Genomic DNA, 121,896 nt, shown 5'->3' with positions numbered 1-121,896 from the left:
TTCATGATTTAATCAATTATCATCTTTTAATATCTTTTATTTCCAATTTCATCCTTTTCTTTAATTAAATTTCCATGGATGAATCATCATCCTTATCTACTAACTTCTCTTAATGGTCTATTTGCCATATAAGGACCTCAAAATTTGAATTCCATAGCTATTTGATACATATAGCTACTAGAACCCAACTTTTGCATTTAATGCAATTTGGTCCTTTTATCAATTAAACATGTAATCAGTAAAACTTTCTTAACAAAATTTTCATACGACATTTTTAACATAATGCAGACCATAAAATAATATTAAAATAATTTTCTTTTTGGACTCGTATTTGTGGTCTCGAAACCACTGTTCTAATTTCACTGAAAACGGGTTGTTATATATACACCCAATACATGTCATATAAATCGAAAAGAACGTTCCAAAAACTACCGAAATTAAGCTAGATAGTGTGACTTGAGCGCCGATTCGATCGTCCAACCTTCTGAGTATCTACAAGAACATTAAATAACACAAGTAAGCTCAATGAAGCTTAGTAAGTTCGACATATTTAAACGATAAATCTTACCAAAATAATTGCAACAATTCGAACATTAACTATTCAACCACGAAGGTTTCCTGTCATCCACAATCTCAACCAATAATTCCGTCCAAAAATTCTGCTCGCGTAATCTTAACTAAAGCGATCATAACTTGAGCTCTCGAACTCGAAATCAAGTTATTCAAAGTGCATTTCGAAGCTAAGAGATAAGCCTTCGAACGCTATGAGACATATCAACCCAAAAATGTCTAGATCCCATCTAAAAAATTATCGTAAGTTGAATAATTTTTCAAACTTGAAAATTAGTAGCTTCGATGATACAATTTAATAAATTTTACCACCAGTACATAATCGAGATACAAGAGAAGAAATGATTGAGTTCTTATTTGATAAAGAAAATATATAAACAAATAGTTTATTGTCGTTGGATTTTAGTTTCATAAAACTTTTTTCCATAATAAATGCATACAAGTTGGAAAAGAAGACAAAGGAACTATTAACTCAACCCTACCCGATGGCGAATAGCTAACGTGGTCGACGATTGCAGCCGAGTAACGTCGCTGTCTTGGGTGATTTTTCCCAATACATAGAATATAAGGTAGATAAGTGCATTGCTTTGGAATTGATAACAATTAGAAACAGATTGGTGTATGTGCAGGCATAGGAGGCATGATGACAATATTATAAATCCATTTCTGTCATAAAAGTTAGGCTTTTGAGGAAGCATTCTCATCATGTGGTGGATAAGGTTACACATTTCTCTATTTTAATCATTGCTTCACTACTACTTGCTAAACCCATCCTTTATAGCAAATCAATGTATATAATTTATACTTTCAAATTTTTTATTTATTTTATTGGTCGAATCAAAATGGTCGGGTGAATTGGGTCAGGTGACTCGTATTTCGATTTTAAAAAGAATTTGGGTAAATTATATTGATTTTTATTTAATTATTAATATTTTTTATTTTTTAATTATAAAAGTTACAAAAATAATTATTTAATTATCAACTTTTTTTATCATTAGCGATTAAAAGATTACTTAGAAGCTTTTAAAATGGACATAATAGTAACTTTAACTTTCAATATTTATATATTGTGTTAATTTAGTCTTAATTTTAAAAAAAATAACCCTCAACATTTATACATTGTGTAATTTGATTTTTTTTTGTGACATTGAGGGTTAAGTTTAAAAGAATAAGAAAATATAAAAATTATTATCTTAAATTTTTTGTATATTTTCTATCAAATTTAGTTGATAAATTTATTTATTTTTTTAGCTTTTTAGATGAAATTATCACAAAGAAACTACAAAAAGGATTAAATTACACAATGTGTAAATGTCAAGTGTTAATTTTTTAAAAATTAAGATTAAATTGATATAATATATCAATTTTGAGGGTTAAAGTTGCTATTATATCAATTTTAAAAACTATAATAAAAAGTTAAAAATCTATCCATTGGGAGATTTGAATCTAATTGAATTTTATATAAACTTTTAATAAGCATATTTTCAAGTATATGTTGAAAAAAATGTAAATTTTGAAAACTTTGAGGCATATTCTTGATTAGTAAAAGATACTGCATAATTCTTTAGAGACACACAACGAATTTTTCAGTTTCAAAAATTCTTTCTTTTTCTCTCGAAATTTTTCAAACACTTCGGTGATAGAAGAAGGTAAGGTCTATTCGTTGATCACTGCAAATGTACTACTGCCGCGATTATTTTGTTGTTGTATCCTAGGAGACAGACGACCAACGTTTCTCCAAGTACCATAGGAGCAGCTGAATCTGTTTTAAGAAAACTATGAAAACAGGCCTCAACATCTAGTAAAATTCGATGTTTTAAATAAATATTAATATTTATTTAATTTATTTAATTGTTTAAAGTTGTTTATTTAATTGTTTTTAAATATGATGTTTTAAATAAATATAAATATTTATTTAATTTATTGTTTAAAGTTGTGTTTTACATAAATATAAACATTTATTTATATTATTTGATAAGATCTTCTATAAATTTATATTATTCGTTGAGGTGTTTTGTTTAACAGTATATAACTTCAATAATCAATTATTTCAAAAATCATAAAAAAAATGATTATAGCAATAATGCAATCATGAAAAACACAAGTGTATCAAAATCACGAGGTAAAAAAAATTCAGTGAGGAACTTGGAGGTGATTGGTAGCTAAAAAGCCTAGAATAGCAAAATGTAATGAAGGAAACGTCCAAATTATGGTTGGTGAAACATAATCGATAGCATTAGCAAGTAGCTAGCTAGCGGCTAGAAACGTGAAGAAGGCAAGGTGTTGGCAGAGAGGAAATGGGTGAAGAGAGAAAGGGACTGGCGAGGAGCAAAGACGGGGACTTGATGGCCAGCACCACGCACGGTGGCAAACGTCAGTCCCCCTTCATACACCTCTACCCATCCACCCACTTGGCTCTGGTGGAACCATGCCCTCCATTCTTCTTTTACTTTTAGTCCCATTTTCTTTATGCTGTACCTCGTTGATGTCACTGGCACCCTCCCATCTGTATCCCCACTGCCATAACAACAACATTCATTCAATTAAAACAAAATGTATGTATGTATGTATGTATGTATGTATGTACCTGTAAATCCAAATACGTAGGCCAGCAGTGAGGAGTTTTTGAATGATGGGCAAAACAGAGTCGGGCGAGTCATTCCAACCTTGGATTTCACCACTGCCAATATTTATGTTGCCGAGTAAGTCAATAACATTCAAATCAAGAGATAAACAGAAAGAAAAGCTTGAACGATAGCTTGTTTCTATAGTGGTAGGGCATTTAACAGTTTGGATGCCATAGTGAAGAGAAAAGGAAAGGTCAAATAAAGTGGCACTTCTTGTATTCATTAAATTTTATGTGTTAGTGTAAACAGAAAGAAAGCTCTACAACGATGATTAAACACATGCTGTCATTAAATGCTCGAAAGCTCCAGGATTCTCTCTGCCTACGTACCATAATCATAGCATAGATTAATAAGAAAGCTTTTTTATACCTGCATGTAGTGTAGGGATATGAAAGCTTTGTGAGATTAGCATGCAATGCACTTTGAACATCTTCTCTGTTGAAGTACATCTCAACATACCCTTCTGTGCATGGATCATAGCCCCTTGGTAGCATATGCCAAATACCCTATTCCAAATCAAGCATTTTAGCAAACCAGTGCATACACATATATACATATAGGGTTTATTTGGGGAATTACATGTTGGGAGAGGAGACGAGGAGCTACAGGGAGTTTGGGATAGGTTCGTCTTGTTCCAAGAGCTTTAATGCAAACGGGAGTGTAGATGCTGTACATATCGATGTTAGCATAAGCATCCATGAAACCTTTCATATGATCGGCGCATTGAACCGTTAGATTATTAGTTTGTTTAAAGTCACATTCCTTGTTTATTTGGTCGTAGAGTTGGTCCGAAATGATGGCGTGGCTCCATGCATAATCGAACAGCCCCAACGTGTCTGTCGGTTCGTTGATCGCAGCATTTCCGATCTGAATACATTACAAAAACACCCAAACAAACATAAGTATCTATTGTTATCTCAACTTTCCAATTCAGCTCCAACTCGACTCAACACATACCATGAATCCCTTGAAATTAATGTAGGAGTCTGGACTTGACCCTTGGTTTTTGTCATAAATGAGTTGAGCCAGCTGGGGAACATAATGACCTGACGGAGACAAAAGCAAGAAAAGGAAAACATGAATGATGGTTCATATATATTTTATATATAAAAATGGAAGGGTAACCATATACCAGCATAGCTCTCTCCAGCAATGTAAAAGTCATGGGATTTGAAGTTAGGGAACCTTTTGAACCAATTAATTAAGAAAGTATAAGAGTCGGCTGCTGTAACTTGATCACCCAGTTTATGTAAATCTTGGGAATTGTTGGTGTATGAAAACCCCACTCCGACTGGTGCCTCCAAAAACAGTATGTTTGCAACTACATAACCATGAGTATATATAGCAAGTTAGTATTGGAAATCAAGAAAGATATATGTATATATACTTGAATGGAAGTAATGGGGGTACCTTTGTTCCAAGAGAATTTGTTAAAAGTAAGGCGAGTGCCATTGCTACGAATAAGGAAAGGACCAAGTTCTTGTGCTGCTCCGTAGGCCACTGATGAGCAACCAGGTCCTAAAACATTGCCATTTCAGTCAATGCCATCACAATTCATCTCTTTTTCTTGTTATACTATCTAAACATTAATTTAATCATTCAAATCCCTTCAAATTGAACCCAATTAATCTAAAATAAAATAAATTTTGTTTAAAGACAAAGAGAAGCTTCTTACCAACCAAAAAAAAAGAGAGAAATATATGGTTTTGACAAGAAAGGGGAAACTGGTTATGGGGGTAACTCTACTAATTCACTAGAATTGGGGGAGCAGGTGGGCCTCAAACCCAAAATATCTACACATAAGAATTTGTCAGTCACATGTAGCCACAAGCATTGGACCCACAACTATTTCTTTCATATAATTAAACCAGATTGTGTACCCTCATCTTTTTTGGTTAAAAATTTCAACATACATTGGTCAGTTTTAAACAGTAAAAATAAATAAAATTTTTAATAGAATAATCGATTAACTCTTTGATCTAACGTGTATTAATAAATTTATCTATTTTTTAATAGAAGAAATAAAGTTCAATTCAACTCTCATAAAATCCAACTAATTTTATTATTATAGTCAATAATTATTAATTACACCATCCCATAAAAGACAAGAAGTAATTTTAAAAGAAAAATCAATAAAAGCATATAGTAAAATATAGAACAAGTTGGGCATTGATCGGACGGCTCATGTTTATTGATAGAAAAAAAGATATTAATTTTGTAGGAGATGGACACATTGAGTCAAAGTCTCAAAGGTAATGGGCCCCCAACAGGTAGGGTCAAAGTAAGCAATGGCCATGCCTATTTTGAAAAATATTTCAGACTTATATATACTAGCATTAATTTAGGAACTCCAAAATTTGACTTTCGTGCCAAACTGATAGGACAATATGTTCATTATTAGCTAAATATAATGTAAGAAAATATGAGTTTAAGCGCATTAAAACGTATCGTCAGATTCGTAAAAAATATAATCAGAATCTTAAAAATTACACCAAAAGTAGGCGAAAACTTAAGAAAGGAAGGATGGAACTGTTATAAATTTCAAGTTCATAGGCCGACAAATGAATGAACGATTATTCTGGGAAGAAACACTGCTGCTGCACACTGTACAATTATTGTGTTTTCGAGAATATGCATTTTTTAATTATGAAAACAGGTTTTTTATAATTAAAAAGTTGTAATATATTATAAATTATAGTAAATTTTAAACCTAGTCTTAAAATTCATATTAATTTGTTAATATTATTAGAATTATTTTCTTAAATTTAGGTTAATTATAACAATTATTTTTAATAGTATTAATAATTAATTTCAAAATTTTAAATTTTAAAAAATAGAGACTAAATTCTTAAATAAAATTAAAGTGACTAAATTTTAAATTTATGAACGGAACAAAGACGTATGAACTATTTTAACCTAACTAAAATTTTACTTTTTTTTCTTCGTATATCTAAAACTCATTTGGCCAAAACTCAGCTCTTTTCTGGTTAGTTGATGATTTTTGTCTCTTGCCAAGAGCAAAACATTTAGTTTTTGGGATTGAAAATTTAACTTTTTTTTTAAAGTTTTAATTTAATTTTAGATAATAAAAAAATATTTGATGATGGTTAATGTGATAAAAACGAATTTAATTTTGCATTATTTTTATGTTAATGAAATAAAAAATAATAATAAATCACAGCACTCATCAGCTGCTCTGCTCCAATCAAAGTCCTTTAGGGACAAATGTTTGAAAATCTGTTTCATCTTTGACTCTTCGCTATCATTTTAAGTTTTCTTTAAGCATTAAGTATGTAAAGCAATGAAAAGAGAGACTATGTAAAGAAGATGCCAACCTCCATTAAGCCAAAGAACTAGGGGCTTGTCGGAAACTCCATCTTGGGCTTCGAAAAACCAGTAGAACAAGGCTTTGGAGTCTTGAGGTCGGAGCTTGACGTACCCAGCATAGTGCCGGAACTTCACCGGCGGCTGTCCAGGCAAGTTCGTCACCCTGTCGGTCTCTTGCTGTTCGGCGTAGGAGGGTTGTCTGCTTTGGGTGAAGGTGGGGATATGAATGAAGAGAAAACAGCAGAGGAGAAAACAGGGGCTTAGCTTTGCCATTGAAATTGGCAACAGCTCCAAGGGGGGAATGTAGAAGTGGGAGAGTCCGTAGAAAACAGAGGGAGTGGGGTTCTGTTTTATATATAATGGGAGTATCCAAAGAGTCGAATTATTTTTTATTTTTTATTTATCGAGTTTCCTTTAATTAAATTTTATTATAAAATTAGATAAATAGCAATATGAATTCTTAAAAAAATATTTTTAATATTCGATTCAAGTACACTAAGGCTTCGTTTGGATGGGCGATTGACTGTGGTGCGGTGCATTTAACTTACTTTTTATCTCACGCTACAGTATCGCTACAGTATCTAATCTCACCGCCACCGCTGCTTTTTACACTAACCGCAGCTAAACGCACCGCCCATCCAAACTCACCCTAAATCTCCGTCAATCTATCAACAGCTCTTTGTAGAATTAAGAGACATAAAAAAATATTAAAAACTAAACATGCATACCTCGAAAATAATATCTCTATTGCAAATCTGAAATCGACCCACCCTCAATCAAACTAATTATAACAATTACATCCAAAATTTTTGAAAAAAAAAATCTTCACTTTAATCAACCATTAATAAAAGTTAAAAATGAAAATTAAAATCCCATGGCGGTGCCCAAAGTCTCGTGAGACTCGTACTTGCTATTTTATCTTTGGTTTGGTACAATAATACTATACTTTTGTCTTTTTTAACTTTAATTTTTCTTTTCGATTTCAGTATAAAAATTGAACTTAAAATTAATTAACCATTTAATGGTTCAGGAGCATGAGCATGAGCATGAGCATGGTTAATTTCATCTCTATTAAAATTTTAATTACTATTTAATTTTTCTTGGTGAATTATAATAACAGGACTCAAAACTCAAACAACCAACATGACTAGTGCAACTCATACACAAGCTACAACTAGGACAATAAACCCTCTTAACCATCAGATCGACACATGAAATTCTATTAATTCTATATTTTTATTACATAAGGTTGAAACTAATATTAGTGGGCCTTTCTTTTGTGAAAGACATTGGGCTTTTTCTTTTCTATCTTAAATCATTGAGTAACATGCAATTAGCTTTTTTATTACAATTATTATTACAACTAGGGTAAAAGTTTAATAATTAATAGTAAAATAGATACCATCTAAGATTAAAATGAGTGAAGTTGACATTTTAACTCATTCACTAGTTATTTGTTTACTTTTTTGGTATCATGTACAAATAGCGAGTTATTATCAAACTAACAAATAGTATTTGTCATAAGTTTGCAAGGATTAACTATCACTTTGAACATACTTTTATGCAATGATAATCTTCAAGATGTAAGAAAAGATATCTTGAAGATTATCATTGCATAAAAGTTAGATATAGTGAACTGAGGTATGGTATTAAAATTCTTGTGACTATAAAATTATTCTCTCGATCTATAATCACTTTTCTTTTTACCAACTGAAGTATCTGAGAGCATTTCAAAGTACTAAAACAGAGGCTCTCGTAATCTTTCTTTATCTTCTAGGCTTCAGTCCTTTCATCAACCCAATAACTATCTTCAACCCATATTCCATATTCCTAAAGTGACTTAAACACATTTCATTTCAAAGTTTTGAACATTATCTTAATGTCATTGAGAGTTGGGGTTGTCTTTTACTTTGCCTTTGATTTTCCTTTCAATTATACAAAAGAAAATCATTTTAACCTTTTTTCTCCTTTTTCTTCGCTTCTTAATTTTTTAATTTGTGTTTTTTTTTGGTTAAATTACTCAAATTTAGATGAAATAGTTAACAATTTTATTGACATGGCATCCAATCCACTCAGCTTCTATGCCACCTCAGTAATTAATTAAAATTTTGTAAAAATTTAAAATATATTTAAAAAATATATAAACACAGATAAATTATAAAGTTTTTTTTTAAATTATCCACCGACTAAATTTTATTTATTTATTTATTTATTTATTTATAAATTATAAGCTTGATAAATCAAGGATTGATTCATTAAAGTAAAAAAAGAAAATCCAAGCTTCGAACTTCAAACTTGAAAAGCTCAAGGGAACTCGATCAGTTAAGCAAAGAACGAGAAGAGGTGCTGGAAATCAACAAGCTTCACAAGAAGCTTCAAGCTAGTAAAATTTCTCAACACTTTTTCTTCTTTTAGCTTCAAATTTCATGATCTGGGTTGATTTATTCGGTCCCTAAGAATAATGGGTTTATTTTAGATTATAATTGAAATATGTTTCTTTTGGCTCTCTGGGTATTTTTTGTTTCACTCAAAAAACTGATTTTTGAAGTGAGTTTGTTCTTGCCTCTCTGGGTATTTATCATGAACAAGTCTGACGGCTAGCACCCCTCATCACTATCTACGACCGCCCTTTACAAATAATCTAACATTTTACCATACCCGAGCCCTTAAATCAAGATCCTAACAACTCTGGGGCGAAGCCAAGAATTATTTTAGGGGGCCGGAACTAAATTACAATTTTTTTGAAAGATAAAAATGTAATTTTACCATGTATTAGTTTATAATTTCATTATTTTCGAAGGGATTGAATGGATTTTTTTTTTCATATTTGAGAGATCAAAGTGAAATTTTACCGTAATTAATTTGTAAATAATATTTATTATTTCTAGAGGGATTGAATTGAAAATTTTCATTTTTAGGGAGGCCAATGCCACTGCTAGCCACCCCAGCATAGCCTCTGCAACAACCCAAACAGAAATCAGAAAGTAGAAATCGAAAAATAAAAATGGAAGAACAAAGAAGCGGAAATTGACAAGAAAAGCAGAGTTCCAGGTATCCTTCTGCAAATCTAGACAATGAGAAGGTGGCCGACGACAAGAGGAGACATATAATACGAAACCGAGTCCATATGACGACGGATGGCAACAGATTGAGGCTGTTGGAGTCGAAATCGTGCTTGGGGTTTCAAAGATTTTGATTTTTCCTAGGAGAAATCTCAATCGCTGGATGTATAGAGGGTGAGGAGAGCTTCATTTTGGTGGTGGTACTAGTCGGGGTGATGTCGGAGACCGTTTTAAACAAAAAAGAAGAAAATGAAAATGATTAATATTTGTTCATTTTTTAAATTTTATTTAGTTTGTATATAAATTTTTAATATTTTTAATGTATTTTTTTAATTTTAAAATAATTTTAATAAATTTTTATTTTAATATTTTTAAAATTTTAATTACTTGCTAACATCACATATATCTATAAATGTCACGTCAGTAAAGTTAATCAAATTTGAGTAGTTTAACAAAGAAAAGTGATTGTATAAAAGTGTAATTTCACCTTATTCTTATCTTTTTTCACTAAAAGAATGAGAAATCAGATTTATTTTCAGTTTTTTTCTTCATGAAAAAATTCAAATATAATTAAAAATGATAAAAATAAGGTCCGTTTAAAAAATAGGTCGGGCCTCAGCTAAGGTATTTTTAGCCCGGCCTGAATTCACTAAAGAATAAAAAAAATCTGCTCTTTTTTTTAATGTTATTTTCTTGTTGTTTTCTCCTTATTTTGCTATCATTTTATTATTATATTGTTACTATTTTGTTGTTAACGTTTGAATATTGTATAAAACTTCTTTTATTGTTAATTTTGTTATTATTTTAAACACATTTGTTAAATTTGTTATTATTTTAGAGGTATTTACTTGTTAAGTTGTATTTATCTTACTATTATTTAAGTCTACATATTTTTTAAAATTTATTTTCAATTTGTTGGGAAATATTTATTTTGATGTTTTTAGTATTTTTGATATATTATATATATTTAAAAATTATATAAAAATAATATAAAAAATTAATACGGGTGGACTGGGTCGGATCCGAATTTTAATATTTTTATCTGGGTCGGACTTCGATAAAATTTTAGGCCAACTTTTCGAGCAGGGTCGAGTCCGGCCTAATAAATAAATCTAAATTTTTAGTTGAACCTAGCCCATAAACACCTCTATAACAGCCCATAAACACCTAAGAAACCAAAGAACTTAAGCAAAGAATTTATGGTTCAAAGAGAAAGATATTTTTCCTTAGACCCAATCAATGCTCATTGGGGTAGTGGACTAGCTTTGTTGGTGTGCTGGTTTGACCGGTGGCCACTTTGTTTGCCCTATAACCTTTTGTTTGGGGTACTTTATAAACAATAGTTGATTTTTTTTTAATATAAGTGAACAATTATATTATAATGAGAGAAAATAAAAAATATTTATAAACACGAAAATCAAGTTTAAAAATTTCATACCGATTCCATACAAATTTAGCACTGAACCAATAGCATGGCACATCCTTCCTACCAAGTAGATTATTCTCTTGTTTATAGTTCATCATGCTAAATGCTTGTGACCTTGTGGGCTTTAGCTTTATTGAGCTATAACCTACATGGTATTGGGCCCTAACCTGCTAGTATATAACATAAAATAGAAAATTTTGACTTAAAGAAAAAGCTAATAAAGTTGACCTTAAAACATAAAGCATATTAAAGCAGAATGCACCTAAAGAATGATATACATGAAATGGGCTCCATTTTACCATAATTAGGCTTTAGATGTGAAGAATCTTCCTTGTGGCTTTTCTTTTCTCTAATTTTGGGCTGAGTTTTTGTTGGAACCCTTTTCAGAGGAAATAAAGTGAACCCAAAATATAACCTATTGACTATGTGTAATTTAATGGCAAGTGATCTCATCTGAAACCAGCTGCACGATTATAGACTCTAGTTTTGGGGAATTTACATCTCTTAGAAAGAGCTATTATTAGACTAAAACAATGGGTTAAAGTTTGAGAAAGACTTAGCCAAATCCATTTTAGTTCCTCAATCAAAAAGCATTGGGGTTTTGAGTTTAGGGATGATCTCCTAATGGGAACACCTCAAATGGAGACCAAAGCAAAAAAGGATACTAGAGTTTGTGATTTGAGATGCTTAAATTAATTTTTAAAAAAATTCATGGAATGGAATGGCAAAAGATGAATTTAAGAGGATTTTAGTTTACCCTATCTTAGGCCGATTGAGTCTTAGCTCGATTAGCATGGATATTGTTGCCAATACAGGAGGATGTGAGTTTGAGTGTGTTGAAACGTATTATCATCCTATTTATGAGTTGGAGAAGAGCTATCAATCGGTTTAGGTATTGTCTCAAAGAGAATAGATATTATAGAACTTATGAGTTTGTTCTTAGATTAGTGGTGAAGATAATAAGGGATAATTCTAGATTCAATCCCTCACATTTTGTTGTTTATATGATTAAGTCTTATGTGAAGAATTTAAAATGTCCAGTTAGGTCCATGCTTCTAATTTATTTATTTATACTAAATTTAGACTAAAATAAGTTACATTTGCTCGGTATAATAAAATGTTACGGCCTTCCTTCATGATGGTGCTTTCTTTTTTTCTTCTTTCCATTGTAAAAATAGTTAATTTCAATTTTAGTCCTTTTATTATACTTAAATTTGAAATTAAATCTTTATACTTTACTTTTTAACATGATTTGGTCTCTATGTTTTTATGACGTTATTGATTAGTCCAAATATTTAATGTTACGTAGTTATATATAATCTGAAAGCAGATTTCTAAATCCGAAAAATAGAAGGGTTAAATTCTTAAAAGTAAAACAAATTTACAAATTATTATTTATAAATGTGACAAATCAGTACAATGCGGAAGTCAATTTCAAAATTAATCCTTTGCACTTATTAACATTAAAATTTAATATTTCGTACTGAAATCATCGTTAGGTGAAACCAAGTTTAGTAACAAATAATTGTACTTAACAAAACCCAATTTAAGCCATAAGGTCTCTAACATTTTCTTAATATTAATGGATTATTTTAAAAATATATTTCATAACAATTTTAATTTTATTTCAAACCCACATATGTGTATTCTTCAATTCTCCCTTGCTAATAGTACATTTGGCTTCAACCTCGTTTATACTTTGAGGTTATGAGCAACTTTTAGGCTGCCTGCCTCCATCACCAGCTTTGGAAATTACTTGCCCCCACTTGTCTCGTGTGATCAAATTAGTTACGAAAATGTGCCTTTTCCTTGAATCATTCCAAACTACTTTGACCTTAATTTTGTGTTTGTCCCATGTATATATCCATGGGCAAATTACATTTTGTTTTTTCTACTAAAAAAATGGGTAAATTATTTTAAGTACGTTAAATAAAAGAGTAAATTAATCATTTCTGTTAAAAACTGGCGTGATTGATGGAATAGCTAGATATTGGCACATGACATGTCACGTGTACCTCGTACCGACGTATACTGACCAATTTTTAACAAAAGGACTAATTTGCTCTTTGATGTAACGTACAAGAACTGACTTATTCATTTATTAAATAAAGGAGACAAAATACAATTTAACTCTTAATACAAAAACTTCCACAACATTTTTACCCATGTACTTGGTATCATGTGTATTACGTGTGGATGATAATGGTTTATGAACACATTCTGAACACACCCAAAATAATGTAAATTAGCAGTTGAAAAAAATAGTGAAAAAAAGATTGACATACAAAAATTGGTTATGGGGTAGGTAGTTTGCCAAGTGGAGTGATAAAAAATTAGGCGTAGGTGGTAAGTAATCATACAAGATTATTGGTGCCACACAAACTAATTTAATTTAATTTCTACCAGTTAAGCTAATCTACAATTCTTAAACAAAATGAATTTAGTCAGCTAGCAATAAAGTAACCTTAAAACCAAAAACAAAACAACAAGAAATTGATAAAAGCAAACAGTTGCACTTAGGTTACCCGTCGCCACCCACTTTCTCATCCCACATCGCCAAACAGAGAGTGTAAATGCCTCTATTCCTACAAACTTAACTTCCACACTCAAAATCAAATGCCCATTTTGCACACATTCTCATCTGTGTTTGCCAATTATTCCTTAATTGAGTGAAATTTCCCCGACAGCCCACAACTTTTATGTCTTGAAACTCTCATTTCTAAGAAATTGAGTTTTAAGGCAGCTAAAGGGTGTAAGCATGTACACGTACAAAAAATCCGCTCACCAAATCGAACCAATTGGGCCAAACCATTCACGCCAAGAAACGCCTTGGCTTATCCCTTATAATGCTTTGCAACTAACACAGTCTCCAATACAAAATTAGTTCATATTCGGTTCCTTGTGTTTCTTTTTTTTTTCTCATCCCTAAAGCATGAACAACGTTACCGCGAATATGAGTTCCGATGAAGGAGTCGTCGGGAACTTTGTTTCCCGGCGGTTGTTTTTCTTACAATATCTCCATGTTTTGGAGTTTGTTGTTGCTGCTTTGGTCTTCGTTGTTATCAATTCGTTGAGGCAAAGACGACATTATGGACTGCCTGTATGGCCATTTCTCGGCATGCTACCGTCGTTGGTGTCCGGTCTTCGGTCCGATTTGTACGAGTGGATTTCGGACATACTTTGTGAACAAAATGGGACGTTCAGGTTCAAAGGTCCATGGTTTAGTAGTCTCAATTGTGTGGTTACGGCTGATCCTAGGAACCTTGAGCATCTTCTTAAGTCCAAATTCTCTGTTTTCCCTAAAGGGCCTTATTTTCGTGATACCGTTCGAGATCTTCTCGGTGACGGGATATTCAACGCCGACGACGAGACGTGGCAACGTCAAAGGAAAACGGCGAGCATCCAGTTCCATTCGGCGAAGTTTCGGCAATTAACGGCCGAGTCAGTGTTGGAACTCGTCCATGCAAGGCTATTGCCCGTGTTGGAAAATGCAGTGAACCAATCAATCTCCATTGATCTTCAAGATGTTCTTTTGAGATTAACGTTCGATAACGTTTGCATGACCGCCTTCGGCGTCGACCCCGGGTGTCTCCGTCTAGGATTACCGGAAATACCGTTCGCCAAAGCGTTCGAAGACGCGACCGAGGCGACGTTGCTGCGGTTTGTCACCCCAACATGCGTATGGAAAACCATGAGATGCCTTGATTTAGGCACTGAAAAGAAGCTGAAAAAGTCAATAAAGGGCGTGGATGAATTCGCTGAAGAAGTTATTAGGACAAGGAAAAAGGAACTGTCATTACAAACCGAAGACAAAAAGCAAAGATCAGATTTGTTAACAGTGTTTATGAGATTGAAAGATGAACAAGGAAAGCCATTTTCCGACAAGTTCCTGCGTGATATTTGTCTTAACTTTATACTTGCCGGAAGAGATACATCTTCAGTGGCGTTGAGCTGGTTTTTCTGGTTGCTTGAAAAGAACCCCGTGGTGGAGCAGAAAATTCTTGCAGAGATATGTAAGATTATTAATGAAAGAGACGATATGAAAAACGGCGCCGATTTGAAGAGTCCATTGATATTTAGACCAGAGGAGATCAAGAAGATGGATTATTTAAAAGCTTCATTATCAGAGGCTCTTAGATTGTACCCTTCTGTCCCTGTGGATCACAAGGAGGTAATTCATTTACTTTTTGTTCAATTTAGTCCAGGTAAAGGGATTCAATTCCAAAATTCCGAAAAGTATATGGACTTGGGGCAAAATTAGACCTTTCATATAAAGGATAGATAATTAGAAAGGGTTTTTGCAAGATTATGGTTCAACTAACCACACAATATGGTTAAGAAGCACATCCTAGGAGGGTGTTGTTAAAAGTTGATGACCTAAGATTTAGGTGAAGACCCTAAGTTTGAAATCTAATCAATTGGTCAACACTTCACGGAACATTTGCTCATTGTGTTTTATTATTTTTTTGCCCTTTTCAGGTTGTTGAAGATGATACATTTCCAGATGGAACATTGCTGAAAAAAGGGACAAAAGTTATTTATGCAATCTATGCAATGGGGAGAATGGAAGCCATATGGGGAAAAGACTGTAGGGAATATAAACCGGAGAGATGGCTACGAGACGGGCGGTACATGAGCGAATCGGCTTACAAATTCACCGCCTTCAACGGCGGTCCACGGCTGTGTTTAGGGAAAGATTTCGCTTATTATCAAATGAAGTTCGTGGCAGCCTCGATCTTGTATCGGTATCGGGTGGAGGTGGTAAAAGGTCATGTGGTTGTACCAAAGCTTGCCTTAACAATGTACATGAAGCATGGGCTTAAAGTGAACTTAATCAAGCGCCATGAATCAGAGCTTCAAGTTTACCTAAAGAACAATGTTTGACGAGATGTCTTGGATTTAAACCTTATGTTAATAGTTATGTTTTCCTTATTTTCATTCACATGGTATTGGACCATATATTGATGAAGTAAGCACAAAAGACAGAAAAGATTTGTATCATTTAGAGTGGCATTTGGATATGTTTAGGATGATAGAATAATGGGTTTTGCTTTCTTTTCTTTTTAATTTGGATGTTTTATCATTTGGCTATTATCGATCTATGTTAATAAAGCTATTGTTTGAATCTTATGCAATGTCTAACCTGTTAGATTTACCCTTTCACTATCATCTTCCAAAATTTTAAAATGTTCTAAATTGAGTATTCAAAGTATTAGTATTGTATCGATCAAGTTTTTGTTAGTCTAACCGTTAATATAGATGTTAAATGCCGGTTTGAATCTAATGAGAAGTACATTAAAAATATGTTGACCAAGTTATAGAGACGCATGATAAATAAATTGGATCTAACGTGTTAAAATAATATCAATAAAATTTGGGTTAACTACTATTTTTTTAACGCATCAAATTCAAGTTGTTCATAATTTAATCTATGCATTTTAAATATGTTCTATGCCAGATTTGATCTACCATGTCCAAGTTAAAGAGTAGATGAATGGAAGTACTTAATTGATACGATACTGACAATTCAATTAAAATGTTTGAACTTCGTATAAAATAATGGAGAGAGACAAAAAAAAAGGAGGAAAATGGGCCGTGGAAGGAGGTTTAGGGTTGGATATGGCGATGATCCATTTTTAAGCTTAAAAACCCGCCCAATCGAAAACCCAAAAGCCGAGAAAGCTACTAAAAACCCTAGAGTCGATAATTACTGGTAGCATCTTTGTTAGATTGTTGGAGTGGCCGCCTCCTAGTTTACAGTTCTCAGGTTCTCTCGATTCAGCCGTAGCCATGGTATCTCTTTCTCTTCTTTGTTTGGTTTCATTCATCCATTTTGGGTCCTTTTTTTCCCCCTAAAAAATGTTTGTGAAATGGAAATAATCAATCGAATAAGTTGTTAAGATTGCGGGATTCATTGTTCGGAACTGGGATTGTTGATTTGGGGATACTTTTTTTCTTTTTCCATAAATTTATGGTGAAATTGCTGTGGTTGAATTTTAATCTAGGTATTCATTTGAGGAAATGGTGCTAAAATTTGGTATTTTTTTATTATGTTTTGGCTGTAATTGTGTTGGTGTTGCAGGTGAACGTACCTAAGACCAAGAAGACTTATTGCAAGAGCAAGGAGTGCAGGAAGCACACATTGCACAAGGTTACACAGTATAAGAAGGGTAAGGATAGTTTGGCTGCTCAAGGGAAACGCCGTTATGATCGCAAACAATCCGGTTATGGTGGTCAGACCAAACCAGTGTTCCACAAGAAGGTAACTTTTTTAACCCTTGGATGAATACGAGTTATATGTCAAAAGCATTAAGAATCCTGTCCTGTATGATACTAGTTTGTAATGGATCTTTTAACCTTCGATGAATATGAGTTATACGTTGAAAACATTAAGAATCATGTCCTGTATGATACTAGTTTGTAATGGATCTTTTAACCCTTGGATGAATATGAGTTATACGATGAAATCATTAAGAATCCTTACCTGTATGATACTATTTTGTAATGGATCTTTTAACCCTTGGATGAATACAAGTTATATGTCGAAAAACATTAAGAATCCTGACCTGTATGATACTAGCTCGTAATGGATCTTTTAACCCTCGGATGAATGCTAGTTATATGTCAAAAACATTAACAATCCCGTCTTGTATGATACTAGTTTGTAATGCTTCTTTTAATCCTTGAATGAATATATGTCGAAGAAAGTCAAGAATTCTGTCCTGTATGATACTTGTTTGTAATGGATGTTTAGTTAATTATTTTGTCATTTTGATTATTGCTATCCTATGTAACCTGGTCTAAGAGGGGTAAGACTTGAGAGTAGGATTATATCAGTATGTGTCTGATGTGAGTATGTTAATCTTTTTAATTATTTCTGTAATTATGAGTTATCATACTCTAGGCTTATGTTCCAATATGTGATAGATAAGTTGCTAGACACGGGTATTTTAAGAAAATGAAGAGTTAAGTCTAAGCTAACATGGTTGCTATTTCTTGGGACTCAAAACATTTGTATTATGTATTTAGGCAAAAACCACCAAGAAGATTGTGCTGAGGCTGCAATGCCAGGGTTGCAAGCATGTGTCGCAGCATCCGATCAAGGTTGGTGCACGAATACTACTGTGTTTTTTTGTTTTGTGATGCTGTATGTAATTCATGAGCTAAGAAAATATTTTGGTGGGTTGATTTTTGCAGAGGTGCAAGCACTTTGAGATTGGTGGAGACAAGAAAGGGAAGGGAACATCTCTTTTCTAAATGTTGTGTTCTTGTTCTTGTGTTTTTGTTGGTTTTGAGTTCAATGCTAGTATGGAATTTTTGTCCAAGTTTTGATTTTTAATTTTCTCATGTTATAAAAACATTAATGTGAAATTCACATTTTATTGTTATGTTTCTAGTGTTTTTATCTTATTATTTTAAATTCACATCCTTAAAATGAATGATATATCTAATCCATGTTTGAAAATTACGTATTTAGAATTTAAAAACACAACATAATATAAATAACGAAACGTATGATTTGAAATTATAATAAATGAAAAAAAAGATTAATCTATAAGTAAGATAAAATTTAGACACATAAATATACCAAATTAAAAGTACTACATGAATGTACATTATTAATATTTTATCGTTGTCGAAACCATTTTTTGAAAACAAAAAAAATTTTAGTTGTTGACTTTTTTTAAAAAAAAACAAAACTGGAGTCGTCACCGATCCCTTATTAAGGTGTGATCGGCCCACCTTAAAAATAATTTTGGTCTGCGAAATTTGAGAAAACAGGTTCAGGAGTCAGTTACGCACGAGAAAGGATTAGCATCCTTGTAACGCCCAAAATTGGTACCAAATTGATTTTTTAAATACCTTGGTGTCGAAAATTTGAAAAGATTTTAAAAGGAAGCTTTTTATTTCATGAATGGATAATAAGACAATCCTTATTCCAAAGAAATAAAACATCACACCCAGTAAGTTAGGGCACAATGTTTTTAAATCTTCAAAATATCCGAATATTGCCTTTTGTTTTTGAAAATTCTTATTTCGAGAAGAAAATGTCATGACCAGTAAGTTAGGACCCAACATTCTGAATTCCCGAGAATAAGCTTTTATTTAAAATTTGTAAATTTGTTGCAAAACAAATACTTGGCTTCCTAAATTCATCGAAAAATAATCGCGATCCAGTAAGTTAGGACACAATCTTTCACGAGAATCATGAATGCCAAATATTTTGGAATTTATAAAATAGGATGATTTAAATACTTTGAGAAAATCAAAATAGATATTTTTAAAAGAGATGCTAAAAAGGGTTAGGGCATAACATGAAACAAATACTCTAGTTTAAGACAAATATGAATAAATATTTACAAGTATATATACAAGTACATTATATAATTAAATTTACAAATATGTGTTAAACGTATACAAAGATACACATAAAAGATGAAATGGGATATATCAATCAAAATATGATAAAAATGCATGTATGTGTTTGGAAACCGTGAAAATAAAATAAACATAAAAGCATGTACATGTGTATATATTTACAGAATAAAAAATGTATATGTGAAAGTCGTGAAGATAACAAATATCAAAATACGCATATGTATATATATTTACAAAGAAGAGTATAAGTATATCGTAAAAAAAACAAAATAAAAAAACATATGTACATAAATATTAAAAACAAAGAAAAACTATAAAAGTTTTATTTATCTATGCGAAAGTAAGAAAATAAAAATAAAAAAAATGTATAAAATATATAGGTATATTATATACTTTTAAAAAAAGTGCATATATGTATATATTATATAAAAGCCATGCGTATGCACATGTATTATAAAAGCAATGCATTTAAATAAATATACAGTATATACATATTTATAAAAGTAAAAAAGGTTTTTTAAATTAAAAAGAAAAAAATGTTTGTATATACACGAAAATAATAATTACAATATTAAAAATAATAAATAATAATAAAAAACAAGTATAATATAATAATAATTAATTAATTAAATAGAAAAATAGTTCAAAAAAATGGATTAAATTGGACAAAGGACGAAAAACAAATTTGAAAAAAAAACAAAAAAAAGAACCACTTTGAATGCGCAGGAAACAAGGGAGGACCAAAAGGAAAATTATTCCCGCCTTCCCAAAATGCTGCGCAGTGATGGGCCAAATTGAAGCAAAATTAAAATCTGCGAACCAATTTTTTAAAAAAAAAAACAGGATTTAACTGAAACGCGTTGCAGAAGGGAGAGGCCAATTGCGCAAATTCCCCATTGAAGCCAAACGCGCGGATCCTCCCCTTCGGGTCGGGTCACCGCGCGGGTTGCACTTGGCTAAAACGGCGCCGTTTTCAAATCAGTATTTAAATGAAAAATAATTCAAAAAAACATTTTCATCATAAAAACAGTAAAAAAAAACTGATGCCTCTCTTTTTGCTCTGCTAGGGTTTGGAACCCTAGCGTCCTTGCGCCGCCTCTCATGCGATCCGGCCTCGATTCCGACCCCAACTCAGGTAAGTTTTCTTTCCTTTGTTACTTTTTTTTAAAAAAAAATCAAAACAAATGAAATAAAAAGAATAATAAAACGAAAAAATTTCACCTTGAATCAAAAACAATCTGTATTCAGTGCTTTTTTCTATTTCTTGCGTATTTTCTCCGTTCATCAATCGTCCCTTTTACAGATTTAAAAGGGCCTTTTATAGGCCGAAAAGAAAATAAATCGAGGGAAAAAAAAACAATATTGCTTGCTGTTTTTTTCTCTTTGGACTCCTTGAGTCCGTTTTTCAGGTGTTCGTGGAGAGTTTGGCGCGCGTGGAGGCCGAAACGTGTGGCGATCGGGCGTTGGGCGCGGCGTGGGTGCTGTTGCGGCGCTGAGGCAGATGCGGCTAGGGTTTTCCTCTTTTGTTTTTTTTGTGTTTTGGGCTGATGTCTGTGCTGGGCTTAGGTTAGTTTTGTTATTGGGCCATTTATTTGTTGGGCCTTAGACGAGTTTAGGCCTACTATTAAAAAACTGAAATTGCCTGCTTTGTTTTTTGTTTGGGCCCAGGCAATTTGGGCTTGTACAGTCGTTTTTATCATAATAAAAAATTAAGTTTTAGTTGAGTGTTAAATTTAATGATTTATTATTGCAATTATTATAGGTTCAAAGATCACCTTATACATAATTTCTATTGTTTTTTAAATAAAAAAATTTAAAATATCTTGAATGATATAATTTATTTTAAATAGGAAATAACATCAAGGTAATTTTTCTTAAGTGATTTGATATTTAATTGACTCGAAACATTAATTCAATAAAAAAATTTAAATAATAATATGGATGATACAAAATTTATTTGGTTTTAGAAAGTTCACGTAAGAACTTACACATACACTCAATTAGATTTAAGGTGACGTTTGATAAATTAATGTGATTAAATATTTAGATAATTTGATGAATGTAAATTTTAAATTATGAAAAAAATTATTTTTTAAAATTATTTTATTTTTATTTAAACAAAATTAAATAAATCTTAAGGGTTAATATGTAGTTTGCTCCTTGAATTTGTCTAAAAATACTTAGTTGGTACATGAACTTTTTTTGGACCTAGTTGGTATATGAATTTGTATTTTCTTACTCAAGTTGATACCTCTGCACTAACACCGTTATTTTGTGTTGACAAGGTATTGATAGTCAATTCGGTTGTGACACATGGCAATATCTCAGTATGCCACGTGACAGACATAAATTTTAAAAAAAACTTTAGAATACATAAATTAATAAAAAAAAGGTATAAATTTTTTCTACATCAAGAATGAACATGAACAAATGATTGTCTAAATACATTTGAATTTGAATACACATATGTCTAGATTAGTTCTAAATGTGCTTTTTAGTAAGTTTAGTTACATTATTATTGTTTTGAAATTAAATATATATATAAATTCATAAAAATACAAAAAAAAAACCTTTTACATCAAGAATGATAAATTCAAATGCATTTTCATTATAGATATACTTTTTAGTGTTATATATAATTACAACTTTATAAAATTTTAGTTCATTTATATATGTTTATAAATTTTTAATTTTTTATTTAATGTTTATTATACATTATAAATTTATACATAATTTTCAGAACATTATAGGCTCTCACACTATATATATTTAATTGTATATATTTTTATATATTTCTAAAGTAATAACAATTAAACTTACTAAAAAATACATCTAGAATGAAGCTGGACAAATAACTATTCAGATTCAGATATATTTGGACAACTATTCATCCATGTTCGTTTTTTTTATTAAAAAGAATTATACTTTTTTAACTAATTTATATTTTTTTTAAATTAAATTTTTTTATTTATGTCTGCTTCATAACATACAAATTAGAGGCTGCCGTATGCTACTACCGAATTAACTATTATACCATATTAATATAAACTAATGATGTTGGTACAAAGATAGCAATTTAGATAATAAAATATAAATTCAACTAAATAATTAAATCTTTGTTGCATGTTAGTAGGGTTACCACTTGCACCATGTGCCTATTCAATTAAAACGTACCAAGTCACCACCGACCCAGTCTATTTATTTAAATTATTTATTAATTACAAAAATATTTTTGTGTTTGATTTAAATAGTTAATGTCTTTCGGGAAATTGGATTAAGATTTTAAATAATATTTATAATAATTATGTTAAATAAAAATATAATGATTAAATAATTATATTTAGACCCAACAATTAAATCATTATAATAAATTATATGAAATATTTTATAGATTGAGATATTAACACAAATATAATATATATATATATATCAAGATGTTAAAATCAATATAAAATAAATTATTAACATGTAATATTTTTGCATAAACTAATAATATTTTGAACACATAATATAACATAAAAGAGACGAACCGTAACATAATTATAACTGTTGTGTCTAATGTACATAAAATCAATGGAACAAAATAGTTCATATCATAACTTAGTTTAATTTAACATTACAAAAAGTTATTCAAATTTCATTAATCAAATAATAATTTTGGATGCAATCAATGTTAGTATATATCAGTTACACATTAACTTAAATTTAATTGCAACATGATAGGTGAATTTTGACTTGTACATAAAATTTTAATTCCGATTCAATTATAAACATATTAAAAAATAAATAAATTTAATTATTCTAAATAAAATTATTTTTATATGCAAAAAAGTAAACCTCATGCTGGGTTAATAAAAATGTTTTTATATGTAAAAAAGTAAAACTAAATTGATATATGACCCTTAATTATAATGAATGTTTTGTTTTCAATTTATACAAATAATCTTCCTAATTTACCCAACCTTTTAGTTTAATGACATTGCATTTAGGGGTGTTAAAACGGTTAACCGTTTGGTTAACCAAACCGAACTAGTATTAACCGAACTAATCGATTTTTTTAATCCTTTAATAGTTAACCGAACCAAAATATTTCGATTAGTTAGATTGGTTAACCGAAATTTATATGTTTTTTTTGTTAAAACAAGTATAAAAATAATAATTTGATAATGTTAATTTGACCGAATTATCCGAATTAAAACTACATATAATTTGTATTATTAATTATTAAGTTTGGTTAAGTCAGTTAATTCGGTTAATTACTTGATTTCAAACTGAATTAACTGATAACTGAATTCTCAGAAAATCATTAACGGACCTCCAAACAAATTAGATCAGTTAATCAACCAATTAACAAAATTAAATCGATTCGATTAATTCGATTTTAACCAAAATTTGAACACCCCTAATTATATCCTCTAAAAGTTAAATTCAAAAATTACATTAGTTCTGGGGATTAACTTTAAGTATAGATATCAACAAAAGCTTTAAATTGTAAATATTGTTTTTATAATTTTTGGATTTAATTCATTTAAATTCTTCCTTTACTTTTTCTTTGAATGGTTTTTTTTTTCTTTCTTTTTTTTTTATTTTATAACTTTTTCTGTGAACTCCATTTGATAATTAAACATGATTATGAATTTAATTCTACTCTCTCTCTTCTTCTTCTTCTTCTTCTTTTTTTTCTGTAAGTAGTCCTCAACCTTTTATTTTTTATTTTTTTTGTCAAATTGAACAGTTTTTTTAAGAACAAATTTTATTGCAATTTGATAAAACTAATAGAAATGCTAATGTGACGGTGTGGTGAGTTCCAAGTGTATTTTGTAAAAATACATAAAAATTGATTTCTCTAATCTTCGAATTGCTCATTCAATCCTTCATGTAAAACTTTCATGAACTCTAATTAAAACATGATGATGTGAAATTTTTTTTTTAATACTTTACGTGTCATTATTTAACTATTATGTTGTTGTAGACATTGGCATATTCATTTGATAAAAAGCCACATAACAGGACAGCAAAACATTGATATGGAAAACACAAAAATCGCATCATTATTTTAAAAAGGAATTAACATAAAAGGTTTAAAGCAAAAAGAAATAAGCTAAACTGAGAAAAGCTGTAAAGATTTAGGGCTAATTTTTAAACGGAGTTATCCAAAAGTCTGAAAATGAGGAATTCAAAAAGTAGATGAACCAATTTTTGACAAGACAATAGTACAGGGACTAAATCAGTATAAATAGATAAAAGAACAAGACTAAACTTAGAATTTAACCCAACAAAAACGATATCAAACCACATTTTTGTTAACCAACTTTATTCCATTAGCAATGCTAAACTTGAATCTAAATAAAATATTCCTCCAAAACAGATTTACGTTTTTCTCATCTGCTTCCCAACAGTAGAAGACTGAAACAAATGCAATTTCCAGGAACAAAAGCTGAATATCAACATGTTATATTACAAATCTGGGATTAAAAATCACAAACTGAGTTTAAAACTTCTAGACAAAGTCCCCTATTCAAACAGTTCCAAACTGTTGGCCATTATCATGTAAGATTCTTGTTGCAATGGTAAGTGGAGCTTGAGACTGCTCGGTTAAAAATAATTCCCCACCCACGATCAACGGTACTAACGAAATAAGCGATTTGAGATATCCGGTTACTATTTCATAGATCCAAGAAAGATATCTTATTACAGAAATGAAGTCACTAACAGAGTCGAAACAAGTTACCTTCAACTGCGAGTCCACAAGGGCTCTAAGGAGAAAGGTTTATCACTCCGTGTGTGGGCACCTGGAGTTCCGGGTGGAGGTGCGTGCACTGTTATAGGAAGAACCCACTCACATTTGTCTCTGCCTTCTACGAAAAGAGGATGTTCGTATCTGAATTCAGAATTAAGGAGAAGAATTATATTTGGCAACAGCTAGGGCAGAGATATTCTAAATTTCAATACAACTTCTGAGTCCAAGTGCAAATTCTAACGAATGACGGTCTCAGATTTAGATAATAAATTGTTAGTAGAATTCTATTGTTTCAGCGGTTATGATAAAAATTTCTGAAAATTGTTATCTAAATCTGAGACAAGGCTAATACTTTGTCAGAGTATCATCAATAGATATGAAAAGAATTTGCTGCCACAGTTGAGGGGTATTACCAGCATATGCATATACTTACAAGCATACGACCAATTGATAATCTTTGACCATTAGTGATAAACTCTTTTGATAAGCTAGAACTTTATTGCAGTAACACATGGTCTCACCTTGTCCAGTCTACATTCTTTGGAGTAGTAAAGAATTCAAATCTTAGAACCCACTGCACCGAGACATGAGGAGTGGAAAATGACATGGGACCATCCATGGGGACAGAAAAGAGAAAACCTGTCTGTACCAAATCAGCAACAACCTCATGATGATCACTCTGAACCTACAAGAAAAATCAATAAACAGGATTTACTATAGCACTCTAAATATGCAGGGGGAAAAAATAGGTTTCTTATCTTGAGTCATAGGGTTACAAAAAAGCATCACAGAAGGAACAGTTTGAAACTTCTAAAAGCCTGATACAGATGGTGTATTCTATGCAATGCTCGTACCTGGACAAAAGCAATGCTTATTGAAATAGAATAATGACTAACAATAAAAGAAGCATAATTTGAAAAATCATTATTTTACTCCCAAATTCATTTTTTTGTTTATTTTTACTAAAAACTGGTTTTATTAGAATCATGAAAAGGGTTTAATCAATGTGTTTTTCTTAAGTATAAAAGAGCAAAAACTATAAGGAAAGTGAAAGCTTTTGGGATAATTAACACTATAGCACTATCTAAGAAAATAAAAAAAAAAACCCTACACCAGAAATGAGACAAAAAAAGGATTTTAGCAATACGAAACTTCTTAACAAACAAAAAAGCATTTGCAAATGTGTCACTTTCCAAGCATACAAGTACATGAATGTGTGAGAAAGAGTAAGTTCTTACAGGTTTCATTAATATCAAAACAGACCAAGCATTAATTGAGTTCAATAAAAAAAAGTTAATATTCTACTTCATGAATCCACCAAAGCAATTCGCTGTAGAATTAAAATTTTTGAAAGGCACACCCTGGTAATTGTTGGGGAATTCCTCCTAGAAGGATGAACAAAACGCCGACTTATAGTCTCAGAAGTTTCAAGCGTGACTGAAACCTACAAGATGGAAACTACTCCAGTAAATTACAAGATTAATCATTCAACTGACCATGGTTTCTTCACTTGTTTGGTTCAGTAGTTTCTCAATGGTAATAATCTGCATTACCTCAAGGCATCTTCTAGCTCCTTCTTCATGGAAGAAAGTAAGAGTCCCACCTATCTGTTATTGAAACAAATAAATATAAGAACAGGAAAATAAATGAGTGCAAATTCACGCAAGGAGACAGAAGCTACAGCCTAAAACTGATTTTACCATATCACTGAAGTAATAAGTGGACTCAGAGTTCTTAGGAGAGAATCTTAGCAGAACTTGATCATCCATCCTGATATTATAAGACCTTCCTCGAATAAAGCCTTCTGCTGCAGAAAATGTTTGTAGCAAATAAGTTTACCAGGATCCACATATGAGACAGCTCAAGCTAGATTCATGCTTCATTAGCAACAACCAAAACATAAAAAAGGGGGCAGAAAATCTGGTGCTTTACATGCTAAAGGTTCAGTAGCTCCCGGGCTAGGTGCAGAAGATACTCCTGTTATATCATTTGCAGCTAGTGATTTTGTAGAAGTCTGCTGCTGACTTGGAGATAGAAGTGCAGTTGACACGTCTGCATGAAGAACATCTATTTCAAAAGGCATTCTAAGCACCAGAAGAAATTACTAATTTGAATCAAATGGTAGAAGGTAATTCCGCAGGTCAGTTGAAACTTAAAAGTTACCACAACAATCTAACAGAAGGCAAAAGCATGCAAGTATAATGACAAAAGGAGAGGAAACAAGTTCAGAACAAATAGTGACTCTACATAATCAAATATAACTTAATTACCAGCACTAGAATCATGCAAGACCTCTGCTACTGATAATCGTGGAAGCCCTACATTTGAAGATAAACTCAAACGGTCTCCATCATAATAAGGACCATCTCTAAATGAAGACCTGGCTGCTGACGATTGCAACGATAGGGAACTTCCAAGGGTTCTATTAAGATTTTCCTTTGAAAGATTAAAGGATGAAACAGAAGATATTTCATCCCTTGAGCTCTCATATCCTTCCTCAATACTGTCATACAGGTCATTGACTCTAGCCTGTAACAAATATCAATTTTCTCATTCAACTAAAACAGCAAGTCAAAAGCTTTAGCAGTTAGCAGCATTACTAACAGCCTTACCCATTCTGAATCTCCATCCATCTCTTTCCAGTATATATCTGTTTGAATGGTTGTAGCAGGAACAATACCTGAATCATCAATAAAGAAAACATAGTCATCATGCCATATTTTGATATGCAGAATCACAGGCAGTTATTTACCGACTCCCATTGCAAACTCAAATTCAAAGAGTAAAAACCATGAAACCTTCAATCATGCTACAAAATTTATGTCATTGTAACTTCAACTTATTCAACTTCTTCCTTAAAACAGTCCAAGCAAATCATTAACCAGACTCTTCATTTTCCCAAGGTCCTCAAGCCTTATACCTGTGTCTGATGCAGACATTGACATGGGTATGGGGTGTGAACCTCAAAAATAAATAAAACTTGGCTAAAAATTGAGCATACCCGTTTAGGGCACATACCCATATCCAACACTCACCCAAAGTCCGGGTAACATAGCATTCAAGAATAAAATGTTTAGCACACTAAAGTCAGATCTACGACAGGCGAATAACATAGCATCACTGGATAAAGAATCTAGGCTCTAGCAATGATAAGAAGATATCCACCCTTGCTTAAGATACAAGTTCTTACATAACTGTGTCTTCCTGCTTTATTGCTCAAGCTATTACATTTACATCCTAAAACTTAGTGAAAATTCTTCACTGCAAAAACATAAATCATCTTATAAAGGGAAAAAGTTACTACGAATTTATTTCACCAAATTTAATAATTAGAAAAGAGATAGAGAGGAAATAGTAAAAAGATGGTAAACTTCAAATAGTAGCAACTTACCATCACTTTGACCATCTTCCATCACCAAACCATTCCCTTTCTGAGTTACCCATACTTGCAAAGGAACACGAGCCTCCTGTTTGGGTTTAAAGTTTATAAATTTCATCAATATCTTAACTCTTTGACAGTATATGCAGTTTGGTGAACAGGACTAGGACACTGACAAGTTCTATCCAAGAATGCACACCTGTGAATGAGGACAAATGCAAAGAAACACATGCATAGATGTGCCAAAATGTTCATATAAGCATAACTATGGATTTACAAATTCAATGATAAGCCAGATATAACAGGACAAAATGGTAAATTATCTTCTATATTACGGGCAAGTGCACAAATGACGTACCAAACATCATAAGCCTGGGTATAATAACAACTGGATGACTGAAGAGAATTCAAATTTAGAAAACGTCAAAAAACTTTAGAGAAAAAAGGATTCCGGACAGGACTTTAGCCCTAACTCCTCAAACAGTAACTTTGGACTAGTATCAACATTAACACAAGTGTAAAAATAGCCATCGGCTCGACTGCCCTTCTCACCTATGAACCAATAAAAAACTTATATTGCCATTTTCTAACACACACCACCTAAACCTTAGTCACCTAAAATTTAACACATTTCCTATTTTCAGAAGCACTATCCCTATCAGCAAGTCAAACATGTCTAATTCTGAAAGAAGAGAACAGAAGATGATTTTGGGATCCTCAATGAAAAAACTAGGAAGATTTAAGTAAAACCAACCACTTCAGTAAGATCTTTTACTGAATCCTTGCTGGAGTGACCATTTTCCAGTATCAGCCATCGAACAGACAGAGCACTCTTTATATAATATATATAACGAATTGTAGAACCCTTGTAAGATGGAGGTATAATGCTAGGAAGCACAGCCCGTACCACATCTGCAGTTAGTGTCAAAAGTCAGTTACAAAAATGAATCTTGTTGAATCAGACTAATGAAAGAGTAATATGGTGGAAAGCTGCAACATTTAACAATAGCAAGAGTTAACAAAATACTATTTGCCAAAAAACATAAGAATCAAAACATTGCATGACTGGATGCCCGCAGCCACACAATCAGCTATGGTGACAGTTATCAGTAATATAATTTAGCTTTCATCTTCAAAATCACATGTGCGCATAATTTGTCTCCTTTGCTGATAATATACTTAGCATTTGTACTTTCTTCCTTCTGCTTTTTCTCTTATGACAAAATTCATCCTCCTAGTTTTTTATTTTCTCTTTAACAAGTTAGGTTTTGACCAAATCATGATGGCATGTGGTCATTAAGACAACATGGCCTGTATGAAGAAACACTCATTAATAGCATAATTACATATTGCGATGAAAAAGCTTTACACAAGCACTTGCATATACATCAAATTTAGACAAAGGCAGGAAATGGACGAACAAGTTTTTGCAGAGCCAGAAGGCACGATCTGATTTGAAATCATTGATGGTGTTGAACAGTCCAGAAAAACATGTTCACCTGAAAAAGATTGAGAATAATAATATAAATAATAAATAAATATACAAAAGATAAAAATCAAACTAAAAAGAAAAGAGTATAAGGTCATTGCTACAATATGATCTTTTCTTTCTGATATCAATTTCAGTTCTATTCATATCCTGGTAAAAAGAAAGCCAATGGATAATTCAGTTTATCTAAATTTTCTGAGATGGAGATCAAATTGCCTAAAATCAGCAGCTAACGTAAATGCTAAAAGTTAAGAAAATGAAACATATTAGAAATCTAGACAAACTCCTTTATACTTATCTGAATTCATTGTCCTAGTGGAAACATAAGTACTTTGATCTATTTAATATGCAATACAATGTAAAACATAAATTTACTTGCATTACTCACTTCATTTTACCATCCAATAAAAATATAATTGAAAATCACGAAATTGATGAACTAAATAAACAATGAATATATATATAGTTCAACACATATATGCGGTAAACAAACCTCTCCTTTGTTTTGTTCCAGCCGCTGGTTTTTGAGTGGCATACCATTGAGTGTCCAACTTCTCGATCCCTTTGATTTCGAAGCCAAGCTTTTCAATCAAAAGCGAAGGTACAATGGCACCAGTATTGCCACTTGTAAAGGGATTGCAGATCTCAATTGTAACATAAACAGAATCTCCAGGTCTATACACATCTCTATCTGTCTGCAGTTTTAGGGTCGGATTCAATTCTTTCAATTCCTTTTTATCGCCTTCAACAGAATTGCCAACTTTATTTGATCCCCCACCTCCAAAGAAAGAAAACCTAGATGCCAACATTGCCTCTAAACTGTTTTCATTTATTTTTTTTATGAAATTCATTAACAAAGTAATTAGCCTGCAAAATGCATAGAACATAAGAAATTAGAAATTACTGTGCCGAGCAGACGAACTCCGTAACAAAGAGAAACAACAATCTAAGACCCAAAAGCAACTAATTTGCTACTTTGTTTGGCGTACAAATTTTAAGAAAGGCAAATGAAATTGTTTCCCGTTCCATTTTATCGGGAACAGAACAGAAACTAAATAACTCTGCAAATGTAATGAGAAGAATTCCAGAATAAAACAAACTATGACTGATATACAGAGAGGTCCATTTTAAAGATCCGATCAGGAACAAGACTTAGATCGCATTGAAATTGAGATCGCTTTGAAAAGAAACCGGATATGGTAAGATAACGAACGGATCAAACATACCTGATAGAATTACGATGAAATGAATTGAAAAAAAATGGAGCTCTAAGCTTAATCTCTAATCACCCAGGCCACATTTGAAACCCTAATTCCCTTGCTGTTTGGTTGGTGAAATAAAATGGAAGTAAAAAGCCTTCTTCAATTGAAATCCACTTGACTGATTACTTATCAGAGGCCATAGAAGTAGTAGCACTGCATGAATCTAACTTTGGCTAAAATCTCCAAAGAGCTCTTAGATTTTTTTTCCTTTTTTCTTTCCAATAAGCCCTTTTTTTAGGGACTAAATAAACTCTATCATCTCTTGTTATCTTTGTTTAATTAATTTCTATTTTCATTAAAATTACAAAATTATTAGAAAATTTAAATTTAGATGTTACGTTTTTGTTTTTCCAATATATCAATTGAAAAATAAAATTAACAAATAACAATGTTTTCTGAATCAGAGAACCGGTTTCCAATTAAATCACCGGTCCAACCGGAGCATAGATTAAAAAAGAAAATTTTGAAAAAAATTATTAAAAAAAATTAAATCATCAATTGTACATTACAAATTCAATTAAAAATTAAAACATTAACTGCATTAACATCAAGTCATTAACAAATAACAACAACAATAAAAAATTGCTTTTGTTCAAGAGAGGGAGAGAGAAACAGCTGGATTTGACCTTGAAGGCGATGAATGCGGCTTGACATGGTGGCCAACGACAACACAAACACAATAATGAAGGTCTAAAGCACCAACAATGAGCAGCCAAATGTATTTTTCAAGTTCAACATTTAAAATAAAATTGGATTTATTTTTTTTATCAGCACAAAATATAAAAACCAGTTCAACTAATTTTTTATTGATCATCCGATTTTTTATTTCTGCTCCAAAGATGATTCTATTCAATTGGCGAGTCAACCAATTATTTAGCTCATTTCTAAATTTGAAAATATTGTTTTATGTCAAACTTACTTAGTACCTTTGTGTAGAACTAGTGAAAGGGCAAATAGAACCCATTTTTTTCATGTTTATTTTCGACAACCCTAACCACAGTCGGCTAGTTTTCTTCAAAAAGTTTAAACCCATTCTTAAACTCTACTTAATCTAATCGAGGCACAATGACCTCAACTTCATGCATGAGCATATTGTGAGCAACAACATTAGTTATTGCTTCAACATCTTCTTGCTTAGCGATTTTATAAACCAATAATAAAGAAGAAAAACTCATACACCAAGAGAAGAAGAGTAGCACAAAAGAAAAAAAAGACTTAACTAATAACAACAAGAAAGAGACAAGGCAAAAACAACAAAAAAGTTCTCAAATAAAATCACTTGCAAATAAGAAAATTCAATATTTGTAAAAGAAACCTTGAAGCAAAGAGAAAGTAGAAGTGAAACATTGTATTTCCAGATAAGATAATAGGAAAAGGAAAAAGAAAAAAAACTCATCACTTGCCTTTTAATGGGCAACTATCATTTAATTGTAGTTTTTCGTATACCTTAATTGTAACTATTCATTATTATACTATTGCTTGTCGCATGACTCAATGCAACTCTGAAACACAATTTTTAAGCTTGTGTCATGCATGAATGCTCCATTGTATCCTATAGTTCTAGTAATTAAGAAAGTAGGACATTCCCCTTCCCCTACGATTGGTCATTATTATCAACCTTTATCGATTCTTATTTTCTCACTAAAGCAATATCCCTTTATTGCTCAAAATTCATTTGACATTGTAAATCAAAATTATTTTAAATTAACATAAGTTGGCGACTAACCTCATAGTTTCAAAAAGATCTTATCTGAAAGGTGCTATACAAATATTTCACAAGATTATTTAAGGTTGATGTCTAGCCTTACTGTAACAACCCGGTTTTTGACCCTAATCAGAATAGTGGTTTCGGGACCACAAATCCGAATTAGAAAAATATTATTAATATCATTTTGTGTGTTTATTTTGTGTGCATTTGATTGTGTGAAATTTTCGTGTTTTAATTTCGTCGTTTAAGTGTCCGATTTAATAAAAGGGCTTAATTGCGTAAAATGAAAATTTAGGGGTTAATTATAAAAGCACCTAATTGTTGTTGTCTTTATAATTTAGAGGTTTTATTATGCAATTAGTCCACTATGTAAGTTAGTGGGTGGCAAAGGACTAATGTAACCTTATTATATATGTTATATATATATGTAAAGGTTAATATAGTAAATTAAAAATAAGGCTAATATATGTTTAATATAACAAATTTTAAATGTCATGTTCTTCATCTTGGCCGAATATAGAAAAGAAAAAGAAAAGAAAAGAGAACAACAAGGTTCGGCTATCTCTAGGTCTAATTAAGGTATGTTTTTGCTTCGGTTTTTGATGATTTTTACGTTTTTGATATCGTTGCTTTGAATACTACCCGACCCATGCTTGAATTTCTAATTTTGATGAATATTTTGAGTTATGCCATTGATGAATATTTGTGTTTTGTGATGTTTGATGATGAATAATGAACGATATGTCTTAGATTAACATGTTTTGTCTTGGGATTTTTGATGAATTTGAGTATTTAGGGTTAAATTGTGAAAATAAATTTTTGAGGGACTAAAGTGTGAAATAAATGCAATGTGTGGACTTGTATGAGAACCATGAATATTCGGCTCTTGTGTGGTATGGGCAAATTTTGTGTATTTTGTGTTTTGTGCAAAAAGGACTAAATTGCAAAAAGTGCAAAATGTTAGGGGCAAAATGGTAATTTTCCCATTTATGTATTTTTGAACTTAATTGAATGTTTTGATGAATAAAAAGGTTAAATTTGATTATGTTTAGATCAAGAAACGAAGAAAACGAATTTGGATCGGGGAAAAACGAAAGTAATCGAATAGTCGATCGTGTCCGCTGATATCCGAGGTAAGTCTATTAGCAATTTGAGGTTATTAAATCAGTATATATGCATGTATATCTATAGTAATTTGGTGAGCTGAAATTGAAAGTATATGGATTGAATTTTGTTTAAGTATGAATGATATAAGTATATATATGTATCATGTTCAAAAATATATATATGTATAAATACTTGTTTTTAATCAAAGGTATTTATATATATAATATATATGTAAACATAAGGTCCGAATATATATATATATAAGCATATACATGTATAAAGCCTTGGACTTGGTTAAAGGTATGAATGTGTATATATATGTACACGTGAGTTGTAATATATATGTATACTCATGAATAAGTCTTGAACATATTTAAGTATGAAATTATATATGTATATGTTAGATTCGAATATGTATATACGTACATGTATAAGTTATTGTATTGAAATTAGATATAAAGTTATATACATAAATTTGTTAGGTTGAATCATGAAGTTATTGAGCTGGATTTTGGTGTTTGAATTTCATGCACCTATGTGGTTCAAAGATATAGGTTATAAATTTTGAGCTGAATTTTTATGTATGGATTTATATACATATATAGTTTGAATATGAATTATAGCTCTTTGGACTGAAATTATTGTTGTGAATTATGCAAGTATGTGTTAAATGCATGTTTGTTACGCAGAATTGAATATAATTCAATTTCAACGGAGAAATGACTATCGGATTTATTGCCAGTGAAATTATTCAGACTATACGTCTAGCAGGCTAAGTGCCGGTGAATTGAATCGGACTATACGTCTAGCAGGCTAAATGCCGGTGAATTGAATCGGACTATACGTCTAGCAGGCTAAGTGCCGGTGAACTGAATCAGGCTACAAGCCTAACAGGCTAAGTGTCGGTGAACTGAATTAAACTATAAGCCTATCAGGTAAAGTGCCAGTGAATCTGGTTAAATTAAGTGATTCTATGCATTGGGTATAAATATATATGTTTTTGTTTATATGAAATGGATAAGTTTATGAACATTGTTTTAAGGTGGTTGATGAGTATATAATCGTTCGAGTCATTGTGAATGGTGAGTACGTATATATATATCGGTTGTCATGAAATTGTTGGATATATATATATGTGTGTATATATGTATGCATTCGGCATAGGTGGGTATAGGTATATATGTGCATTCGGCACTTATAGTTGATCAAGTATAAAATTATTATGCTTTTGGTATATGTATTTGAACAATTATATTTAAATGGATCCGATGAAGTGCGAACAATAAGTACTATAGAAATCAGTATATGCAGTTAATGATTATGTTAGTAAATTGATTATATGCATATAATGTATATACATTTGTCCGTTCATGTGTATTAGATAAATACACATCCTTTCAGATTTAAACAAGATGACTTAATATAGCAATGTTCAATTAGTAATTATAATTGATAATTGTGATTTCAATAAATTTATTTTAAGAATTATATGATTCTTTTATATGTATTTTAGATATGCTATAGACTTACTAAGCTATAAAAGCTTACTTTGATTGTTTTTGTCCATTTGTTTTTATAGATTTTGGAGACGCGTTACGAGCTCGGGGATCATCAGCATAGTCTATCACACTTTCGACCCCTTTTGGTATTTTGTTAAATATTTGAACTTGATCTTATGGCATGTATAGGTTTGAGTACGATGTTGGTTAGATGTTGATTGTAAATTATAAATAGCTATGCGAAAATGATTTAATTTTCATGTTTGTGATCAGTTGGTTTTAAAAATGGTTGTATTTGTTCGGTAATGCCTCGTAACCCTAATTCAGCGACGGATACGGGTTAGGGGTGTTACACTTACAAGTTTTAAAAATGCCATTTTCATGGAACACAACATGAAATCTCTTAGCAGATAAAGTTATCAAAAGGCTGATGTATGACCTCATATAGATGACCCTTCAACAAAAGGAAAATTATCAAAATACTTAATGAATTATAGATACACAAGGTCGATAACCACCTTGTAACTTGAAGAAATCCTTATAAGGACATCACAAAATATTATACATAGTTGAAAAACATGCATATGAAGTTAGGCTCAGAAAATTCCATAGTTACAAATGTTACAAGTCTTTTAATCACAGAAAAAAACATGTTCACTCTTCGATTGCTATTTCTGTGGAATATCAACATGTGTGTCATTTTTTCTAGCATAAGCTTTCATCAAGCCACTTTATAACTCTCCTTTCACCTAGGAGAACTATTGTTATACTAATTAATAATAAAAAGCCAATGTTCATATGTATATAATCCTAATAGCCCAAGATATTAGTTAGGGACAGATGGCAACAAATTAGAGATAAAATTATAGCCCTCAACTTTTTAATTGTAGAACGAATAAAGCCTGGCTAGTTACCCCATATGTTGTATTTGTACTAGACCATTGACAAAAGGATAAGAAAATAAGTCAATCAGGAGGGCTTTTGGACGTTAAGTTAATTATAGAAAAAATTTTATTTAAGGTAAACTTGAAGTTCAAAAATAACTTTTCCCCTTTAGGTTTTATGTAGATTCGGTGAAGAAAAAGAAAATAAAGATGATAACATGCACTAAGTTACCTTTATATACTTGGATTAAACTTAATTAATCAAAATTAATTAATTAAAATTTAATTAACCAAACCTTAATCACAATTAACCAAAGTTAGTGGAAATTAACATCATTCTCCACTATTTGATGAAGCAAAATGGTTTAATTACCATTTTGAACGTTTTTCTATTTAAAAATATGTAGTGATAAGAATTTTACAATTTAGTCATTGTACATATATTAAACAATTAATAGATAAAATGGTGGCTAATATGGGATTTTTGGGAAAAAATGGGTTTAAATACCCCAAATAAACGACGCCGTTTTGGTAGGGTCAAGAAAGCCCCAACACGACGTCGTTTTGGGCTCTTGACCCGAGACCCGACCCGCCTGCTCCAGGGGATCCGCGTGTTTTGGACGGAAGGGCTAATTACACGTTTAGCCCTTCCGCTTTTTAATCCTTTTTAAATTAGGTTCTTTTAATTTCTTTAAATTTTACCCAGAAATTTATTGTGTTTTCAATTTAGTCCCTACTAGAACTCTGCGTTTTGCAAGAATGGGATTATTTCCCTTTTTCCCTCCTAGTTTTTCAACGCGTTTGATGTGGCCCTTCCTTTTTTATTTATTTCAGATTTGACCACAAATTTTGTTTTAAAATTTCAATTCGATCCTTTTTCGTTATCTTGGTTATTTTACAAATAAATCTATTATTATTATTATTATTATTATTTCCTCATATATATATACATGTATTTGTAATTTCCAATTTTGCTATATATATACATGTGCATGCGTGCATTTTTATATTATACGTACATATTTTTATAATTTATTTATTTATATATATGTACATACTTATATATATTTTATATTTTATAATTTTTATATACATTTTATATACATATACGTGTATATACATACTTACATATTCTTCATATTTTTAAAATATGTAGTTTATATATGTTCTTTATATTTTATGAATCATATATATACCTATATACATACTTTTTATATTTTATGATAGTTATATACGTATATGTACATGTTTACTTATATATATTTTATATAATAATTTTAGAATACATATACATATATTTTTCATGTTTTTATAAATTTACGTACATACACACGTTTTTATAACGTACATACTTATATTTTATATATTTTTGTATTTTATAATCTATATACATATATATGTAAATACTTATATTTTTATATCTTATAATTCATATATATATATCTTTTATTTATTTATATGTCCCTTATTATTATTTGTTATGCTTTAGAATTTTTATTACTTGTTATTGTACATATGTGATTGATTTTATTTATTTATCTTTTGTAACACCCCTAACCCCAAACCGTCGCCGGAACAGGGTTACGAGGCATTACCGGACATATCAAACAATTTACAAATAATTCTAAATAAATAACCAACATATTAAAATACTTCATAAATTGTTATAAATTTGTACTAATTGATTTCATTCATTTTTTTTTAAATTTCGGCAGCATTTCGACTTATTTTTACATTAAACCCCCTGCAAAATTTCAAACATAACCAACCCAATTAATACCTAATTAAACACACAACTAGTCTAATAAATATATCTAATAATTATTTTCGAACTCAATTTACTAAGACGGAGGCCCGATAATGTACTTTTTCGGTGCTTGTGAATTTTGGGTCATTACATCTTTTATTTTTGCTTGTATTATTTTACTTACATCATTATCATTGTTATTCCATTACACCCATTTTTATTTAGATTTCAAAAAAAGAAATTTTAAAGATATAAGTAATACTCAGTATTTGGGATCTTCGAGAGAATCGAGCCCTAATGTATTGGATTTCGATTTTCTTCGTTGAATCTAAATAATCGAGACTACTCTTTTTATTATAAAAAAACATAAATAAAAAGCTCATTATCGGGAATTCAATACGTCGTGTCCTAACGCATTGGATATGACATGTTATTTTCCCGAGATGAAGATTTTTCTAAAATAATAAAGGCAATATTCAATGTTTAGATTTTTGAGAAATTGTGCCCTAACGTATTGGGTTGCGATTTTTTTTCTGACTTAAACAATTGAATATCCTTTTAAACTTTATTACACGAGTCTTTTTTAAACCTAAGCTTTAAACGACCTCGAAAATTAAGAAAAGATCAAGTCCTAACTTACTGGGCCTGATCCCTTTTTTCTAAAATCCGAGATAACTAAATATCTTTTAAATAAGCATTTTTTATTCACGTATCAGGAATTCGAGACATTGTGTCCTAACTTACTGGATATGATTCTCTTTCTCGATTAACGTGAAATATGCTTCTTTTTCAAAAAAAATTCAACGTTTCAATACAAGGATCGTATTTTTAAAATTCTTCAAAGTTTTCAATTTTCGACATTAAGATATTAACTAATCAACTAGGTACCAATTTTGGGCGTTACGAGGGTGCTAATCCTTCCTCGTACGTAACTGACTCCCGAATCTGTTTTTCTGAATATCGTGGACCAAAATTGTTGTTTTAATAAAATCAAACCGTTTATTAAAAACAACCACTTTTCGAGGTAATCCAATCATACCTCATTAAAAAGGATTGGTGGCGTCTCCCGTTTCATTTTTCAAAACCCAAGTCGACCCCGTTTTCATCGAAAAAATGGTGTCAACAGTTATTACCATCTTCTGCTCATATCCATTCTACTTTTCATGTCTCCCAATTAAAGAAGCATATTGGGTCTGCGGTGAGGGCTTCTACTTTACCACTAGTAGGGTTTGATGGAGCTCTTCTCAAGACACCGATTCAAGTATTGGACAGGCGCTTAGTCAAGCAAGGTAACCATGTGCTATGGAGGTGCTCGTTGAGTGGACAGACACCTTTCCTAAGGATTCTACTTGGGAGAATTTGCATGATCTTCAATGTCGCTTTCCTGCGTTTGATCCTTGAGGACAAAGATCCTGTTCAGGGGAGAGGTATTTGTTATGGAATAGTTCAACGGTATTTTTCATTTTCATATTTTCGTTATTGCTGTTATTTCTTTTGTTGAACGCTGCTACTCCTGTTTTTATTCTAGTTATACGGAGCTTTTTTTAGCATTAGTTAAACAGTTCGTTTTGCTAAAACAGTGTGTTTAGTCTATTGTTACTGTTAGTGTTAGTCTGTTATTTGGTTTCCTTATATACCTGTAACTAAAGTCCAAGAGGAGTTATGAAAATTGAATCAGTATTTTTTAGAATTCTCTTTTTCTCTTCTCTCTCTCAAATTCTCTTTTCTTCTTCTTCTCTTTGTTTTTCTGTTGTTCTAGATCCATTACGCGACATGGCCGAACTAATTTAAGGTTTAACAATTGGGTTTCAATTTCTATTTCTTCTTGATTTTTCTGCCATGGCTATAATCCATTGATTGAAATTATGGTTAATACAATGTTTTTGGATTGGGGTATTTTTGGGAAAAAAATTGGTGGCTATTCTGTGAGAGGTCGGAAAGGCTATTCTTTGGTGGTAACCTTGAATGGCTATTCCGTGAAAGGCCGGAATGAGACCGAAGTACTACCCTTCTGTTTCACTCATTCAGTCAAAGCAAACAATGGAATAGGGCTCTTACACTGAATAAGGCATGAATGGCATGCCAAACGTGTTGTAATACTATTACGACACTAATCCCATTCCACCCAACCAAACTATTTTTATGCTCATTCAATTCCATTAAAGTTCTATTCCATTCTCATATTATAACATTCCATTTCAACTTTATTCTATTATAGTGAACCAAACATATTGTGATACTTAAACTTGACACTTTTTCTTAATTTGATACTTAAAATTCTGTTGTTTAGTTTGGTACATGAACTTGACACTTTTTTTTTTAATTTCACACCTGAGCTGGACACTTTTTCATAATTCGATACCTAATCTTTTCTGGTCTAATTTGATATCTAAATTTGTCAAGTATTATACAAATTACTCAAATATACTAATAGTGCTATTTTTTACTAGGTAGAAATAAACCCTAAAACTACCATTTGTTTGAATTAGATACTAAACTTTTTTTTGGGTCAACTAAGAATTTAAACCATAGTTTCTTAATCATTATAAGCCCCAACTATTATCTCTGTTAAAAAAGTCTAGCCAATCAGAAATTGACATATAATAAAGAATTTTTTTAATTTGAGTTGAAAATAATAAAAATAGTTAATTTCTAAATTACTAAAAGCATGGTAATTAAAAGAAAAAAGCCTTTCCTTCCTCTCCCTTCTCGTACAAACCCAACCCCCATTCACTTTCTCTCAACTCTCTCTTGGCATCACCATCTTCAACGCCACCATCCCCCTCACAAATTCCTCTTTCCTTTCCATCGCAACAACCATCATCCTCCTCCCTAGTCAACCACCATAGATCCAATCATCCTCACAACTTCTCAAATATGTTCAAAATAAACCTTGAATATACAAAAACCATCCCAACTTATATTTATTTAAGCAAAATTAGAGGTCAACAAATAAACAAAATAGCTAATAAAAATCATCCAAGCAATAAAAAAAATTGAAAAAATTAGTTGGTTGTGGAAAGTTGTAAAATTTGTAAAATATCTAAAACCAAGTAATCAAGTGAATTTCGAGATAAAATATAATTAGTGTTTTTTTGAATGTTATACGTCTTTCTTGTATTCTTTTGTCGCGTGTTTGGTCCATATTCACCGTACCATTATTGTTACACAATATTAACACAAGTGAAAAAGGAAAGGGATGATATGAAAAGAGGTCAATTCAATCGTTCTAGAATCAAAAACTAGATAAATAAAAGAACTCGAAGTACTGTTTAACGTATTAAGATTTTGATAATGAAAAGAAAACCCTTAGTAGGTGGTATCTTAGAGTATTTATATTTTTCTCACCATTTTGGTGATAGAAATTGATTTGAGCAAATAAAAAAAAAGTTGAAGCCAATAATTGCACAAAAAGCACTAGGTATAAAATATATCATAAAATAATAAAAAGTAAAATATATTGATCACGTTTGTTTACGCTATATATATATATATTGCCAAATATAATTTAAATATATCAAACATAAAAAGATAAATTTTTGGAAAATTAAAAGAAATCTTAATTTCTCAAAAAAAGGAAAAAGGTGTGAAAATTATTGGGTAATGGACTTTAGTGGCACTTGGGAGTCTCATTGGTTGTTTCAATTTATTTGTAATTATATTACCTCTTACACGTTCCGTTTTCCTATATATTTTCCTTTCAATCTTTGATTATAATTTTTCCACGAATATTTTTCCGACTTTTTTGTTTTCCTTTTGGCTATTTAAAAAGTCCACCAAACAGGTCTTTCCTTCACCCCCACCTTCTCTCCCTCTCTTCTTAGGTCTGCTGTATCTTAGTTCTTGATTAATTAGCCAATCACAGCAGCCATGTCTCTCCTCAATGATCTCATCAACCTCAACCTCAGCGACACCACTGAAAAGATCATAGCCGAATACATATGGTTAGCTGTTTCTCTCATCTTCTTCTTCGTCTTCCTTTCCCGTATAATCGGAATGATTTTATTAATGTCTTTCTGAATGCTTCTTCGATTTTGTTTCAGGATCGGTGGATCTGGTATGGATCTGAGAAGCAAAGCAAGGGTACGATGCTGCGATTCACTTTTCAAACTTTCGTTTATTGAATATTGTACGTTCTATTTTTAAAACAAGAGTTCAATATTTGTTTCCGGTGCAGACTTTGCCTGGACCAGTGACGGACCCTTCAAAACTCCCGAAGTGGAACTACGATGGTTCCAGTACCAATCAAGCACCTGGAGATGACAGTGAGGTCATTCTTTAGTAAGTTCCTTAATTCTTTTTTTTTTCTTTATTTTGGCTTTCGATCTAGATCACGACTTAGAAGGCAAAAAGAAAGTATATTCGTGATTGTTTTTTTGATTTAAAGATTCAGTGTTTATGTCGTAATTAACTGTGCAAATTTTTTTTTGACTGAATCAGTCCTCAAGCTATATTCAAGGATCCATTTAGAAAAGGAAACAACATCTTGGTAATTAATTCTTACACGTTACTTCTTTCTCGTTGGTCCCCGTGATTTTAGTTATTTTGCTTTTATCCAATACCGAATGGAAAGTCAAGGCTTAACAGGGGTAACTGTGTCTTTTTGTTAATAAATATTATATAATAGGTGATGTGCGATGCTTACACACCAGCCGGCGAACCCATTCCTACCAACAAGAGATTTAATGCGGCCAAGATCTTTAGCCACCCTGATGTTGTTGCTGAGGAGCCTTGGTAAATTTTCCCCCTTAGTTATTATTTTCATGGAGTCCTTTCAACAAATTAGATATAAAGATGGTAATCCTCAATAAAAATCCAAGTTGGAATCTCTTCTACAGCGTTAGGTGAGAATAGTATTGCTTCTATAAAAATATGAAAATGAAAGTTGGAATCTTAAAAAGTATCTTTTCGTCTCATGCATTTTCTGAAACTGAGGAATTGAATACCATATTTATTTGTAGGTATAATTCTCAAATCTTTAAATTAAAAAAAAAAACTTTTAAACTTATTTGAACTCACCTTCTCTTTATTATAATGCCAATAAAACTAAAGCTGAATCTATAAAAAATAATTAGTAGAATCTCACTTAATATCATCTGACATTGAATCCATAAAATATGTTCACTCACCATTCCCAATCATGACGACTTTGGTGGCCCTCGTGCTTGTGGGACTATTAAGTACATTGACCCAGGAGGGTTGGTGGGACTTAACTTTAGAAAATTTGGAGTATTTGGCTTCTTAATAATTTACTCTATACTTTTATTCATACGCTTTTATATATTAAATATTTATAAAATTTATGAAACTTAAGTCCATATTCTTTGATATATATGTTTTTTTTCTATTTTTCTTGTGCACTATTTTTAAAGTTTAATACTAAAACATATTAAAAGGCACATGCTTTGTTATTTTGGCCAGTACAAAGCTAGTGCAGAAATAGCAAAATATAAAGTGGGCCAAAATTCAAATTATCAAATAGTGTCTGCTTCTGAATGTTATGTTATCACATGACACCATTCTTATGTTGGAAAGGTGCCCCGTTTTGCCGGCTTTTCAGTTATATTTAAAGAATAAATGAAATATTAATAAAATAAAAAAATCAATCTTGCAAATAAAAGAGAGAGGGTAAGGTCCTTTGATAATGTATTATTTAATTATACATTTAATGTATTATTTTTTGTTGAATTCAATAGAAAATAATTTTTATGAATATATCAATGTAATCAGTGTAACCAAAATTGCTACAAAAGTGCCTGAAAAAAAAAATATAACTACAAAAAAATTAAAATATTAAAAAGTTGATTAGTTTTTAGTAGGTGGATTTGTTAGTTGATTTGGTGTTCATCGACTGTCTTTCACCTAACTTTGGGTTGGGTTGGGTTGGGTTGGGTTAGGCAGTGCTAATGATGAAGTCAATGGTTTGAAGTCAGCTAACTCATTCTCTCTCTACTTTGGGTTGTTGAACGATTAAAAAGGGAAGAAAAAGAAAACACTAAAAATGAAAGTGTTGCTTCTTCCTTTAGACTTGTTTGTAAAGAAGAATTATTATTATATACAAGGAACAAGGACTCAGACTTACTTAGCTGTGACTCTGATGAGTTTTAATTGATTAGAATTTCTTTATTCTCTATCATTTTCAGTTATTTTTATAATCATATTTTTGTTGGTTTATTGTAACTTGTACGTATTTTGAACTCAGGTATGGTATTGAGCAAGAGTACACTCTTCTTCAAAAGGATACTAAGTGGCCTCTTGGATGGCCTGTTGGAGGATTCCCTGGACCACAGGTTCCGTTACCAAACTGCATTTTCTGATTGATGTCATGTTTAATAACTAAATTTTAGATACTGCTGTAAAGCTATTTGTTTCTAAACCAAGTTTTATATCCATGCAGGGTCCGTACTACTGTGGTGTAGGTGCTGACAAGTCCTTTGGTAGGGACATCGTGGACTCCCACTACAAGGCTTGCCTTTATGCTGGCGTTAATATCAGTGGAATCAACGGTGAAGTTATGCCTGGTCAAGTGCGTTATAACGTTCATTGTTAAAAGGGTGTTTTTATTATAATTTTGATTGGATTTTTTTTCCATGAAAAATCCATGGTTTATCTTGTATTGTGCTTGTCTGAACAGTGGGAATTCCAAGTTGGTCCATCTGTTGGAATATCTGCAGGTGATCAAATATGGATTGCACGATACATACTCGAGGTATGATTCATATACTAGAAGTGTATTTAATTAATGAGTTTGCCTCTTAAGGATTGAAGTTGAACCATAACTTCTGTTTTCTTGTTTAAACAGCGAATCACTGAAATCGCAGGAGTTGTTCTTTCTTTTGATCCCAAACCCATTCCGGTTTGTTTTTACGCTACGTTTCCCCTAAATTCGACAATACTTTATCTTTTACCGGTTTTTTCTTAATCTTTGCGTTTCATTTCCTTAACCAGGGTGACTGGAATGGTGCTGGTGCTCATACTAATTACAGGTAACATACTTCAATTATTCAGCATTGCACTTTTATTAAACGTATGTGCGAAGAGCTAATTAGTTGAAATGAAACTTTCTCTCAGCACAAAGTCAATGAGAAATGATGGTGGCATCAATGTTATCAAGAAGGCGATTGAGAAGTTGGGTCTGCGCCACAAGGAGCATATTGCCGCCTACGGAGAGGGTAACGAGAGACGTCTAACTGGTCGTCATGAGACTGCAGATATCAACTCATTCTCATGGGTAAGTTAGCACTATTAGAACGGCATTGAATTCAATGTCCAACATATTGTGACTTTCTTGCTTGCAATGTCCAAACTGCAGGGTGTTGCAAACAGGGGAGCCTCCATCCGTGTTGGTCGTGACACTGAGAAGGATGGAAAAGGTAAACACTTTGCACTATTTTCACCAAGATACTGATGCTTTAGTTTTAGAACAAAATTTGTTCATATAAACAACAAGACTTTCCTTGTATTCTTTGAATGTAACATTGATGTTCCCTGTAAATTGGCAGGCTACTTCGAAGACAGAAGGCCAGCATCAAACATGGATCCTTACGTTGTTACATCAATGATTGCTGAGACCACCATTATCTGGAAGCCTTAAGAGGGGGTGGAAATTGAAGGTTGTGAAAGACGAGAAGGAAAAACCTCATTCAGATTAATAAAACCCCCTCTCTCATCTTTCTTTGTTGGGCCACTGGTTGAACTTGTATTTTATTGCTTTGGTTTGCTGGTTTGCAATTTAAATTGTGCGACTTATTATTATTATTATCATTTTAGTTTATAGTCTTATGCTGCTGCTGATATGTTCACATGAACGAATTTATCGTGTTTTAAATAAAATTGTAGTTGATTGTTCGCACACGAACGAATTATGACAATGAGTGATATCAGTATCAATTATTCAAGGTTACGAAAATGGGATAAAAAAGTTGGCTCAGTGAAGTCATGATGTTAAGAAAATGGAATGTTAAATAAATTCATATTTTGCTTAGGAAGGGTGAGGCAATTCCCAAGTTTATTAGGGGTAACCCTGCATAACTGAAAATATTGTATTATTGTTTTTCAACATTAGTGAATTTCATCTCTTTACTCGTAGTTTTTTCTAATAAGGGTTTCTCATGTAAAATGTGCGTGTTCCTTTTTTTTTTTATTGGTTTGTGATCATTTCTATTATGATTCCAACAAACTCCTCTCTTGGTCTTTTTGACAAAACATAAGCAAATGACCATGCCACAAACACTCCTGAGATACCAAATATAAACTGAATAAGTAACTCATGAAAGATGTTGAATACATCATTAAGATATTGCCCACACAGGAGCACAAAAATTAACTTCCTAAGCATAAAAGCAACATAGCAGCAGAATCATAAAACCAATAAGCTCCACCTAAACTTCAGCAAGAAACAAAAGATAGCAGCAAGAACCAACATCACAAACTCCCCTTAGCAGCAACCATTAGCACCGTTCTCCCCCTTTTTGTTAAAAAGCTTAGAACTGTTCTCCCTACCATGGTGTTTTTTCAATGTCATAAATTAGTTCAGACAACTAGGCTTTTTTGGCAACAAGTTTCTGAATATCAACAGTGAGAGAGTTAACTTCTCCCCTCAAAAAAACTCTAGGAGGTAACCCTTTTGGGCAGCTTTCATTGAGGGGTCTGTCGCTTGTTCTGTCTAAACATCTGCATGAACAGAGGCTACATGGGAAATATTATTGACACGATTGGTGGAGAATAGCTTCTTCTAGATTTTGAAAGGATGTAGGGCGTTTTAGGTACCTCATCCTTAGATACCAAGATATAGTGTTGTTCTATGAGAAAGGGTAAAAATTCCGTTGTGGCTGATGACTCAGCATGTTCAATGATCTGTTTGAACACCAACTTCCTTGGATTAAATGAAATTCCTCTCCCAATCTTATTTACTGATGATTTGTGCTATGAGGGAATTCAGTTTCTAACAGCCAACTTTTGCCTTTTTGTCTATGAAGGTGATGAAGAATGAGCTGTAGGTCAACTATGTGCCAATTGAGTTGCAGGTAGCAGATGTGCTGACCAAACCACTAGCCATTGCCTTTTTTGTTGCATTGCATCAAAAGCTTTATGTACGTTCTCTAGAAGAGTTGTAATTTCTTTTGGGAATGGCTGTATTTTGTCTTAGAAGAAGCATAAATCCTCTAAATCTCACCATTTAAACTGAAAGATATTACAGGAGTAATTACGTCCAAACCCACAAGCTTCAAATTTTTGTAGCAAATTGATACTCACTCGACATGATTTCAACATTATGTTATGATCTAAATGGACCACCAACCGGACATCATCCGATGAAATCATGAAGCAAATGCGTATGGGCGACACTAACCTTTAGGCCCCTCTCTCGTTAACCATATGTTGGGATGTAAAGCAAATTTTGTCGTTAATTGTTTACAGGGGGATCTCTTCGTCCATAGATAGTGAGTGCTTAGATTCAAACTGTTTTCTTCCCCAGGGGGATGATTTGGACCACACCGTGGGCTCTTTAACGTGAGGTAAACACATCAGTTTCAGTTCAGTACATCATGATTCAATTACGTGACGACTTCAAAAATGAGTGGCAAAAGTTTACTCAGTTTTGAAATATCTTTTTGAAAATCAGTTTGATTCGATTAAAAAAAATTAATAATTCAAATAAATAAAATTTTAATTTTATATATGTTGGATGTAATTTTACGTATTTAATTTTTTAAATATTTTATTTTTAATTAATCTAATTAGTGTAAAATAGTATTCCTTATTCTTATGATTGAATATAATTAAAATATATTAATTTATTTAACAATTCAAATATTATAATAATAAATTTTAAATAATAATTAAAGCATTTTTAAGTATTTAATTAACAATTCTAAAATTTAAAAAAATTTGTAAGTGTTGAACTTATATTGTATAAATGTTAGTATAATAGTAAAAATAAAATACCAAATATAATGATGTGGTTGGATAATAGTTAATCTTGATTTTTGAAAAATATTTATTTCATAATTTAAGTCTTATTAATATAACATTTAATATTATTTTAGATGGTTTTGAATATAATTTAAATATTTCACTTTAACAAAAATATCTGAATAATTTAATTTAGATATAATTTTTTAAAAATTAAACTAGCTTATCCAATACTTTTTGTTGAAATTTTTGTAGTAAATAAAAACCTAGAACACACTTAAAAATTAAATGTTGAATTTTTTAAATAATTTATTTTTTAAAAAATTTCTTAATTATATTATAACAATTCTGTTTCTTTAACTCTAGCAAACAATATAACAAAAAATTTAAATAGATAAATAATAATTTTAAAAAGATAAGAAAATCTATAAATTTTAATAAAAACTACCATTAACTGGAACCCAAGTTGTGGTCTGTCGATTTGATGTTTACTTTCTTCAAAAATAATTTGAATTCGAATTATATTAGTAGAAAAAAGAAAACCGAGCATTTGATAAAAAAAAGTGTTTTTTTACTTAATATAAAAGCACACTACCTAACATAAAACCAACCTCATAAATTCTTGTTTACACCTTTACTTAAAGTAAATAGACAATATATTTTGTACTGACTAATGGTTGAGAGCAACTTTAGACCTAATAGGAATGGTAGGTGACTTGAGCCTCCCTTTGCCACAAGCACCACCAATCATACCAATTTTGTTGTAAAATTCGTACTACCAATGGATTTGGACAATCACTGAGTACTAGAATAACCCTTCTTACAAGAAAACAAATTTTCATCTCCTACTAAGTTTCGTATAGTTGGATATTTTTAAATTATTGTTCAAATTTTGTATTAGTTATAAACTTAAAAACGTGTCAAAGCATCGACAGCAAATTAAGCTTGTCTTTAACTTAAGTGTTACATTCTAATTCGAATATGTTGTGGAGCATATTTAAAATACAGATTGAATTGTAAATATGTATCTTTTTTTATTGTATGAATATCTTAAATATGATGTATTAAAAAAACACTTTTTTAATGAAAAAATAATAATACTCATAAATCTCGAGAATATTATATTTTTAAACATATCAAATTTAAATTGTTCATGCGATTAATATATACATATTTATAGATTTATCTATATGATTTGCAAAAGCTTCATGCCAGATTCAAACTGATATTTAACAATACTTAAACTGATAGATAGATTGATTAAATAACTAATTGATTTTGATACTCTAAAATGATTAATTAGAATGTTTTGAAGTTTAAGTAGTGATTTAAAATTTGAATGTAGAACTCAACTAAAAAATCTGATGATCAATTGATCATTATTTGAGGTGGATTTTGATAGACAGTGTAGTGCGTTTAGTTTATTTTTTTGTCTCACGTTACAGTACCGTTACAATATTTAATCTCATTATCATAGTTATTTTTACACTAACCCACCAAAAGTATGGAAACATAATGAAATCTAGGAAGGAAAATTCATAAGCTAATCAAGTGCTTTGAAATTCCAAAGAAAAGAAAAAACAAGGCTAATTATGATATTGTGCTTAACGAAGAACAAATATGCATTAATGATCAAGTCAATCTGGTTTACACAACTCTGGGTGTCTAATATATAGATATATATATATAGCTTATATGTAACAATTCAGGATTCTCTTTCATCCATAACTATATCTCAGACAGGCTAAAATACCCCCATAACCAAAAGACGAAGAAAAGAAAATGACAATCAAAGAAAAAGAAAAGGAATTTTAAGCGTTGTTGAATGCTCTGTTTCCATGTCAGAGTTACAGTGTCGTCTCTCAGACCAACTCACCATTGTTGGTAGCAGCACCTCATGTGAAGCTCCGATGAGGTATCTCTGTGTTAGATTTTGACATGTATTGCAAAGGAAACACCTGATGTGTCTTTGAGCCAAGAAATTAGCATCATGGACCCATTTGTCGCATTTCCTGCACAGGTATGCATCATCTGCTTGACAATATAAGGTTGCCCTGGAGTTGCAGAGCTCACACTTCACCAACCTTGTTGAAACCCTAGGATTTGCATTAGGTGAGAGTGAGACACCCTGTTTCAGACAAGAACTTGATGTGCTTCCTTGTTGTAAGCCTTTGCACATTGTTGGAGGATGATCTAGAGAATTTGAATGGGAAAAATGGGTAATAAGTTTGGGAGAAAATAGGGGATATATAACAAGGGCGTTGGACTGAGGAAAATTATATATATGACGCAATGTACTCCACTACATGACAAGTTTGTCTCTGTTGATTCTTCATTAATCTTTTGCCATTTTCCTCGAAAGTTCTGGACGTTAAACCAAGTAAAATAAACCTTTAAACGTGTCCCCATCCAATTAGATCTAAATTTAATATTTTGAAATAAAATTTTGTATTCGAAGAAAATAATTTTAAAGACTGTTTAAGGTTCGATCTGATTTAACTATGAGGTTAATAGGAATCTATTCTAACTATCGAATAAAAGTACTACTAGATTTTTATATTAGAAGTTGAATTGTGTTTTATTTTCTTTACTAACAAAAAACGGATAAATTAGTTCATATAGGTTAGACCAAAATGTAAACAGATCATTCTGCGGTTAGAAATTAGTTCATGCATGTCAAAATGAAGTGCACGTGGGACGCCACATGTTAACGTTTGGTTATTCTGTTAGTTTTTACATGTATAAATGAATGATAAATTTAACAGCGAGAGAAGCGATTCACTTTTTAATCTAAAATATAAGGACTAATTGACTCATTTTTAGTAGAATAGACAAAATATAAGTTAACACTTGGTACAAAGATATTCATGCTATTTTTAGCTAGTTACCGGGGTAGAAATCCAAAAAAAAGAACTTTAAAATTTGTGGTTGAGAAAATGCTTTAAAACAAATGCCATACTCCCAACCCCAAAAGAAAATATCAAGGGAATCTTAGGATGGGGTCTCAAATGCTCCAACTAATTGTACCAAAAGAGGTTTAAAAGAAAACATCAATAATTTTGAATAAACAAGGAAAAAAGCCAAGCTTCATGAGATGCTTAGAGGGGGACTCAAAAGGGGGAATGGTATGGTTTGAGTGGTTACCAAGTCAATTTTAGTTTACCAAAGATACAAGTATAATTTATGGCCAAGAATTAAAGGTCTCTTTATAAGGAGGGGGTGGTTGCCCACCAGCTGGGGCAAGGGGTGTCAATTATCAGCGGCAGTCCTTGGGGGGATGCATTGTAGCAGGACAAAACACATGGAGAGAGGTGATTTGAGTATGAATGTGTGTTCTTTGTTGTTTTGTTGCTTTTATTGGCCACATGTTGGATTTGAGTTGATGCATCACTCCACTTGTATGGTTCATACTTGACTGCTTCTTCCTCTTACATGCCGTCCATTTTCATTTTTTCTTTTAAGTTTGTGGACTTCCAGAATGTTGAATATTTTAAAAAACCCAAATTTAATGGACAAAAACCATTCATTTGACACATATTAAAATCTTTTTCTTTTGGGGGTTGAATAGTCAAGTTTGATTTCCTCTTTTATTCCATAGTCCAAAATCATGGGGTTGATCTTCACATCCTTTTTAAGTGTTCCCAAATTGAAACACGTGATGGTGAGCAGTACATATACATGTTTATGGTCATGTTTGAGTTGTTCCAAATATCAATCTTCAATTTTAGGTTAAATCCTGCTGTTAGTCCTTCTAGCTCACGAAATTTGTGAAGTTACTTCCTGTACTTTAATTTGATAAAGCTAGTCTCGATATTTTTCAAATTGGTCAATTTTAGTCCTAAATAGTAGCATTTAAATCCGTCTGGTTAAATTCAATTACTATTCATGTACTATGTGCACAGTTATAGATTTAAACTATATTCTCCAATTGAATTATTTTAAGTTCTTATACTTTTTGAATATTGAAAATTCAATTTTTGGCATAAAAGAGAATCGTTAATTCATTAACTGGATTTTTAGTGAGTGATATGTGTAAATAACAAGCTCACATAGCATACACATATGATAATACATTTGTTGGGTCAAACTTTGAAAATATCAGAACTTAATGAATTTAACAACTATCGTTTGCCAAGGAATAAAATTTGAAAAATTGAAAAATATAAAGACTGAAAATGACCAATTATATTACAAAAATAAAATCCATAACTTTTGTAACATACAAGGACTAATAATAGAATTTAACCTAAATTTTATTTATGTTAATAAATGAATAATCCAAAACTTGTAATTCAAACTTGAGTAGGTTGGCACATAGTTCTCTCTATTTTCTTTTTAAAAGTAATTTTTATTTAACTTTATTTAAAAGTAATTATTTGTATTAATTTGTTTTTGAACAATTTCATTATAGGTTCTGATCATATTTGTTCTTTTTGACACAATGCTTAGAACTACCCATAACCCTTCCCTAATTCATAAATAGGAGAATAAAGCGCTACAATGCACTTGACCCCACGTCCTCCTTCATTAGCAACAATGCTCATGTCAATCGAGTTAAGACTGTATTTTAATATTTAGATTATAATAGTATATATTTAATTTATATATAATATAAATGTACTTTTTTCTTAATTAAGTTATCATAGTCAATTTTTTCTTAAAAGTAAAAATATTTAAATTAATTAATTTTTATAAAATATATATTTAAAAAATAAAAATACCACTAACAATTGAAAAATAACTAGTTTAGCAGGATAAATGAAGTATATTTGTAAAATCTTTATATATATATAAAAGATAAGCATTGTTGGAGCCAAAGTTACTTTAAAATTTAGGTCCTTATTTTGATAATCTCAGAAAAATTGTTAATTTAATAGAATGTCTTTTTTTTTCCTTTTTTTTAATATTTTTTCTTCCTTATTTTTTTTCATCTTTCTCTACATAAACCTTAGTTGTTGCCTCCCTTAAAGATGTTGTCGTTTCCTCTGTCGAACCCTCGTTAGTGAGCGTTGCCCTGTCAATGAACGATGTCTAGGGACACTTCTTCTTTTGTTATGCAACAACTAAATATTTAAGGGCGGTGGTGGGTAAAATTTTTGGGTTAAAAAGGAGAAAATGAAGAAAATGAGAGGAAATAGAAAAAGGATAAAAAAGGATTTAATAGTTGAGTAATTAGTTTGATCAATTTTCTTAACGGTGGTGACCAAATTAATAAAAAAAATTTGGGGCAATTAAAACAAAAACGATCCAAGTTTAAGGGGGCAAATTAAATTGAGTTCAATATTGTAAGAATCAATTTGAAGATGAAATTAAAAAGAAAAATTGCATGGGTGATGTTTGGTAGATAGATGGGAAAGTGGGAACTTATTCTTTGAACTCCCACAAATCTCAAAGCAAATGGTTTCCAATCAAAATGTTGGACAAGAATCATTCTTGTTTTATTTATGGATCAACTTTATATCTATCATAAAAATTATAATATAGATTTTTAATTACATTTGATGTGATTTGATTGAGGGATAAAAAAATTATATATTTTTTGAAAATTAATTAAAGTATAAATGTCTATTCAATTAGTTTTTTCATGCAATACATAGGTTGTTGTATATAATATGCCAACTTTTTTTTGGGAATTGATATTAAATTATAATTTTTGTAATAATAAAAATGTAATTTTATCATTTGAATAGTTTATATTTTTATAATTTTTAAAGGATTAAATCAAATTTTAATCATTTTTAGGAAGGCCAAAGTACAATTTTAAAGAGTCGAAATGAAAAATTTTCTATTTTAGGAGGGCATGGCCACTGCCAACCCCCTAGCTACACCCCTAGTGTGCATGCCATTATATTGTACATTAGAATTTAAATCAATTTGGACTTGAATCAATATAGATTTGGAGGAGAGATAATAAAATTTCTAGCTTCTGAAATTAGCAATTATGTTCACTTTGGTACTTGTATTTTTTTTTTTGGTTTATTTGGTTTTTGAACTTGGGAATTAGATTTATTTTTACCCATGAACTTTGATTCTGTCAAGATTTGATAATGTGACAAGTGTTACTAAAATAAGATTGAATTGAATGGATTGAGAATTGACTGATATGTCAATCCGAATAAAGGGGTTGGATCAATTGGCTCGAAAACTACTTGAAATTGGTAGAAACCGAGACAAAATTTTATAGTTGGATAGGTTGAATCAGTTTAGTAATTTGTTTTTAGATTTTTATGAATTTTTAAGTATTTATTTAATTATTGTTGTTCCGCTGGTCAAACTGGTCAATTTGGTTAAATAAGAAATCAGTAGTCTGATCTGTTCAACCATTGGTCCGATTATTAAAACCTTGAATGTGATAATATGAGATTGTACCGTGTCATCACTTGAAAATTTATATAATTTTTTTGGTAATTTTCAAGTGATGAGCTTTTATATTTTTCAAGTTTAGGGATCAAAATGGACTTGATTGTCAAGTTCAAGTGCTAAAATGGACAAAAAAAAAGAGAGTATAGGTACAAAAATGAACCTAATTGTCAAGGGCCAAAAATGATATTAACCCTTTGGACAAAGAAAAAGAATAGCTTAAAAAATCGAATATGTCCTAGGTGTTAATATTTCAGCCCCGAGTCCATTGCTTTTAAAAAAAGAAGCCCTAAGCCCATCCAGATTCTATTTATTTCTAATTATATAATAATTTATTTTAATATTTTATATTTTAAAGTATAAAAAAATTAAATATATGATATTACAATCGGGCAAAATACCAAAAAAAGCCGTTTTTTTTAAATTTACCGAAATGGGCCGATTTTTTGATTATTTACCGGAATGGGCCATTTTCCGGGAAATCGCGTCCACGTCAGCGCGATGTCAGGGTACATGTCAGGACATCGCGTCCACGTCAGCGCGACCTGCTGACGTGGACACAAATCGCTCCTACGAGGATGCGATTTGCTGACGTGGCATGAAAACTTTGAAAGGCCATAACTTTTGGCTCGGTTATCCGATTGAGACGATTTTTTTATTTCGAATAACTTTTCGAGATCTACGTGCTGAAAAACAGCCGAAGGCGGTTTGCCGCAGTTTTCGTCAAAAAAATCCTTTTTTGCCCCTAAATTTCGATTTTTTCGATTTAAAATTGAATTTTGAAATATTCAAATCATTATTTTCCTTATTTATTTGAAGTAAACACCAGATATTTTTTTATAGAATTGTCTTATATCATCCTGTTATAGGTATAAGTCAGCTCATTCTACTTTTGAGAAGTTCCCTAAAATTTTCCATTTTGTTCAATTTAGTCCCTAAAACCTAAATAGTCATATTTTCAAATCTAAGCTTCGTTTTGCAATTCAAATTCAACTTCATCCTTCCATAACATTCAAATATTCTTAAATACAAAAATTTCATGCTAATTTTGAAATAATTACACTTTAGTCCCTATACTCGTAACTAACAAATTATAATTTACAAATTAGTCCCTATTCATCTCTAAGCAGTTTGTCAGCGCGTAGATTTCGAAAAGTAATTCGAAATCAAAAAAAAAAATTCGTCTCAATCGGACAACCGAGCCAAAAGTTATGGCCTTTCAAAGTTTTCCAAGCTAAAAACATAAACTGTTCATGCCACGTCAGCAAATCGCGTCCTCGTAGGCGCGGTTTGTGTCCACGTCAGTAGGTCGCGCTGACGTGGACGCGATGTCCTGACACGTACCCTGACATCGAGCTGACATGGACGTGATTTTCCGAAAAATGGCCCATTCCGGTAAATAATCAAAAAATCGGCCCATTTCGGTAAATTTTGAAAAAAACGGCTTTTTTTGGTATTTTTCCCATTATAATCTACCCATTAAAAAATATGTTAAATTGTAGCTTAACAAAAATATATATCTCAGGTTTTTTATATGTAAATGTTTCAATTTTTGTTTTTATTTCCCTAAATACATATAATAATAAAATATAAAAATGTTATTTTTATAATATATATATATTTGGACTTCCCTCCTTAAAAACTGAGTTACCCATTTCATCCCAACACCGAGACATCCAAGTTGACATTTAAAACCCATTTAGCCTGCCACGTAGGATTGCCGTTAGGGAGGTAATGGATTTTAACGGTTGAATGACCACTTCATAATAAAACGATAACATAAGTGATTAAAACGTAACATTTCAAACAAAAGTGACTAAAATGTAATCTGAGGCAAACAAAAGTGACTATTTTTATAGTTTATCCTTAAAAAAATAGAGTTTTAAAATTTTAAAAAAATTGAATTTTTTTTTTTAAAAATTCTTAAAAATGTTATTTTGACTTCCAAATAATCAAACATGGGCTTTTTCCTTATTTTCTTTTGCCGTTTCTAGCCTATTGAGTCACATGAGATTTTTTAAATAAGGTATTAAAGAGATAAAATTTTGGAGTTTTGTGACGACCTTTTTCACCATATTGTGGCCTTGGCTCCCTCAATAGACTTCCGATTCATCCTCATCTCGAAATCCAAATTTAATACAAGATTCGATTTCCACTCAATCTAAATTTAATTTAATTATTTAATTATTTTATTTTAAAGCAAATAAGATTATATTTTTAATTGTTTTATTTTTATTTTAAAGAAAATATATATTTTTTAATTTAGACTTAAATTTTAATATATACTTATTTATAAATTTATTTATTGAAAGCAATAGCTTCATATATATATATATCAAGAGTATTTTTGTAAATATTTAGGGATAGAGTAGATTTACTTCAAACTCAATTTGATTTAATTTTTGTTTGTAATTTTACTCGACTTGACCTGCCTCAAACCCAATTTTTCAAAAATAATCCGATGTTAACGGACTGTTGAAACCGATCAAATTTAGATTTTTTGCTATCCCTAAGTAGATTGGTATTATACTAACTAAAATCTTAAATGTAAATATTTTTAAAGCAATTCTTTTACCTTTTAATCCTTAAACTTTTAAAATTTCATTTTAGCCCTAATAATGAATTCCTACCTATTTGGATCTCCTATTACAAATGAGTTAGTCATCAAAGATTTCTTCAATTTCTAAAGCTATTATTCGTATCTGGTTTATCTGTTGCAGGTGGAGTAATACGCGATGAAAAGGGAAAATAGATCTTGAGCTATAATCGATTCTTGGGGAAGTGCTCTTTGTTGCTGAGCTTTGGGGCATATTGGATGGCTTACTTTTGCTTCAAAAATAAGGCTACGACGAGATTGTTATCCAATCTGATAATCTCGAGGTCATTGGAACTATTGGCGATAGCAAACTTGAAAGATCAAATTCTACTTTGGTCAGGTGAATTAAACATATTCTATCAAATGAAGAGAAGTGGTTCTTGAGATATGTTATTAGGGAATCTAATAAGGTAGCGGATACAATAACAAAGATGGCCTTCACAAATAATGAAGATTTACATAGATTTGACGTCCCTCCTTAACGATTCAAGAAGTTTTAAAAGAGGATAACACTAGAGACAATTTATTTATAAATAAGACTATGTAATCTTTTGCTTATTTCAACTACATTACACACACAAAAAAAAATAATTATTTTGAAACTATTAGTTAGAAAAACCATTATTTTTAATTAGCAACCTAATCAATCAACTAATCACATCCCACAACTTACAATTTCATCGTCTATTTTTAAAAGATTAGTCGGAAATAAAAAAAACAATTATAGATACTCAAATTTAAATATAAATTTATTGAATATCATCTTATAAAAATAACTTCAAAATTTAATAAAATGAATCTTCAGCTTCACAAGTTGCTCCTTCTAGACTCTGGACATTTGGATCAGGCATAGTTGTACACTACAAATTCTGTATAAAGTAAGGATGGCTTTATCTGCTACAATATATGAGTTGGTATTTCACTATCAATGCCTAAATATTAATTAATTTTATGATACGCCTGAACTTCATAATTTGTATTTATTTAGTATTTAAACTTTTTTTTGAACTTAATTAGAACTTAGAGATGATAAAAAATTCAAAATCGATGGGTTCCGAGTCGACTCGACCAGATAGAGTCAATTTTTTTTCTTCTTCTTAAAATTGGGTTTCGAGGCGAGTCGGGTTAACTTTAAAGGATGGTCAGGTCGGGTCGGGTTTGGGTTTAACATGAAACTGTCCCGCCTCGAGATATTTACGAAATTAATCTAATATATTTTAAATATTAATTAGATTAAAAAATCCTTAAAATTTATCACTACCAACGTTATTTTACCACTTTTACTCTCATTTCACACTCATTTTTCTTCAAAATTACCCTTATAAATACTCCCATTTCCCACTAATTTCTTTCCCCTCTCATTTTAATTTATTTTTTCGAGTCAAAAACTCATTTGTAATCTTTCTGGCAGAAAGGTTAAGAGCATAAATGATTCATCTTTAGTCTTTTGGGTTAGAGGCAGAGCGAGCTTCCGGTTTATCTCCAAAACTGGCTTCCTTCTATCCACTATAAATGGTTAGAAGGAACAAAGAGAGAAAGAAGAAAGGTGATGGGATGAATATTTAATTAATTAATTTAAAATTATTTTTAACTAAAAAAATTGAAAAATAAATTAATAATTTTCTTTTTTAATACACATGGCATAATATAATTGGTCATTAAAATACACGTGTCATAGTTTGATTGGTTGATATTAAAAACTTAACAGTTCAAAAATAAGTTTAGATATCAAGTAAGTACAAGTTGCTAAGTTCAAAGGCTAAAGTGTACATTAACCCTTTATGATACTGCTCAAGATTTTTGGAACCAGACCGGATCGGTTGGTTGGATTGAGAATTGATCGGTATATCGATTTGGAGGAAGATGATGGAATAATTGAGCCAGGGTTTTTTAGTTTTTATTTTTTTATGATTTTTTAATAATTTATTTAATCAAATTGCACTAATTGATCAGATCGATCGAACTAATCAAACTAAAAACTAATAGTTTAATCACTCCGGCCATTGATTCGATTATAGAAACATTAATAATACCTTGTTAATAAATTTTAAAAATAACAATATTAATCTTACATGTAGATTTTTTTTAATATAATTTAGATTAAATTTTGAACCAAGGTAAATTTTATTGATTGTTTTACTGACTTGGTATCACACTCAATCGGGTCACCAACTCGATTAGGAAATTACGAAAACGTTTTTACGTAATTAAAATAACTAAATAAGTTCTCCTATTTGAGGGTATTTTTAGTTTTTTTTTTCATTTTAACAAAAACAAATTATAAAATATGCCTATAATGAGATTTAAACTTCAGCCATTAGTAAAACATAAAATTGACCATTTTTATTTTAATATGCACAAGTTATTATCTCCATTAGTTGTATATATTAATAATATTGTTAATTGAGTTAGTGTTACAAATCAACTCGACACTAACTCAACAATTGTTAATAAAATCATAATAAATAATTGTAGTGCATTTAACATTTGTTTATAATATGATATATTTATTTGTTTAAATTTCGTTTTACTCACAATTTAATCTTTTTTAATTTTAATATGGTACATATTTCATGTGCTATTATGATTAATTAGTCTCAAACAATACATTCCGTTATTTATTGTATGTTATTTTTAAATACACATCTGTATTCTAATTTCGTGATTTCCACACGTACACGCGTGTAATAGAATTTCTAGTATATATTAATAGTATATCAAATACAATCATATATATATATATAAAGTCTATATAAATCCATATATAAATGTATTAAGCAGTCTATCAAATTATATATATACAAACACAAGAATATTGCTTGAAGGAGTTCTTATATGTCTAAGTCAAAAGATAAGGGCAGCTTTGATTGGTTGATTGCTATGACCAAACCAATCAACAATTATTATACCATACTATAGTATTACTCTGAACAATAAGTAAACAACCACCTTCGGAAAATCTATAATAAAACGGTTTGGGTGAAGAAGACAAGAGAAGAAAGCATTAATTTTATTAAAAAAAAATGGTCTATCTTGCTTTATATAAATAACTCCTAGTACAAACCCAAATCCCAGTCAATCTGTTCTTTCAAGGCCAAAATTTGATCACCTAATTCATAGCCAGGAAAATGGCAGTGCAAAGAGCATTAGTATGTTTAGCTGCCCTAGCCATGCTCTTCCAGTTAGCCATGGCGGCCAATCACACAGTTGGAGCTCCCGGTGGAGGCTGGGATACAAGCACTGACCTACAAGCTTGGGCTGTATCTCAAACATTTTCAGTCGGAGATAATCTGAGTAAGTCGTAGGCCTATGTATGATAGTGACTGCATGCATTAATAATGAGTTTTAAGTAACCTGTTTTATCTGCAGTTTTCAAGTACACGACGAACCATGATGTGCTTGAAGTTACAAAGGCAAACTACGACTCGTGCGGAACAAGTAACCCAATGAAGACACATACCGGTGGCAACACAGTGATACCATTGTTTACCCCAGGAAAGCGATACTTCATCTGTGGCAGCAGGACATTGTGGCCAAGGAATGAAGATTGAAGTAGACACCACGGCAGCGGCAGCAAATTCACCAAAATCACCTCCTGGGACACCTTCTGGAGGCTCACCACCACCTCCAAAATCGTCTAACGGGGAAAATTTGCATACATGCATCACACTGGGAATTGGACTCATGCTGATGCTGGTTTAGGTCCTCTAAGGCCTAAGCCCTTCCGAGGTTCCTTTCTTTTGTGAGGATCTTTAAATAATGTTTGTTTTATCGTTGTGATTCTTTTTTCTGCTTTTTCTTTTCTATTAAGCAATTTGTTCGGCTTATTTTGTGATTTGGATTCATAAAAATAAACATTTTCAATCATTTTTTTTTGAGAGCATGTCTAAAATTACTCACAACTCCTCTCAACCCATAAATAGGAGGATTATGCGAATTCATGTTTTTCTGCATTAGCAACAATGCACATACCAATGGAGCTAAAACTCAATCCGCAGTTTTAATTTTTTTAAATTGGATTTAGACTATTTTGAATTTGATTATTATTATTATTACTATTATTATTATATGTCGTAATAGTTTCTATTAATGTATTAAAATAAATATTTGTCAGCACAAAAAATTCAAAATTAATTTTTTATGCAAAATTAATTTCTTAAATTTTTTTATAAAAATAAGATATTACAACTATTATATTACTATTTAAAATAACTGATTTGATAAACTCAAATTTTAGGTTAATGAGTAATGAAGACCGGAGGATTAATAATCTATGATTACATGATGCATTAACTACACATGATATGCAAGAGAGTATCATAAGGTTTAATTTTGGAAGAGTCTTTCCTTTGAAATGGTAAAATTATGGTTTTAGTCCTTTTATTATATTCAATTTTAATCTTTGAGATAATTTGATTCATTTACTTTTATTTAGCATATTTTATGCTTACCCAAGCCTATCCCGATCCAAAATACGGGCCTCAAAATTTGTCCAAGCTGTATATGTGAATGACCAACCAAATCTATTATCCTGACATTAGTTTATCTAAATAATTAAGAACATTAACAATTCCGATTAAAATGCGAAGTTATATTTTTCTTAAAAACACCCTTTGCAACACAAAATAATTCATACAAGTATGATTAATTAGAAATTTTATTCGTATGAAAAATTAACGTCTATGAATAATTAACGATATTAGTTTTTTTGACTTACTAATGACATTACAAAATTAAAAGATCAAATTAAGTTAAATTAAAGTCCAAAGACTAAATTGTTTACTGAACCATGGATGGAGTGAAAAAGTTTCGAGTTGATGAGTCCTATTTTATCATCCTAACTTGATTTGAATTTTTTTTGAATTGAGCCGAGTGAAATTGTTCGAGTTAAATTAAAAAAAATTTAAACATGACAAATTAAAATATTGTTACAATATAATTAATGTCATGTTAAAGCACATAAATTTGAAAATTTTTTCAAAGAAAAATAAAAATAAAATAAAATATTTTAATATGATAAACTTGAATCATTAATTAACTTATTTAGGTCCCAAAAATTATTATTTTAGAAAAAATTTAAAATTTCAACTTTCTTTATATATATTCTTTAGTTTTTTTAATTTTTCTAATTTTTAAAAATATATATAAATTTTAGAACTTTTATAAATATTTTGTATTTTAAAAATCATTTTGAATTATTTTGTAATTTTTGTTGAAAGAGAGATCAATTTGCTCATTTTCAAAATTTACAGGAACCAAAGGAGTATTTACATCAATTTGTTATTCGAGTTATTCGAATTGTAAAATTCAACTCGACTCGAACTCGGAACTTGAATTACTTATTCTAGTTGACTCAAATAATTCGAACAACTCAATTTGATTAACTAGAAATTCAATTTTTTTTTCGATTTTTTCAAATCGAATTGAGCTTTGCTCACCCTTAGGCTTGATATCAAGCCTTGAGTGGACTCCAATCTCAAGTTCAATCCTTAGACAACCTCTACCCTTACTCTTTTTAAAAAGTATAGGGACTAATTCACAAATTAAGCATAGTAGAGTAACCAAAACATAAAATTGGCCCTTTTTTTTTCAAATTATGTTGAGCTTCCTTTCCTATTGGATTAGATATCAAATTACCTTATTCAGTTAATTTTTTATTCTTCAACTCTTGCACTAGTTTTTGAACTTTGGGCTTTGAGGCTTAAAGTAAACTTTAACCAACCATCAAGAAGTCATTCTCAAGGCCATGATAGCCCAATGAAATCATCTTTTAAAGTAAGCTTTTGTTATATGATTTTCTAATAATATTATAAAAACTCTTTATATTTTATAACTTATTAGTAGTTAGTACTAATATGACTGATAAGTGTTGGATGCAATAGTAAAGTATATTGCAATTTTTAAGGGGAGATCAGGGTTTGAACTATAAAAACGACATTGTTAGGAGAGATAACCACGAACCCTGAGCATAGACCTAAAAATTAACATGAATAAACCAAAAAATCTAAAATTATTTTTTTCTAACATAAACATTTGTTAGTATTAAGATGATATAAAACTAATTTGTTTTATGAAATAATTTGTTATTAAGTATAATATATTATAAATTAATCATATTAATAATTAAAATAATTGATTTGTTGAAATAGAATTTAACATGTAAGACTTTATAACTTATAAGAGTAGAAGAGTAAGATTTAAGTAAGACATCATTACAATCCATAATTCATAATATAAATAATTGATGAGTTGTTAGTTTAATAGTATTGATACAAGAAATCAACAAGAGAGGAGAAGGTGATGGGAGTTTAGAATGGTTCACCCTTGTAGGTAGCATTGAGCAAGAAAAATAGAAACACCGAAAATCAACTTGAATCGATGTGTTTAAACGATTTATGGAATGTAAGTTCAAAACTCGCGATTACCTTAAATCAAACTCAATTTTATTTTTATTTAATATATAATTAATTTTAATTTTTATGATATAAAAATAAATACTTTATAATTAAAATAGTGAAAATAATCTAAAAGTTTTTAAAAGTCTATTGTTTTTTAGAAATATTTATAAAAAAAGATCTTGAAATTTTGTCAAATAATATTCAAAAGCCATAAAAAAACTCATATTTTTAAAATAAGTCTAAAATTAAAAATAAAAAATTAATATGGAAAAACTGAGTATCGAACCAAATTGAACCAAATTATGATGGATGGTTCAAAATATCTAAAAAAATCCTAACGAATCAAGCCAATATCACCCTTACTTGTAGGGTGGAGAGCTGTAAATGAAGGAGATGAAGGGGAGAAAATATGGAGAGCTCCCATGGTGGAAAAAAGGGATCGAGAATTGCCTTGGGTGGCTAATAGAAGTACAAGAGAGGAAGAACCCTCCCCCTTTCTACCCTAATCCCAAGAAGAGTATAAATAGGGGTCATTGGTGGTACCATATCATGACCAAAATATTCATGTATAACAATTGCCCCTTCTTAGCTGAAGGAAAGGTTATAAAATGACATTGCTTGATGCAAAAAGTAGTGATAAGGGCCTTGTGTCATGGGTGAGGCCTATTTGATTTAGGAAAATTTGCTTGTATTTCTTCTTACAAAAATTGTGGTAATTCACAAATATTTGGAGTTGTGTCGGCATCAAAGACATTGCAAATGTTTTTAAGTATTTAAAATTATGCTAACATTGAAGGTAAAGCAATCGTTCAAAATTAAGAATGAAAATGAACCCTTACTTTATGTTTGGTTGAATGGAATAGACATTCCATTCAAGGTCTATTTCGAGTGTGCTTGCTATTCTATTGTTTGGTTTGCTTTTTGGAGATGAATATAACTCACTCAATTGCATGAGCTTAGGGGTAGCAATTTAAATTGTGGATTCAAATATCTGATCTGAAATTTACAGATTCGGTTAATATTCAAATTTGGATAGACCCCTTCGGATATCCATTATCTGAATATGCATTCATTATTTAAATAACATATTTGAATATCCGGCTTTGCATAGCAGGTTACAAAATATTCAAAATTTTGCTCTAAGCAAGTTCAAACACATGACCTTGACAACTAAAGCTATGCTTTAGCCTTAAGGTTAGTCTTTGTTAGCTTTGATGTCCTAAAATTTTGATATAATAACATTTTCAGATAAAATTTATATAATATATTTTCTAAGTCATTTAGTGAACACATGGTTGAAAATTTTATCAAACATTTTCAAAACAAATTTAAGCCTTGAAAAATAATTTTTAAGAATTTCTTTTAAGTGTTTTGAGGTTAGGTACATCACCTTGCCTAAAATGTGCAGTACCTAGAAGTCAGTGTGCAATAAGGCACAAATGTATAACACCCTTCCACCCAGGTTTCACACCCTTTTTCAGGAGGTACCACACCTTTCCAATTGGGGTGCAATGCTTGTGCCTTAACGGTCAAATTTTGAAGAAATATATTACACTCCAAAGCTCTGCAAGTGTTTTTAAACCTGAAATTAATGCTTCTAATGGCTAGATTTCATCCCCCAACGTCCATAAACTCATTTCTTGGCATAAATTCAGGTCAAAGACACATTAAGACACAAGAGATGAACATCCAAACATAGAAATTAAGAGAAAAGTCTCCAATTCTTTATTTCTTCATTTTCTCTTTTATATATATATATATATATATCTTAGGTGCTTATTGTTAGATCATTTTATCATTCTCATTTCCATTATTTAAGTAAGCTTACCACTTTGTAACCACACACATTTGAGAGGTCTCCATTATTTACATATTTTAATTGTGCTTATAAAGGCTGCTTGAGGTTTTTGAGGTATAAAATCTGAAGTGATTTATAGAAGGTTATAGTTGAGCCTTGTAAAAGCTAGAGAGTTATAATTTAGCCACAAAAACTAGGGGAAAATCCTTAATTGAGGAAAATATAACAAATTTAAATATGTTTAAAAAATTCATCAGAAAAATATATCTCATTTAGCATCTTATTTTCTTAAATCTCGTGTATTTTTAAAAAAAAAATTAATTAATATATATAATGACAATAAATATTATGATATAAAATTATTTTGTAATGTTACATAATTATATTTAGTACCTATTATATGATAAAAAATATAGTATATATATACATTGAGGGACATATAATATACCAATTGTTATATAATTAAATTATGAGTATAAAATAATTATTATAATATTATGATTTCCCACTTGTAGATAACAGGCGTTTAAAATGGGTGAATTTGGCATTTCAGCTTTGGTTTGCAGAGAGTGGAAAAATGGAAGAAAAGCTGTTGAAGGTTGCCAAAAATGAGTGTGAGGAAATCTGAGATAGGTAAAGGCTGAAAAGAAGACTAAGAGATGACGAGTGTGGTAAGAGGTGAAATAGATGACAGGAGATGAATATCCAAAGGAAAATTTGCAAAGTCCAGCCACTGCTGTCAGTCGTCGACCACCGTGATCGCTCTCCTCTATCTTCTTACCCTTTTCTTTCTCCTCCAAAACCTTCTATAAAGATTCAAAATCCAAATTTTGCATTAATTTTCTAGTTCTTTTCATTTCAATTTCCTTTTCATATTTATAGCAATTCATCATAATAATTGTTAAATATTTAAATAAATCATAATTAATTTGCAATTCAAATATTTATTATAATTCATTTATCCATGTTCATTTGAATTGGACAGTTGTTCGTCCAAGTTTATCCTGGACTTGATTTTTCAAATAATTATTAAAAATTTATTTGTTTTAGGATTTTTATTTTTAAATATTTGCCACGTATCGTTGTCTACTTGTTCTATCAGACACGTCATCACTAAATGTACAAAATTTAATTTACTCATTTTTTTGAGTTGAGAGAGTAAAATACTATTAAACCTTTAGTATAAAGATTTTCATGATACGTTACCGTAATTGTTGAATTAGTTTCCCCAACCAAATATTAATAAATTCCTCAATCCTTTTTCAAAACAATGCCACTTCTCCTTCCATTCATCCCTTATTGCCAATCATTTGGTTCATCCAAATTATTTTAAAAAAATTATTTACTCTTTTTGGAATTTTCAAAATTTTAAAGAATTTTTTTTAAAATTTTTTTCTTCATTTTATATGATTTTAATCATAATTTTATAAATAAAAACTCAAAATTTAGATTTTCTAAAAAAATCAAGTATTTTTAGAATTCTTTTACGATTTTGTAAACTTTATTTTTAAAGAAAATTTAAGTGTAATTACAATTTCAAAAACTAAATTCTAGATTTTTATTTTTATTTTAAATTTTTTTGATGTTGGAGACTTTTTTTTTTACAAATTTCTTGCATTTTTAGTTACTTTTTAGATTTTTTTAAATTTAAGCATAATAACAGGTTAAAAGTTTTTTTTTATAATTTCAAAAATTAAATTTTGAATTATTGAGTTGTTTTTTTAAAAAAAAATTAAAGGAAATTTTTTCATTTTTCAATGATTTTTTATATAATTTTCCATTTATTATGAGATCGGATAGAGTGAAAATTACTTACAAAAAAAGTATTTCACCAAATACTAAACTAATAATTTACCTTTTATATAGAAGGTGAAATCAAATATTAAATCTATTTATATTATACTCAATGGCAAAGTTAGAAAATTGGTTGAAAGGGTTGAAATTAATTTATATATTTTTACAGTAATAAAAGTGAAATTTTATCGTTTTTATAATTTATATTTTTATAATTTTTAAAGAATTAAATTATTTTTCCTCATTTTTGAAGGGACTAGAGTATGATTTTATTATACATTAATGTAAAAATTTTAAAATTATAAAAAGATTAAAGGTGAAAATTTTCATTTTAAAGAGGATCGGGCCCCTTGCTTAAGTATGTTTATATGAAAAAAATTATCAAAATATTCATATATATATATAATAAATTATATTATGATGAGTGTGTTTTTATTTTATTTTTTTATATTTTATAAATCAATAAAATTTTACCTATAATAATATTTGAATAAAAAATATTATGCAGCATAATTTGATTTTTAAATGAGTTTTAGATAAATATATTTGTTGACCAATATCGTGAGTGTGACACACAACTCAATTGTAAAATTACCCATTACCAAATACCAAAACAAGAAACTGAGTCACCAGCAACGGAGGGCGGTATGATTTACAGGTTCTCAACCTTACCAACAACAATGGAGAAAACCATTTCACAGAACTGAGTAAACATTCATCATTGTTAAAGTTACCCATGTCAATCAACAACAATGGCTTCACGTTGCAGCCTAAATTTGATCCAATAAAGAGTAAGATTCTAAGATAAAACACCAGATTCAAGAGAGTCGACAACCATTTTTGTCAATTTATCAGACAAGATGCACAATTCATTATATCTGAAAAGTGGGTTGTGTAGGTAAATCACTAAATTCTCAATATGAATAAAAACAAAAAACAAAATTCACCATTATCAAAATCTAATCCAAATCTCACCCATTATCATCCCCACCACTATACAACCCATCTAAAAAAAATTACTTAATTCAAGAAATTTGAAAGTAGAAAAAAGAAAACGTTTATTTTTTAATGGAACTAACCAGATAGTCTAAGCATGCACAGGACCTGGAGCCACCAGAACCGGAGTAGGCTGATTGTAGGGAGGCACTGGAAGCACTGCAGGAGGAGGAGGAGGAGTAGATTGTGGTGGAGGATTTGGGTTAGCGTCAGGCGGCGGAGGTGTAGGAGTAGGGTCCTGGACAGCTGGTGGTGGTGGGTTAGCAGTAGGGATTGAGGTAGGTGGTGAGTTAGGGGAGGTGGGCTGGTTAGACCCAATGGCAGGAGGAGGAGGATTGTAAGAGGAGGAGGAAGAAGAAAAGGGTGGCGAATTAGGGGTGGAGATAGGGTTAGGGAAGAAATTAGGAGAAGGACAAGAGTCACCACCGGAGCATTTGTGTGAGTGCGACTTATGGTGACGAAGCAGCCCGAATCCCAAGACAAGACCCAATACCACCAACGCTGTAACTATGAAGATGAAGATCTTTGTTGCTTTCCCCACATAACACATTTTGCTTTTGTACTAGGAGGAGAAAAGCATAAATTAGTAGAGTGAGCTTAAAAAAAAACCAGCAAATCTGAAACGGGGTGTGTTTTGGTTTGGTTTAGTGAAGATAGGATGTTGGTTGGGTCGGGTTTCCATTGTGAGTTTGGTGAGGGAAGTTGGACTTGGGATCCAAGGGGTGAAAAAGGTTATGTGATCATTGCACGTGAAGGCCATTTCAAGAGAGAAAAAAAATTGAACTCTGCAATGCTTCCAAAATTGTGCTCAATGCTCAATCTTTTAGAACTATAGCTCAAGGCTCTAGACTTGTAGTTGTAGAGATTGGGTTATTAATTAAGAAAGAATGGTTTTAAGGAGTTAATCAGATAAATCAATGTAGCGTTAGAGTTTAACCTTTGGGGGAATATTTTGGGAATCGAGCCGGAGACTGACAGGCATGTCTGCTATGTCGGATGGAGGTGGTTGCTGCATAGGGCTGGGGTGGAGATTACCCTTTCATAAACAGCTCCCGTATTCCCCTTATCTGTATAATCTATGACTATAACCTATAACAATAACTCTAACTGTCTACTATATTTTACTAGACAATGACTGTAATGCACCAAAATTATGGGTCGCTAAATAAAAAAGAGTTTTCATTTAAGATATCAGTATGTTAATATTGAAGTTATATCATTTTCTCTTGTTACACAGTTTTTTACCAATCAATTTTTTTTCTCTTTCTTTTATATAATTCATTTTTTTTGCGTGAAACAATTTTAGACTTCACAAAGTAAACCAAATTTCAAATAAATTTTTTTAATTAATCTTCGACATTGACGATAATATCAACATAGGTCTAAGGTATGTTTTTGTACTTATTGATGGGTACTGATCGTCAACTTGCCGTTGGGAGATCTCTAGCTAAACTTTAAAAAAAAATTTAACAGTCCAATGACTTAAATAAAAACTTTTAAATAGTTTAGTGATCAAATTATAACTTTTTTCTTTAATTAAGTAACCAAAACAAAAATTTATCCCTAATTTAGTAATGAATAATATGATTTACTCTGTTTTTTTTATAGGAGAGGAGTAGAGGTGATATATGATGTATTATATGTGTAAATTTGTAGACGACAATTTATAAATATAAAATTAACATTTTACCAACGAATGTTAATGATTAGTTTAGGAATTGAATAGTATACTTTTTGCTTAAATTAAATAATTAAATACTAAAAGGATCTCATTTACCCAATCATTTAAATGCCAAGATTCTCTTATTTCGTAATTAAATGATGAGAGTTCAAACTAAACAAAAGTTATTTAATTTTGTTTATACTATCATGTTGTAATTAAATTGTGATAGATGATTTTTTTTTGGTTAAATTTTGTTATTTTTGACATCTATTCTTTTAATTATTTTAATTAATTAAATTTTATAAATAATATTTTTAAGAATCATTCCATTCAATGTTCTTAAAATTGTTGGACCATTTTCACTATATGTATTTTTTAATAACTGTAAATGAAAAGTTATAAGTAATCAAAAGTTATGTCACATGATTATTAACAAATAATTATAATTATGTAGATATCTATTGAATACTTATATTTTTTTTGCTAAAGATATGACTATTTATTAGGGTAGTTATGTCCCTATGAAGAGACACGAGACTTCTTATAAATAGAAGTGCAATTTCATTTGTATGACGCACCCAAGAAAACATAGAAAGAAAATTTCTTTTTACTCTCCCACCATTTTTTTTTATATTTCTAGTTTGTTCTATAAAGAATTATTGCAGAAATTCTTTATAGAAATTGATATTCTTGCTATGCTCCGCTCAATGCTAAGTGGACTATTTCCGTCAGTGCAACACATCGACAGTCATTGGACTTCATTGTATCATCGAGGTTTAATTGCCAGTAACTCTTTTGCACACCAAAGTATAGGTGGGGGCATATAGAACTTTAAAGAAAGTGGCATTGATACACGCCTTGAAAGCTTTATTAATTTATCATAAATTTAATTTATCCCTACACACTAACAATTTTAAAGTTCTATTTTTGCAAATTATGAGAAATTAAATTCACCGTGCGTTCACATGCCCCTACAATCATGGTACTATGAAGATGGCTATCAGTAATGACACAATATTGAGATCAGTGATCTAACTATTAATTTAGAAGAAATCTTTGTAGCAGTGAGATGTACATCAAATTTTTGGTTTACTATTATTGCATGAATTGAATTTTATGATTATTTTCTATTGAGATTAATTATATTATGCAAAAAGTATAAGTGTCTCATGGATTAGTTTTTGATAAACTCAAATTCTAGTTTATTATATACATGATATACATGCATAGTTATGATTGGTACATAATTATATAATATATGATTTGCATATATTTTTACAATCATGAAAAGGAGGAAGAAAGGAAGTTAATGAAAATTTTAAGCAATGCAAGAAAATAATGTTTCAATTGGTGCCTTAAGCTAAAAACATATGTTTGTTCGATGATTTCAAATCCAAATAACTATGTCTATTTAGTAAACTTCCAAACATGAAAAGTTATGACTTTTCAATAAGGCACATATGTACGTATTGGTACCTCATATATAGATGCTTGGTTGGAGTTAAATTCAATTAATTCATATTATATTCAATTTGTAAGTGAAATATTTAGTACAAAAGTATTGTTTTTTTTATGATACTAATATAATGATTTAAATGAACAAATAAATTCATATATTAAATCATTATATTAGTAACTAGCATTTGGATGATATTGATAAAACATTATTTTCATTGCTAAAAATGAAAGTTTGTAGATGGTTGTATAATATAAATGTTTTTGTTAAATAACCATAAGTTAAATGGGTTTTATATATGATTGCACATTTTTTATTCTATGTTATAAAGTTTGGACTAGAAGTGGTTCTGACTAAAAATGAAATAAGTCATATGCATATGCATGATTAATTTTTCTAGTCAATTTTAGAATAGTGAAAAACATTGGTTTATATAATAAGATCACTATTCTGGTATGAAATCTTCTAGTGAGAATATATAACATGATAATTATATATTTGAAATCGAGACCAAACTGTGCATATTTATGATGGTGCATGTGGTTTTTTATATGGCTTAGATATGCTCTATAATTTCATGGTTCTTATAAATTTTGAGATGTAATAAATTTTGAAATTTACTATAGAAACAATTAATTAAAGATCTCGTGAGTATGAAAATAGCAATATGAATGTCATTTGACCCATTTAGGTGATGGACATTGTAATAGGTCAATTTAGCCTGAGACCGAATTTCAAACAAGTAAAAGGCCCAAACAGAAATCAGATAAAAAATAATAAACAAAACCAAAAATAAATTACAAACAACCCAAATAAAATTACAAGCCCAAATAAAAGTTACAAGTCCAATTACAAAAAGAGGCCTAAATGACCCAAAATAAAAGAAAATCCTAACGGTCCATTGGCCCAACAACTTAAACATTTGCGCCGCTCCTCTCTTTGCACGCGTGCCGCCCTAAGAGCAGTTGAGAGAAAAAGAAAGAAAGAAAGGAATTTTTTGTTTTTTGAGAACAAGTTGAAATGAATTTTTTTAAAATAAGCAAAACAACGCCGTTTTTAAGTGGCTCCAAACACCCCAAAACGACGTTATTTTGAAGTAGAGCCCGACGGCCTGAACCGCGTACGATCCTCGCGTTTTTTAACCTGAGGGGTCTATTTATGCTTTCGGTCCTTCTTCTTTTTAATGGCATTTCAATCCAGTCCTATTCCTTTTTCTTTTTAATTTTTACCATGTAATTTTGGTTTGTTTCATTTTGGTCCTCCTGAGAAACGGTGCGCATAAAGACAAGGGATATTTTCCTATTCGGTTCTTGTCCTTTTTAGTGCGTTACATTTTAATCCTTATTAATCTTTTTTTAATATTTACAATTTATACCCCTTAATTTCATTTAAATTTCAATTAAATCCTTTATTTATTTAATTTCAACCTTTTCATGGATTTTTTATTTTATTATTAGTTACTTTGAAATTGCAATAATTTTATTATCAAGTCTTTCATGAAATTATTATTATTATTTACTTATTTATCTATTTATTATTATTCCCTTGCTTTTTATTTTAAAATTTATATTGTTCATATTTGTACATTTTGTTCTATTGTCATTATTATCTCATTATTATTTATTTTTATTTTTTGTGTTATTTTATGCTTTTTATTTTAAAATTTATATTTTTCATATTTGTACATTTTGTTATATTATCATTATTATCTCATTATTTTTTTTATTTTTTTTGTGTTATTTTATTATTCCTTTTATTATCATGTCTTTTAGATCATGCATCTTCCATTTATTTTTATTTTAAGTTGCGTTATCTATTTTATTATTATGATTATGTTATTATTATTAAAGTATACCTTTATTTATTTATATTTTATCATTCTAATATTCTACCCATATAGCCATTTTATATTATTTCATTATCACTACATCATGCATTATGTTTAAATATAATTGGTCGTTTTTATACTATACCTCAAATAAGATAAATACATATTGTTTTAAATATTACATTCGTTATTATTTAATGAAGGAAATTTTAAAATTAAGGCAATGTCCTGTATTTGGAGATTCGAGAAGCCGTGCCCTAACTTATGGGGTTCGACTTTCTCCTTGAACCTAGATAACCAGGCATCCATTTTAAAATTAAAACACATGAGACTTAAATAGTAATTAAATAAAGAGCAAGCTTATTTTCGAGGATTCGAGATGGCGTGTCCTAACTTATGGGATATGGACTTTTGTTACCTCGAGATAAGAGGGTCTTTTACACACGTTTTGATTTATTCAAGTGATTTTAATTAAAAATAACATTATTGCAAAGCGGGATCGTGTTTTTAAATTCTCTTCAAATTTTCAATTCCCGACACTAATACATCAAGTAATCAACTAGGTACCAATTTTGGGCGTCACAAGGGTGCTAATCTTTCCTCGTGCGTAACCGACTCCCGAACCCATTTTTTAAATTTTGTAGACCAAAAATCGTTGTTTTAGTAAATCAAACCTTTTATTAAAACGATCAAATTATGAGGTGATCCGATCACACCTCATAAAAAAGGATTGGTGGCGACTCCTATTTTTGTTTTTTAATAAAAATCCCAATTTCAAAAAAAGGTTTCGACAAACATGATTTTGATCATAGTCAAAAAGTAATTGATAATGTCCACCATGAAGGATATATAATGCGTGATATTCAAATGATTTGATGGATAATGTCCTCTAATATGTCTATATTATAAAAACATATGAAACACTTGGTTTGTTGGAAAAAGTGAAGCTATTTAAGTATGCACACCATAAGTTTTTAAAGTCATAAATTGACTATATGTTGTCTTGTTTCATCAAGGGATTCAAGGTCTCTTTACAACTTGGTAAAAAAGGCAACATAATAACAATAAAGATTTATCAATGTGAATGGATAATTGGACATGGTGGGGATGTTGGTCTTGTGAACTTTCAAGACACAAATAAATATAAAGTTTCACCATTTGGTATAAATGATTAACATAACTATGTTGGAAATTCGAAAATTTAGGGATAAATACAATATCATAATATTTGAGTTACCCATGATGGAAACTCAACTCAACGCTTGATATAATGTCAAGTCTTGAGTTCAATGAGACAAAATATATTGTTAGTATGTGACTGCTAGCACTATAAAATATTAATAATATATCATCCATGGGTGAAAAGTGTTAGGCACCTGTAATGATGAGCAAAAGAATGAGTATTATACCCTTAATATTATTAACACTTTTCACCCAAGCTGACTGCCTGAGCTCCTAGCACTATAAAATATTAATAATATATCATCCCTTGTAACAACACTCATAAAAAGATGTTACATACACATGGTCATAATAGTGCCCTTGGATACTGTGCACTGACTAGTGTTAAAATCATTGTGTGAGATGTGTTCGGTTAATCAAATAGAATAGTTGGTTCAAAGCATAGTCTTCCATGCAATTTTGGTTAAATTTATCATGTTTTCACTAAGAGAATGTTCAATCGTAAGAAACTTTCATTTATGCAATTGATTTTTAAGATTATTAAAATCTTAAAATAGTGCAGATTGTTGGAGCATTTTCAAAAAATATATAGTGTTCCAATAGCTGCAAATGAAAAGATATAAGTAACCAAAAGTTATGTCATTGACCATGCCCCGACGTACGTGCAATGAATCTATGAATCAACACTATTATACTTAAGTATCTAGCGACTTTACTACAAGTGTAATAGGTCAGTTGTAATATTTATAAGTGTTACAATGGAACACTTTGAGTATTCTAAGGATCGAACCTAAGGGTAAATGTGTTTATCAAGTTAATTAAAAGTTAAGCAATTATTAATCTAATCGAGTAAGAAATTAATAGTGCAAATTCCAAAGTAAATTGTGAATTTAAATTATCAATTAAACAAACTAATCTAATTTTCTTACAATAACCAATTTGGCAATCCCTTGGGTTTGATCATTAGATAATAAAAATGATAAAACGATGGTTGATTGAATCATTACTCGTTAACTAGCTTTTTGGGTAATTCTTGTGCCTAAATCATGAGCTTCATGTTATTTTTGAAGCAATTTTTGAATCACCTAATTTTGTGGTCTGCAATCTGAGATATAGTCATTTTTGTAAAACAGTTTAGTTCCTTACGAGAATTTTGGTTGGGTTCCACAATAGTAACTTTGACTGGACTTTGTGAGACCTTCTAACCATCTTTTGGGGTGATTATTGTGCCCAAGTTGTAGATCTTCATGTCATCTTTACAGTAGTTTCTGAATCACTAACACTGTGTTTGGTTCAGTGTATTAGGTAATCCATTACTGACCGATTACGCGCCTATTACATTACGCCCCTATTCCGACGTTTGGTTCGCTGTAATAGGTATTACGCGCGTAATACAATCCCGACCTAATCCCCAAATTCACAGCTTCTCTATTCCCTTCCCAAATCCACGATTACCCATTACATCCGGCTTCCCTTCCCAAGTCTCTGTTTTACCCTCCCTCCCTACCCGAAATTGACCTCCACCCTTTCCACCCTCATCATTTCTCCTCCCATTTCTTTACCGATTCTCTCTCTCGGTCTCTTTTTTCATATTTCCCCTTTCATTTGTTGCAGCAGGTTTGAAATCCACTGCTTCATTTTTTCTCTCTCGGCGTTTGGTTTGAGGTATGAATCTTGAACGATTACCCTATTACACTGCTTTCATTGTGCTGCTGCTGATTTTGGTTGAGTAATTGGTTGAGCAATTGTTTCGTCCTGCATGAGATTCATCAATCTTTCAATTCTAGTACTTGTTAAATTTATCATCAAATTAAACTTTTCATCTGAAATATTATGACATCTTTGTTAACATCTTGCTAAGTATTTCTTTATATTTGGAGTCAAATGGCGATCTCCTTTTCTCAAAGTAGTTAAAGTTGCTTCTGCTTTAGATTTAGAACAGGTTCAGATCTCTTGTTTTCTGTTTATTTTTTAAAGCAGTTTTTTATGGACCTTGAAATGGGAAGATTTTTGAAGTTATCTTTGGTTTGGATATTGTTCTTCCTATATTAAAGTGGCAGAAAACAAGAAGAAATTTAGAGTTAAAAGTGATTGTGATATAAACATTACCATTATTAAATAATTTTTGTGATGAATTTTATTTATTTATTTTTTTACTCTTCCTCAAAGAAATAATCTATCTTCTTCAACAAAAGATGGTCCTAAATAGTGTCTGCAATATTTTCTTCAATTCCACTATTCTTGCTATTAGCGTTAGATCAGAACCCAATCCCCCCTCGATTTTGTGTTGTTAAACTATTGGCATCTCTCTCGCTTAACTCCTTTCTTTTTCCTTTTAAATGTTCTATTAGTTTTTAGAGTGTTTTTTTTTAATTAGTTGAGATTTAATCCCAATCAACTTGGCAACCCCATGTATCTGGCATTGATAGGAAGTTATTTTCAAATTTTGCTTTTTCCTACAATGTAATTTAAGAGTTAATGAAAATTTCAAAAGCCAGTGCCTTTTTTGACCGGAATATTATGGCGTTAACGGCAATTCAAAAGCCAGTGCCTTTTTTGCTCAAAAAGATAAATTCAAGTCGTACTCAATAGAATAACTTATTTTCAATGTTTTTTATGAGGATTTTTTGTCCAACTTTAACAAGTACCCTGCTTTTGGGTCTTTGTAATTGTAACTGGCTTTTGTGTACCCTGTGCTTCCTATATTATTTTCCATACAGTGTGTGAGGAAATTAGCTATAATGCAGGAGTGTGTTTCCAGGATCCACTCTCTCGATCGTATAGTCAAAACCAAGTATTTGCAATAAATTCTAAAAGATCTCCAAGTACTAGAAAAGAACTACAAAGGTACAGATAAATGTATCAGAGATTCCAGTTCTAAGTACATGATACTCTAACATAAGGCAACCAACTCATTTGACATATTTAGACAGTGATATCAAGTATAACAAGACCAAATCCAATGAAATTTGATTTTTTATTTATTTCTTATTCTGAGATAAGAAACCAGCATATCTTTGTACAGTATGCTATTATATTATAATGCAACTAATTCAGCATTTATTGATTAAAATTGAAGAGTATCCTCTTTCTTGATTTTTGCTGTCTCTCAACACTTAATCGATTTCCATTTTCTCAATACAGGTTCTTTGTTCCAACACTTCTTAATCGCAGTCGTCCCCAATTTGCTCATTACAGGTTAGTTTTCCATTGGTATTCAAGATTTTGTTTGTATATTTCCCCGATTGCATGTTTGTATTGCTGTAGCAGCTTTTTAATTCTGGCCCTTTCTCAATGCTACCGCTCTCACTACAGTTATACAAAAAAAGGGGTTCATTTCACTACACATTCTCAAACTATAATATTAGTATTTTTTTTGCGATACCAAATCACAAGATAAAAACCATACATAAAAAAATCTCAGTTCAAAACTTAATTATTCCGAGCATAAGTTAAAGCTTTCATCGCCATAGATTTAGCTAGTTTACTCCCTTCATGCTTCTGATCCGAACTGTGTATCTGCTGAAATTGAGTCCTCGTGGCATTAATATCATGCATTAGGAGCTTTAGCTTCCAGTGGATTGTTACTTCTTCAATGCTTAATATGCGCCTTATTGATCTGTCTCTGCTCCATATAGTACATGAAGTGATGCTTATATCTAGCAGCTTCACAAATGATAATCTTGCAATGATTAGTTTGCTTGTTAAACGGTCTTCTAATGAGAAGTTTACTGCCTGCAACCACAAAGTTTCATTAGTAATTGATTTCAGAATAAATTTACCTGCATGCATTTGTGAAATGCATGTATATGTATTCTTTTGATATATTCTTTCTATATGTGTGTATAAGTTTTTGAAGAAATAAAATTTAAATAGTTATAATTAACCTTATATGCACGCAATACATGTTATTTAAAACAAATGTTAATTGATTCAAAACATTATTTTTCCCCTATAATGGAAATAATGTTATCTTAATTATAAAAATCAAATTGGACTGAAATTTATTGTCTAATTCTATCTTAGATTTTAAGTTAATTACATTATACGTAAAATATTCCTCATTCATAATATGATTTCCCTCTAATACATAAATTATAATTGTGAAAGTGTAAGGAAATTTTTAAAATTAACGTATATATAATATGATAAATAAAATTTTTAATAATTTTACTTAAAAAATCAAAATTGGCTGTTAAATTAATAAATTCTATAGAATTCTGAAATTTTAATAATAATAATTTTTTGAAGAAACAGATTTTTAATGTTATTGATTCAAAATATGTTTTTTTTTCCATATAATGAAAATAATGTTGTCTAAATTATAAAAGATTCATTAGGCTGAAATTTATTACCTAATTCTATCTTAAATTTTAAGTTGATTACATCATACATAAAGCTTTTCTCATTCATAATATGATTTCCTTTTAATACATGTAACATGAATGTAAGCTACAACAAATAAGAAAAACCAAGTTAATTTCTTGTGGATACATGAGTGTGAAGCCTTTGAATTAAATGGAAGAAGTACAAGCCAGTGAAAAAAGATTTTAATATTAACTATGAATTAGCTTAAACAGAAGTAGAAGCATTGATGAAAAAATCAAATGTATTTTAAACTTGAAACTAGAAAGATAAGTAACAATTCTTGTAAAAAATAAGTCCTCTTCAAAGTTATATATATATTTTTACAAAATGAAATTTAAATTTAAAATGTTATAAAAGTTTTAAAACTTCAATTTCATTATTAAACCAAATCCTCATTCTTCATTTTATTTATTTTGAAATTAGAAAACCTTAATTAAACTAATCATCAGTAATTAAATATACTCTTTCATTATTATTTGGGTGATTGATAAAGAAATGAAATTAAAGTTGCAACGATATCATTTAATAGATATTTTTTTGCTTCGTGTGTTCTAAATTTGTGCTGTTTATTTTTATTTGATAATGTGTAATTGCAACTTCAATTCTTTGATAGTGCGTTCTAATTTTAAAATGTTGCAGTAATGGCTCGTCTGCCTTTAATTGCACAAAGTGTGAGGCGTAAAAGAATTAGTATTGCTGTGACAATATGGTTGGAAATCTGTAGAATCGCGATTTGGTTCTTATTTAGAATGGGTGCCAGCCTTAGCCTACATAGACCAAGGATTAGGTCCTATACCGTAGATTTTTATACAAAACGAGATTATGTGAAGAGGCTTGTATATGCTAGTGACGAGACCTGTATTGAACAAGTTAGGATGAATAGAGCTGCCTTTTTTAAACTATGTGAGATGTTAGAATCGATAGGGGGATTGAAGTCGACAAGGTTCATGCTTGTTGACGAGCAAGTAGCAATGTTTTTACATATCATCTTCCATCACCTGAAAAATCGAGTTATCAAGCATCACTTTAGAAGGTCCGGGGAAACTGTTAGCAGAGCATTTCATAGTGTTTTAAATGCTGTCATACGCTTGCAAGATGTGTTATTTAAAAAGCCGGAGCCAATTACAGCCGATTCTTCTGACACAAGGTGGAAATGGTTTAAGGTATTGGACTGAGTTTTATATATAGCTTTAACAACATTTACTTGATTTAGATTTAAATTAGTACTCTAACTCAAGGTCTTATATCATGTGATATAGAATTGCTTAGGTGCTCTTGATGGAACCCACATCAAGATTAGGGTTCCAACAGTTGATAAACCTAGATATCGAACGCGAAAAGGTGACATAGCAACAAATATGCTAGGTGTTTGTACACCTGAGATGCAATTTGTTTATGTTCTTCCTGGTTGGGAAGGTTCAGTTGCCGATGGACGGGTTCTTCGAGATGCCATTAGTAGAAGACATGGATTAAAAGTTCCTCATGATAAAGTGTATAGTTAGAGGACTTTGAATTATTCATTAAGATCAAACTTTGCGTGCTGAATTAATCATTTTAAAAAAAAATTATTTTATAGGTTGTTATTATCTAGTTGATGCTGGAGACACAAATTGTGAGGGATTTCTTGCACCATTTAGAGGACAGCGATATCATTTGAACGAGTGGCGTCAGGTTTATCAGCCAAGTTCTCCGCAAGAGTTTTTTTAATATGAAACATGCCTCAGCACGTAATGTTATTGAAAGATGCTTTGGCTTATTAAAACTTAGATGGGGAATACTTAGGAGTCCATTGTTCTATCTTGTAAGGGTGCACAATAGAATTATTATTGCATGTTGTTTGCTCCATAATTTTATTCGAACCCATATGAGTATTGATCCCATCGAAGCGGAGGTGGGAGAAGGATTACCTACAAATAATGTGGTGGATGACGATGAACCGAATATCACAAATATTCATCAATCGGATGCTTGGGCTACTTGGAGGATGGAACTAGCCAACCAAATGTTCGATGAATGGCAAGCATCTAGAAATTAGTTTGTGAAACTTTTGTATTGATTTTTGTATTGTACTAAACTGGTTAAATTATAATATAATTTCTTCTAATTCAACATGTGTTATAATTTTAAATTTTTTGTGGTATGGAGCTTTTGATTCATGATACTCAACTTAATTCCTTAGATTTTATAAAGTGTTGACCTTTTGAATCATGATATTAAAATAGTAATTAATATGATTTGTTTTTTTTTCTTAAGATTATTATGTCAGGTGTTCCAGAATCAAATGCTTCTTCTCAAGCTTCTCGAGGAAGCAAAAGAAAATGGGTTCCTGAGGAAGATGCAGCATTAGTTTCCTGCATTGTGGACTTGCACAATGTTGGAACATATAATGTTGATACCGGGTTCAAAGCCAGTTATTTGAACGAGTTGGAAAGAATGCTACAAACAGTTTTATCAAATGCAATGTTGAAGGCGAAACCTAATATTGAATCAAGGATTAGGTTACTTAAAAAGGAGTGGTCAATCGTCTACGACATGCTTAATTGCCAAAACAATAGCGATTTTGGTTGGGACGAGCATAGGCAGTTCGTTGTTGCTGAAGATGCGGTTTGGGAGTCCTATTTAAAGGTAAGATTATTTCAAGTCTTTATTATATTATTTTTACCAAACTTATGACTAATATGATTTCCTCATTTTTTTAGAGTCACAGAGAAGCCGCTCAATTCAGATATCGTACTTTCCCTTACTACGACCAGCTTACTACCATATACACAAGAGATCGAGCAACTGGGAAAGATGCTCAAACAGCTGCTGATGTTCTTGTAGAAGTAAATGCTGAGGATGTTCGGACTACAGGTATGGATGAAGAAAGAAACTCATTCTATGACTGCGAAGCTGACATCCCTTTGGATGACATGGATGTTTCTGCTGCGGAGCCGCAACGAGATAGAGACTAAGGGGGTTCCTCATCTTCAAACAAGAGAAAAAAGAAATCTGATGCTCGTGATAATATGTATTCTTCATTTGATGAGGCTGCCACTTTGTTGGGGGAAAAAATCCAGGCCGTTGGCGATCAAATCAGTATGAGTATTGCCTCCGAGGTGGTAGTTCAGCAGAAGTCAGAAGAATATCAAAAGATGGAAGAGAAAACTTCAAATTTATATTCAGCCTTATGGTCAATTGAAGGTTTAACCGACGATCAGCGGTATGATGCTTTGAGTAAAATTCCCGATCATCCAACTCAAATGATCGTTTTCTTTAGTTTACCTTCTGTTGTCCGATTGGAATGGGTCAGAAGATTTCTTTTTCACCATTAAATATCAATGTTCAACCATTAAATATATTGATTTTAGTAAATTCATATAAGAACATTTTATTATTAAGAATTTTATGAAATTATATATCATTATTAAATTATATTTAATATTAATTATTTTAAATTGTATAAATTCATATAAGAAAATTTATTATTAAGAGTTTTATGAAATTATATATTATTATTAAATTATATGTAATATTTATTATTTTAAATTATACAAATTCATAAAATATAATTTATTAGTTATAATTATTTTAAATTTTATTAAATCATATATTTTAATTTAAATATATTTAATATTAATTATTTCAAATTTTCTTTTATAGTATCATATATTATGATTTGAATAAATTCATATAAGAATAATAATTATTAAGAATTTTATTAAATTATATATTTTAATTATAATATATTTAATAATAATTATGTTAATTTATATTTTACAGTATCATATATTATGATTTGAGTAAATTCATGTAAGAATATTAATTATTAAGAATTTTATTAAATTATATAATTTAATTATAATATATTTAATAATAATTATGTTTAAATATGATTAAATTATTTATTATTGATATTAATAATCTTATTAAAATTTAAATAACAATAACAAATAATTTACCAAAACAAATTTCTGCTAATTATTAAGAATTTTATTAAATTATATATTTTAATTAAAATATATTTAATAATAATTATGTTTAAATATAATTAAATTATTTATTATTGATAATAATAATCTTATTAAAATTTAAATAACAATAACAATAATCATTTACCAAAACAAATTTATGCTAAGGGTATTCTAGTCATTTTAGTTTTTTTCCATTATGCTATTACACCTCTATTACATTCAACCAAATACAGGATTACTATTACGCCTCTATTCCATTACATTCAACCAAACAGTTGATTTGCTATTACACCTCTATTCCATTACACCTCTAATCCAATACAGCGAACCAAACGTGCTCTAAAGTTTAAGTTCTACAACCCAAGATATGGATCTTTCAGTAAAAGAGTATTGCAGTTCATATGGCAGCTCAAGATTAGTCATGAATCAACTTCTTTAACTTGCAAAAGCGAATCAAAGCACATCTAAGTACTAAATTATTGGTGATCTATTGTTCTTATCTATCCAAATTAATACTAGATGTATTAAAAAATTTAAAATTATGGCGTGCACACATTTCATGTTTTTCTAACACCACCTCATCTACCCCTTATAAACCTTCTACTAAACCCTCATTTAAAATTTCAGGATCATCTACCCCTACCCACATTTAACTTTTCATTACCATCTACCACACCCTCTCCTAAATTATCAGGACCAAGCAGTGAAGGGGCATCTTCCTCTAAATTTGATATGTTGACCCCATGTTCAAGAAATATGTGTATATGCTCAAAACTTGTTAAATGATAAAAGCAGTTTATAAAAAATTCAATATCAAAACATACCCTCAAACCCATCTATATTAATATTTATATAAGCTTTGATACACCAATACACATTCACGTATTTATATTATCTTTTGTATTATATCATATTTTAATTATTTTTCCATAATGTCTCAATAAAGTTATTTTCAATTTTGAACAGTTAATTATAATAGAATTTTAACTCTAAATTTATCTATTAAAACTAAATTATTATATAAAATATTTATTGATTAAATATCATATACATATTTCGAAATGCAATAGTTATATTCTAATTCGCATTCCTATGAAATTAATTATTATTATGTACTTTTTAATCATAACAATGTTGGGAGAGAGAGAAAGGGAATGGCAGGGTTTGAACCTAAATTATCTGAGTACTAAGAGCTTTAACTATTGATATTATGTACTTTGATATATTTTTATTCATACATGGATTTCATTAGAAAATGTATTAAAGACATTTTAATCAATAAATATGTTAATAGTTCTGTTTAATATATTGTTGTTGTCGTGAACGGGGTTCAACCAACGAATGGTTTGCTAAAATCAGGGCGGAGGGAGGGGAGCTTTAAAGCTACTCCATACCTAGGACGAGGATTAAACCTTCGACCACTGATTAAGGTAGGAGAAACCTAATGAAATAACTTTAAAAATAGCTTTGAAACACTTCGCTAAATATTTCATTTGCATAATTATAAAAAGCTTTTAAAATATTAATTATGTTAAATACTAAATAACATTTTTACATATAAATGTTAGCTCTGTTAAAATTTAGTCTTGTTTTATTTTTTATTAATACATAAATTAAATTGATTTCTTTTTGTACATATTTCATATGTTGTTATGATTAATTAATTTCAAATTATATATTTTATTATTTATTATATATTAATTTTAAACTAGGTTGTGAAAATCAACCCAAACCTATTAACTATTTAAATGGCCATATGACATTTTTCGCTTTAACATGGAGATTTTTTGAAGCCTTTTTGAGATGAGAAATTTTAATAAAAATTCTATCTAATTTTTATGTACTTGCTAAAAAAAATAGTTTGGAATTTATATTTTTCTCTCACAACCTCTCCAAGCTAGGGGTGAGTATTCGATCGAGTCGAGTCGAATCGAGTAAAAAAATATTTTAGCAACCGAACTTAATTTGAATTTTTTTCGAATCGAATCGAATCGAGTCAAAAAATTTCGAGTCAAATCAAGTCGAGTTAACGAATCCTATTATTTATACTTAATGTTGCGTTTAGATGGACCGATTATTTAACTAATAGACAAAGTACAAGATTATTTAACTACATGAACAATATAATGATTTTACTTTTTAATTTAATGGGTAAACATTTATCAAAACGACGTAACTTTTCCTTTTAACTTAATTATTTTGAATTTTAACTTTTAAAAAAGTAAACATTTATCAAAACGACGTAGTTTTATATTTTCTTATTCGGATTTTCGGATAACTCGAATTGTGTAATTCATATTCAAGTTAAACCGAAAAACTTATTTTTTTTTATTTGAGTTGATCCGAATAACTTGATTAACTCAAATAACCCGAGCTATTTAATTAAAAATTTGAATTTTTTATCAAGTATTTCAAATTGAATCAGATTTTGCTCACCCCTACTCCAAGCATTATTTTCAAATAATATGTTTTATTTTTTTAATTTTTTTAAAACTATATATTTTGATTTTTTATAAAATAAATTTAAAATAATATCAAATTTAATTTTTAAATATATTATTCCTAAAATATTACATGCCAAATTTCATTTAGTGATGTTATAGAATATTTTTTCTTATAAAATATTTACATTTAAAAATATTTTTAATTAATTTTATTTCATAAGTATACAAAAATTTATAAATGTTAGCATGTAATTTTATAAAATTGTTGTATTTGGTAAATATATCACTTTCTTAAAAAAATGAAAAATAAAAAATAAAAGCCATAAAAACTTTTGAGTTAGATATTTTCTTTTCATTAAAAACAAAATTGATATTTCATAAATTAAATTCTTACTTGTTGAATGCTTTTTTCTAACATATAATGGTCTATTTTAGTACTAATATTATCACTATTGTTGTATTGTTAATGTATTAAATATTGGAAATTTATTTGATAAATTGTTAGGGGAGTTTTTAGATTTCACAAGTAAGGTCAGATGTTGATAAATATCCTATAAATATATAATAAAATATTAAAAAAGACACATATCAATTTTTTAATGTTGGGTGTGAAATAAAAAAAAAAAATATTAGTATTTCAAGTGCTCACCCTTAAATATTTTATTAAAAATATTAAATAATTTTTTTTAATATACATAATTGAATTGGGCTGATTTAAAATTTTTAAAGCTCGAGCTCCAGACCAATTCAAATCCACCCAAATGATTGGTGAAGACATCTTTTTTAAGTTATGGTGATATTTAAGTATATGAGAGAAAATGATATTCAGTCTTTATCTTGGTTTCTCTTCCTCAATAAAAGCATACATGAGGGATCACACAAATCTTTTGTCTCATTTTATCTCTCTTTTGTCTATTTTGTGGACCTTCACAACAAATCACATTACTGCAGCATATGGCTAATTTTCACTGTCCCTTTATATACAATGTTGATTTATTTTTCCATTTATCAATTTTGAGTTTAAAGGTATTAGGTTTCTTGGAACATATTGTACTCGTAACACCTTTCTAGATGTAGCTGAAGAATCCATTCATTTTCAAGGTTTTAACTTTGAAAATAGCTTACCACTAGGATAAGCTAGCTCCTTTGTGAAGTGCTTTTATATATATATAGGGTAAATATATAATATATTGGCACCTAAATTTCGTTTCAAGGTTTAAATTAGTACTTAAAAGTTTATTTTGGTTCAATTAGGTACTCAAACTTTGGTTTTTTTGTCTAAATTAGTATTTACGGTAAATAACTTATTTGAATAAATTTGAACTATGACATCAAGTTAATGTACTAGTTTGAACTAGAAAACCAAATTTAAGCACTTAATTGGACAAAAGAAAAACCTTAAGTATCAATTTGAACTTTGAAGTCAAGTTAAAGTAACAAAATGTATATTTACCCTTTTATATATGTTAGAAGTTTTGGTCTCGAAGCATCCCATGCGTTGCATATATGTAAAGCTCTATATGGAATAGGAGAAATGATAGTATGAAACACAGATATTATCCATTTCTAATAGTTTTATACCACATCAGTAATTTCATCCTAAATTTAAGGATTTTAATTTAGATTTGATTTTTCTCAAGATGAAAATATTGAAGTAGCATAAAACTATTGAAAATGAATAATATCACTGTTTCGTACCATCTTTTTGACTGAAATAGATACCCTTATATAGAAAACATTTCATTATTGAAGTCAAAAACAACTCTTTACAAGTTTCGGGTGAAAAATAAATGATAAAACAAAATTATTATCCTATATACTACCAGTCTTAACATCTTCCTAAATCAGCAAGGAAAATGGATAGAATAATTAAAAAGAAAATAGTAAAGAGAATAGGCAGCATCCGGCCGGCGGCCAAAGCTTCTTAAAGTTTAAAACATGAAGGGTGTCGGAGAGAACGCAGGTATAACCATCGGCTCACTGTTATTATTCCTGAAAATTACCCAAAAAGAAAAAAAAATCAAATATTAGGCAGAAAAAGGATAATTTAAAAAAGAAGAAAAAGAGTAAGTATTACCAACCTGGAGTAGTAGGAATTCTCATCATGGCTAACTCTGTAAGGCTTAGACGTATATTTCCCTTTGGATTTGTTTTTATTGGGAATTCTCTTTTCCGTAACCTTGCCGTCTTCCCTGATAGCTTGAAGAACCGGTCTCCAATGTCGACTTGGTGAGGAGGCAGAGCCACCGCCTGACTTGGTAATAGTACGTTCTGCATGGCGGGTGGTGCGGAGAGAAGCCTTATCCTCATCTCGATGGGATGTGGATGGGCGATAACAGGAACCTAATTCAGAGAAGAACTTCATTTATGGGAGAGGAGAAAAACACGGAAGAAGGTTCTGGGTTGATTTTGAAGGTAAGTGAAGGGGAATGATGCGGGGTTGATTATATTTATAGACGAAGAGCCGTGAGGTAAATGATGTTGACACTGATTTGCTTTGCACAAATTATTTAATGCCAGTGAAATGCAAGAACCAATAGCCTTTTTTTGTTATATATATACACATATTTTGTTTTGTTTTTATTAAGATATTATAAAGAAATATACAAAAACACATAAATATTTTTAAAAAATAATAAATTAAAAATAAAAATGATGGTTGACAAAAAATAATAATATATAAAATTTAAAAATATATAAAAATACAAAAATATTTTTTAAATATAATAATTAAATTTAAATTTTATATTAATATTAAATAAAAAATAAAAAAATCCTCCCCGTCTCTCTCTTCCCCCTCCCCACCACCGCCATCCCTCTCGCTCTCTGCTGCAAGCTCATTGTCCAAGGTAATTTTGAAATCAGCGAAATCCAGTTGTAATACTTCAAATTTGTTCTATTCCAGTGAATATTGGTAAAGAAGGATCTTGATTTTTTCTCTTCTTTTTTCTTTTTGGTCTAATATTCCTCTGCAAGTACAAGAATTGCTTAATTGTGCAGCAGAGAGGGAGAGGGACGTGGTAGGGGAGGGAGAGGTAAGAGGTAAGAGGTAGACAGGGAGAGTTTTTATTTAATATTAATATAAAATTTTAATTTATTATTATTTGTTTGAATTTTTTTATATATTCTTTGAATTTTTTAGAATTAAGATTAAATTGAGATTATTTGTAACTTTTGAGAGTTAATTCTTTTTAAAATTATGGCTAAATCAATATAATATGTAAAAGTTAAGGATTAAACTTGTTATTATACCGATTTTTCAATTGCCACGTTACCCTCCCATTAGTGCAATTAATGAAAATGGACCAAAAAAAAATCTCAATTAGTTAAATGACCAATTTAAAAATTCATAGTTTGATGACCAAAAAATAAAATGACCCATAATTGGGTGACCTGTGGTGTAGTTTATCCAAATGTTTATTGGGTAAATTACAATAAATAGTCACCCAACTATTAGTAAATTTTTTTTTGGTCACTCAACTATAAAAAGTCATAAAATAGTCACTCAATTATTAAATTGTCTTTTTTGGTCAACCAACTATCTTAGATTATTTTGGGGTTACCATTTTTATTTTTTTACATTAGCTAGCTAGTAACCATCAAAAAAATAAAATTGAATAGTTGAGTGACTATTGTAACTTTTCATAATTAGACAATAAAAAATTATGTAATAAATATATTTATAAAAATTTACATGAAAATGGATGAGACTTTAATTGAAATGGAAAAAATTAAAATACTATAAATTATAGTGGTTTGGATTCCAATCCTATTATGTGCGTATTTTTTTTAGATATTATATAAAAATATAAAAAATCCTCATAATATATTTATTGTTTTGTACAATGATTGAATAATTGGTAATTTCTTAAATAAGTTGAGATTTGATTAATGGGTGACACTTAAATTAATCAACCCCTTCTTTAATATGTAGTATAAATAGATAAAATATATAGTTTTTATTTAAAATATTAATTTACTAATTAGAAGCTTTTAGAATAGTGAAATTAGGAGAAGAGGTTAATAAAATATACCGTCAACTTTTTCTATAACAAACCCATTTGTGCTCAAATTTTGTTTGTTATAGAGATGTGACTATTATACACCTATAACAATATGCCGTTATAGAGAGATACTTGTCGTAAGTTTATCATAGAATTTATACCATTAATTTCCATCAAATAAAGATGTATAACATGTGCATGTATTATTACTTTTATGCATATTTTATTTTATATTCTTTCACAAGTTCAATTAAACAATTTGAGTTATCAAGTTAATTTATTAAATAATTAATTAATCATTTGTTACTAAATTCAAGCAATCAATTTATAATTTTATGATGTTCCAAATTCATAATAGAATATTTAATTAGAGAGCTTAATAGTTTATTGAATTGATATCTTTAATCTCACTCGTTGAAAAGTATTTTTATTTAATAAAATATGATTAATAGATTTGTTCATGTGAAATTAAGCAATTAAATTCATATCTTTTTTACATATGATATTAATTAAGAAATTAAATTCATTAAATCCATGAAAGACATTTTTTACAATAAATATTTCTGTCTTTGTTGTTGAATTGTGAGGAATCTTGGATGGTTTGTTCCTACTTCAGAAGTAAGGATATAATCGGGTAACCATCCGGTTTGATAATCTCGAGCTAGTCAAAGTTATTTGCGATCATCATTTAGCTGGATCAAGTATTTCACTCGTCAGGAGAATTCAACAAATTTTATCTTATAAAGACAAGTGGTTCATGAGGTATACTCCTAGATAAAATAATTAGGTAGCGGATACATTAACTAAAATGGCTTTTGTAAATGAGAAAGAGTTATGCTTAGTTGACGTTCTTCCTTTGGAGATTCAAGAAATTTTAGAAAAGGATAGAAAAAGAAACATTTTAACCTCGAATATTCCTCTGTAAACCTTTTGATATTTTTTTTAGTTTTCTTTTTATACAAAAAAATAAATTAAATTAACTTTAAAACTCGAAACATTATCTAAAGGGTGTTGGTTTGATAGTATATTACAAATAAACTTGGTGTGTTGGTTTGATAGTCAGGATGTTCATCGCTTCAAATGTGATCTGGATTTGAGTCGCGTTAATTGCGTGGCTATTAGGACTTTGTCCTTCTCTTAATTCACAAAAAACAAAAACAAAAACAAAATATATTGTTATAATTAAAGCATGCCATTAAATTGTTTGCTCAATTTCAAATCGTTATTTTGTCCTTAATTAAAATAAGCGTGAAAAAAATAATATTGAAAATTTAAATATTGAATTGAAGTTAAAATATTATTTGATATATTATTTAAAATTAATTACTGCATATAATTAGATTATTTGATGAATATAGATTTTAAATTATAAAAACTATATTCTATATTTTATCATTAAATTTTAAACATGTCATCTTATTGCAAATAAAAATCAAATTTTAAATGTAAATTTTTTATAGGATATTAAAATATTATAATAGATAAAATAAATTAAAAATATCCTATGTGATAAATAACTCTTATTTACTTATTATTTTTCATATTTTTTTTATAAAAAATTATAAAATTATTTAATTTTAAATTATCAATGTATAAAAAATTAAATCATTAAAATTATTAAATCTCAATTGCTTTAGCTATTTGGAGTAATTGATATTATGAGTCACATGTCAGTGTTGGGGCCCTTGTCATCTACGAGTATTAATTAGAGGCCAAACACTAACATAGAAAAATCTAGAGAAGCAATAGAAATTAATGTGGGGGCGTTGGAGACATAATTAGGGTTCGGAATTGCAAGGCCCTATTTCCAGAGGGAAATACCAATTCATATGAACCACAGAATGTTGCACCACAACATCACGTGCAATCTTCTTCAATTTTTCTCTCGAAAATTCTTCCCCCACCATCCAAGTCCGTAGGGAAAAATTTTTAATCTCGCACTTCATGTGTACGTTAGGAGTATCATACCTCATGTTATATTAAATTTGATACTCTTGTTATATAGATTTGAACATACATATGTCGTTCAATTTGACAAGTACCAACCAGGCAAAATTAAAATTATTATTTAAGAGTTCATATATATATATTAAGAGGGCGTTTGGTATTATCATTTTTTAAAGAATTTAATTGGTTAGAATGTTATTCCAATATTTGATATGTAAAATTTGATTTACTTTTTTAAGAATGTAACATTCCTTTTAAGAGTTAATTTCTCATTGCAAGGTTGTTTTCGTGACAACTTTTTTTTTTTTTGCACATTGAAGAGAACTCTAATGTTTGTGGCTAAAATTTCATTTGCAAAACTGGTGTGGAGTGGTAATGATTGGATAGTATTGAGGGATTTTAATCAAGTTGTTTGGTAGAAAGATAAAATATTGACTAGGCCAAAAGAGCTAAGAGGGATTGAGAATTTCATGGCATGCTTGAATGAGTATGGCCTAACTGGCCCTTCAAAAGGGGCGTACTTCACTTGATCTAATAGCAGGAAAGGAGAGGAAGTGGTGTGGGAAAGATTAGATAAGAGTCTTTGCTAATGCTAATTGTTTCCAATCCTACAAGAATTTGTGGTTCTTAATCTACTCGTCTTCGGTGTTAGAGTAACTGATAAGTCAGTTAATCTGTTAGTCATTAGTTAACTGTTAGTTAATTTCTTAACTAGTTCTCTGTAGATAACATGCTTTGCTATATAAAAGCATGAGCAACCTCTGTATAGAATATCAATCCTCAAAATGTATTCTTCTTGATTAATAAAGTTTCTATTATTTTCTTCATTTCTTGTTATAGTTTAACATGATATCAGATGTCCATTTTTTCCTAGAGTTATTCCCTTGAATCCCTGTGTTTTTCATGGCTCCTCCTTCTAGCCTGTCTGCTGTTCAATCTACTACACCAGTGATGGCTTCCAATCTTACTGATGGATTCGTTGACAGTCGTTTCTTTTCCACCAAGAAAATCAGTGTTCTTCTTGATGATAATAATTACTTGCTGTGGCGTCAATAGGTTCTCTTGGCGATTAAGACGTATAAGCTTCAAAACTTTCTTGACTCTCGTACTGTACCTCATCCTCAACTAATTTCGGATGATAATGGGGTGCCTCAAGAGAATCTTGAGTTTACTCAATTTGAGCAACAAGATAGTGCTATTGCATTATGGATCTTGTCGTCGGTGAGCCAAGCGGTTCTTCCACATCTCATTGGTCTGGATACTAGTGCTCAAATCTGAAATGCTCTTGTTAATTTTCATGACAGTAAAACCACCTCTTGGTTGATGTTTTACAGAAGGGCTTTGCACTCTCAGCGCAAGGGTGATCTTTCCATGAAAGATTTCTTAATGAAAATCAAGGGTTACTGTGATAATCTTGCTAGTTGTGGAGAAGTTATTAGCGAGCATGAACATGTTACTGCAATTCTTAATGGGTTGTCGCCTAAGTATGAATCTGTTATTACAGTTATCTTTGCAAGTCAAATACCCTACAATGTTTAGGGTGTCACTACTATGCTTCTTGATGCTGAAGCACGACAACAAGTTACAATATTTGAGGCTCTTAGTTAAGCTAATATGGTCTCACATCAACTCGCAGATCTTGCTGCCAAGAGTGTGCCTACACCAACTTATCGTCCCTCATCAGCTGCTCGAGGTCATGGGCGTGGTCGCTTATCTGGATCACGTATCCAATGTCAATTGTGTGGAAAAACATGTCACCTTGTTGATCGATGTTACTATCGATTTGATGCCTCTTACAAGAGTGCAGGCTACAAACCACCTCCTTCTCCACAAGTAAATATCTGCATCTTTGGAACTGGATCTCCCATTGCACCCTGGGTGCCACCATCTATGCCCATTACACTTCCTGTTGTTCCAAGTTTCACAACCTGGTTGGTTCTTTCCACCTGCCCCAGTTCCTACCTGGACTAATCCTTTTACTATTAGTTCTATGCAACATATCAGTGCACCCACTTCAGCAACCCCACACCCTTAGGCTTATCTTGCAACCCTTGAAACAGTTGGTGACAATGCTTGGTATCTTCACTCTGGCGCAACACACCATCTCACAAATTCAGCTGTTTCACTAGGTGAAAGTACTTCCTACAATGGTCCAGGTCAAGTGTATGTTGGTAATGGTATTGCACTTCCTGTTATGTCTACTGGTCAATCGTCTTTGCTTACTCGTTCACGACCATTATACATGAGATCACTATTGTTTGTACCTGGTATAACCAAAAACCTCTTATTTGTGTCCAAGTTTACAAAAGATAATCAGGTGATATTTGAGTTTCTTCCTACACAGTGTTAGGTTCGTGATCTGAAGACCAGGGAGATCCTTCTTGTAACAGGCCATTTTCAGTGAAATCGGAACAGTGGTTTCGGGACTACAAATCTAAGGTCAGAAGAAAATTCATTTTAATATTATTTTCTAGCCTATGGTATGATAGGAATGTCGTATGAAAATTTCGTTAAGAGATTTCACCGATTACATGTCTAATTTGTTAAAAAGGACTAGATTGAAAAAGGTGCAAAACTTGTTAATTAAAAGAAATGGTGATTAAATAGCTTAAATAGTAAATAACGAATGGCTTAAGGTATAAATATGCCAAAAGCAAGTGGCTGAGGCAGCATAGCATGAGAAAATTAATAAAATAAAAGCCAATTAATGGCAAAATAGTAAATAAATAGAAATAAAATAAATAAAATGGGATTAATTGAATTCTAGACATTTCATCATCAAACATTAAGCAAAGTAACCATAGGAGAAAGGATTTAAGCTGGTCCTTCATATTTTTGCTTAATGTGAGTTCAATTCTTGCCCGTTTCTTGAAATTTTCATGTTTTTAATATTGTTACAATTAGGTCCAATTAACCTTTAACTTAGTTTTTGATTTTATTGAAAATTTTGGAAGTTACCATTGATTAGTTTATATGATTTATTTATTAGATGATGAATTTGAGATGTTGATGGGTATTTAAAAGTATTTTGTTAAAGAATTTTGATGAAATCGTGATTTAGGGATTAAATTGAAAAGATGTTGAATTCATTGAAAATTTTGAATTTTATGGAATTCATGGGCTGCTATTGATATATATATTCTAGGCTTGTAATAAGGATTAAATTGCATGAATTTCATTTTCCGAGCCTAGGGATGAAACCATAATTAATTAAAAGTATAGGGGTAAAATGGTACTTTTTCCAAAGAAGTGAATTGGACTGAATTGAATATGAAATGTATTAAATTGATGTTAAATTTATTTATATAGATTCAAAAAAATCAAATAAGGAGTTAGATCGAGGAAAAGAAAAAGTGTCGGATTAGTAGATTTTCGTACACGAACAAGTGTCGAGGTAACTTGTTCGTGTAACTAAATTGAGAATTCATATTTGTTTATTGAATTGTATGTATGTGATTGTATTTTTGCTATGTATATGAAATTAATCACATATCCAACAATGCTCGACAAATATTAGGTCACGATTGAATAAATGAAATTCGATGGATACAGGGTTCTCGAATTGGTTGTGGTCCTGCATATGTTACGGACACACCATAGCTCGAAAGAGCGTTCCATTATTAGCCTTCTTGAGCTTCCCGTTATATGGTTCTTGCGAGCTTCTCGTTAATAGCTATTCGGAGCATCCCGATCGGTTGTGATCGTACTTGTGTTGTGGACACACCGTAGTTCTTATGAGCGTCCCGATATATGGCTCTCCGAAACTTCCCGATTGAAGGCTCTTTATGAGCTTCTTGATTAATGGCTCTTCGGAGCTTTCCAATGTGGCTCGCTTGAACTTCCCGATATATGGCTATCCGGAGCTTCCTAATTAATGGCTCTTCGGAGCTACCCGTTATTGGCTTGCATAAGCTTCCTGAATATGGCTCTTATGAGCTTCCTGTTATACATCCCGGATAAGCTTCCCGATAAGTAGCTCACATGAGCTTCCCGTTATATGGCTCGAGAGAGAGAGATTCCTGATTATGTGCTCTAATGAGTACTCCCGAACATGAATTGACGGATCTCAGATTTGTACACTTCGTGTGTACTACTCAGGTATCCATCGATATTTTAAATGAATCAATGGGCAAAGTTCTGACATGGGATATTATGAAATTGAGAAGAAATGTTATGAGAAAATATATAAAATTTAAGTGAATCGTTATTTGTCTATACACGAAATACATGGAAATTTGGAATTTGATGAGCTCATAATGACTTATCATGTGATCAATTCGAAAAAGACTTTGGTTAAATGCACTTGCTTGTGACCATGGTTGAATGATATGTTTATGACTTGTGTTTTATGCATATAGAATAAGTGTGGAAAGTAAAGAAATGAAAATAAAAATAAAGAAATTTGGAAGAGTTAACGTTATATAAAATCCTACTAAGCTTGGGATAATATGTACAAGTGATACTGTGGATTTATTCATCTTGTGAATTGATGAATGTAACTTTATGAGTATTGTGGTATCAATATTGGATTATTCTTAATATGTATAGATTTCATATTTGAAATGAATTAATATGATTAAAAACTACACGAGCTTACTAAGCATTCATTGCTTACGTATTTGTTTTTATTTACCCTACAAATTATCGGAAGCTCGAACGGGTTGGAAGTTTGTCGGAGTTATATCACACTATCCATTGGTTCTATTGGTAATTTTGGATGATTTGATTTTGTTATAATGGCATGTATAAGTTAATTTGGTCAATGTTGGCTTATTAATATTTTGTTATATCTAGCCATAGGTATGGCTTATGATGAACATGTTTTGATGTGCATATATGAGGCTATATCATGTTAGATGTGAGTGTTTGGTATATTTGAATGATGATAATCTTAGAGAGATGTAACATACTTAGTACAAGTATGCATAAATGTGAATTTGGTCATTTTGATAAGTTTGAATACTAGAGTATATGTGATGATAATATATGTATAAAACATGAATATAGCTTGATTTGAATACTAGAAATCTCTTTTCCCTAAAATCACATTGGAGCAGATAGAAGCACTAATTCCTATGCCCCTGAAAATGCAATGGGATGGAATGAGACTACTTGAAGAAGACGAGCACTCAAAGAAGTCAGAACCCGGCAAGACCGAGCAAAATTGGTCCTTTTATAGTCTTTGCTCCATTCTCGTAACACGACAATGAGCAAAGAGGGGCAACTATAATAGGCCAATTTAGCCCAGGCTCACAAAAAAAAACCCAAAATAATAAAACAAAGTGCAAGTCCAATCCAAAGTCATATCATTTGGCCCGATTGGAATGACCCATTACTTGAAAAGGTTGAAGGTCCATCTACAAGCTTGACGCATATAGAAACATAATTTTCAAGGATATGCAATCTTAGATATGATATGCAATCTTAGAAGATATGATTTTGTAATCTTAGAGATTTAATTTGTAGATACCCTTTAATCTTAACCATTGATGTAATTGATCTGTACCGTTGGATTTGGGGAGGCTCAACTATAAATAGAGGTCTCTCCCTTCATTGTAAAAACACTTGAGTTTGGAGCAATAATAATTCTTAAGAGCATTCACTCAAATTTCTCCCTCTCTTGCATTCTTATTTTCTATGGCTTGTTCTTATTTTGTTCTTCGTTCATCTTCGTTTCTTTTTAAGTTGCTTTCATTTGAGTTGGATTTTGGTGGAGGAATTTCGTTGAATCTTCATATTGTGAGAGTTAGGTTGACTTAAGCGTTTTTTTCTAACCTTTTTTATTTATCCATTTAATTGTTTAATCATTAATTATTCTTTTACTTTTATTCGTTTATTTATCCATCAACTTTTTTTTTACATATTGTTCATTCATTTAACCATTCTTATCATTCTTTTATTTTCTTCCATTAGTTATACACTTTATTTGTTTTTAATATTATGTCACACATGTTGTTTATTTTTTAAAAACTCATGTTATAAATCATCCACTTTAAATTATTTGATTATTTGCTTTAAATTTTTTTTCCATATATTATCAATTGCAATTTTTTTTATATACTATCTATTTTATATATCATTTATTTTTAAGATGTTTTGTGTATAACTTGTTCTAAATTCCTTATTACACAATATTTATTTTTAAACTCATTTATATATTATTACTTTATATATTACCTATTTTCATTTTTTATATATTATTTATTCCAAACTTATACATATATTACCTACTTTTTTATATATATAATTTATTTATTGATTTGTATATTGTTGATTTCAAATTTCATTTTTCCTTATTATTCATTTTCAAATTCATTATTTTTAAATTTGTTTACATTTTATTTTGCCTTATGTTTTTATTTTATTTTATACTCTTTGTTTTAAATTCATTGGTCTTTGATTATTAATGACAGTATTTAAATAATTTCCATTGTGTGTTTTATAAATTGTTTATTTGTATTTTCATATTGCCGTTTTTTTATCAAAGTTTTTACGCATCGTTTTAATATTGCGTCAATTTTCCCCAATTTTAAAAAAGAAAACTTTTAAAAATAATGCAATATTTGGTACTTTGGAGCTTTGAGAAAATCGTGCCCTAACTTACTGTGATTCGATTTTTTTGATCCAAATAATCGAATATCTTTTTTAAACTTTAATGCATGAGCAAGCTTAGTTTCGAGGGTCAAAATGTCGTATCCTAACTTACTGGATGTGACATCTTATTACTTCGGGACAAGGAGGTCTTAACATCAAATTCAATTTATTCAGGTTTTTAAAGAGGATCGTATTTTAAAATCTTTTCAAATTTTTGACATTAGGACGTTAATTAATCAATTAGGTACCAATTTTTGGGCGTTACGAGGGTGTTAATCCTTCCTCGTGCGTAACCAGCTCCCGAGCCCATTTTCTCGAATTTTGTAGACCAAAATCATTATTTTAATAAATCAAAATGTTTTTTTAAAATGATTAATCTCAAGATGACCCGATCACACCTCGAAAAAAAGATTGGTGGCGACTCCATTTTCATTTTAAAAGTCGACCCCGTTTTTCAAAATAAAGATGGTTTCGACCGTATATATATATAATTACAATTTCTGCACATGGGTACATTAAAGCTAATAAATCGTATTACACTACTTAATATGCCTTTAAATATGCAACATTATAATATTACAGCACAGCCTAACATCCCTTAAAAGTTATTCTATTATGCAACTTTACCTAAAAAAAAAAAAACAAAGCCAATTCAATGCACAAACACCACATTTATATTGTCCTATTCCATTTACTAAGAAATAAATATACCATTCCACCTGTTATACACCATAGTATATTGACCTAAATCAAACTACCCATACGGCTTCAAAGGCCAAAATAATGCAACCTTAAACATGCTTTACCATATGACCGAATTTCAATAATATATATGACTAATTCATGCATCACTTATTTGATTATCATTATTCATTTTCTCAATATTAATGCCAAATCAAACATAATAAATTCCATATACTATGCGTCATACCCAAATGGTTACTTACAAAAACAATTTAATTATCATCTATTCGACTAGTAAAATAATTATACAAGAAGAAATATATATCAATTTCATAGCCAAATAGTCATAGTAGCTAAACTCATTATACTTGACCATATAACCAAAAATTCAACAATGAGACATGATCATTCTTGTCTCCAAATCCACACTAACAAATTCAATTACACAAGTAAAGGTATATTCATAACTTAGCTCATCAACACATCCACAACCGAAAATACATTCATCAAATGCAACAACATTAACTCAACAGATTTATAAGTCTATAAATCACATAAAATAAACCATAGAACATACTTCCAAAAATAAATTCAAAGCACAACCAAATTCACATCAGCATTAACATCAACTTAAGCCATTTTCACATGGCTAAATATTTACACACTTCATGACTAAACATGACGAGTGCTAGTCTATACATGCCATATGTTCCAAGTTTCGAGCTTTCAAAATACCGACATAAAGATCGATAGTGTGGCGGACTTCCTTGACGATTCCCGAGCTCGTAACTAGCTTCCAAAATCTATAAAACAATGAATGAACAAACACACAGTAAGCTTAAATAGCTTAGTAAGTTATAAGCAAATAGTTTCCAAAGAATACATATAAGTTATACAAGTAGACCGAATTCTAATAATCTTGTACACATACATTTATACTCACATTTAAGTGATTAATTCACCTTTTCATGTTATACATAACACTTACCTTTACTTTCAACTTCATATAACTCAAACATACCTGACTTTCTTAATTCAAACTCACATTTGATTTTTCCATATAAATTCCCGTTATACCATTCGAATTCAAAGAAAAGATACTCGGATGGCTCAAAGGGCTCGTACAATGCCAACATCCCAGATGTGGTCTTACATGTAATCAAATAACGATGTCACTATCCCAGACATGGTCTTACACGTAATCATATACGACGCCAATGTCCCAGACATGGTATTACACGTAAATCTCAAATCGATGCCAACGTCCCAGACGTGGTCTTACACGATATCACATTTCAGCATTCCTGTGGTTCGTATGTCTTTCGGATGTCAGAAATTAATCGAATTAAACTCGTAATTAATTATCCTACGTTAAATACAATTCGGAATTGTAGTATACATACATTTCAATTCAGCTATGTATAAAATAAATGCATTAAATTTAACATCAATTATTCACTTACAAACTTATCTCGGATGAAGACGAACAGATGAAATCAACTACTCGACCACTTTTGACTTTCCCCGATTTAATTTCGTTTTCTTTTGTTCTTGATCTAAATAAATTCAAATGTAGCTATTTAATAACACATTTTATTCAATTCAAACCATAAACACATAATTAGGGCAGTTTACACTTTAGCCCCTAAAATTTGCATTTTTCACATTTTAGTCTCTATTTCACAAAAAAACAAAATACACATAATTTAACAATATCCTAGCTTGGCTGAATATTCCTTTAGCTCATATAAGCCAACATATTTCATTTATTTCACATGTTATCCCCTCAATTTTTTTTCATTTTCAATTCAACCCAAAATACTCAAATTCACCAAAAATCTAAACACAAAACATATTAATCCAGCACCTAGCTTTCATAATTCATCAATTAACAACATTAAAATCACAAATTAATCAATGGCTTAACTTACAATCTTCATCAAAATCAAAAATTGAGGCATGGGCTTAATAAAATGCTAAACAACAATCACAAAAATATAGAAATTATCAAAAATGGATCAAAATACATACCTTAATCACCAAAAATGAAAGTCGAACCCTAGCTTAGTTTTTTTCTTTTCTTTTCCTGTTAATATCGGCCAAAGATGAACATAATGGCCTCTTTTCATACGTTTATTTTATTATTTCATTATTTATTTATCAATTTCTATTTTTAACCTTTATAATTTCATTTAAAATCCAGTTTTATGTCCATCCATAATTTCAATGGTATAATTTCAACATAAGGCCCTACATAATGAAAGCCATAGTAATATAATACTTTAACAATTAGCAAGTCAGTTTTCCATTTTACGTGATTAAGTCTATTTCACAAATTAAGCACACAAACAGATAAATTAAATCACGAAAATTTCACACATGTCAATTCACATACTATAAGCACGGAAAATAATATTAAATTATTTTTTGACTCGAATTTGTGGTCCTAAAACCACTATCCGAATAGGGTCTAAATTGGGCTGTTACAAACCCTGTTCCGACGACGGATTTGGGTTAGAGGTGTTACAGATATGAATTAACTATATTTGATCTGTAAACTTTGGTAATGCTCTATAACCCTGTCTTGACGATAGATATGGGTTAGGAGTGTTACACTGCTTTGAGGTTTGGTGCATAATGGGTTGTACAAACTCCACGTAAATGGCTCTTCCAAGACTATCTTGCCTTTTGGCTCAGCTCAGTGTTTTACTGCTAATATAATAATTCCTTTAAGTATATGGCATTCTAGGTTAGGGCATCCCTGTAATGCCACACTTACAAAGGGTCTACACCATTGTAACATACCATTTGGTACAAATAAAGAATCTCTTAGTTGTGTTGCTTGTCACTTAGGAAAAGAACATAAGCTGCCGTTTCATAAGTTGTTATCTGAGTATACTACACCACTTCAACTGGTGGTTGCTGATGTTTGGGGACTAGCTTCAGTCTCTTCTAATGGTTTTTGTTATTATGTTGCTTTCACAGATGCATATACAAGATACACTTGGGATTTTTTCCTGCAAAAAAAATCAGAGGTGCTTACTGTCTTCCCACAGTTTCATAGGCAAGTTGAAAGAACTCTTGGCTGCAAACTTAAAGCTTTACAAACAGATGGGGGAGGAGAATTTCAAGTGTTGAAGTTGTACTTATCTCAATAAGGGATCATGCAGCGTTTTACGTGTCCATGTACTTCTGAGCAAAATGAACTCGTTGAACACAGACACAGACAAATAGTTGAAGCTGGTCCTTCCATACTGGCTCATGCATCTATGCCCTTAACCTACTGGAATGATGCCTTTAGTAGTGCAGTATACTTCATAAACAGGTTACCTTATTTTCCTTTAGGCAACATCTCACCGTATGAAAAACTCTTTCAGCTTCAACCAAGCTATTCATCTCTTCGAGTTTTTGGCTACTTGTGCTTTCCCAATCTTAGACCCTACAACACCCATAAGCTACAGTTTCGATACTGGCTCATGCATCTATGCCCTTAACCTACTGGAATGATACCTTCAGTAGTGCAGTATACTTGATAAACAGTTTGCCTTATTTTCCCTTAGGCAACATCTCACCGTATGAAAAGCTCTTTTAGGTTCAACCAAGCTATTCATATCTTCGAGTTTTTGGCTACTTGTGCTTTCCCAATCTTAGACCCTACAACACCCATAAACTATAGTTTCGATCAACTCCATGCACGTTTTTAGTGTACTCCCCATTACACAAAAGGTATCGTTGTCGGGATAATGATGGTAGAGTGTATGTCACATTTCATGAAACTGTGTTTCCATTTAAATCCACCAACTCAAAATATGTTCCCTCCATGCCTTCTCCACAGTCTAGGTCTAAGCTGCTCGTCTTGTCCCCAGGCCATATACCACATGCTAATCTAACAACTATTGTTTCAACCACTCCTCGAGTCAACTTCTTGAATGATGCCCCTCGGTCCAGCTCACCTAGTCCAGCACATTCTCTTTGTGATAACTCTACATCTAGAATGTCTAGTACTGATACGCTAGACCTGCCACATCTTTAACCTTCTGTTTCACTTAACTCTCATACTATGGTTACACGTATCAAAGCTAGCATTTTTAAACCCAAGGTATACTTGAGCAAAACAACTTGTTTCTCTAAGATACTCCTACTGACATCCATGAAATAATGTGCAATGAGTGTTGGAAAACAATAGTGCATAGTGAGTTACAGGCTCTTCTTCACAATAAAACATGGAGTCTTTGTTCACTTCCTATTAATCGAAGGGTCATCGGCTGCAAATGGTTGTTTAAGGTGAAAAAGAAAGCTGATGGGACTGTGGAAAGGTATAAAGCATGGCTAGTGGCTAAAGGGTTTTCTCAGCATGTTGGACTTGATTTTCGAGACACCTTCAGTCCAGTGGTTAGAGCAAGAACCATTCGGACTGTACTTGCTATTGCTGTCATGAAGGGGTGGTCACTAAAGCCTATTGATGTCAATAATGCATTTCTCAATAGGGATTTGACTGAGAAGATATACATGGATCAACCACCTGGATTTGAAGTGTCAGGTAACAATAGACAGAAGCTTGTTTGCATATTGAACAAAGCTTTGTATGGTCTACGCCAAGCTCCTCGTGCATGGTTCCACACTCTTAAATAGTATCTAGTTGATCAACTTGGTTTTCATGTGTCTAAAGCTGATCCTTCATTGTTCATTCGAGCATATTCAGGAAATTTCTTGTTGCTTATGGCTTATGTAGATGGCATATTTATAACAGGCAGATTAAGTGAGGATATAGACAACATGGTGCATCAACTTCACAATAAGTTTGCTTTTAAAGACATAGGAAGACTTAAATTTTTCTTAGGTATTGAAGTTCAACATACACCTCGGAGACTGTTACTTAATCAGAAAAAGTACATCTCGGAGATACTCCACAAAACATGAATGATAGGAGCAGTAGCCACACTTACACCCATGGTAAGCACTCCCAAATTAGTTGCTTCAGATGGTGGTCCACCATTTGCTGATGGTCATTTGTATCGAAGTGTAGTTGGAATGCTTCAGTATATGTGCATTACACGCCCTGATTTGTCATTCTATGTTAACAAACTTAGTTAATATATGAATTCTCCAAGTGACACTTATTGGAAAGCAGTTAAACGAGTGTTGAGATATCTCATTGGAACTATGGATCATGGCTTGTACTTCTCAAAAGGTCAGTTTGAATTAGTCTGCTACTCTGATGCTGACTGGGCTTCATCTGTTGAAGATTGACGTTCCACCATAGGATATGTTGTTTATCTAAGACCTAACCCTATTGCATGGTGTTCGAAGAAGAAAGTAGTAGTGTCCAGTTCTTCGTCTGAAGCAGGTTACTGCAATTTAGCCAATTGCGTATCTGAGTTGTTGTGGGTTAAACAGTTGCTAGGTGAAATTGGTATGCCAATATGTTACCAGTGGATTAAACAGTTGCGTATCTTAGTTGTTGTGGGTTAATCTGTTACCAGTGGTCTGGGGTGACAACAGTTCCACAGCTTCAATGGTTGCAAACCCCACACATCATGCCAGGGTAAAACATGTAGAGATCGATCATCATTTTGTTCGTGAAAAAGTTCTTGATGGTGCACTGCAGGTTAATTTTGTTCCATCAACAAAACAAATAGCTGATGTACTCACAAAGCCCATCACACCCAAACAGTTTGCCTCATTTTGACATTCTCTTCAAGTTCTTTCAAGTGATGCTGATCTTAATGTTCAAGTTTCAAAGAAACTGGGAGAATGTTAGAGTAACTGATAAGTCAATTAATCTATTAGCTATTAGTTAGCTGTTAGTTAATTTGTTAACTTGTTCTCTGTAGATAGCATGCTTTGCTATATAAAAGCATGAGCAACCTCTGTACATAATATCAATCCTCAAAATGTATTCTTCTTGATTAATAAAGTTTCTGTTATTTTCTTCATTTCTTGTTATAGTTTAACACTCGTTAGTGTTTATTGAAGGAAGACAATCGTTCTAGAAGAGGTCGTATCGTTTCAAGGCTATATGGATTACTCACCCTAGTACCGTGGTTACAAGCTAAAAAATTGTAAATTTTTACTACAAAAGTGGAATAAGAAGGAAGAAACTTGAGTTAATGTTAGCGTCGGCCCAATAAAAACTCGATTCTGAGAAAGGTAGATGTGAAGAGAGAATTACTAGAACAACTCAGACTTTTGGAGGAACAAGAGGAGATATTTTTGCTACAGATATTTAAAGTAAATTGGAATCCTGTTGGAGAGCAAAATACAAGGTTGTTCTTCATGCTACCACAAAAAGACGAAGAGCATGGAATCCAATTTGGGGAATCAAGAATTATTTGAATGAGTGGATTGCCGGGAGGGGCGGGGGGGGGGGGGTTATCAACAATTATGGGACATTGTTGGACCACTGACAACTTGGCCGAGTTCTTGGAATCTTTTAAGCAATGATCAACAGATTGAAGGGGTTATAATTAATCCTATATGGCAATTTTAAAATATTTTTATGTAAGAAAATGTTTTTCGAAGTATCTCATATTAGGAGGAGAAATTGTGTAGACTATAAAGAAATAAAAAAATAAGAGAAAAGGGAGAGGATCTTTAACAGCCTTCATCATAGAATTATTTGAAACTTTGTTAGGTCTAGAGTTGATGGGTTAATCTTATTATGCAATGCGTCAGAATCATTTGATGCTCAATGGCAACTTTAAAGAAATTGAGGGCGGGGCCGTGGCTGCCCCACTCAGCTATGCCTGAGAGGGATCAATGAGAATGGCGGTGGCGGTCCCAAAAGGCAACTGTGGATATTTTGAATTTGTATGTATTTTATGACGTGACAATGGGTTTTGAGGGCAGTTTGCAGGAATGGAGTCGACCAATCCCCTTTCCTTATTCTCCCAAAATGCATGTCATAAGAATTAATTATGTCCCAAATCATCAATTCCTTTCGTTGATTTGGAGCAGCCTATTATTATCACTCTTGTCGCTCTTCACTTGTCTTTGATGGCATGTTTAATTATATACACACATTTTTTTATTTTTTTTTATTTTAACAAAAATGTCAAGTTCTATTAAAAAAAACAAAAATGTAAGAATAGATAATTATATATATTTGGCATAATACTTACTTTACCTTTTTATTTTATAAAAAAATGTTTTAGTTTTTATTTAAAATTTCACTTCTTTTAACTCTTAAATTTGTATTGTTTGTCAAATCACTCCAAAATGAATGAAAAATTTAATGTTTAGCAATCCACATGTATTTCATGTTAGCAATTAATTAATTTTAAAAATTTTAAAAATATTTTTTATATTTTTTAAATTATTTTTATAAATTTTTGAATTTTTTAAAAATTAATTAATTGTTGACATCACATTAGCACATTCAATAGACGTTAACTTTTTAATTCATTTTAGGGTAATTTGACAAATAGCATAAATTTAAGGATTAAAAAGACGAAAAATTAAATAGAAAACTAAAACAACTTTTTTATATACTTAGAGGACCAAATAAATTATTATGACTATTTACGCGTTAACAACTAGCTTTTCTTTTATAGGCATAAAGATAATTAAAAAAAAATTGTATGGGTTCCAATTTTATGAAAAAAATTTCTTAATTTTATTTTCAAAAAAAATTTAGTTAACACTTTTTCAAAAAAAAAATTTATACCTTATATAATGGATCTCATGGACCTCACAGTATACTCCATGGATCTTATAGTGAACTTCTAGAGAATTTAACATGTGTCTCTCAATGGAGTTAATAACACAACAGACTTTGGGTTAGCTTGTGAACCTCAGTTTGGCAAACTTAGAAGCTGAGCACATCTGTATCTCCCTTGAGATTGTATGAGGGCCATGTGGAGAATTAGGATAATTGATTACCAGTCATCCTAAAGTGTCTCATCCTAAGATGTAGCATCACCGTCACTGCTAGGAATATCAAATTAGACTTTTATGTCAGTAATCTAAAGACACATAGTTAAACTTGTCCTCCACTATAAAAAGGTCATGCTACAACTCATACGCACTATGTAATCACTCCTCTTTTCTCAACCCAAGACTTGTCCAAAAACACTCTTTTCCCGGTACCTTCAACCTATCTTCCCTCATTTAGTCATTGTCTTACCCCTTTATTTAACTTAAAACCTTAAATAAGATTATTTGTAAGAGTAAATTAAAACCACTTATTCAGTGGTAAAAAACTTGTATTAATTTAAAACCCCGAGATTAGATCTAAACAATCCAATCTCCTTCTCTTTATTTGATATATAAAAAAATCATTAAGTTTAAATTGTAATTCAACACAATCACTTTTCATAAAAGGCAGTCATTATATATCTCATTTTTCATCTTGAGCCCATATCCAATCTGAATGAGTCGATATGAGTTAGAGTGGGCCTCACTTAAGACCTTATTTATGATCTATATAGCCAACGAGCCCAACTTTTAGAAGGATATTTTTTCTTTATTTATAATATGTTTAATATTATGTATAATTGTTAGCTCATATTATTATTTATTATATAATTTATAGTTATATTTATTTTTATGTTATAAATTTTCATAATAAATTATATATATTTTTATATAATACTTAGAATTACTTATAATCTCTCTCTAACTCTTAAATCGAAGAATAAATTTGTTTCGACGCGCTCGAATCTACGTCCTCGTACATTGGCATTGACACCAATACCGAAGCCACCATAATAAATTATATTATAAAACTCCGACTGAGTTGTTATCTTGAATTAATGATATATCAACTTAATTAAAAAAATCGTAAAGAATTTTTTTTTTAAATAAAAAATATTATTTTATGAGATCCTTTTAACAATTTTATATAAAATTTTAAAATAAAATAACTTAAACTACTATCTTCTTTTAAAAATCTATCATTCATTTAAATATATGTATAACTTGTCTAAAAAATCTTTTATAAATATATTTTTACATAATTTTTTAATTGATATTATAGACTAAGATGATTAAATTATAATTTTTAAGATTAATTTAGTGTATTGTCAATAACAAGGTTGAGATCTTAACACCTATAATACCCCTAACCTGGTCCGGTCACCAGATTGAGCTATAGGATGTTACTATTATAATTGAAACTACAAACATAAAAATAATCATGCAATAATAATTCGAATCTCAATTGCGATCATATGATGTCATTCAAATATAAATCGAGACTAAATCGAGCTTACAGAAACTCTATTGATGACCCGGACATGAATTAGAACCAAAATACAAAGTTTAGAAAATTTGGACTCTATGTAGTAACAATCCATTCCCATGTCGTGACGTCAGCAAATAGTGAGTCACGTCACGACGTCGGACCACTTGACGTCAAGAAGTCATAGGCTGTTGGCCGACGTTGCAACGAGGACTCTGTTTTGGTAAAATAAGACCATTTGATACCTATTTCGTGCCAAGCCAAACTATTTGCCTAAAATGGTGCATAAATGGCCATTCAAACCTGCACAAAACTATCCTAAACACATATCAATATATCCATTTAGCCAATTACAAGACTATTCAAGCTATCCCACATGACATGAACGCTTTGTTAAGCTTATCAACTTATGTACTCATCAACTACTCAAACAAAACTTAACATTCACCTATAACATTCCAAACCGAACCAAAACACAATTAAAATATGCCATTTAAGCTTCATCCTTTACTTGACAAAAAATGTCAATGTGCACATCTTATTACACAACTCATTTACCAATCAAGTTAAGCATCATTTAAAGTTCAAAACTATTACCACTTAAAATAACATCTAAACATTTTAAGGCATGTAAACAAGTATCACATATTCAAGCATTCTCCCATTAACTTGTTAAGCTCGTACTTCATTCATAGCTAGAGACATTACTAACCATTACAGCAAAGTACAAAACATCAAACCATCCAAAAATTCAAACCACATTCATGATTCAATACTTCACATTTTAACATTTCACATGTGTACATAACATATCCTATATACATGCCACATAAATGGGTCCAGAATGAAAGAAAGACTACCGAGACAAAGACTGGATAGTTTGAGCTCTAGGGATGATCTGATAGACGCGTTCCGCAAAATGCCAACGACAAAAAACAAAAAATGAAACAGAGTAAGCATTTCATATGCTTAGTAAGTTCATAGATAAAATATACGGTAACTTACCTTGAAATATAAGAAATACACAAATAAAATTAATTTACAAGACATTTTAAAACCTGACATTTCAATTCACAAGAGACAAGCGAGTCCATCATATTACTATATAGCAAAATATTTCAATTTGTCATTTCATTCAATTCAGTCCATCCATTCAAGTCTAAAGCATACAATCAAACTATTCATTTCTTTTACTTAATTAGAATAGCCTGATGAACAAAAACAAAAGGGTAAGATACTTGGGTATTTACACCACACCAGAGAGCACCGTAATGCTGTACAGAGGCACTGAAGTGAAAACCCGTACAAGCGCACGAGTAACCTTATTGGCATGCTAATTGTATCCTATCTTATGTTCATCTAGGCTCAGTAAGCATAACATAACATTTCTTTACAAATCAGTCCATTTCTCACCTTTCGTACTAACTTGTAAACATTGTAAAATACATTCGAACACTATAAATTTCAAAATTCAACCACAACCAATACATATAAGTACATAACTATACCCTATGAACTACTAGGTAATAACAAAGATTGAATTGTTAGGGACTAATCTGCAATTTTCTCTTTTCCTTGATTATTCTCCGATCAATCCAAATCTTGATCTATATGACGCTTAATTCCAAATTATCAATTCCAAATACGTTATAATACTCAAATACATGTATATGACCTTTTAATTTCATTTTACACAATTTCCCTAAAGTTTCACATTTTATTCAATTTAGTCCATAAAACTGAAACTTTCATATCTATCACGTTTAAACATTGTTTTACTATCTGATTTCAATTTCATACTTTTATAACCCTATAGAAAAAATTTCAGAAATTATATGTCAAATTTGACATAATTACAATTTAATCCTTAAACTCAAAAATAACAAAGTCCACTCTACAAATTAGTCCTAGATCATTTGTAAGCTTTTAAATCTACCATTTAACATGAAAAACATAAAAAAATCAATGAAAACATTCCAAAACTTTAACACTTTTATGATTTAGTACCCGTGTTAGTTAGATTAAGCTACAACTATCACAAAAATATAAAATTTACGAAAAATGGGCTTAGAATTAGCTTATGTGCAAAGGGAGAAGCTTGACCGAATACTCCAAGGTTTAAATGGTGGAATAGGGTGAGAGAAAGAAAAATGGAGAAGATAATGTTTTGTTTTCATTAACTTAACATATATTTTAAAAATTAAAACAAAATTTAACATATATTACCTTTAAACTAACCACTAATCTGTCAAGTACCATCTTAAATGGCTGAATTTCCATTTAAGTCCTTAAAAATCACTACTAAAGTCTTTTTAATCACTAAAAATCAATAACAAGTAACTTTTACGGTTGTTACGATTTAGTCATTGTACATTAATTAGTCACTAATTCGGAAAAATTACCTATCTAAAATTCAATTCACCTAAATAACAACTCCATAAATATTTAAGGCTTGGTTTACGGATATGAGGTCCCGATACCTCATTTTCCAAAATTACTGACTTTAGGGTCGCACCACTTGTACTTTAACTAACTTTTCAATTAACAAATTTATCAAATCAAAATTCAATATAACTCTATTATAGACTCATAAATATTGAAAAATAATATTTACTGACTCGATTGTTGGAATATAGGGTCCCAAAACCACCATTTTCGATACCACTAAAAAACAGACTGTTACAACACCTTTAAAATTTTAGGTTGAAATCCTACCATATGCAAGTTCTCTCTAAATTTTATTTTAATTTAAGTCACAATGTATGCTGACTTTATTCGAACATATTTTGATTATATGTTTGATCATGCCTTATAATGGTTGATTAATGGTGGAGTCAATTTTTTTTTCTGTGAAACCAAATTTGAATTATATTTTTTTAAGAGAGCTAAAGCATAATTTTATAACGTAAAATCTTACAATTTCTCAAAGGTTTAAATTATAAAATTTTCATAGTTGGAGGGGTCAGAACTCAGAATTGAATTTTTAATTTTGGAATGTCAAAATACAATTTTATTATTGGATTAACTTAAAGTTTTACCAATTTTAGAAGGACTAAATGAACAATTTTTTATTTTGAGAAAGAAAGCCCATGCCTATTCCCCTAACTCACCACCTCGATGAGTAATTCTAATTATATTTTTTATAATTACAATTGTACCTAACGCCTTAATGTCCCTGATAAATGATAAATTAAAAAAAATCAAACAAAATATTCTAAAAATCTTCCCACATATTTAGAATACAAATATATGTTTAAAAATAAGATGCAATAAATAATAAAATGTATAATACGATATTAAAATAAAAATACTTAAATACCCTCAAATAATGTAATTTATTTTAATTATGGAAAGATATTTCCATAATTTCTTAATCGAGTTGGTATTGACATCAACTCAGTCAGAAGTTTTATTAATAATATAGATATACAACTGAGGGAGGTAATAAAATATAAATAATAAAAATAAAATGTAAAGAAATATTAAAATAAAGTTTTAGTTAATTGGTAAATTAAATGCTTTATTAATATATTTGACCTGGGGTTTAATTCTTCTCATATGCATATTTTTATTGATTTTTTAAAAAGTAAAAAAATAAAAATATCTTCTAATGGTATTATAAAAAGACATCTTCATAATTTTTTAACTAAGTTAATATCCACTTAATTTGTAACATCCACTCGAGAGTTTAAATAACGTTATTGAGTTAAAATATAAATTAACTTGGATTTTAAGGATATCTTTGTCAACCCTATGCACGGGTCTAGATACTGGCAGCGAGAAACAGGGAACAAGAGACAAGTAAAGCCAGCAAATCAAAAAAATAATTATATTACTGTAGCTTTGAACGTCTGGTTCGGTCTGACCTCTTACACCATTTTTTCAGTACATTTCTAAATTCTTATCACAAAAGTCAAAACGATACTTGTGATTATCATAATTGGAGGAAAAACAAAATGTTTGATTCGCCATTTTCCTGATTTGATTCAATTATTTATAATGCCAGATTGCTTGAACTAAAATTGGGAATAAATGTTTGGGGTGATTGTGATTCATAATCCATCATATTTATATTCTTTTGATTCTTGCCCTTTCAGAAATGTGGAATCTATAGATACTATCTTCTTCTGTACCATTATCATTTAATTTCCCATCTACATGTGGGTCATATAAGTAGATTTTCCCTTTTTTTCCCCTTCTCTCTTTGTTCAAGACTTCCCCCCCCCCTTTTTTTTTCTTATTTATTGCTGTAGTTTTGGGTGATTTTGGGAAAGGACTAAGGGTTGCTTTCATAGCATTAAACATGAATTACTGTTAACATTGACATCTTCATTTCTGATCCTCCTTTTTACTCTTTTCTTGGTTCATTCTTGTTTTTGGATTATTTGAATTCGGGATGGAGGATCCTATTCCATTGCTGATACCCCGGTACATGCCGACAAGCATGCTTGAGGACAAACCAAGAGTCTGGTTAGGTAGCATCAAATGGAATCCTAATTTTTATCATTGCTATACTTTTTATGTTTTCTTTAATAATTTGTCCATTGTTGTTGTATTGCCATATTTTCTGCTGCTGAATCCATGGAGATGAACATTTCTGTCTCAGGGACAGGGAGCTGTAATCTATTACAAAAAACCAAGGACTCCATTGATGAGCTCAGTTTTTGGGCATGGTCCGATCTTTTGGTTGCTTTGAAGCATTACCAAGATTCACCGCGGACTGCTACCTCTTCTGGTGTACTTGAGAAATGCTTGGATTCACTTGTTGGGAGGCTTGCCATGGCTAGTGAAGTAACCCCTTGTGCATCTACTTCTCCTCCAGATAGCTCAGGGCTTCGGATTTCGTTCAATACTAGGAGTACCCAGAGCTCGAACAAAGGCCTCTTTCGAGCAACTTGGTGGTTCGAAGACCTTTCGGCATTGAGTCCCAATTTGATTGAAATGCTGGTGAAATCTATGGTGTCTCGGGGGTACAATCATGTCATCGTCAGTGGTTTCCTCTTCTATTACCAGAAGTCGAAGTTTTATACGGCCTCATCGGATGAGAAACGTGAAGTTCTAGAAATTGTGATCGATATGCTTTACACTCTTGATCCGAGTTCTATTTCGTGCAAGAGTTTGTTTGGCGTTCTTCGTCCGGTGCTGCGTTCCAACATAAGCAAAAGTTGCAGGAACAAGTTGGAGAGTATGATAGGTTCTCAACTAGATCAAGCAACAATAGACAATCTCCTAATTCCATCATATGGGAGAAGTTATCTGTATGATGTAAACCTTGTTCTTAGGTTCCTCAAGGCATTTTTACGTGAAGGAGGCTCGGAATCATCTCCGATACGAATGAAAAAGGTAGCTAGCTTGATAGATCTGTATATAACAGAAGTAGCTCCGGATCGTTGCCTAAAATCATCCAAGTTTTCAGCTTTGGTAATGGTGCTGCCGGATTCTGCCAGGGACTCATGGGATGAATTGTACCATGCCATGGACATTTATTTGGAGGTAGACTTTGATATCATTTATAAAAGGTTCCTTATATATGTACTTTTTTTTGTTCATTTGGATTAAATATGCTTTCAGTAGGTTCATACAGGGTTGTCTAAAGAAGAAAAAATGAAGATCTGTGGTGGATTGAACTATAAGAAGCTCTCTAGCGAGGCCTGCATGCACCTTTCTCAAAACACAAAATTCCCATCAACAAGCGCAGTGCAAGCTCTTATTTCACAGCAATGGAAGCTTAAGAACTTGCTTGAGGGCATGCACAATGCCAAGCATTATACGGATTTCACCGCAAAGGAAGATAGGGGCAGGGAACAAGTTGTAGTTTACAATGAAAAGCTCAGAGCACAATTAAAAGGGATGCAATGGAGGGTGATGGAATTGGAGAAAGTGTGTAAGAAAATGCAGAACCAAATGGCCAAAATCATGAAAGCCAAAGTATTAACCCATAGTGATGCAAGACCCCTGCCCAGACTCTGTTCATGAAAGCGAAATTTTTGCATATACCACTGTGTTTTTTAATTATTTCACTTGTGTATGTATAGCATTGAGGTGTGTGTGATAAGAGTTTTCCTTTATTTTTTCTCCAAGGTTGAGTCGTTTTCCACAGTCGGTCTCAGTCTGAGGCAAATGGGTGCGTGGCAGTTGGCAGTATATATTCTTTAGCCAACACCCAATAATGGGTTAGTTCATAGTTGCTTTGGTGGGGTTACCTATTTGATGTTACAACTCAAATATACTTCAGTAAATCTTCTCAGATTTTGAATTTATAGATGCTTCTATGTTTATGTAACCTTTGGCTGATCTTAAATTTGGTTAATGGAAGAAAATTTTAAAAGTTCCAATTCTTGGAAAAATAACTCAAATTATTTATTTAAAAGGAAAAATATGATATCAATTCATGTAATTTTCAATCCTTCCTACTAGTTTCTAGAATTGCACTATGAATTTTCATTAGTTTTTGTTTTTGGTTGGGTGATGATGCGTAAAGAATAATTAGTAGAGGGTTTTGTGAAGATAGAACAATATGATATTGAATACGGAATTAGACTCTAATATATTGAGAAAGAAACTTGATTTTTCTGCATTACTAATACAGTAATTTATATTAATTATATGACATTTTCCCTTGTGTTTTATGGTTTTGAATGATTAATTATTTAATTCTGAAATGGAATAGATGAATGAATTAGACCAAAAGGAATTTGGAGATGAATTTTGATAATACCTTGTGATTTGGACCCGTTTAAAGATTCCAATTTCACCCACTTCACTGTTATCTTCATAAACTTTGACTTGAGTTTATACTATACTTGTTTTCGAAGCTTCACTCGAAAAGTAAAAGAATTTGGGCAAAAATATAGGCCTAAAAAATGGGTATAGACAAAAAAATAAGACCCATTTTCTAAAAGAGCAGGGTCTTGGGTAAGCTTTTTTTTTGCCTAGTCCCGAGCCCGACCCGAATTTGCAGAAAAAAATACTGCTACTGTTACTTTTTTCATTGTTTTGTTATCATTTCGTTATTATATTGTTACTAGTTTATTGTTATTGTTTGGATATTGTATAACTCTTGTCCTATTATTAATTTTGCTACTATTTTAGACGAATTTGTTTGTTAAGTTACACTTATCATAGTGTTATTTAAGTATATTTTTTTAAATTTTTTTCCATTTGTTGGGAAATATTTATTTTAATATTTTTAGTTTATTAGATTTATTATATTTTAAAAATTTAATATGAGTGAATCGGGTCAGACTCGAATTTTACTATTTTTATTTTTGCTAAACTTAAGTAAAATTTTAAAATATTATTTAAGTCGGACCTAAATTTTTTACTTGGCTCAGCTCAAACTCAAACCTGATCCGATCATGAACATTGAAAAGAGTATTAAACATTGATAGATGCCCAAAAATAACCTTAATGTTTGCAATAGAAAATTGCCATGAAATTTAAAAAATCGTTTTAATTCATTGAGGGTGATTTCGTTTTTTCCGTATTTGTGCAAATGTTGACCTATAAATAATACACATTCTTAGGATTGCGAGATACATTATTATTTTGTTTTGTATTTTCTTTTCAACATTAATTGTTTAATTTTTTTTCTAAAGAGATTTCGAAATTTTGCTTTTAAGTTTATAAAATTCAATTGATTTTTCCTTTTTTATTTTTAGTATGTACATATATTTTAATGACAAATATTTAAGTTTGTTGAATATAGGTACTATACTTGATAACTTAGAATATTTATCTTGTCAATTACAATTCTTTTAATTATTCTAATACTTGTGACAAATAATATAATTTTATATAAACTACATGTAAAATTTATGTTTCGTAAAAGTGTAATCTAACCTAAATTAGCCTCGTGAATTTTTCTAATCTTTCATGCTACTAATAAATTAAATCTTAAAACACTTCGTTTTAGAGTTAATTATTAATAAATAAAATAATTTTAACTAGCTTCCCTTAGTTATTGAGAAATAATTTCAAACTCTTATATATATATAAGTAAGAGTTGTTCTGTTCAAGAGTTAGGTTAACGGTTTGCTTAATAGTTAAGATGATTTAAATAAGAATATTAGGCTTAAAATTGGGTGAGAGTAAATTATTTAAGGTCTTTAAAAATATGTATAATGCTCGAGTTCGAATATTTAAAGTTCTAGCTTAACTTCATCTGTTTTTTCACATTTATAATATGTTTTTTTTATTTTATTTTATGTATTATGTAAAATATATCATATAAAAATTACATACATTATACAATAATAAAAATTATAAAAAATATGTTAGTTGTTTGTATTTAGAAAAGTTAATAAAAGCGATTGAGTCTTAATTTAATTGATATCGACATTGTTGTCAATATAGGATGTTGTGGGTTTGAGTGTGCTGAAGCGCATTATAGATCCTTATCATATATGCTCTTTTTGATACAATGCCTAGAATTACCCATAGTCCCTCATCAACCCTTAAATAGGACGATAATGCACTATAGCGTACTCGAACCCACATCCTTAGCATATAATTACTAAATATTAAGTAAAAACTATATTATTTTAAAAAATATAGGTAAGTCTAAATGGGTTCTAATTAATCATTTATAAATTTGAAAAGGTTTAGACAAAAATTGAAACAGGTTGGATTAGATTTAGACAATTATGTTTGATATGATATCATACATAAATTAAATTTAACTCGAATCTAATTTGACTAGTCCCATAAATACCTCTAGACTCATGAACTATATTATTATAATATTTTTAATTTTATCTTATAAATATTATATTTTTCCGAATCTTATTACAGATAATCAAGGTGCAATTAAAAATAGTTTCAAAGAATTATTTACTACTACCACCACTAGTCTCCTTGAAGGAGCATAGTTTTGCTTAAACGCCACTCCTCTTCTTTTACCTTCCGATGTTGCATTCATTTTATAGAACATTTATCGTACGTTGTTGAATGGCCAATAGCAAATCTTCAGACACCCAGTCAACTTTGTGTGGCAGTATATCAACGTTGTTAACTGGGATTTAAAATGTGTATCCAAAAAGGCAATTGAATCTTAGTTTAGTTGGTATCGATATTATTGTCAGTATAAAAGGACGTGAGTTCGAGTATGCTAAAGTGCATTATCCTCTTATTTAAGGATAGGATTGGAAAAGAACTATAGATAATTCTAGACATTGTATTAAAAATTAAAAATTAGAAATCGTGATACTACAGAAATAAATAAATAAATAAATAAATAAATAATGTGTACCAAAAATGAAAAAAGGGGGGGGGGGCATTTATTGGAAGCAACAAAGTTTCATGGACTATATTTTATCCTAAATTTCAATGATTGTGTTTTGATCAATAATTAAGTTCATGGAGTTTTAGTTTACTTCCATATATTCACACCAGTTTTAAAACTACTGGGCTGTTTGATATTAATTAAAAATTAAATTTTTAAATATTTTATATTTTTAAGCAATATATTTAATAATTCAAGATAAAACTTACTTTTGAAATTTTTTTAATGGAAAAGTGTTAAAAATGATAAGTAGATAAGAGTTATCATTTAATAAAAAATATATTTAACTTCTTTTATTTTAAGATTATATATTATCCTTTAAATACTTCTATAAAAAAAACTATTGTTTAAAAATTGATTTTGTTAATAGCATTTAAAAAAAATTACGATAAAAAAGTAAAATTAAAAGTTCAGTTGATATCAAACAGTTTAATTATATTTGGTTCTTAATTTTAAGTGATGTACTAAATAAATTTTATAATCTAAATTTAATTCTTAATTTTTTGGCATTTTTTTGGCATAATGAATGGTTTGGCTCTTTAATTTTACAAAAAAACAAAGTTATTGTAACATTCCATTTAATTTTTCACTTACATTGTTTGTCAAATTACTCCAAAATGGATGGAAAAGTTAACGTCTGTTAACTTTGTTGACATGACATCCATGTGTATTCCACTTGAGTAATTAATTAATTTTTTAAAATTAAAAACATTTATAATTTTTTTTATAATTTTTGAAATTTAATTTTTAAATAATTTTTTGAATTTTTAAATTTTAGAAATTAATTTAATTGCTCATGTGGCATCCATATAACAATCTATGTGTATACCATATCTTTTCTTGCATTTCTGGAAAATGCAATTGGGACCCAAAATACTATTGCTGAGAAGCTAGGTCCAAGGGAATAACAATGACAGTCAACAGAGTTGGCAATGTAACTAGGAAAGCAATGACCTACTGTAGATGATGAGATATTTACTCCCTTGGATTCTAATGAGATGTGCCAAAGGATGCCTAAGCTTCGGTGGTTGCTTGAGGAACTAAAGTTGTAACACCCCAAAAATTATAGGGTTAGAATTAATAAAACTATTAAGAATTTGAGACTTCGTCCAGGTGGAAGAGAGCTTAATAAACTCCCTAGAGAGCCAAGATTCAAATCCCACTTTTTTCATTTTACCTATTTTATTTTCAGCAACTAGGGAACAAACTCAAGTTAGTATATATATTTAATGTGGTTGAAAATGATAAAGAATGAGCTTGTTAGTTTAGTGGTAAGGCCTTAGCATATTTTCTCACCAAGGTTTAAATCATGCCAATTTTCTTCCATTTTTATTAATTTTTATAGAATGGTTTAATTACCAAATCAGCCCTCTAAGGTTTGCCTAACCTAGCCATTTAGTCTCTTCCTAATCATAATAGAATTTTGATTATTTTTTTTCAACCCTATTTAGAATTTCTTTTCTCTCTTCTTTAAATACATCTTTTATCTTTTATTTCTCACTTTTTCTTTTCATAAATTTTCATATTCTTTTGTTGGAAATTTATTGTTGAAATCCCGAACCCGAATTCCTCCCCGTTCAATCCATTCTTTGTATTATTTTAGCGTAACACCGCCAAAATCCATTTCCAACGCGCCAAGATCGGTAAGAATTCTTATTTTTAATTTCATAGAACCCTAGCATTCTGAAATAAATAACATTCTTGTCAATCTTTCAATTTATTTGGAATCTTTTACAAACTTTCCCAAAAATCTTGATAAATTTGGTAAATCTTGGAAATCAATAATAATTCTTGCGTTTTTGTCGATGAAACGACCCATAGTAAGTGACCGATTCAAATTTGGACGTAAGGATCATTGTATGAGACCCCAAAAGTTAGGTGTATGTTCTTTTACGAGAAAATCGAGGCAAATTCGAACCCAGCCTAGACCACACTACCACGTGCCATTTGAACCCTGGGATTTTTACTTTTCACACGGCCTGAACCCTTCCACATGGCCTAGCCACACGGCCGTGTCTCTCCTATAGCTTAATTTTTGTATTTTCCACATGACCTCAGTTTGTTACATAGCCTGGTCACATGGCCATGTAACCCTTCTAGATGGCTTGGCCACACGACCATGTGCCTCTGTTTATTAAATTTTATAATTTTTCCCAAAATTTTATGTTTTGTGCAGATTGGTCCTTAAATGGTTCCTAAACTATTTTTAGAGTTTAATTTATGCAATTAAGTCCCTGATAGTATGAATAATGCTTGAATCCTTCATTTAATTGACCGTTAATATTAAATATATACCCAATTGCATGATCTGTGAGCAATCATGTTTATTGTATCTGTACTTACGATTTTTTCATATAGCATGCCTTAAGATACCGCTAAATTGAACCTTTGAAGAATATATGATTTTGACACTAGACTAATTCATTAAAAGCATATTTATTGCTACAATATTTGATTATTTTTAATCATAATATTTTTTTGTTATAATCTATTTTAAGCATGCCTTATTTTGTTGCATAGGTTGAGACGATTTGTAAGGAGGAAGTTCTCGCAAACTATAAATCTGCAAATCTGGTGGTTCATCCACATATTATCTAGCAACTTTTATCTACAAAAATGTTGTGTATTCACAACCACCTGGCAGACTATAAACATGTAAATTTGGTGGTTCATCCACATATTACCTGATAATTTTTATATGCAAAAAAGGTTGTGTATTCAGAACCATCAGGCAGCATTGCCTACAGCCTTTGATGGTTCACCCACCCATTATTTGGTAACTTTTATCTGCAATAATGTTGTGTATTCACAAACGTCTGGTAGCGTATTAACCTACAACATTTGGTGGTTCATCCACACCCCGATGTGTAAGATGAACAAGTTTTGAGGAGCTCATATAGTGTGTCGCGGTGGGTAGGATCTTATTTGTTAAACCGAATCTGTTTGCATCCGTAAAGCATGTGCTTGAAATTCTAAAATTTTTTGATATGACATGGTATATGTGTTTTGCTTATACATTGTGAAAACCGTTATGTTATTTTGACATATTAAATTTGCTAAATGCGATTTAAGCTATGTAAATTGAATTAATATGCTTATCGACTGCTTTGGTTGTCTTGTGATGGAACTCACACTGAGCTTTCATAGCTCAACCCCTTATTTTCCTTCTTTTCAGATAACCTATAAGGTTAGGATGCTGACTAGGCATTCGGCTCGGAATATTGATTTCTATATAAAAGTATTTTAGATTGATTATTTTATAATTTTGGTTATTTGAAACTATATTAATATTATTGCGAAAAGAGACTTAGTTTATGGCTTTTATTAAAATTATGTTAATATCACTATTCTGCTGCTAAATTGTAAATGTGTTTTTTTTAAGAAAGTAATTCAGATTTTTAACTAAGTTTTCAATAGCAAACATCGTTATAACGAATATATTAAACTTAATCGTTTTTCTTAAAAGTCCTAAGTTTTTCTAAAAAGAGACCAAAACTCCTTTCTAAAATAAATAAATGTTTAAAATTAACTGTTTTTAAAACTCTGATAATTCTATTAGGCCATTTCGGTGGCTGATGTAATCTCTCGAATTTGAGTCTAACGTCTAGGCCGGGTTGGGGAGGTTACAAAAGCTGCTAGATGAACATACAAAACAGATGGAGTAGAAGTAACAGTGTTGGAAGCCGTAGGGATTTTAAGTGCTACCGTGAATTGTGTGAGGAACGTTAGAAGGTGAGAGGCTGCTTGTAAATATTGGTTCAACGATTGAGTAGATGGAATGCTTTGAGTGATGTTTATGCCAGAGGAAGATCTAGGGTTGGTTGGATTGGTAGAGTTCATTGGGGCAAAGAAGTTGGCTAGGTTGGTGGGGTTAACTATTGGGTTGAGGAGAGCATAAGTCTGGGATCGAGAAGCCATGGTGTTCACGTTCGCCATACCAATTTTTGATGTTGGGTATTAACAATGGAGGAAACACAGAGGAGGATGTGGTGGTACTAATGGAGGTCGCTTCACCCAATCTCGATGAAGAGCTAGAGGAGGAAAGTGAGCAAAGAAGTTGAGGCTATAGAAGGTATTCCGAATGCAATAAGAAGACTTGAATTCTTGAGAGTTGGTTATTTCTTCATTGTGCTGGGAGTATTTATAGGGGAGGTTCTGTGTCCGGTGGTATTGGCGTGGTAGATCTGCTATCATGCCATCATTGTGGGTCATATGGGAGGATGTCTATGAGGGGACACATTCTATCATTCCTTCAAAACCATATGGCAGAATAGTTAAGCCCACGTAGGGTTTGGTGGCCTAAAAAGTTACATTTTGAATAAAAGAGCGGGTGCCGAGTGAAGACCCTTTATAGAAAACAGATGGTCGACTAGGATCTTTCCAAAGAAGACAGAAGGTTGGGTGGTTGTCTTGCAGGGATGACTGAGTAAGACCCTTTCAGGGAAGACAGAAGGTTGGCTAGAATCAAGCCTTCAGGGCTATCGATCAATCATTTAGTGACTAGTCGTTTGGTAGCAAGCGGAAAGGTGTATTCCGAGTAACTTGTTGTGTTGCCACATGTCTTAAGCTGGAGAGGATATAACAATTAGTATTATGCTAAAAATGTTTGAGAACTCACCAAGATTGAGAAGAATACTTTTCAAGGAGGAAGACATAATGGTAGAATGTCTTATATCATGCCAAAGAATCTATTTGGCCAATTGACTCGAAAGGTTTGTTATATTTACAAATGTTACAAAAAAGAAAATGCTATATGCCTAATTTGATGATCTTTATTTATTTCAAATGAATTTTTAAATTTACATTTCTTAAAGTGATTTCATATGATTCAGTTACCATGTATAGATTTATAGTAAAGCATCACAAATAAGTTTGCTTAATTAATGAAGCAAAGCTCATTAAAAAGGGGTACACTGATGTCAATGGTTCAAATTGTGATATGATATTTACAAATAAATTTCAAATAGTGATAATTTGTGGAGTAAACTGTAATCGTTAATACATAAATATCATTTTTTTTCAATTTTAGGTGATTTTTAATACTTTTTAAAATTTTATGAACATTTTAAAATTTTATGAATTTTTCGCATAACTATAATTTTTAAAAAATATTTTTATAATTATGAATTTCCATATTTTTATGAATTTTTTTATATTTTAGAATTTTTAATTTTTTTAAATTTTAAAAAAAATAAAAAAGTATTAAATTGACATTTTAGTTATAATTTAACGATCAAATTAGCTTT

At 30.6% G+C, this 121,896-nt stretch overlaps 8 protein-coding genes, 1 long non-coding RNA gene and 1 pseudogene across 13 annotated transcripts; 6 read left to right on the top strand and 4 right to left on the bottom strand.

Annotated features, from left to right (window-relative positions):
• Positions 1–2,631: 2,631 nt before the first annotated feature.
• Positions 2,632–6,914, bottom strand: LOC107898864 (serine carboxypeptidase-like 35). Its single transcript, XM_041090857.1, has 8 exons — positions 6,533–6,914; positions 4,608–4,715; positions 4,330–4,518; positions 4,155–4,243; positions 3,777–4,064; positions 3,567–3,703; positions 3,158–3,250; positions 2,632–3,087 (listed from the first exon to the last, which is right to left on the bottom strand). Exons 1-8 carry the CDS (start codon positions 6,795–6,797, stop codon positions 2,829–2,831), a joined length of 1,428 nt encoding a protein of 475 aa, XP_040946791.1. The 5' UTR covers positions 6,798–6,914; the 3' UTR covers positions 2,632–2,828.
• A 6,660-nt stretch (positions 6,915–13,574) lies between these two features.
• On the top strand, positions 13,575–16,140 carry LOC121215947 (cytochrome P450 86B1). Its single transcript, XM_041090856.1, has 2 exons — positions 13,575–15,183; positions 15,492–16,140. The coding sequence occupies exons 1-2, from the start codon at positions 13,945–13,947 to the stop codon at positions 15,894–15,896; spliced, it is 1,644 nt and encodes a 547-aa protein (XP_040946790.1). The 5' UTR covers positions 13,575–13,944; the 3' UTR covers positions 15,897–16,140.
• A 455-nt stretch (positions 16,141–16,595) lies between these two features.
• LOC107898862 (60S ribosomal protein L44) lies at positions 16,596–18,400 on the top strand. Its single transcript, XM_016824427.2, has 4 exons — positions 16,596–16,805; positions 17,095–17,274; positions 18,042–18,116; positions 18,210–18,400. The coding sequence occupies exons 1-4, from the start codon at positions 16,803–16,805 to the stop codon at positions 18,267–18,269; spliced, it is 318 nt and encodes a 105-aa protein (XP_016679916.1). The 5' UTR covers positions 16,596–16,802; the 3' UTR covers positions 18,270–18,400.
• A 1,675-nt stretch (positions 18,401–20,075) lies between these two features.
• LOC107898861 (uncharacterized) lies at positions 20,076–21,123 on the top strand. The gene is made up of 2 exons (XR_001684504.2): positions 20,076–20,526; positions 20,801–21,123. It is a non-coding gene; the product is annotated as an uncharacterized lncRNA (long non-coding RNA).
• A 3,555-nt stretch (positions 21,124–24,678) lies between these two features.
• Positions 24,679–31,585, bottom strand: LOC121215945 (uncharacterized). 3 transcript variants are annotated; one of them, XM_041090853.1, is made up of 14 exons: positions 31,226–31,585; positions 30,493–30,866; positions 29,932–30,009; positions 29,265–29,422; positions 28,523–28,598; positions 27,744–27,811; positions 27,402–27,660; positions 27,064–27,183; positions 26,832–26,938; positions 26,685–26,738; positions 26,492–26,575; positions 25,653–25,816; positions 25,123–25,272; positions 24,679–25,019 (listed from the first exon to the last, which is right to left on the bottom strand). In XM_041090853.1, the coding sequence occupies exons 2-13, from the start codon at positions 30,848–30,850 to the stop codon at positions 25,125–25,127; spliced, it is 1,674 nt and encodes a 557-aa protein (XP_040946787.1). In that variant the 5' UTR covers positions 30,851–30,866; positions 31,226–31,585; the 3' UTR covers positions 24,679–25,019; positions 25,123–25,124. The 3 variants fall into 3 exon arrangements, with proteins under 3 accessions (XP_040946787.1, XP_040946788.1, XP_040946789.1); XM_041090854.1 differs by lacking the exon at positions 26,492–26,575 and having other exon boundaries at positions 26,628–26,738; XM_041090855.1 differs by lacking the exons at positions 24,679–25,019; positions 25,123–25,272 and having other exon boundaries at positions 25,657–25,816; positions 26,437–26,575.
• A 10,433-nt stretch (positions 31,586–42,018) lies between these two features.
• On the top strand, positions 42,019–46,077 carry LOC107898859 (glutamine synthetase nodule isozyme-like). The gene is made up of 13 exons (NM_001326864.2): positions 42,019–42,150; positions 42,250–42,289; positions 42,384–42,487; positions 42,647–42,695; positions 42,834–42,940; positions 44,409–44,496; positions 44,604–44,732; positions 44,841–44,915; positions 45,009–45,062; positions 45,155–45,192; positions 45,278–45,437; positions 45,519–45,579; positions 45,709–46,077. The coding sequence occupies exons 1-13, from the start codon at positions 42,077–42,079 to the stop codon at positions 45,798–45,800; spliced, it is 1,071 nt and encodes a 356-aa protein (NP_001313793.1). The 5' UTR covers positions 42,019–42,076; the 3' UTR covers positions 45,801–46,077.
• Positions 46,078–60,205: 14,128 nt separating this feature from the next.
• On the top strand, positions 60,206–60,863 carry LOC121216134 (uclacyanin 1-like; annotated as a pseudogene).
• A 6,772-nt stretch (positions 60,864–67,635) lies between these two features.
• On the bottom strand, positions 67,636–69,119 carry LOC121215944 (pollen-specific leucine-rich repeat extensin-like protein 3). 2 transcript variants are annotated; one of them, XM_041090852.1, is made up of 3 exons: positions 69,001–69,117; positions 68,147–68,625; positions 67,636–67,837 (listed from the first exon to the last, which is right to left on the bottom strand). In XM_041090852.1, the coding sequence occupies exons 1-2, from the start codon at positions 69,076–69,078 to the stop codon at positions 68,155–68,157; spliced, it is 549 nt and encodes a 182-aa protein (XP_040946786.1). In that variant the 5' UTR covers positions 69,079–69,117; the 3' UTR covers positions 67,636–67,837; positions 68,147–68,154. The 2 variants fall into 2 exon arrangements, with proteins under 2 accessions (XP_040946786.1, XP_040946785.1); XM_041090851.1 differs by lacking the exon at positions 67,636–67,837 and having other exon boundaries at positions 67,905–68,625; positions 69,001–69,119.
• Positions 69,120–86,684: 17,565 nt separating this feature from the next.
• LOC121215943 (uncharacterized) lies at positions 86,685–87,485 on the bottom strand. Its single transcript, XM_041090850.1, has 2 exons — positions 87,039–87,485; positions 86,685–86,949 (listed from the first exon to the last, which is right to left on the bottom strand). The coding sequence occupies exons 1-2, from the start codon at positions 87,320–87,322 to the stop codon at positions 86,889–86,891; spliced, it is 345 nt and encodes a 114-aa protein (XP_040946784.1). The 5' UTR covers positions 87,323–87,485; the 3' UTR covers positions 86,685–86,888.
• Positions 87,486–111,512: 24,027 nt separating this feature from the next.
• Positions 111,513–113,650, top strand: LOC107898927 (BTB/POZ domain-containing protein At3g22104). 2 transcript variants are annotated; one of them, XM_016824498.2, is made up of 3 exons: positions 111,513–111,842; positions 111,974–112,860; positions 112,942–113,650. In XM_016824498.2, exons 1-3 carry the CDS (start codon positions 111,764–111,766, stop codon positions 113,341–113,343), a joined length of 1,368 nt encoding a protein of 455 aa, XP_016679987.1. In that variant the 5' UTR covers positions 111,513–111,763; the 3' UTR covers positions 113,344–113,650. The 2 variants fall into 2 exon arrangements, with proteins under 2 accessions (XP_016679987.1, XP_016679988.1); XM_016824499.2 differs by having other exon boundaries at positions 111,579–111,842; positions 112,939–113,650.
• Positions 113,651–121,896: the final 8,246 nt, after the last annotated feature.

This window comes from Gossypium hirsutum, chromosome D04 (genome assembly GCF_007990345.1).
Source record: "Gossypium hirsutum isolate 1008001.06 chromosome D04, Gossypium_hirsutum_v2.1, whole genome shotgun sequence".
NCBI lineage: Eukaryota > Viridiplantae > Streptophyta > Magnoliopsida > Malvales > Malvaceae > Gossypium > Gossypium hirsutum.
This window is presented reverse-complemented; position numbering and strand designations above follow the sequence as displayed.

Coding starts and splice junctions, on each gene's coding strand:
- LOC107898864 (XM_041090857.1), bottom strand. CDS start 6,797: ATGGCAAAGCTAAGCCCCTGTTTTCTCCTCTGCTGTTTTCTCTTCATT. Junction 4,716..6,532: donor AGTTCTTTGGCTTAATGGAG/GTTGGCATCTTC, acceptor GCAATGTTTTAG/GACCTGGTTGCTCATCAGTG. Junction 4,519..4,607: donor CAAATTCTCTTGGAACAAAG/GTACCCCCATTA, acceptor ATGGTTATGTAG/TTGCAAACATACTGTTTTTG.
- LOC121215947 (XM_041090856.1), top strand. CDS start 13,945: ATGAACAACGTTACCGCGAATATGAGTTCCGATGAAGGAGTCGTCGGG. Junction 15,184..15,491: donor TCCCTGTGGATCACAAGGAG/GTAATTCATTTA, acceptor TGCCCTTTTCAG/GTTGTTGAAGATGATACATT.
- LOC107898862 (XM_016824427.2), top strand. Junction 17,275..18,041: donor AACCAGTGTTCCACAAGAAG/GTAACTTTTTTA, acceptor TTATGTATTTAG/GCAAAAACCACCAAGAAGAT. Junction 18,117..18,209: donor TGTCGCAGCATCCGATCAAG/GTTGGTGCACGA, acceptor TGATTTTTGCAG/AGGTGCAAGCACTTTGAGAT.
- LOC121215945 (XM_041090853.1), bottom strand. CDS start 30,850: ATGAATTTCATAAAAAAAATAAATGAAAACAGTTTAGAGGCAATGTTG. Junction 27,184..27,401: donor CTTGCATGATTCTAGTGCTG/GTAATTAAGTTA, acceptor TTCTTCATGCAG/ACGTGTCAACTGCACTTCTA. Junction 26,576..26,684: donor GAGCTAGAAGATGCCTTGAG/GTAATGCAGATT, acceptor TCCATCTTGTAG/GTTTCAGTCACGCTTGAAAC.
- LOC107898859 (NM_001326864.2), top strand. CDS start 42,077: ATGTCTCTCCTCAATGATCTCATCAACCTCAACCTCAGCGACACCACT. Junction 45,063..45,154: donor TTGATCCCAAACCCATTCCG/GTTTGTTTTTAC, acceptor TTCCTTAACCAG/GGTGACTGGAATGGTGCTGG. Junction 45,438..45,518: donor ATATCAACTCATTCTCATGG/GTAAGTTAGCAC, acceptor TCCAAACTGCAG/GGTGTTGCAAACAGGGGAGC.
- LOC121215944 (XM_041090851.1), bottom strand. CDS start 69,078: ATGCAGCAACCACCTCCATCCGACATAGCAGACATGCCTGTCAGTCTC. Junction 68,626..69,000: donor CCCAAAATATTCCCCCAAAG/GTTAAACTCTAA, acceptor TTCTCCTCCTAG/TACAAAAGCAAAATGTGTTA.
- LOC121215943 (XM_041090850.1), bottom strand. CDS start 87,322: ATGAAGTTCTTCTCTGAATTAGGTTCCTGTTATCGCCCATCCACATCC. Junction 86,950..87,038: donor GAGAATTCCTACTACTCCAG/GTTGGTAATACT, acceptor GGTAATTTTCAG/GAATAATAACAGTGAGCCGA.
- LOC107898927 (XM_016824498.2), top strand. CDS start 111,764: ATGGAGGATCCTATTCCATTGCTGATACCCCGGTACATGCCGACAAGC. Junction 111,843..111,973: donor CAAACCAAGAGTCTGGTTAG/GTAGCATCAAAT, acceptor TTTCTGTCTCAG/GGACAGGGAGCTGTAATCTA. Junction 112,861..112,941: donor CCATGGACATTTATTTGGAG/GTAGACTTTGAT, acceptor TGCTTTCAGTAG/GTTCATACAGGGTTGTCTAA.